We start from the raw sequence: 129811 nt of genomic DNA, 5'->3' as shown, positions 1-129811 counted from the left end.
ACTCACTCGCAATCGGATGCAACCACTATGTGCTCAAGTGAGTTAGAGGCTCTCCTAGCCCTCCCCAAGCATGGACACTAAGTCCCAAGGGTGCTAAGCATGTGCCAAGGCCGGCCACACACTCCTTTTATAGCCCTAAGGGCTAAAATAGCCGTTACCTCCTTCATCCTGATTTCTGCGCACTAACCAGACTCAGTGATCGGACTCACCGTAGAGTTTGAATGTTACCGTTGGGCGCCAACGGCTCCCAACGTGCGCAGATGAACATCGCGTCCGATCACATGACTAGACCCTCCTTTTTCTAGTGTTCGGTCGCGAATAGAGAGGTTCTAGAGACGGTTTACATCGACCGGACGTGTCCGGTCATCACTGACTAGACTCGCCGCAGCGTCCGATCGCTTTCCCTCAGCGTTTCTAGTCCCGGAACAGAGGCACGGGCACGTCCGGTCGTGCCCTAGTGCTAGCGTCCGTTCGCAGCCCCAAAACAGCCCTCACAATAACACTGACCGGACTCTGTGATCTGACTCACAGGTGCTGACCGGACTCGCGTCCGGTCCAGCGTGCGGTCACTGAGGTTCGTCGCTAAAATGACTATAACTCTTAGCTCCGAAGTCCGATTTCGATGATCTTGGACATTTTGGAAAACTTATGCAGAGGGCTACACATCCCACATGCATACTTAATCCAAATCACAATGGATCAAAGTAGTATTCCAATCCAATAACCATCACTTCTCTTTTTCAACTCAAGTTTCTCCAAAACTTCTCTAACTTCTTTTCCTTTACAAATATGCCAACACCACCAAGTGTACACCATCATGTGCAAGTGTGTTAGCATTTTCTCAACCATTTTTGAAAGGATTAGTCACTCATTTCACCACGTCACTCGATCCTAGCAACGATGCAAAGTTAGATCACTCGAGTGGCACTAGATGACCGATATGCAAACAAGTTTGCCCCTCCTGATAGTACGACCATCTATCCTAAACCCAGTCATAAACTTCTCTACACACCTATGACCAGTGAAATGAAATGCCCTATGGTTATACCTTTGCCTTACTCATTTCATTCCTTCTCCTCCGATGCTGATGCAACACATGCACCAACCATATCACAAATGATATGATCCACTTCATATCATCATGTGACCTTATTGGTTCATGGATCCTGACCTCACTTGCTTTTCACCATTACCTTCATCCATCGGCGCCAAGTCTTGCTCAAGCTTCACCGCCATACGGTCCATTGCTTCAAAGCCTCCAACACGCCCTTCATGCTTGCAACCGGTCCATCAAGCCAAGTCTTGTCTTGATCTTCTCCATCTTAGTCACATGACTCAATGTCATGTCTCATATGCAATGAGCTTCTTCATCACATGTGTGAGCCTTTGCACCAAATCAAGCCATCTCCCCTCCATGACATAGGTTGCTCACACATGATATACCTATGGACTAATCACCTATGTATCTCATATTTAAACACATTAGTCCACCTAAGTTGTCACTCAATTACCAAAACCAAACAAGGACCTTTCACACGCCCCTTGGTCACCGGCAATCGCCGATTGTAACATCCTAGATGTTAGAAAGCAGTTAAAACTTGATCATGAGCATCATCAAGCATGATCACTAAGTGTCATGTCAGTTGTGCATTTTAAGTTTCAAATTGTTGCATTCATATGTTGCATATATGGTGTTTCATGTGTTGCATCAAGTGATGGCAATGTTAGGGATTAAGAAACTTTGTGAATTTAAATATGTGAATTTGCTTAAATAATTAAAATTTGGTTAAAATAGACTTTGTTGTTTAAAGAATGCTCTTGAATGTGGAATGAAAGATTGATCATGTTTCTAAATCAAATATGGTTAAATTGAGCTCAAAGATTGAATTCAAAGCTGATTTTCAAACTTAGCAGGTTCTACTTGTCCTTGGATATCGGTTTTAAAGTTCAAACTTTGGTGAATTAATAAATGAAATTTCATAAATAAAATTTGTCCAAACCTTGTTCCATTGCTTGATGCTAGGTTTGGGCTATGATAATGTTTAATTAGTTGATAAGTTTGATAGATGGTTGATCACTAATAAAATCCCAAAGTTTACTAACCGAAACTATTTTTGAAAACCTTAACTGAACCTAGTTTTTCAGTTTTGATGTACCCTAGTTCCTTGCTCTAGATCTCTCAATTCAATGAGAATTAGGACTCGAGCCTGTAAGCAATGTTGGAGCCCTCACCAAGGTGAACAACTTTGGTTTTTGGAGTTCATCGAGTTGCTGTTTGGATTCAAGAGAAAATTGAAGAGGAAGGGGTGTTGTCAGGCGACTACAGTGCCATCACCGACAGCAGGCGGTCAGCCTGCTTGCTGCCGCCACCGCCCTAGTGCCACGCTCATGCATGTCTCCACGCAACTGCCTGCGTGGCAAGGCGAAGCAGATGCTGGCAAGCCTAGAGAACCCGGCCGTGTCCACTTAAGCCAGTACCACCGACGCTCGCCTCTCCTTTCCTTCTCCTGCTCGTCGTCGGTCAGCTCTAAAAGCTCTAGTTTAGTTTTGGGAATTGATGAAACTCTAAGTGCTAACCTAGTTTATCAAAGTGATTATGAGATAGGTAGCACTACTCCAAGTGGTGAAGCAAATGAAAATCATGACATAATGATGGTAATTCCATGGTGATGATCAAGTGCTTGGACTTGGAAAAGGAGAAAGAAAAACAAAAGGCTCAAGTCAAAGGTATAAATGGTAGAAGCTTTTTCGTTTCGTTGATCAAGACACTTAGCGAGTGTGATGACATTTAGGTTTGATAGCCGTACTATTAAGAGGGATGAAACTCGTATTGAAATGTGGTTATCAAAGTGCCACTAGATGCTCTAACTTATTGCATATGCATCTAGGATCTAGTGGAGTGCTAACCCCCTTGAAAATGTTTGTGAAAATATGCTAACACACATGCACAAAGGTGATACACATTGTGTTCTTGGGAGCAAGGGTAAGAAACTTCACCGGTGGAGTGTCCACCCGTAGTGTGCGGATAGTCCGACGGTGCCACCGGTGTCCTATATAGAAAAGATAGGGTTTCACAGAGTACACCGGACACTGGTCTCAACTGGACTAGAGTGTCCGGTCAGTGGAAGCAATGAAGACATTGGCATCGGTCTTTGATCGGACGGTAGGTCACTTTGTGACTGGACGCTGGCTGGTAGCGTCCAGTCCCACTAACGTGGCAGTGCACAGAGAAGACCATGAGTGACCAGATGTTGGGCGAGTCTAGTCAGGCATGACCGAACGCTTCTAGTCACGAATAGAACCTTACTGGAAACCACGAGACACTGAGGTCCTATGCCCGGTCACCTCAAAGCAGCACATCCGATCACAATTTAAATGTACTGATGACCGTTGGGATTGGGTGATCAACGTTTGAAGCAGGTGCCATGTGGCATGCATCGCGTGACCGGACGCTGGGGTTCATCGTCCGGTCAATCTGATCGGTGCGTCCGGTCGCCTTGATTTTTAGTAGACTGAGCTTCTATTTAAGCCCTATGGCAGGCTCAAGCTCACTCTCTTGGCCATTGGCATTAACATAACAACCTTATGAGCTTAGCCAAAGCCCTTCCACTCATCTCCATCATTGATTCATCATCTTTGTGAGATTGAGAGTGAATCTAAGTGCATTGCTTGAGTGTTTGCATCTAGAGGCACTTGGTGTTCATGTTTGGCTGTGGGATTTACTTGTAACTCTAGGTGGTTGCCGCCACCTAGATAGCTTGGAGCAGCGAGGATCATCGAGTGGAGGTTGGTGATTGTGTCTGACTCCGATCGTGGTGATTGTGAGGGGTTCTTGACCTTTCCCAAGTGGAGAGCCAAAAGGTACTCTAGTACATTGCTCGTGGCTTGTGTGATCCTCATCTTGTGTTAGTTGTGCAGCACCCTATTGAGGGTTTGGCGTGTGATGCCAATTAGCTCATGAACCTCCAAGTGAGTGAATCGCCATAATGAGGACTAGCTTGCCCGATAAGCAAGTGAACGTTGATAAAAAAATCATTGTGTCATCATTTGATTCCGAGGTAATTGGTCTTCATTGGTATTCATTCTTGTGATTGATTGGTTCACTCCTCGACTTGGCAGTATTACCATCTTGCTCACTCTCTCTACATTATCGCAAACTAGTTATCAAGCTCTTTAGTGTAGCTAGTTGTGAGAGCTTGTTAGTTTGGTTAGTGTGGCTCTTTAGTTAGCCTTTGAGAGCACACTAACTTAGTGTAGTGACTTAGCTATTGTGTGGATAGAAACTATATAAACTAGAATTATGGTAGGTGGCTTGCAATTTTAGTAGGCTAGCGCAACACTTGTTTCATCTCATAATTGTCTAACCGGTTTGCTAAGTGTTGTTATAGAAATTTTTAATAGGTTATTCACCCCCCCTCTAGCCATTAGGACCTTTCAAGTGGTATCAGAGCCGAGGTCCTGTGATTTGAGGCTTAACAACATTTGGTGTAAAAATGGCTCAAATCAACAACACCAAGAAGCCACCCCAATTTGATGGCTCAAACTATCCCTATTGGAAGGCTAAGATGACAACTTATATCAAGTCAATCAATAGAAAGATTTGGAAGGTGGTGGAGACCAAGATTGAGATTGATGATGAAGAGGCTCCCACCGCCGCCGAAGAAATGCTACTCTAAAATAATGACATTGCTCTTAGTGCTATCCATGATGCTTTGAATGAGAGAACATTTGAGCAAATCAAGAACATTGAGAGAGCTCATGAGGCATGGAAGAAATTGGAGGAATCATTTGAGGGCACTCAAGCCATAAAGGGTGCAAAGGTATACATTCTCAAAGAGAAGTTTGCAAGCTTCAAGATAAAGGAGGATGAGAGTATGCTAGAGATATTCCATAGGCTTCAAGTGCTTGTCAATGATCTCAAAGCACTTAGAGAAGAGGTGAAGGACAAGGACTTCTCCCACAAGTTCTTAAGATGCTTACCTTCAAGATTTGGCACATTGGTCACTATTCTTGTAAGGAGTGGTTTGGACACCATGACACCAAACCAAGTGTTGGGAGATATAATGACCGATGATACATATAGAGATGATGATGAGAAGGAAGAAAAGAAGGAGAAGAAAGATGAGAAGAAGGATGAGAAGAAGAAGAAGAGCATGGCATTCAAGACCACATCATCCAAGGGCAAGCCAAAGCAAGATACATCAAGTGAAGATGATGGTTCATGGGATGATAATGACGGTGAGAAGATGGCTCTCTTTGTCAAGAGATTTAGCAAGTTCATGATGAAGAAGGGCTACCATGCTAGAAGGAAGAAATCTTCATCCAAGAACAAGGAAGAGTCAAAAAGGTGCTTCAATTGTGGAAGCAAAGATCATCTTATTGCTCAATACCCATACAATAGTGACAAAGATGATGACAAGAAGAACAAGAAGATGGAAAAGAAGAAAAAGAAAGAGAAGAATGACAAGATGACCTTTAAAAAGAAGGGTGGTTCATATGTGGTCACTTGGGATAGTGATGCTTCTTCAAGTGATGATGATGATAGTAATGATGACAAGACCACCAAGAAGAAGGCACTTGCAAGCATTGCTATCAATGAGAAGTATTCTCTCTTTGACACACCATCATGCTTCATGGCTAAGGCCACTAAGGTACAAACTTATGATGATGAAAGTGATGAGGAACATGATAATGAAAATAATAGTGATAGTGATGATGATGATGAACCTACTAAAGATGAATTATTTGACATACTAAAAGATGCTAAAGAACACTTTAACATTAAGAGAAGGGAATGCAAGAGCTTAAATAAGGAAGTAACAGCCGTTAAGCAAGCCCTTGATGAGCTCAAAGCAACTCATGAGAGGCTAGAGGAAGCCCATGAGAAGCTTGGCAAGGCTCACAAGAAGCTTGAAAAAGCTTATTCCTCTTTGCTTAATGAACAAAATGAGAAGAAGCATGTTGAGACTTGTGATGTAGGCTTAACTTGTGTTATAATTGATGAATCATTATCTATGCCTACCATTGTTACTCCCACTAACCCTTCTTGTAGTACTTCTACTCCCACCTCATCTAGTAGTGATAGTTTCACTTGTGATGCCTCACTAATGGTTGAGAATGAGAACCTCAAGAAGGAGGTCAATAAGCTCACTCACACCTTGGCTAAGACCTATGGTGGTGAGGACCGCTTGCTTATGTGCTTGGGTAGCCAAAGAGCTTCTCTCTACAAAGAGGGATTGGGCTACACCCTCAAGAAAGGCAAAGCGGCCTTTGCTCCTTACAAGACTAGTTTTGTGAGGAACAATGGTCGGTTTTGTACTAATTGCAAGCAAGTTGGTCATACAGAGTAAAAGTGTATGAATAAGAAGTCACATGCTAATGTATCCTCCATTAAACTTGATTCTTTCTATATGCTTACCAAGGGTGCAAATGGTATAAAGGCTAAGTTCATTGGTAAACCATGGATGGGCTCAAAAAAGAAAGCTATTTTGGTACCAAAGAGCTTGGTCACAAACCTTCAAGGACCCAAGTAAGTTTGAGTACCTAAAAGAACTAATCTTCTTTTGTAGGTCAATTACAAAACCGGAGGAAGGCATTGGGTTCTTGATAGTGGGTGCACTCAACATATGACTGGTGATGCAAGAATGTTTAACTCAATCAACACCAATGGCATTGATGGTTATGATAGTATCATGTTTGGTGACAATGGCAAAGGCAAGGTCAAAGGACTTGGTAAGATTGCAATATCCAATGACATGAGCATTTCAAATGTGTTGCTAGTAGAGAGCTTGAACTTCAATTTGCTATCCGTGGCTCAATTGTGTGATCTTGGATTCAAATGCATATTTGAGGTAGATGATGTAGAGATCATAAGTGTAGATGGCTCTAATTTGATCTTCAAAGGCTTTAGATATGAGAATCTATACTTGGTTGATTTCAATGCTAGTGAAGCTAAATTATCTATATGTTTGTTCACTAAGTCTAGCATGGGTTGGTTATGGCATAGAAGGCTTGGTCATGTTGGAATGAAACAATTGAATAGATTGGTTAAGCATGACTTGGTTAGAGGCTTGAAAGATATTATGTTTCAGAAGAATAAGCTTTGTAGCTCTTGTCAAGCCGGCAAACAAGTTGGAAACACCCATCCTAAGAAAAGCATAATGAGCACTAATAAAGCATTTAAGTTATTGTACATGGACTTGTTTGGGCCAACATAATGCACTAGCATCGGTGAAAACAAATTTGGCTTTGTGATTGTGGATGACTACACTAGATACATATGGGTATTCTTTCTAGTGGACAAAAGTGATGTGTTTGCAACATTTAAATCATTTGTCAAGGGCATTCACAATGAGTTTGAAACAACCATCAAGAGAGTTAGAAGTGACAATGGTAGTGACTTCAAGAACACTAGAATTGATGAGTTGTGTGATGAATTTGGAATTAGACATCAATTCTTGGCCAAGTACACTCCACAATCAAATGACCTTGTTGAGAGAAAGAATAGAACACTCATTGATATGGCAAGGTCTATGCTTAGCAAGTACAATGTGAGTCAATCTTTTTGAGCCGAAGCTATCAACACGGCTTGCTATTATAGCAACCGCCTCTATTGTCACCCATTGAAAGAGAAGACACCATATGAGCTCTTTAATGGTAGAAAGCCTAATATTGCATATTTTTGGTCTTTGGTTGTAAATGCTATATCTTGAAGAAATGCACTAGATTGGGCAAGTTTGACAAGAAATGTGATGAAGGATTCCTTCTTGGATACTCAACTACTAGCAAGGTATATAGAGTTTGGAATTTAGATAGTGGTACTCTTGAGGAAGTTCATGATATTGAATTTGATAAAACCAAGAGTTCACAAGTAGAAAATGAGAACTTGGAAGATGTTAGAGGCATTCAACTTTCAAATGCCATGAAGAACATGAATATTGGTGAATTAAGGCCTAGGCAAGTGAATGATGATGAAGATGATCAAGTGCAAGTGCTCTCTAACTCAAATGTGCAAGATGATACAAATCAAGCTAGTACAAATGGCTCTCATGACAATAAACAAAATCAAGTGGCTAGTACATCATCTCAACCCAATGATCAACTAAGTGCAAGCAATCATGTTCCAATCCTCCAACCAACAAATATTGCAAGGGGTCATCTATTGGATACTATCATTGGTGATATTTCTAGAGGTGTACAAACAAGATCAAGATTGGCTTCATTTTGTGAGCATTTCTCATTTGTGTCATCTATTGAACTAAAGAAGATAGATAAATCATTGAAGGATGTTGATTGGGTGAATGCTATGCATGAAGAATTGAATAACTTCATAAGAAATCAAGTATGAGAATTAGTAGAGAGACCAAAGGGACACAATGTGATTAGAACCAAATGGGTCTTTAGAAATAAGCAAGATCAAGATGGGATAGTAGTAAGGAACAAAGTAAGATTGGTAGCACAAGGATATACACAAGTTGAAGGTCTTGACTTTGGAGAAACATATGCCCTAGTTGCTAGATTGGAAGCAATTAGAATCTTGCTAGCATATGCTTGTGTCCACAACATTAAACTCTATCAAATGGATGTTAAGAGTGCATTTCTCATTGGTTACATCAATGAAGAAGTATATGTTAAGCAACCGCTCGGTTTTGAAGATGACAAGAAGCCCGACCATGTGTTGTGACATCCGACCCAGTTTGGAATTTGGCCCATAGTGGCCCATATGCAAGTTAATGAGATATTGTGGAGAGTTTAGTCCCACCTTGGTTGTTAAAGGTGGGATAGACTAATATATAAGGCTTCTAGAGTCCATCCCACCATCCTTGGCTTAATCCTTTTACGTGAAGCGAGGACGAAAGCGTAAGTGAGATGGTGGTAGGTGTGGTTCGCTCAGCGTGTAGAGTAGATTTGAGCCATTTGGTCTCTGGGACGTTACAATTGGTATTAGAGCCGACCTTCGTGGCCACGGGCGCGTGCAGGCTAGGGGTGTGGACATGGGGTTCATTGCACGTGTAGGCCCTGTAGGGTGCACGGCATGGCACATGTGCCGGCACTGGGCACACGGTTGCATGTGCTAAGATGGAACGTTCCTGGTCATTGTTTGCCCGGTTGTGGGTGTGTTGGGCCGATGAGGATGTCGGTTCCTTTAAGGGGTGGGTGTGTTGGGCCGATGAGGATGTCGGTTCCTTTAAGGGGGGGGGGTGTATGTGACATTCGGCCCAGTTTGGAATTTGGCCCATAGTGACCTATATGCGAGTTAATGAGATATTGTGGAGAGTTTAGTCCCACCTTGGTTGTTAAAGGTGGGATAGACCAACATATAAGGCTTCTAGAGTCCATCCCACCATCCCTAGGTTAATTCTTTTATGCAAAGCACGGACGAAAGCGTAAGTGGGATGGTGGTAGGTGTGGTTCGCTCAGTGTGCAGAGTGGATTTGAGCCGTTTGGTCTCTGTGACGTTACATGTGTACAAGTTGAAGAAGGCATTATATAGCTTAAAGCAAGCAACTAGAGCATGGTATAAGAGATTGAGAGACTTCCTACTCTCTAAAGGGTTCATGATGGGCAAGTTGACACCACTCTTTTTATCAAGAAGATTAAAAAAGATTTATTTATGTTGCAAATCTATGTTGATGACATCATATTTGGATAAACCAATCAAGACTTTTGTGAAGAATTTGGAAAGTTGATGGCTAATGAGTTTGAGATGTCCATGATTAGAGAGTTGAGTTACTTTCTTAGTCTTCAAATCAAGCAATTGAAGAATGGTACATTTGTGAGTCAAGGCAAGTATATCAAGGACATGATCAAGAAGTTTGGCATGAGTGATAGCAAAGCCATTAGTACACCAATGTGAACAAATGGCAACTTGGATAGTGATGCAAGTGACAATATGGTGGATCAAAATTGTATCGGTCTATGATTGGAAGCCTACTCCATGTGACTGCATCAAGGCCGGATGTCATGTTTAGTGTGTGCATGTATGCAAGATTTTAAGCCTCGCCAAGAGAAAGTCTTTTGAAGGCTACAAAGAGAATATTAAGATACTTAAAGCATACACAAAATGTTGGTTTGTGGTATCCCAAAGGAGCAAAGTTTGAGCTAGTTGGTTACTCCGACTCGGATTATGCGGGGTGAAAGGTTGAAAGAAAGAGCACCTCGAGTATATGTCAACTGTTGGGAAGATCACTTGTTTTATGGTCATCAAAGAAGTAAAATAATGTTGCATTATCAACCGCCGAAGTCAAATACATATCCGCCGGTAGTTGTTGTGCACAAATACTTTGGATGAAGACCACTTTGAGTGACTTTGGAATCAAGTTCAAGAAGTTGCATTGCTATGTGACAATGAGAGTGCAATCAGTCGACCAACAATCCGGTTCAACATGCAAGAACAAAGCACATTGACGTCCACCACCATTTTATAAGAGATCACCAACAAAAAGGGGACATTTGCATTGAGAGTGTTGGCACCGAAGATCAACTTACCGATATATTCACCAAGCCATTGGATGAGAAAATGTTTTGCAAGCTAAGGAATGAGTTGAACATATTGGATTTCTCAAATATGTGTTGATGCACCCCTTACACTTATATGGCATGCCTCTCCTTCGAGCAATCCAAGGTAAAAGTTGATTGGTATGTCATATATCCTTGCTAAGGACATGTTTAGTGCATCTAGTCATCTCTCACATTAAATAGGCTCATTCATGAAAATAAAATGATTTTAATGATTGTATGGTACCACTATTGCTTCTATGCTTATTTTGGTCTAGTGGTAGCATATGGCATGTTTGTGAGCTTGTAAACCTAATGTTTGATCTAGAAAATGAGCTATAAGTGTTTAACTCAACATGGTACAAGATAACCCTTATTTGGAGGTTTGAATAAGCTTGTCCTTGAATCAAACTGAGTTAAATGTCTTTGGCAAGTATTCTAGATTAAACCAAATTTGGGAAAATGATCATCACCCTATTGATTGACATTGATAATCTCAACCTATCTCTATTTTGAACCTTTGTGGTCATTGATAACAAAGAGAGAGAGAAACAAAGATATTAGTGCTATGGGGAGAAATAGAAATAGTGTACTAAGATAGTGAAAAGGGGGGAAGAAATAAAGATATAAGTGATAGGGGGAGAATTTCACATAGGGGGGGGGGGAATATGACAAAGGATGGGGATCAATTAAAATTTTGAGCACACAAGTAGGGGGAGCAAGCTCATGAACTTGTATGGTGTATTTGAATGTGCATTTCATATGTTTGCTTGCATGGCAAAAGTTTTTAAATTTCAATATCCATGTTTGTATGGTGTATGCTAGTTGTAGGTTTAAATGATGAAATGAAAAACTAGCATGCATAGATTAAGTAACTAGACTCATGCTCACATTATGAAAACTAGACCCTTACTTCTAATGTTGATCTCATGGGGTATTCTAGTTTTTATGTATGTCTAGTTACTAATGGTGCTAAGGATGATATATTGGTGCACTCCGATTGGTATCACGCTTCAAAGGTCCATCTTCTATACCTTAGCATCATTGGGTAGATATTGACTCCTATATTTCCTATCTAAGCATATGTGCAACCTACAATCCAAACTCTTAGCACATATGTAGGGGCAGAAATTGCTACCATTTGGGGTTCATGAAACTTGTCCACATCCTTTTACACATGGTAAAAAATGCTTGGGCAAGCAACATGGATTTAATTGAATTTTAATTTATATCTTTGTAAAAGGGGTGTCATTAATTACCAAAAAGGGGGAGATTGAAAGCTCTAGTTTGGTTTTGGTGAATTGATGAAACCCTAAGTGCTAACCTAGTTTATCAAAGTGATTATGAGATAGGTAGCACTACTCCAAGTGGTGAAGCAAATGAAGATCATGACATAATGATGGTAATTCCATGGTGATGATTAAGTGCTTGGACTTGGAAAAGGAGAAAGACAAACAAAAGGCTCAAGTCAAAGGTATAAATGGTAGGAGTTTTTCATTTCGGTGATCATGACACTTAGCGAGTGTGATCACATTTAGGTTCGATAGTCGTACTATTAAGAGGAGTGAAACTCGTATCGAAATGCGGTTATCAAAGTGCCACTAGATGCTCTAACTCATTGCATATGCATCTAGGATTTAGTGGAGTTCTAACATCCTTGAAAATGTTTGTGAAAATATGATAACACACATGCACAAAGGTGATACACATTGTGTTTATCACTTTGGAGCAAGGGTAAGAAACTTCTCCGGTGGAGTGTCTGCTCGTAGTGTGCGGATAGTCCAACGGTGCCACAGGCGCCCTGTACAGAAAAGACAGGGTTTCACAAAGTGCACCGGACGCTGGTTTCAACTGGACCAGAGCGTCCGGTCAGTGGAAGCAGTGAAAACGCTAGCGTTGGTCTTCGACCAGACACTAGGTCACTTTGTGACCGAATGCTGGCTGGTTGCGTTCGGTCCCACTGATGTGGCAGTGCACAGAGAAGACCGTGAGTGACCGGACACTGGGCGAGTCCGGTCGTAAATGGAACCTTACTGGAAACCACCGAACATTGAGGTCCTGCGTCCAATCACCTCGAAGTAGCACGTCCAGTCATAACTTTAATGTACTGATGACCATTGGGAGCGAGTGTCGACGAAATATGGTCGGCAGTCTACCTAGGGGTATGCCCAAGGTAGTAGATTATCGGCAGACAGATGCGCAAGCTCCAAACAAGACGGTGACGCAAGACACTGATGTTCTCACGTGACGCAAGACGGTGGATGACCTGGTCGAGGAATGCAACGGCTTTCTCTGAGGATGCCTGTACTAGAGGCATGTATTCTATCCACTTAGAAAACTTATCAATTAGCACGAAGACGCATGTAAATTTCCCAGGAGCTGGTTTGAAAGGCCCGATCATGTCCAGTCCCCAGCATGCAAAGGGCCAGGAAGCTAGAATCGTCTGGATCTCATGTGCTGGTACGTGGATTCTCTTGGAGAAGAACTGACAACCTTCACAGCGGCGGACTAGCTTCTCTGCGTCGGCCACTGCTGACGGCCAATAGAACCCTGCTCGGAAAGCCTTACCGACCAGTGTTCTTGAGGCCGCGTGGTTGCCGCAGGAGCCGGAGTGGATTTGATCTAGGAGGTGCTTGCCTTCCTCCTGGGTTATACATTTCATCAAGATTTCCTCCTTAGCGTTTTTGCGCCATAACTTGCCATCGACGATTAAATACTGCTTACTACGACGCATCAGGCGCTCATTTTCTGTTCGATCGATATAACCGCTACCATCTGTCAAGTACTTGATGAAAGGCGTTCTCCAGTCCGGCTCTTGAGTGGTCGGAAGCGGCTCGGTTGTGCTCGGCACTGGAACCGTAGCCACTAATTGCTGGTCTGAAACTTTGTCGGTCATTGAATCTTCGTCTTCAATGGAAGGCGTGAGCAGGTCTTGGACGAATACGCCATGTGGGATTTTGGCTCGGGATGATCCTAATTTTGACAGCGCATCCGCTGCCTGATTCTTGTCCCGGACCACGTGTATGTACTCGATGCCATAGAACCTGCCTTCCAGCTTTCTTATAGATTTGCAATATGCGTCCATCTTTTCGCTGGTCGTGTCCCAGTCCTTGTTGAGTTGGTTGATGACCAGAGCCGAATCTCCGTAGACATAGAGACGTTTAACTCCAAGCTCAACCGCGATGCGTAGACCATGCAGGCATGCTTCGTACTCGGCGGCATTATTAGATGCCGGGAAATAAATTCTGAGGACGTACCGAAGCTTTTCCTTGGATGGTGATACGAAAAGAACTCCTGCTCCTGCACCGTCAATGTTGAGAGAACCGTCGAAGTACATCGTCCAACGTTTGTCGGATCCCGGAGAGGCGGGAGTGCTTAAATCTGTCCACTCGACGATGAAATCGACGAGTGCCTGAGACTTGATTGTAGTACGGCTTGCAAATTCCAAGGAAAGGGGGCATAGCTCCATTGCCCATTTGACGATGCGTCCGTTTGCGTCCTTATTGCGAATAATGTCCCCCAAAGGATACTCGGTCATGACCACCACACGATATCCGTCGAAGTAATGTCTCAACTTTCGGGATGTTATCAGTATGGCGTAGAGCAGTTTCTGAATCTGTGGGTACCTGGTCTTGGATTCGTTGAGTACCTCACTAATGAAATAAATTGGCCGCTGTACCTTGTAGGCGTGGCCCGGCTCGTCACGTTCGACCACCAGTGTAGTGGAAACCACCCGATCGGTTGCCGCAATGTAAAGTAGGAGAGTTTCGTCTTCTCTGGGAGCAGTAAGTACCAGAGGTGACGTGAGGTATTGTTTCAGCTGCATGAAGGCAGCGTCTGCTTCCTCCGACCACTCGAACTTTTCGGACGCTTTGAGCAGTTTGAAGAACGGTAGTCCTTTTTCTCCTAATCTTGATATGAAACGGCTTAGAGCAGCCATGCAGCCGGTGAGCTTCTGGACATCCTTCACCTTTTTTGGAGGCTTCATGTCTAGAACAGCCTTGACTTTCTCCGGGTTAGGGCGTATGCCGTCGTAACTGACGACGTTGCCGAGCAATATGCCAGAAGGGACACCAAAGATGCACTTCTTTGGGTTTAATTTCCATTGGAACGTATTAAGGGCTGCGAAGGTGCGTTCCAGATTGTCAACAAGGGTATATGCTTCCTTGGTTTTGACAACTACATCATCGACGTAAGCCTCGACGAGGCCGTCTTTTATCTCGTCGTTGAGGCAGGCCTGTATAGCGCGTTGGTAGGTAGCACCGGCGTTTTTGAGCCCGAACGACATAGTTGTGTAGCAGTAGGCGCCGAAAGGCGTGATGAAAGATGTCTTGATCTGGTCGTCCTTTTTGAGAGCGATCTGGTGATAACCAGAGTAGCAATCAAGAAAGGAAAGCAGCTCGCAACCGGCGGTTGAATCTACGACCTCGTCTATGCGAGGTAAGCCAAAGGGGTCCTTAGGGCAGTGTTTGTTAAGATCAGTGTAATCAACGCACATTCTCCATTCATTATTCTTTTTGCGTACAAGAACCGGGTTGGCTAACCATTCCGGATGATACACTTCTTTGATAAATCCGGCCGCCAAAAGCCGTGTAACTTCTACCCTAATCGCCTCCTTCTTGTCGCGAGCGAAACGTCGTAGCTTCTGCTTGATTGGTTTGGCTTTGCTGTTGACATTTAAGGAGTGCTCAATCAAGTCCCGAGGTACACCGGGCATGTCGGAAGGTCTCCATGCAAACACATCCACGTTGCCCCTCAAGAACCTGACGAGCGCGTTTTCCTATTTGGGATCTAGGTCGGCCCCGATGAGGGCCGTTTTGCTGGGATCGCCCTCGACCAGCTGGATCGTCTTGTGCTCCTTGGATCTGATGTTCTTGCGCGGAACCTCGAGCTCTGGGATCTCCAGGTGGTCGGTCGGGGTTTTCTTAGCATCGAGAATGGTCTCGGCCATGCGAATAGAGAGGTCGTGGGCCTCTGCTATTTTGAAGCTGTCGTCCTCGCAGGTGTAAGCTGCGTATACGTTGCCCCTGAGGGTTAAAACTCCTTTCTCAGTAGGCATCTTGAGCACTAGATACCTATAATGAGGTATGGCCATGAACTTGGTGAGCGATGGGCGACCAAGAATAGCATGGTAGGTGCCGTCGAAATCGGCGACCACGAAGTTGACGTAGTCGGTGCGGAAGTGGTCCGGAGTCCCAAACTGCACCGGTAGCGTGATCTGCCCGAGAGGTGTGGAGCTCTGTCCGGGGAGAATGCCCCAGAACTGTGCCTCGTACGGCTTCAGGTCCGCCTGGGCTATTTTCAGAGCAGGCAGGCTGTTCTTGAACAGTATATCAATGGAGCTGCCGCCGTCGATCAGTACCCTGTCGAATTGAACCTTGTTGATGCAGGGATCGAGGACCAGGGGAAAACGCCCTGGCTCGGGTATGGCGGCCCATTGGTCTTTCCTGCTGAAGTAGATTTCACGGTGAGACCATGGAGGAAGCCGCGGATCGGTGAGAAGGTTGTCGGTGTTTGCCACGTTCAAGCAAGCGCGGGCGAGCAGCTTGCGTTCTCGTTTGGTCTCAATGGACACCTTGCCGCCGATGATGGTGTGCACGCGACCAGTCGGCTTGACGTATTTATGACGAGGATCTGCATCGTCGTCGTCGTTGTCCTCATTGCGCTGTTCCCCCGCGTCGTTAGGCTTGTCGGACGTATCCGGAGCCTGTTGACGCGTGTAGATAGTTTTGAGGACGCGGCAATTCTCCATGGTGTGGTTTGACTTAGGATGGAGCTGGCAGGGTCCCTTCAATGCTTTGGCATAGTCGTCCTCGTAGTTTCGACGTCCGCTGCCCTTTTTCACAGTATTGACCTCGCCGTCGTCTTCCCGAGCGCGCTTGCTCCTGTAATCGTCACGGCGGTTACGCCGCTGATTACGTTGATCACGGTGGTCGCGGGGATCGTTGCGCTGGTTGCGGCGGTCAAAGTTATCGCTCCGACCACGATTGCCACGGTAATCGTCGCGGTGTGGGGGGTGGTCGGGTCGTGTAACTCTTGCTGCTTCTTCAACGATTATCTTTTTAGCGTCGTCAGCGTCCGCATATTTCTTAGCGGTGGCCAAAAGCGCTGTGACCGATTCGGGTCTCTTCCGGAGGAGCTTGTCTCTTAGGGCGTCGTGGAAGCGGAGGCCGGTGACGAAAGCCTCGATTGCTTCATTGTCGGATATTGATGGGACCTTGATGCGCATCTCCGAGAAACGCCGAACGTACTCGCGTAGTGGTTCATCCTTTCGATCTCGGATCCATTGCAGATCGTACTTGTTGCCGGGTTGTTCACAAGTAGCGATGAAGTTGTCGATGAAGGCTTGCCTGAGCTCCTGCCAAGAGTCAAAATAGTTCGCTGGCAAGCTAACCAGCCATTGGTGACCTGCATGACCAACAGCGACTGGGAAGTAGTTAGACATGACGTGCTCGTCAGCCATGGCTGAGCGGCACGCAGTTTCGTAGAGCATGACCCATAATTCTGGGTTTTCCTTGCCGTCGTACTTCTGAAGCTTCTCGAGCTTGAAATTCTTGGGCCATATGACTTGGCGCAGGTGTGGAGTGAACTGCTTCAGACCCGGCGGACCGTGGGCGGTGTCATACTCCATACGGCGATAGCTTTCGTGGGATGCACGATCGTCGGCTCTCTGGTTGATGCGGGCACGCAGATCACGTCCACCGAGGTGATGGCGGAGATCATTATTGCCATCGCGGCGATCTCGATTGCCATCTGGATTAGCCTTGCGACCGTGGTTATCGCGGCGATTGTCGCGGTTATCTCGGCGGTTGTCTCCCCGAACGTCGTGGCGGTTATCCTCCCGGCGGCGGTTGTCGTCCCGACCATCATCGTGACCGCCGTTTCCGCCTTGACGGTTGTCTGACGGGTCGTTATTGCGCGAGCCACGTTGGTTGAGTGGCTGTGAGCGACTTGAGTATTGACGGCTGTAGCTTGATTCGACAGAAACTGATGGAGCCCGGGCTTGGTTCATTTCTGCGGTCTGAGCCATAGCAGCCATCAGATAAGCTTGTATGTCGTCACGGATTACTTGAGTCTCGGGAGTGTTGGGCAGCCGCTGCATTGTCGCCATGGCGACGGCTACGTTGGCACTTGGGGTCTTGAAGACTTGTTTATCCCCCACCCTGTCGAAAGCATTGTTGAGGTCACGCGGTTGGATCCTTATGCGTCGTGCCTCCTGGTCTGCTTCAGCTTCGGTTTGCCGGCGATTAAACCGGTCAATATTGCGTGCTTCGCGTGCAGTCTTCTCTTGTTCTGTTTCGCCAACTGCTGGCGGCTCGTCGTTGCTGACAACATGGATCAAATCCCCCCGTCTTAGCGGGAAAGACGGAAATTGGGGGAAACCCGGGGCGTGGTCTGGTAGATCCAGATCGTATTTGACACCTTCATCTTCGTGACGCTGAAGCTCGGTGTGGACAGATGCGTTAGACGCGATGCCGGATGAGGAGCTGGAGTCACCCTCTCGGACGGTGTGGACGGATCCTTCCTGATAATCTTCAATCCGGACCATGTTGACGATGTTGCATGACTTCGGCCGAGATTGGTGCACAGGAAGTAGATCCGAGCGGCGTCGCAGGTTGTACGCGTAGCTGGAGGTAGCGTTTTGCAGGCCGTAGGGCTGGACCTGGTGATTCTCCGTCGGGGCTTTGTACTCGCAGAGTCAGAGACCCGTCGCAAAGGCTGGCTGGCGACGAGCGGAGCGCCCCTCAGGAGTAGATACGACCACAAGATCTGTTCCGAGTCGTGCAGGACGACTGGTCCGAGCTGGTCGGATAGATCTGTTGTGGGGAGATGTTACCTGCTCATTAGGTTGGCTTTGAATTGTACTTACCAGAGCTAGGGTTTCAGCGAGTTTGATGCCGACCTGATCGATGGAGTCGATCAAGTCGGTGTCGTCGATCTGTTTTCCTCTGTAGCGGGGAAGCGGACGACGGGTGGTCGGTGTGGCTGTAAGCGTGGTCGGAGCCAGATGTACCGTGGTCGGAGCCAGATCCATCGTGGTCGGAGCCACGTTCGTCGTGGTCGGAGCCGTGTTCACCGTGGTCGGAATCGTATTCACCGTGGTCGGAGCCGTAGCCGATGCAGGTGAAGTAGTCGTCGGCGCGGGTTGAATCCATGCCTCCTCCGCGGTCATGGTGATGGAGACGTCGGGGCCGGTGGTCCAGGTGATCTGGCCGACGGTGAACGTGAGGCCGTTGGGCGTAGCCATGGAGCCGGAGACGATGACCATCTTGTTTGCTTGACGAGCAGTACGCACACCCCCTACCTGGCGCGCCACTGTCGACGAAATATGGTCGGCAGTCTACCTAGGGGTATGCCCAAGGTAGTAGATTATCGGCAGACAGATGCGCAAGCTCCAAACAAGACGGTGACACAAGACAGACACGAGGTTTTATCCAGGTTCGGCCGCCAAAAAGGCGTAATACCTACGTCCTGCGTCTGATTTGTATTGCTGTATGTCAATAAGAGATGTTTTTTAGAGGGGTCCCCTGCCCGCCTTATATAGTCCGGGGGGCAGGGTTACAGATCTGGAAACTAATCCTAGTCAGTTACAATTGCCATATGTGGCCAGATAAGGATTCCTATTCTAACCGACCAGGATCCTGCTTGGTCGCCAAATCCATCTTTTCCTTGTGCGGGACTCCGATCAGGTTGACTGAGCCGCACGTCGTCTTTCGGGTGGACTGAACCCATCGATCCGGGCCAGCCCAAGCTTAGCCGTAAGGGTATAGGGGTTAATACCCCCACAGCGAGCGATCAGCATTTAAAGCAGGTGCCACATGGCATGCATAGAGTGACCGGACGTTGGGGTCCAGCGTCCGGTCGATCTGACCGGTGCGTCCGGTCATCTTGATTTTTAGTAGACTGAGGATTCAACGGCTCTATTTTGTGGGGGCTTCTATTTATGCCCCATGGCCGACTCAAGCTCACTCTCTTGGTCATTGGCATTGACATAACAACCTTGTGAGCTTAGCCAAAGCCCTTCTACTCATCTCCATCATTGATTCATCATCTTTGTGAGATTAGGAGTGAATCCAAGTGCATTGCTTGAGTGTTTGCATCTAGAGGCACTTGGTGTTCGTGTTTCGCTGTGGGATTCGCTTGTTACTCTTGGTGATTGCTGCCACCTAGACAGCTTGGAGCAACGAGGATCATCGAGTGGAGGTTGGTGATTGTCTCTGGCTCTGATCGTGGTGATTGTGAGGGGTTCTTGACCTTTCCCCGGTGGAGAGCCAAAAGGTACTCTAGTATATTGCTAGTGGCTTGTATGATCCTCATCTTGTTTTGGTTATGTGGCACCCTATTGAGGGTTTGGTGTGTGATGCCAATTGGCGCGTGAACTTCCAAGTGAGTGAATCGCCACAACGAGGACTAGCTTGCCGACAAGTAAGTGAACCTCGGAAAAAAATTATTGTGTCATCATTTGATTTTGAGGTGATTGGTCTTCATTGGTATTCATTCTTATAATTGATTGGTTCACTCCTCGACTCGGCGGTATTACCATCTTGCTCACTCTCTCTATATTACCGTAAACTAGTTGTCAAGCTCTTTAGTATAGCTAGTTATGAGAGCTTGTTAGTTTGCTTAGTGTGGCTCTTTAGTTAGCCTTTAAGGTCACACTAACTTAGTGTAGTGACTAAGCTATTATGTGGATAGAAACTATATAAACTAGAATTATGGTAGGTGGCTTATAATTTTAGTAGGCTAGCACAACACTTGCTTCATCTCATAATTGTCTAACCAGTTTACTAAGTGTTGTTGTAGAAATTTTTAATAGGCTATTCACCCCCTCCTCTTGCCAAGGTTATTACCGTCATAGCTTTGGTGCACCTCGGGATCAATGGGTACCCATGGTCTTGCATGGGTGCACTATTGGGTTGACCCGGTCCCGCTTGTCAGCGACAGTGGCTAACTGGGGGCTAGGTGTAAAAGGGTTTTTCAGCCTTTTTTGTTTTTCAGAAAATGTTTAAATGTGTAGTTTCTTGTTTATTTCATTACTAAATATAGAAGCATGATAAAATTATGAAACTTTTTTGTATGCTTGTTATCATGTACTCTACCTAGGAAAAATATGAAATGAACATTTTCAGTAGTTTTTATATGCTTAGAAATTACCTCTTTTAATTAATAAATGTATCTTTCATTATTTTTATAGGCTAAAATAATTATTCTTTAATCATGAAACTTTTGGTGTTTGCTTTACATGCTTAGTCCTGCTTTCATAAAAATTATGGTACTATTTTGATAATTTTAAATTATTCACTTAATTACATGCTTTAATTATTAATTAATAAATACCAAAATAATTAGGATAAATCATAAAATGACTTTGGTGTGTTTTATACCTTGATTGTAGACCTTGGGACACAAAACCATCTGTTGTTCCTAGGCAAATTAATAATTCTTTGATATGTTTATAATTAACTTGTTGGTTAATAACTAAAATGACTTACTTAAATATTTAAATTAGTAGATGCATGTTTATAACCTTTGATTGGTCCTTGTATGCAATAGTTTGAGTAAGTGATTATGCTATGTAAATGCTTTTCATGTTAATCTCCTTCTAGTCCATGATAGTGTAATTCCTTCCATAATAGATAACTAATTAACTTGTTACCCAAATGATTAGTTAGAAGATGCATCTGATTAAGTCATGTGATGATCCTTGTTTGTTTTCATGGTTGAACTTTGTGTAATGTTAGTAAAGTACCTTGTCATGCTTGACTAGTATAACATGATAGGTGTTACTTAATTGTTAACCACATAAAGGACTTAATAACCAAATAATTCTAATGCTTTGTGAAGTGTAACCCTAGTTGTACCGCGAAGGAAATTTGTATTCATCTTTCTTAGATTAGTTTAAGTTCTGCTATGCACTTATGTGTCTTTCATCATGCATCATGTCATGCATTCCATCATGTTAAGCAAAGCATCATTTATTATGTGTAGTGCTTACGAAGGTGAGAAGACTCGTGTTGATCAAGTTTCGAAGAAGGTCCATCCACCATTGGTGTTAGTGTCAAGTAAAAATGGGAACGGGTAAAATCCGCGTGGGTATAGGAATCACAAACCCGCACCCGCAACAATATATCTGTGCCCACGCCCATGCCCGCCACCCGCCATGGGCAGCACTATGCACCCACGCCAGCTATCCGCAGGCATGTTTTGCCCGTGGGCATGCCCGCATACCCGCTAGAAGTATAAATAGTGACTTGCCTTCTTTCTTTTCCCCCCAAAATCACCTTTACGCCAGTAGCTACTGCAAAAACACCAAGGATTCACAAGACATTAGCATCTAGTACAGTACCAAACTTAGAGAGATTCGAAGTGATTAGCGAGATCTGTAGCCTAGATTAAATCGAATACCGTGATTGTAGGAAAAGGAGAGATTTGAAGGATAGAGGATAGGGGTAGAACTCACCGGTATGGCTGTGCCCTTACACGCACCTAGCTAAAAGGGCAGCGCGACTACTCTAGCACAGCGTGTGGAATGCATAGCCAAGAGCTTTGTGGCATGGCTGCTCGGGTCCAGCGTGTGGAACGCGCACCCAGGAGCTTGATGACGGTGGCGCCACACCAGTCGACCTGGCAGTGAAGGCCTAGAACACAACTAGAGCGGGGAGGCCGACCACCATGGGGAACTGGGGGAGCCACGAGTGGGGAACTAGGGGTTGTGCATCTGACCGTCTGAGGGAGGCCGGAGTGGAGGAGCGATGGCGCTAGGGAGGCCGGAGTCCGGAGGTGTGATGCCTGCCGCCTGCCGCTAGGTCTAGGGAGGCACGACGCTAATGGGGAGGCCAGACTCTAGAGGCACGACTTGGGATGGGATTAGGAATTTGGGATGACGGATGAGTGAACTGAAACCCTAGAATCTGAAGGTTATATAGGTCTTACACAGTGGCCCCACATGTCAGTGTGGGTTTTATGGATTTGTGGATGCGGGTATGCTCTTTTTTTACCCATTTACCTTTGCCCACTAGGCACAACTCTATGCCCACGCTCATGCCCACGGGCACAAGTTTGCGCCCGTATTCACGCCCTTCGGGTCGGGTGCCCACGGGTACGTGGATTTTTTTTGCCCGTTGCCATCTTTAGTGTCAAGTGTAACTCTTCTGGATCCTCTGTGGAAACTAACCTTCTCTACAACGCAGGCAAGCCCCGATGCATATCACCATTCTCTAGTATTTACAAATCTTTATTACACTTTAAGTCTTGTAAGATGTGCATTAAGTAATTAGGAGTTGGTCGAATACCATTGCTACATGATTACCTTGATATACAGGTATTGTCAGTGCAGAAAGTGACCAACTAGTGAATATTTGTAGTTTTGTTGTACGTTGTGATCGGAGGTGGCCTAGCACTCAATGACATAGGATTTATATTGGTTCACACAACGTGCCCTACATCTAGTTTGGGTCAGTCAGTGACTTTATTCCTAAGCCCAAGTATTCGAAGTTTGTAGTGGGGTTACAAACGAGAAGGAAGAAAAAGGGGTGTACAGGAGGTCCGATCGGCTCCAGTCGGAAGGGCCAAGAGCGACAGGAGCTACACTATGAGTTAAGTGTTCAAGCGTGTGCTTGAAGTCCAAACCTGGTGGTTCTGTGGTTGTGAGCTAGTGAACTTGATCGGTGCTTGTTGTCTTCAAGAAGGGCCCTCCCTCTTGTTGGAGGGGCGCGTCCCCTTTTATAGATAAAGGGGATGGCTTTACAAGTGAGAGGGTGAGGGTATGTATGCTACCGAGCCTTGTTGCCCACGCTGATGGGTACAAGATAATAGTAGGTGCCTACAACATTGTTGATGTCACCATTGAATGTTAGATGGACATGGGAGGTCGTGCTGCCTTTTTTAGGGATGGTGGAAGTCGGTACCTGAAATACTGTTTGATGCCTAGAGGCATGTGAGGAGTCTTTCTATGTTCACTCGGTACGGTAAATGCTGGCGCTCATACCGCTATCGATGCCTAGAGGCACATGGGGGCCTTACCGTATGGGAGTTTTAGCGGGCCCTATAATACTATAGAGGGAGATGTCAGTGCCTATAATACTATTTGTGTTAGGGTGGCTATAGAGTACTATTCCATATAGGGTATGGTCCCTGGTACAGTGGTTTTGACTTGTAAGCCTTGCCTTGCTTTTCTCCGCATGTCTTCTGGTTCCCACCGAGCGGGCGTCCCCGGTCGGATGGCTCTAGTCAGCTCTGAGTGTGCTGGTCGGAGAAGAGCGGTGAGTAGGGTTCCTACGAACCCAGGTCGGAGACATGGGGTTGGAGTCGGAAGTGGTGTTTTGGGCCAGGCCTTCCAATCAGAGGGGCCGTCTAGAGGTGGCCGGAGTCGAAGTGAATGCTCCGGTCGGAGAGGTGGGCCGAAGTAGCCGATGAGCGGGCATTGTTCCTCTTCGGCCAGATCTTCTGGTCAGTGACTAGGTCGCCCTTTCGGCCAGTCGTTTTAGACTCTTGGGTTGAGCCTTAGCATGGAAGCAAGTCCCTAAGGGATCCTGAGTTTATGAACCCGGCAGGAGCCCTCGAGCCCCCGGGTGATTCAGGTAGAATCGTCCGGGGGATTTTTGCCAATGGGTGCACGCGAGCGCACTCATGGGTGTAGCCCTCGAGCCCTCGAGTGGTTCGGGCAGAACCGTCTAGGGGTTTCCTATGTTGTTTAGTGGGGGAGTTTTTTATTTTGAGCTAGAGTTTTGTCACCCAAGGCGTCGTTGTGCAGCCGAGGTGGTTTTTAGTTGTTTTGAGAGATTGGGTGAGAGGGAGCTTTGTGGATCCTGGCGTCGGTGCATGCCGTGGATCGAGCGAGGGAGTTAGTCAAGGGTTTTGGATGAGATAGAGCTTCACTGATCATGGCATCAGTGCGCGCCGTGGGATTGGGTGAGGCAGCTAGTTTTGGATGAGATAGGGCTCACTAATCCTGGCGTCGATGCGCGCCATGGGATCGGGTGAGGCAGTTACTTTTGGATGAGACAAAGCTCACTGATCCTAGCGTCGATGCACGCTGTGGGATCAAGCGAGAGAGTCAGTCTGGATGAGACAGAGCTCACTGATGCTGGTGTCGATGCGCGCCGTGGGATCGAGCGAGTTAGAGTTGTGTATTGGACAAGACAGAGCTCACTAATCCTAGCGTCGATGCATGCCGTGGGATCGAGTGAGGGAGTCAGTCTTGGATGAGACAGAGCTCACTAATGCTGGCATCAATGCGCACCATGGGATCGAGCGAGTCAAAGTCATGTTTTGGATGAGACAGAGCTCACTGATCCTAGCGTCGATGCGCATTGTGGGATTGAGCGAGGGAGTCAGTCTTGGATAAGACAGAGCTCACTGATGCTGGCGTCGATGCGCGCCATGGGATCGAGTGAGGGAGTTAGTCTTGGATGAGACAGAGCTCACTGATGCTGGAGTCGATGCGCACCGTGGGATCGAGCGAGTCAGAGTCGTGTTTTGGATGAGACAGAGCTCACTAATCCTGGCATCGATGCGCGCCGTGGGATCGGGGGAGGGAGTCAGTCTTGGACGAGACAGAGCTCACTAATGCTAGCGTCGATGTGCTCCATGGGATCGAGCGAGTTGGAGTCATGTTTTGGATGAGACAGAGCTCACTGATCCTGGCGTTGATGCGCGCCATGGGATCGAGTGAGTCGGAGTCGTGGGGCGAGATTGGGGTCGCAGACCTGGATGTCTGGAGCGCAGTTAGAAGCATAGCTGGATGGGGCGAGATCAGGGTCACAAACCTAGGTTTTTTTTGTCGTAAGCCCTCGAGCCCTGTTGGGCCTTAGTAGAGGTCGGTGTGAGTTGTGTGTGTTACCCCATCCTTGGTTCCTCAAAACTAGAGGGGCTAAGTTTTGTCGCTTGTCCCGATCGCTCAGGCTCGAGTGACGTGCTTGGTGAGTTTGCTAACGGGTGTGATCGAGTGGAATCTAGGTCCATTGTTCGTGACGAGGTTGGCATAGCCCTTTTGTGACATTCCACTACTCCTTTACTTGCAACCTGGCAAATGCCTGGGTCGTTCCGAAGACCGACTTGGGTGGCCTAACGGCCTCCCCTCGATGGAGATTCTATGGCGAGAGGTTCAAGATCGAACGAGAAGGTTGAGATGACCTGGTCTGCCTAACTGGGCAAGGGCCGCATAGGGCTCACCAATGTTTTTCTCCCCTAGCTCTGTTGGTTGCTCATGTCGAATGAGGCAACCGCCGCTTTGTGACGCAACATGGAACGTTGTGATGCATTTCGCTGCACGTGCGATGCTTAGTTCCTGAGCCCCCGGGTGGTTCAGGGCCCGAATCATCCGGGAGGTTCGGGCGTATGGAATGAATGAGCGTATGGATGTATGAAATGATTGTAAGGAAATGGAGGGGGTTGGTAGTGCTCACCTTGATGGCTTGAGTGACGGGGTTTGGAGAGCTTCAATCGGAAATGTTCAACCAGGACCTGCGCTCGTCAATCGTGGGTCAGCCCTTGTGTGAACAGCTTTTGTATTAATGAACACATGCTCACCTTGATGACTTGAGTGACAGGGTTTAGAGAGCTTCGGTTGGAAATGTCTGACCGGGACCCACGCTCGTCATTCATGGGTGAGCCTCTTGATGACCTGAGTGACGGCGTTCGGAGAGCTTCAGTCAGAAATGTCCGACCGAGACCCATGCTCGTCGTTCGTGACGGAGTTGGCATGTGAAGGGTCGAGATGGCGACTAGAGGGGGGGGTGAATAGTCTTTTCTAAAACTTAATTGCGTCGGCTAACCGATACAAATGCGGAATTAAAAATATCGGTCTAGCCAAGACTATACCCCACTATATGTGTTCACTAGCACCTTGCAAAGATAACAATTATGCAACAAAGGTGCTGGGCTAGTTAGAGCTCTCCTAAACAATTCTAGGAGCACGGTTACACAAACCTATGCCACTAGTATTTTAAGCAACAAGAGAGCTCCTACACATGCTAGTAAGCAAAAGCACAAAGCTAACAAAGCTCTCTAGCAATGCTCAATAACAAGGCAACCAATGCCTAATTAGAGAGCGTAAATACTTAGCTACACAAACTAAGCAATGTGACTAACAAGGTTACTAAAACCAAATTAGCCACGTAAGGGAGCTACTTCTATGCTACACAAGCAAGAAGGTAATTAGCAAGCTACACAAGCTATCTAATTACAAGAGCAACTATACAAGCTTAATATGTATAAAAGTAATTGCAAGCTTGTGTAACGGGGATACAAACCAACGGGAAGAATAAGGTTGACATGATGATTTTTCTCCCGAGGTTCACGTGTTTGCCAACACGCTGTCCCCGTTGTGTCGACCGCTCACTTGGTGGTTTGGTGGCTAATTAGCATCACCCGCTAAGCCCGCACGTCGGGCGCTGCAAGAACCTACCCTAGAAGTGAGGGTAGCTCAATGACACGCTTTACTAGAGTTGCTCTTCGCGGCTCCCACGGGGTGAGCACAATGCCCCTCACAAGCACTTCTCCAGAGCACCGCACAAGCTTCTTACGCGCTTCGACGGAGACCACAACCAAGCCGTCTAGGAGGTGGCAACCTCCAAGAGTAACAAGCACCACTGGCTTGCAACTCGATCACCTAGTGCCACTCGATGCAACCTCATGATGCAATCGCACTAGAATCGCTCACTCACACAATCGGATGATCGCTATCAAGTATATGTGATATGGAGGGCTCCTAAGCACTCTTAAGCATGGATACAAAGTCCCCCAAGGTGCTCCACACAAGCTATGGCCAAAGGCCACTTCTATTTATAGCCCCAAGGGCTAAACTAGCCGTTACCCCTTCACTGGGCAAAAATCGGGCCGACCAGACGCTCTGGTCGTGTTGACCGGACGCTGGACCTCAGCGTTCGGTCGCCCACAGACGGCCACGTGTCCTGGTTCCAACGGTCACTTGACTTGATCGGACACAGCAACTTTCAACTGACTGGACGCTGAACCCCCAGCGTTCGGTCGTTTCTAGTAAGGTACCGACCTCGACCGGATGCGTCTGGTCACACTTGATCGGATGCAGCCAGCGTCCGGTCACACTCCAGCTTCTGCATCATCGTACGTCAGCCAGACCGGATGCAGCCTGCCAGCGTCTGGTGCATTCAGATCCAGCGTCCGGTCAGTTGACCGATGCCAGCATCTTCACGATCAACTCGTTTTCACTTCTAACTTCTTCACCCTTGCTCCAATGTGCTAACCACCAAGAATTTGCATCTGACACAATAGAAAATAGGCATTCCATTTTCCTGAAAGTGCCGAACCCATCTCAACCCCTGCAAACACCACCTCCTTTGTAAATGTGCCAACACCACCAAGTGTACACCACCATGTGTATGTGTGTTAGCTTTTCACAATCATTTCCCAAAGGATGTTAGCCACTCAACTTGCTACGCCACTCGATCCTAGCGATGATGCAAAGTTAGATCACTCGAGTGGCACTAGATGACCGATATGCAAACAAGTTTGCCCCTCTTGATAGTACGGCCATATATCCTAAACCCGGTCATAAACTTCTCTACACAACTATGACCGGTGAAATGAAATACCCTAGGTTATACCTTTGCCTTGCGCATTCCATTCCATCTCCTCCAATGTCGATGCAACACATGCACCAACACGATCAACAATGATATGATCCACTTCATATCATCACATGATCATATTGGTTCATCGATCTTGACTTTACTTGCTCTTCACCGTTGCCATCGTCCATCGGTGCCAAGTCTTGCTCAAGCTTCACCGCCACGTGGTCCATCACTCCAAAGCCTTTGACTTGCCCTTCACGCTTGCAACCGGTCCATCAAGCCAAGTCTTGTCTTGATCTTCTCCACCTTGATCACATGACTCAATGTCATGTCTCATGTGCAATAAGCTCCATCATCACATGTGTGAGCTTTGCAACATCTCCAAGCCATTTTCACCTCCATGGCATATGTTGCTCATACACATGTACCTGTGGACAAATCACCTATGTATCTCACATAAACATAATTAGTCCACCTAAGTTGTCACTCAATTACCAAAACCAAACAAGGACCTTTCAGCATGGCCAACATGGGGCGCCCCTTCGCTTCCTTACCTGTCTCTTGGTGTCTATCCTAAGTGATTCGATTGACTTAGGGGGCACGGTGATCTCCCCTGGCGGAGATCTTGTTTAGGTTTCTCAAGGCCTGGCCTGGGGAAGCGGGGTGCCACCCGCGTGCGGTGGCGCTTCGGTTTTCATGCCCGGCGTGTGGTAGTGGTTGGTCATGTGGTAGTGGTGGGCCCGATCTAGGCCATGTCCCGTCTAATCAGGAGCCATTCCGTCGGGCAGGGCATGTCTCATCGATTAGGGTGCGTCTTATCTGCATTAAATGGGAGAGAGAGAGAGTTCCTCGCTCCACCGTTTTGCCTTCTCTTGATCGGCGCGCCCTTCCCTAACTGTTGTTCCCTTTTCCTTAAGTAGGAGAGGGGAAAGGGTTTTTGACCCATTCTTTTGCCTGTTCCTCACCTGCCGTCGTCTTTCCTCTTCCTTCTTATTGTGAGCGTTCCTGAGAGCCACGGTGGTTTCTAGGAAAGAAAGGGGAGAGAGCGAGGGAGAAGAAGAAGAAGAACTCACTGATCCTTCTATGATCCTAGAGCAAAATGTCGGACTGGAAGTCATCCACCGTGAGGGAGTCGGTGTTGAAGGCCTTTGTTGCGTAGGGATTTTTGCCGCCGAAGGAGGTGGCGCACTGGAGGGTTCCTAGGTGGGAGGAGTCCCCACAACCTTGGCCCGATGAGGTGGTTTCCTTCCTCGCCTTCCATGAGCGTGGGCTGGGATACCCCACACACTAGTTCCTGCACGGCCTCCTCAACGAGTGGGGTCGAGAGCTACAGCATCTTAATCCGACGAGGGTGTTGCACATCGCCAGTTTCGTCACCGTTTGTGAGGCTTTCCTTGGGATGGAGCCGCATGCGGATTTCTTCTGGTGGCTCTTCTCCCCGAGAGCCTTGACGGTGGGGGACTCGGTCGAGGTCGCGCTAGTGGGGGGTTTTGCCCTGTAGAGAAAACCGAGCATGGGAGACTCGTATCCTGTGTACCTCCCCTGCAACTCCAACTGGGGGTGGCATGGGGAGTGGTTCTACATCAGGAATCTAGCGGTGGCACCATTCCCGGTGTTCACCGGTGGGAGACCAAAGAAGCAAGATAGTTGGACGTGGGGTTGTGTCAAAAAGGAGAAGCATAATGTGGGGGTCATCGAGGAGGAGCTCTAGAAGCTCATAAAGCGCAGCCTTAACGGGGTGTGGGTGTTCCACACCCTATACTGTCGTCGGGTCACGCCATTGGTGGAGAGGATGTAGCCAATGTGGCTGTACAGTGGCCCGTCGGACTCGGACTACGCATCATCGGAGGATCTGCCAGACGACGAGGTCTGGAGTCACCTTGGCCGGGTGCTGCAGTTGAAGCCCAGAGAGAAGGTCGAAGGGAGGCCCGCGTCTTTTAACTCCTCGATCGTGTCCACCTTGGTATGCTTCGTTCTTTTTAGCCCGCATGTCCTCCTCTGCTTTTCCTATGTGTATTTTTCTTTTTTGATTGGGAGTCACACGTTCCGCAGGGGCTTGGAAATTACAAGTCCCGGCCGCACCTTCCCAAGGGTCCAGAGGGCATGGCCAAGCAGGCCGCTCAGAAGGAGGCAGCGGACACCAGGAAGAAGAAGAAGGCCGAGGTCGCCCACCGAAAGCACAAGAAGGAGAAGGAGGTTGCCCGGCACGTGAAGGTTGGGGAGAGGAAGAGCGACGTTGAGGCCGAGCTCAAGTCGGAGGACCCCACGGATGTGGACAACATGGTTTTCTCTGAGGAGGAGAGAAGTCGGGAGGCCGTTGTGACCTTGGCGGAGCGTCGCATCCTTGCAGCGACGTCTGCCGGTGATGAGCAAGAGGCCACGCTTTACAGAACCCGAAAATCCATATTTTTGCCATCAAGATCACAAATGAGAGAATAAAGCTTACATTATTCTTGACCATTTCTTACATCACTTTTAATACAATATCAGAGTATAATATTTATTATTATAACAGTGGAATATAATCATATTATCAGAGTTATGAACAATTTAATTTAACAACGGAATATAAACATGTGATCAGAATTACAGTGGAAATAATTATCTAATCTTGACATGATGAATCATTGATATATAAACTATGATAACAGATTATAAAACTTTCATTTATAAAAACCTTTAGTGAGAGTTATAAATAAAGACTACGATCGCAGCATAAAGGAAATCCTCTCTAAGCCCACCAGGAGGAATCCACACACAAAGGTCAGCTCAAGCCTCTACCTGTCACCTGCAACAGGGGGAATAAAACTTTGAGTACTCAATTGTACTCAGCAAGACTTACCCGATAGGAGGAAAGAAAAGACTCTAAGGATATTCAAGGCTATCTGGCTTATGGGTTATTGCATTTGTAGGAAGCATTACTAAGCGTGTGTCCTTAAATTCGATTTTATTAATAGCTGCATTGGTTCATTAACTAACCATTCTATGTAAGCACCTGTGCTACTTTCAAGCAGGTGGTAAGCAATCAGATTTCTATTTTTTCCATCTTTTATCTTTTAGTTCTTACTACGATGCTAGGCATAAGACAAGCCGTACTGACTCAGCGGCAATTCGCGAACCAATGTGCCTAGCTGGGTGTCCCAAAAACACACGCCCCACTTGTACCCTGGGCACAAGCAGGACCAACCCATCACCCTCCTGTCCTAGGTGTCCAGGTCCCCATCCAAACTAGGACTCCAAGCCCCCACACCTGAGTCCTAGACTCAGTGCAGTGCAAAGACCTCCACCAAAAAGAAACCTTGATAGTCGGTTTGGAAAGAGCTAGATCCCGACAAGAGAGCAACAAGTCTTCCAAGCGCTCATACCCAAGTATGTGCTCGGGACAATAGATCTGTGACTTGCCTTGATGGCTTATGCAACGACCGGTCCTTAACTGACATAGATAGGGAAAGTAGTGTAACCAAGCCATGTCCCGCGTCCACGGTGACACAACCTCTTACACCCACCAATACCCAAACTATATCCCTGCCCGGTCACCATTTTCCTTTCCACTATTTATATTTTCCAGTGATAATAATATAGTAAGATATTTTCTATCTCTCACGAGTGACAGGCAATCACTCGACTTCTACCGAAATCCTGTAGCATAGCATTCTACATGATCCTGTCATACTAGTAAGACTCATAGAATAAAGATATATATATATATGCAAGTGGGTTTCATTCACCTCCTTAAAACTTAATGCACAAATATAATTTAAACTATAGAAAAATAGGGGTTATGCACCGGGGCTTGCCTGGGTAAGATATATATTAAAGAGTTAGTATTTGCATCGTCAAATCATCCACCATCAACTGGATAGAAAGCCCATTACATCATCTCCTGGAGAGAATACCATCTTCGGATTCCCAATCATCCTTCAATTGATTCGTTGATCCATCATCGTACCTATATGATATGCATTGATGCAAATGCATACATGTAAATAATCAACGACAGCTGAAATGCTTAGAAATCCAATCACGCCTCACAAGCTAACGAGATAGCTCTAACGCTGGTCTACATATCCATGCTGTCGAATAAGGCGTTACTTCCCAACCAATGTTTTAGTTATACAAAACCCAAGGTATTTCTTTATTTCATTCTATCCATTTAATCTTTATTTGAAATAGGTCATCATTATCTATTTAGCAAACTAATTATTCTAGAGATACAAAAATTACAGTGAGTACCTAATATTTCTTGGAGCCTACTGTACAAATTTTAGGTTCAACCATATTACCAATTTATCACAACAATTCCTACAAGTTTATATTCTTACAATATTAAGTACCTTAAATTAATTATATAGCTTCCAAGAATATTATCAAACTATATGAACAAAATATACTAACATGTAGATCATGATTTTAGGAGACTAACAAAATTGGTTTCATAATTTTTGGACAACTACACATTTTTATATTGATTTTACCAGTTAACCAGAAATCTATATTAGAAAAACATTTAGATAACGGAAAGGGCCGGAGGCAACTCATTTTGGCCCAGTAGCTCCCACGGCCCACGTGGAGACAACTGAGCGCGTAGCTGCTAGCCCAACGAGACATGGCGGCCCAACGCAGGCGGCCCCAGTGGCTCCCACGGCCCACGCGGAACGAACACGCGCGTAGTAGGCCAGACCAACGAGCGGCCCATGACACGGAGCCCGTGTGAGCGCCGGTGATTTTTGCAGAAAAGTCTCCATACTATGCGGTTATTACGTGATGACTCTGCGCACTGTTATACAAGGGACCCATTTTTCATTGCGCACCCTCCCGATCCCCACCTTCTCAAAAGGTCGGCCCTCGACGCTCTGCGCGTGGTGGCGCAGCTCTGACCAGCACAGCGCACCCACGCTGGTCAAAAGAGCAAAGCACCAGCTACCCAAATAGGCCAACACGCACCATGGGGCCAAGACGAGCCCCAAGACGGCGGCTAGGAGCTAAACAATAGTCCCGGTGCCCTGTCCGCGTTGCCGGGGCATCCGCCATGGTGGCGCGAGCACGCCGGCATCCTAGGCTGCTAATGGAGAGATAGAGGGGGTGGGAAAGTAGCAAGGCCTCATCGTGGTCCATGCTAAGAAGATGGTTGAAGCGAAGGACCTTTGAGTAGGCCCAGCCATGTGCGAGCGACCAGAGCAGCGGTGCTCCAAGGTGGACATGGCTGCGCCACCGCATCACCGGCGAGAAACCTAGCCAAAGAAGGGTGAGCACCCGATAGAGGGGATCAATTTACGACTATCGGTGCCATCAATCAAACCATTACTGATGGTTAAGACCTTGCCCCCTACCGTGCTTTGTTCTAGCGGTAAGCTGAATGGCGGTGACGGCGACGCTACGTGCGTGCCCTCTAGTGGACGATTCCCACCACAGTTGAATGCAATGGCAAGCTATGGACCTTGGGCACCGATGAGTGCAAGGAATTGGAGGGAGGCGCTTCGTACATGATGAATTTGGAGGAGAGGGAGGGGCGGTCATGGTGGCTAGCGACGACGAAATGATTTAAAAGCTCTGAGCAGGGTGGGTTGGTGAGCTGACTGATTGAGTGATTAGGACATGGGGGTAGGGCGCACATGGCACAATGTGGCTGGCAAGGCATGTCGGTTAGCATAGATAGCACCAAAAAGCTATGCATGCACGCGGTTAAGTGCAATAGCGCCGCGGTAGGCAACATGACGACATCGAGAATAGGGCGAGGTAGGCGGTTCATGTAGCAAGGATGAGCTCTATAGCGGCCGAGGTGACAAGAGGGCAAGGGCGCAGACCTATGCCGATGCGAGTGAGCAGCACCCCGATTGGCTACTGCTTGTGCATAGCAGGGAGCGGCCGCGACACTGTCAGGCCCAGCATGCAGCCGATGGCACAAGGCTGGCCAGTGGGGCAACGGGGTAAGGCACGGCAGGAAGGCAACCAGTCGATTGGTGATGGCAGCATAGTGACGGTGGCTAGGCTCGGCTAGGTGCCCAGCCAGAAACCAGGCCACGGCGCGGCTAGACACGACAGAATGCGCTGAGACATGTGGTGATCGTGGCCAAAGGCCGAACGACCAAAACCAGGGCCGTGCACGCTTTTTAAAGTGATGCTAAGGCTGGTAACCAGAGCGGTTAAGGTTCGACCAACCTCACTAATCCAAAGTCTATGCCACTAGCTAGCTAGGAAAGCACTCGGCGCGACCTAAGAGCGACTAGGGAAAAAGATACGAGAAGGCCAAGATGAGTTCGTCGCGCAGCACGCCGGTTCACGAACAGAACACCGAACATGGTTCTTCGCGTGTTCTAATGAGTTCCAAAAAAATTCTTGGGATAACCCCGCTACATCAGACCATTCAACGAACCACTCCTCGCCAAAGTACTCACCATGATGCAACTAGCGATGCAAGAATATAAAGTTAGTGTTCAAGAAAATTAGCTAGAATTTAAATACTAATACGTCATTGTCTATCATTTTCGACTTAGAAAATTATAACTTTTAGTTTTGAACTACATCCAAGAACTACTCAACTAGTTAGTTCAATATAACGTGCCACGGGTGATACTTTTAAACCTAAGTTAAAATTTTAAAATCCAAGAAACTCATTCCGGTAAATCCTGTTAGGTCTAAATCTCTGTGCTAAATAAGCTCATAACACTAGGGGTGTTACACCCACCTGTGTCGATTGAGGACCGTACCGTTGTAGACCTATCGTGTTCGAGATGTTGCAGTACTGGCCACATACTCCGGTAAGCCTGATACCTCAGCTATTCCATTTTGTGAAAATACAACTACGCACTAGGAGTGTGGAGATGGTGAGAGTAGCGTGTACACATTATGTGAATCCACTAAGAGTGGCATAGGGAGGTGGAGTACCGTGCTCTCAGGTAGCACAGACCGGTTCATGTTTTGGAGAATCTAAGTGAGGGTTGATATATGTAGGTTCAGGTCCGGACCTAGACCTGCATATGTCATGTAGTAAGGAAACCCTAGCTGGGCCAAATCGATTCGAATTGTCGTGCTCCTCGATTATGGAGACTTAATCCCCCGATCTACATCGTAGTTAATCAATGGAACATGGTTACTTGTGGAAATGAGATGAGAAGAGATGTGATGATTAATGAAGTGCTTGAGCTAGAATAGGTGCTAAATGGATACTGATAATGACTTAATACATAGCTAAAAGATTGAAAGTAAGGATCCACTTGTAGTAAGCTTTTCTACAAAAGTAAATCTTGCTCCAAACTTCCCTTTAATCCAGCATGCCCTTGGAGTCTTTTTTAGTCGATTAAGACTTGTTGAGTACCCTCATGTACTCAGGGTTTGTTAACCCATGTTGTAGGATCTAACTTGTGCTGCTAATCGAGGTCATATTGGTGGGCTCGACATGATTTGGTTGTCTCTTCTACCTTAGGTGTTTCACCTAAGTTGCTTTCGTAGTTCTACTCATCATTTGGAACTTAGTTAAAGCTTTTACTTGAACATGTTTTGTAAACTAATGTTATAATTCTTCAGCACTCTGATGTAAGTTATTTTTGTACCCAATGTTGTAATGTTGCAGCAACTCCATGTTGATCCTGTATGTGTGATAGAACTGCCCAATTTATACAAGATCAAGTACGACGGTCCCCGCTAACACGTTGACACACATATACTTTCACTCATATAAACCCGATAGTCTGCCGAGTGTCACGAAGGACCTCGGTAAATCAACATCATAACCAAGATCATATGATTAAGTAAATACACATCATCACATACATAGAGTTGCAGCAGAAATAATATTACAATTGGGTTCACAAATAATAGTACAAGTTTGGGTTTCAAAACCGATTAGTGAAAACAACATAGCTTTTAAATGATTACATTAATATAAGTTCCAAATACATTGCTAGTATAAGTGACATCCTCAGACAAAAGCATATAAATGAGAAATAAATTTAGAGTCACCGAGCCCACCGGCGATTATCCATAATCTTCAGCAGGCCGAGAACTTCACCTACAACATGGTGGGATATACCCTGAGTACTCAAATGTACTCAGCTATACTTACCCATCATAAACCAGAAATAAAGTGACACCAAGGAGTATGCAAGGCTTTATAAGTGGAGCTAGCTTGACATAATTTTGCATAAAAGTCACTAGTTGAGCTATACATTTTACAATTTAGTAACTAAGTTAATTATAACTATTCATCTCTAGATTAGCAACTAACCTATGCCAAACATGTGGAATATCATTTAGTAACAGGCAATAGTAACCATAGTCGGTGTAGTAATGTGAGTATCATCATCATAACCATCAAGTTTCCATTAAGATACTCTATGTTGTCGCTGTTCAGTCAAGTTCTCACTATCCGGGAGAGACGGCAATTTGAATCGATTCCTACCTAGCTAGGGAATTATTCCTAACACAAAACCAATCAACCTGATTAGTGGTTGCCTCGGGTCACCTTTGGTATAACTTAGGAACAAATTCGTGGTTCCGAGCAGCGCCGCACTCTCAGGGAATCCACTCTGCCAGGTGGTCAATCTCATCTTTGGACTTACGCCAATGGCTCCCCGCACATCCTTACTACCGCTAGAGTACGCACTTTCACTTCCCGGCCTTCCAGCCTGAGTTGAGCTACTCGGCTTCATGGTCAAAACGAGTTATCCAGCCAACTAAGTGATAGGCATGCGTTCAATATGACATGAGGACGTATAGTGAATCGGTTCTTAACCAACACGGACGGGGATAGATCTACACCCAAGACCTCCATGTCTTGTTGCTTTTCTATCGATATCCCGCCTGGTCTTCATTTATTATTAACACATGGTTATTTCCATGATAGCAAATATAGCCAATCGTGCTTTGGTATCCACCTATATCTTGTAGGTGATAGGAAATCACCTGATTTCTATAGGTCTAAGCATCGCTAAGCATATATTCGATCCTGGACCTATATACGGTTCAAGGTATATTTCTAGACAAGGTAGTTCTATGCATCAAGTGGTTCCAATCAACTCTTATGACCTAATGCATCAAACATAAAGAACTCAAGTGATATTTATAAAAATATAGGAGGCTTAGAATGCTCAGGGGCTTGCCTATGATCCAACACTAGGTTAGTGTTTGCTAGATGACACTCGCTTAGTGATCATCTCCCATTCAGGCATGTACTCCATGGGTCCTTCCATCTTCAGGATAGGTCCACCATACACCGTCTTTGGGTTCAGCTCCAACATCACATCCTTCACGTGGTTCATCTAGTGTACCTAGATGAGATGCAAGATGCAAGTGCATGAATATGAAGAATGGTAATATGAGATGCATCACATAATAGCATTCAAGGCAAACATATGATCATGAAAGACATAGGCACCTAGAGTTATTTAACTAAACATCACACAACCTATTATAGAGGGATAGCAAGTATATTAGGCATGGAACACAAGTGACCTTAAGTTCAAATATTGCACACATGCATCGATCAAGAACTAACCAACATGTTTAGCCAAAACAAGAGCAAGCTAAAGCAATCACCTAGCGCATGTATAGAAATCTAGGCAGCAACACAGTAGTCAATTGTTTTATCCATAACTAGAGATCCAGACATCCAAATAAGGTGATCCTAGACTTTTTGGAAAGCTAATGAAATTGTTGTCGATATTTCACCACCGATAGCCTGCCATGGGGGTACTCATGGCAGTATGTTTGGGCTTTAGTGTATGTAGAACTCGATGGTTAACGCAAGAGACAGTCGATTTATCCTGGTTTGAACCCTCAATCTTTGATCGAGTAATAGCCCTACATCTAGTCGGCGTTAGCCTTTGCGTTGGATTGATTGTAAAGTATTGTGATGTGTTATCTTCTAAAACTCTCGATCTAAGGAGCCATGTCCTCCTTTATATAGTCAGGAGGCCAGAGTCCTAGTCGGTTTACAATGTAGAGTCCTAGTAGGATTACAAGGTAGTATTACTACTAGGATTATATGGGAGGAATCCTAATCAAACTAGATCTCCTCTCTTCCTTGTGGGGTATCATGTGGGTCCTGCATCGACAAGCCCTCGAGCACTTCATGGTTGAGCTTTGGAAGCCTCGTCTTGTTCCTTCAGGTCTTATCGAGTAGGAACAAGCGTCGTCCGAGTGCTTTCTTAAGTGAAACCATGTAGCGCTTCTTGGGATCTTCGAGTGGTGAGTGCTTTTTGAAGAAAAAGTACATCCATCTGGGTGTAGCCCCTGTGCCTCTTGCTATTTGGAACAAGGAGCTAGAGGGTCTTGTCTTGAAATTGCTCTGATTCTTCATCGAAGGGCTCCCGAGCATATACCTAGGTTCTTTATCAAAAAGAACTCGGTTATAGTTCGGTCTGGGTTCTTTTTGTCGTGAGGTCTTGAAGTGGTCTGTCTTGAAGAAGTCTTCTTGGTGACGTGCGCTTTATCGAAGAAAAAAGTGCACTCACTGAGTGTAGCCTCCGAGTCTCTTGCTATTTGGAACAAAAAGTTGGAGGGTCTTGAATCTTATGTTGTTTGAAAATTGTTGTCTTGAAGAAGTCTTCTGAGTGATGTGCTCTTTTTTTTGAAAAAAGTGCACTCACTGAGTGTAGCCTCCGAGCCTCTTGCTATTTGGAACAAAGAGTTGGAGGGTCTTGAATCTGAGTTGTTCAAAGAAATGAAAACCTCTCCTGTTTTAGCCCCCAAACATATATCTGGGTTCTTTTATTCAGAAAGAACTCAGATGCAGGGTCTTGGCATATTCTCTAGTAGTCTGCTATTGTCAGATGTAGTTGTATGGTGGTGGTTGAGTGTAAACACTGTTTGTTCATGAGTTGTACAGTGTTGGTATATTCTTCCAAATATGGTTGTTCTTGAGTACTGTTCCTTCACGCCTGAGTCTTCTTTCATTGAATTCTATCTTTTCACTGTGTCCTTTGTTAGGTTTGTTCTGTTGGTGCTCCCGATCTATGTGCACCGCTTCTTTGGTCTATAAATACCCTCTTGGTGTGCTATTTTGATTCATCGAGCATTTTGTTGCGTGGTCTGAAATCTCCGTAGTCATGAATATGATAGTTTCTGAAGTAGAGCAGCCCCCGAGCGTATTTTGTAGTTCTTGTATATCTTGAATGTACCAGAAATGTTCTTGCCTAGGTCCATGTTCTTGCTCCGGAGGTCCCTTTGTCTAAGATTGCGGAGGAAGCCGAGAGTCAAGAATATCTAGATGTCGTTGAAAAGGTGGAGCCTGAGGTCTAAGGTTTAGCTAGGAGGATTGTGGATAATCTTTATATTGATATTACTTCTCCTGATGACGATGCTTGATGTAATTGACCTTTGTACGCCAGCCTCTGTGATAGGATATTATACTCCTTTTTGAATGAAGATTCTTTATTTTTCGTTGATGTCTTCTTTGCATGGATGTCTTCATCTTGTTTATTCTTCAAATGAGTTGTCCAAGTGATCAGAATTTTTTCTGAGCAGTTGTTTCTTAGGCATGGCGTGCATCCATAGTTTAGAGTGGTCGTGTTCTTTCATCCGTTGTAGGACAATTCCTTGATAGGTCGAGTGTTTGTATGGCTTTTATCTAAGCCTTGACTTGTCGAGTGCTTGTCTGGCTTTCATCTACGCCATGTAAACAACTCGGGGTCTATAGATCGTTGGCTTGACAAAGTTTCTTGATTTGTCGATTGCTTGTCTGGCTTTCATCTGCACCATGTAAATGACTCGGGGTATGTAGATCTTTGCCTTTTTGTTCTTGTTAGTATTGAAAAGACTTAGGACCGGCGATCTCAAGCATCTTCAGTTTCTTTGCTTTCGTCCAGTGAGCTCAAGCATGTTTTTAGCTTTTTGCTTAACTCGGGGTGTGGCCAGCATCTGACTCTTTCCCTGGTTGTGAAAACAACTCATGATCAGTTCAGGTGTTAGCTTATTAGCTACCCTCATCGGCGGGCTCAAGCATCTTTTCAGCTCTTTTGCTCTTGGCCGGTATGCTCAGGCATATTTTCAGCCAATTTGCTTTTTAATTCGGGTGTTAGCTTATTAGCTACCCTCATCGGCAGGCTCAAGCATCTTTTCAGCTCTTTTGTTCTCGACCGGTGTGCTCAGGCGTATTTTTAGCCATTTTGCTTTTTAGTTCAGGTGTTAGCTTATTAGCTACCCTCATCGGCGGGCTCAAGCATCTTTTTAGCTCTTTTGCTCTCGACCAGTATGCTCAGGCGTATTTTTAGCCATTTTGCTTTTTGGTTCGGGTGTTAGCTTATTAGCTACCCTCATCGGCGGGCTCAAGCATCTTTTCAACTCTTTTGCGCTCGGTCGGTATGCTCAGGTGTATTTTCAGCCATTTTGCTTTTTGGTTCAGGTGTTAGCTTGTTAGCTACCCTCATCGGCGGGCTCAAGCATCTTTTTAGCTCTTTTGCTCTCGATCGGTCTGTTTAGTGAAAATAACTCGGGAAAAGTCACAATAAGACATATGTTGTCGAGGAATACCATCTTTATTGATCATGAACGTTGATCTCTTGTGGCTTGTATATATATTCTCCCTTGAGTTGTTTTCATGTGTAGAATCTTCTTAGTTGGCTGATGTGCCATGTATTGTTGACTTCTTTTCCATCTTCAGTTATCAACTTGTATGGACCAGCTGTCGATGTTTCGATGATTTTGCTTATCCGGGTTGTCTCGGTTGTTTCTATCCGGGAACCTTTCTCGTGTCTTCTCCTCTGCAGTAATCATCTTTTCTACTGTGCATCTGAATTCTTCATTGCTTATTGGGTTTTCTTTGTAGAAGTCTTGAACTTGCCACCTAGCCATAATTCCGTGAGAGAAAGCTTTGATTACTTCTCATTCGGTGATGTCATGTACTTGGGTACGTAGTTCGCCAAATTGTCGGTAGTAATTTCTGAGAGTTTTGCCTCCTTTCTACTTGAGTCCTTTTAATTCTACATGGGTGATGGGGTGCGTAATGATACCCACAAAATTTCCACAGAAAACTCTTTGCAAGTCTTCCCAATTTCTGATTGACCCTAGATTTATTTTGTCGAACCATTGGAGGGGCATGGTTTCCAGTGCCATGGGAAAAAAATAAGGTCTTGATATCGTCGTCTCCTCCGGCTAGTTCAATCAACTGCGAGTAAATTCTGAGCCACTGTCTTGGTTCGATCTTGCCATCATATTTAGAGTAGTTGGACGGCTTGAACTTGTGAGGCAGTCGTATTGAAGCAAGTTTATTTGCAAAATAGGGGAATCTATCGCGTGTTCCGGCTTCTTTGTATTTTGATTCGGCACCTCCTTCCTGCTAACTGTCATTTTGGTGAGAGTAGTTCTGCGGGAATGTCTAAATAGGTACTTCGCTTCTGATCTTCCTTGGTTGTTTGATTCGATAATTTTGACTGTGGTCCCTTCTACTTTCTCTGTTGTGCATTCCGCTTGGTCCAAGTCTCTCGAAAGCGGACTTCTTTTGATTTTGATCTTCCTTCCTATGAGATGTTGACCTAGTGGGTAGTCTTGAGTGGGCCCTTCCGTCGTGCGTCCTTAGGGCTGCTGATTGGAGAAGGTCTTAGAGCTATTCCTATTTTTCACTAGGAAGTGATGTCGCTCTGAGTTCTTCTAGTGCTTCTCGGATCTTATTGTAGGGTGTATTCGCCGCACGTCTTTCTTCGACTTCTTGTTCTGATTTTTTCCTATCATACTCAGCCAAATCTGACTCATATTTGATCCAAGCTTCCTTGCGCTGCCTAGCATGGTGTTGGCGTCCTTGTTTCAATTTATTTCTTCTTTCTCTGGCTTGCCTCTGACTCTTGGTCTCACCATCGTGCCCCTGGATAAAGGGTGATATGTTGGACTCAAATTCATCCGATGACCTGATGTCGGGTGCTTCTAGGGGGACCAATGGTGATCGAGGACGTCAAACCATGAATACTTGTGCGTGAATTGTTCTATTATCGGTGCCAATTTCCACACTATCAGAGTTATTGATGATTTTAGTAGAGGCTTCAAGGTTGCAGATCGAGTCTCCTTCTTGGTAAGGTAGAATTGCCGTCGTCGTCGTGCCGACTAGTTGGGTACCGTTGTCCTCAGGAACAGAACCTGGCCAGTGGACGATGCAGTCTTGAGATGTTATAGTTAGTACGAGACCTTCCTAAGCTCCTTTTAGTGGCATTCTAAGCACCGGATCGAGGGATCTTTTGGGTCATGCCTGATAAGATTTTGCCATGTTGTGGAGTCCAAACAGAAAAGGACCTGACTTCTTAAAAGAACTCTAAGTGTATTCCGAGTTGTTTTCTTGATAGGCTGAGGCCACATTCTAGAGCCCCACCGGAAAAGAACTTAGTTTCTCGAAAGAACTCGGTAAAGACTCAATCTTGGATGCGGAGCCTGAGTTTGAGTCGGATGCGCAAAGTCGCAAAATCTCAGTTGGATCGGATATCACGAGCTGCGCAAATCTTTTGGCGAGTTGATCTATCATAGTCGTCAAAATAGAAAGGTCTTCATAGTGATCCGAATCTTTGAGGAGATGGCCTTGGAACTTGCCGTTGTCACCTGCCTCGCAGATCCATGAACCGAAGATGAAGGTTGATCCCATCGAGAAGATCATGTTGTCGAGGTCCGTCGAGCTCTTGGATGCAAATTTACCAAAAGTCCCTACCTAGTGCGCTAGCTGTCGATGTTTGACCACCAATAGCCTACCACGGGGGTACCCAGGGCAGTATGTTTGGGCTTCAGCGTATGCGGAACTCAAGGGTTAACATAAGAGACAGTAGATTTATCCTGGTTCAGACCCTCGATCTTTGATCGAGTAATAGCCCTACGTCCAGTCGGCGTTAGCCTTTGTGTTGGATTGATTGTAAAGTGTTGTGATGCGTTATCTTCTAAAACTCTCGATCTAAGGAGCCCTGCTCTCCTTTATATAGTCAGGAGGCTAGAGTCCTAGTCAGTTTACAATGTAGAGTCCTAGTAGGATTACAGGGTAGTATTACTACTAGAATTATATGGGAGGAATCCTAATCAAACTAGATCTCCTCTCTTCCTTATGGGGTATCATGTGGGTCCCGCATCGACAATTGCCTACAACATTGTTATTATCACCAAAAGCTTATTCCAAAGCTAACTAGGTCAAACATGCCAATGTTTCAGATCTGCACAGAACTAGGACAGAAAAGTAGTAGTAGTTTCAAAATGGCATAACTGGAGTTACAAACATCAAACAAGCATGAACCTTAACTTTATAGATAGATTATTAAATTATCTAAAACATGATTATTGTCATAACAAGGTGATTCCACCATTAACAAGGTCAATCAAGCACAATTGAGTACCTCTGTCCAGACTTGGATAGATTCTGCTATGTAACTTCACAAGCTTATAAATGGAGATTTAGACCACCAAAAGAAGAGATATTTAACAATTTGGAAATATCATGAAAAGCACTACACTTCTTCTATTATCTCCAAGACATGATTCAAAGCTTAGTTGGGTCCAACAACACAATCATTCAGATCTATACAGAGAGCATGCAAAACCTGATAGGGAAATTATAAAATCTATAGATCCTAAACTATCAGGCGTATGGTCATGAAAATTTAACAAAAGATATATTATGAAGTTATATACAACTTTGGTATTCACTACAACCACATAAAACATCATTTACATCACAAAAATAATTGCACAAATAAAGCACATGTAACCCAAACAACAGTGGTACAGAAAACTGATAGAAACTTTAGAGAAGCATAACTGGAGTTCTACACCTCCAACAAACATGAATCATAACTTTTTGAAAATCTTATGAAGTTACTTACAACTTTATTATTCTCATCTTAAGATGATTTTACAGTTAACAAGGTCAATTAATTCAATGAATGCATCTCCTCTAAAACATGGACAGAATCAGACATTTCACTTTAAATAGCTATAACTAGAGTTCTACAAGTCCAATAAATGTGGTTCTAGACTTTTTAGAAATATTATTAAATTATAAACAACTTTGTTATAAACACCTAAAGCTAATTCTGCTATTAAAAAGGCCCCACAGTACCAACAAGGCAACCCTATCTGGGTTTGGGCAGAAACAACCACAGAAATTTAAGCAACAATAACTGAAAATCTGCTTAACCAAAAATTATGCTATTTAGCTTTTTGAAAAGCTTAAGAAAAGTACTACAACTCATGTATTGTCATCAAGTCACAATTCATAACTTAACTGAGCATGCAGTCCTATTCAAAATAGGAGCAAAGCAACATAGTGCATTTGTTATTTTTATAGATCTTAAACTATAAAGCTTAAACTCCTAAAATTTTACTAGACATCAATCATCACCTGAGTAGAACTCCATAAAAATTTCACATTTATTTGAGCACAACAACTGTAGTTATGAAAAAGACAAGACACAACTAGCATTAAAAACTTAACTAGATAAATTGATTTTTACAGAAAAAACTTTAACTAAATAATGCCATATTATAGATCTACTACATAGATAATTTCACAAGGATTCCAAAAAGTCCTCATTTGCTATTTTTGGATTTTCCTACAATTTACTACAATTTTCCAAATTCAGCTTATTATATGCATATAATGAAAAAGAAAAGGAAAATGCTTTTGCACTGGGGTCCCTGCAGAAAACATTAATTAAACTCCAGAGAAGAGATCCTCATGAGCACTATTCAAATGAGTCACAGGTCCTTCACTTAACCCCCTGGAAAACATCCTATTCCCGCGCGTGGTCCCCCTTCTTCTTCACCTGGCCAGAACAGAGAGCTCGTCGGTGCTCACGATTTCGGTGGCTGTGGTCGTCGCCGACGTCAGAGAAGTTGTGGGGGAGCACCCACGGGCCCGCACACAAGCATGGGGCCGCTCAGCTTGGCTAGAGGCGGGCCAGGTTGGCTTGGCCACGCGCACAGGCGTCCGAGGCGACCACGGCACTGGTGGCCACACACTACGGCGATGAAGAGAGACCGGGGAGGGGCACGCGAGGCCAAGGGGAGGATGGTGGAGCCAGTGGTGGTGGATTCAGGGCTGCGAGGCGCTCGGAGGTGGAAGAACAATGGCGGCACTAGAGCTTTGCCACTCGACAATGGCGGCCACGGCCGTAGCTCGACGTAGAGCGACAGGACGAAGCGAGGAGCTGCAGCGCGCGAGAGAGGGAGGCTTGGGGTAGCTCTGGCGCTCGGTTATGGAGGAGTAGGGTGTGAGGTGGCATGTGGCATAGAGGTGGGACGCGTGTCGGCCATGGTGGGGGTGCCCTGCCTGCATGGTGGCCACGTGGGCATTCTACCGAACACGCGACGTGCGCGAACGAGCCCAACTTGGATCTAGATTTTGGCATATTCCACTTGGATTCAAACCTATGTGATTGTGCCAAAGTTGTTGCTCTCTAAGTACTCTCCATCCTTCATTAAGGGTAACTGGCCATTAGGGCTGCAGGTTAGTGGCTAATTAAGCCCCAAAGTGATAGTGTCAGTGCGTTGGCAGCTGTTAAGTAAACCCAAGATTGAGGACTAAAATGGAGTCAAACTTAGTCCAACTTTTTATATGCTCTTCTCCACCATATATACTCCAACTTTTATTTTGGTACCAAATCAAGTTGCTTAACAAAATTTGGAGAACGCGGAATGCCGACGTGTCAATGTCAGTTTAGTGACAAAGTAACTTTTGCTGTTTTTGGAAACTATTTTTGAAGATCCAAATAAACTCCAAATTTGATGAGACTTGATTTATTGTTTTCGCCATGAAAGGTAATTCAACTCATCTTAAGGAATCCAATTGAGCTACCACATGAATTTGGAAGATAAAAATTTACAAACATTGTCAACTTGCCGTTGTCAATCGGGGACTTAGAATATTTTTCTGAGAGCTTAAGACAACAGCTGATTCCATCTTCCAACCTCATTTTGACTTAGTTCCAAGTTGATCTGGCTCTTGGTCCAAAAATAAAGTTTGTTCTACTCCACTCAAACTTCAACTTTTATTTAAGGTACAACTCCATACAAGCACTGTAAGCTATAGTTCAAACCAACTCAAAGTAGTATCACGGTAAAGCTTAAATTAGAGTTTTAGACCGATTGAGACATTTTCTTGACCTTTGCTCAACATGAACTCTTCATGACTTTTGTTGTAGAGTTCAATTAGAGCCATTTAAGTAAGGTATCAAGGTTTGGTTGATGGCCTATAATTCCATTCACTTAATAAAGCAATCCAAGAAAGAACGTAACTCATCATTTCATGTGACTTTTTTATTCCGAACTTCATGAAACTTTTCCACTGGTCAAGATGGATACATGTTGATGTAATGTACATAAAATAGGCATATTTAACATTACTCTTGCATAATCTTAACAAGGGTCCACATGTAAGTAAAGGTGCGTCGTCCAAGTTTAAGTTGGAGCTCACTCTGGTAGATTTGATCTTGACACCTTCATCACTACTTAACATGTCATGTTTGACCTCAAGCCCATTGCTTAACTGGTGACAAACACCTAGGGTGTTATAGTATGAGTTGTAAAATGTGGATGATTTAGGGTTCTCCGAGGACACCCGACAGACTACCGAGATTATCTGGCTCTCATGTGCAGCAGTCAGAGGTCTTTAGGACAATGACAGGTACATGTGGGCCATATAATTTAGGTGGTTCTAACATAGGGACATGAGGAGATCAAGTCAGAGTCGTCGATGGGAATGAGGCGAGGAATCTTCCTCGATGTCTTGGTTTCGTGTTTTTAGAAATGGAATAGTCTCCATGTCTCAGCGTTCTCAGGGTTATTACATCTCGGCCTTAGGCCCACACATCATAGTCTCACACTACAGCAAGGAATAAAACATGTTTTCTATTACATTGAAATGTATTACCGAAATACGCCTGCTCTCTCGCCTCTGTCTCACGCCTTGTCCGTCGTAGGCAGTGTTTTCCTAAACGCTAAACGGTAAACAATCGGTCACCTACCGTTTAGCCATTATTCAGGCAAAACGTCCCATTAAATGGGCTAAACGGCCAATTAAACGAGGTAAACGGGTGATTAAACAGAAACAGCGCACCACCGTGTAGCATTTACACAATGTTTAAATAGGCTAAACGACCGTTTAGGCGAACAATGGTCATAGGTGTGATAGCTCCCCTTGTCGAAGACGATGCTTGGCCCCAAGCAGGTGCGTTGGGAAAGCATTGCCGGATGATGTTGTAGTCCTCCTAGGTTGTTGCCATCGCCAGTAAGCCACTCCACTTGATCATCACTTGGGGTGTTGTTGTGTTCCCCTTTCAGACCAGACGTCTGTCGAGGACCACCTCAGGGATAGAGTTTGAAGCTTCAATGTTGGTGGTACTTGGTAGCTTGGAGAACACTGGTGAGTAATCTGTAATGAATGGTTTAAGCTAGGGCACATGAAACACATTGTGAATCTTACTGTCATGTGGAAGGTTCAGGCGGTACGCCACGGTGCCAATGCGCTCGATGATAGTGTAGGGTCCATAATACTTGTATGACAACTTCGGAAATGGTCGACTGGCAACTGAGGATTGTGTATAGGGCTATAGCTTCAACAACACTTGATCGCCAGATGTTTGTCAGCCATGAGCTTCATTCTATTATGTGTAGCTGCCAGATGCTGTTTCATAGATTGTAGATGAAGTTCCCTGTTCTCAACCAATTCTGAAACTAAAGTTGAAGTAGACAATGGCACAGTTGGAGTTGCCCCCACATTTGGTTCATACCCATACAATGCTTTGAACAGAGAACAACCAATGAAAGTGTGGTAAGAGGAGTTGTACCACAGTTCTGCTAAAGAGAGCCAATTCTTCCAAGTGGTTGGGGAATCCTACACTTCACAACGAAGAAACATCTTTAGACATTGGTTTACTCTTTTTGTCTGCCCATCAGTTTGCGGGTGATAAGCCGTGCTGAGCTTGAGATTCACTCTATAGAGTTTGAATAATTCTCTCTAGAAAGAGCTCACAAAGATAGTGTCTCGGTCAGTGACAATTGATTGGGGCAGGCCATGAAGTTTCACCACATTATCCATGAAAGTCTGTGCAACAGTAGCAGTAGTGTAAGGGTGTTTGAGAGCCATGAAGTGAGCAAATTTAGTTAGTCTATCGACCACCACTAGTATGACATGAATCCTTGGGATTTGGGTAGGCCCTCCACAAAATCCATTGATAGGTCCCTCTAGACCCCCTCAGGTATGAGTAGAGGTTGAAGTAGTCTAGCAGATGCAGTGTTAGTGTGTTTAGCTTGCTGACATACTTGGCATTACTTGATATAGGCTTCTACATCTTGTTTCATACCCTTCCAAGCAAAATGGTTCCTTAACCTTTGATAGGTAACTTTAGTCCCAGAATGACCTCCAATTACAGTAGAGTGAAAAGCATGGATCAACTTGGTTTGAAGAGTTGAATTATGGACAACATATATCTGAGATTTGTATCTAATCAGCCCATTATCCAAGCTGTACCCTGAGGAGTTTGGATTACTGATTGCCAGTTGAGTGAGTAGTTGTTGGGCTCTAGCATCAGCATTATATGAATTCAGTATCTCTTGCACCCAATCTGGTTTCACTAATGAGACTGCTTGTAGTGCACTCAGATGGGCTACTCTTGAAAGTGCATCAGCAGCCACATTATCCTTTCTTTTTTTGTATATGATTTTAAACGGTGATGTCACACCCCAAAATTTCTAATTTTGGATTGTACATAGAAAACATTAAATGAAATAAAAGATTTTAATATTTAGAATAAAATTTACCAAGTTTAGTTTGAGCTAGCACAAATTTAGTTATAAAAAATGAATGTTTAAAGTTTTCTAATTTTGAAGGCCATTTGGTTGATGTGAGGTTTGCATGTTGCTTGACTTGGTGTTGTGAGTAAGTAAAAATTGAAAATGTGTTTAGTAAGTCTTTATCTTTCTTCGCCCTGTCTCCATCTTTTTCCGTAATCAAATCCTTCTCTCTTGATCCTAATCTTTTCATTTGGAGATTCCCAAGGTCATTTTTTATGCTCCAATCACCCCTTTGGGTTTATCATCCATCAACATATCTCTCAAAACTTCTCGAGAATTTTTCCTGCTTCTGCTGGAACTTCTTCCTATTTTTCTACGAGCATAATCTAATTTTTAGATGCTCCAAACTAGCTTTTCATGAACTCTAAATATTTTATTTGAGTTCTTCATCCTTCATCTATCTCCAGGATTTTTTTCATGGATTTTTCTAAGCTTCGAAGCATTTTTCGTGATATAAATGGTAATTCTAGACTTTCTAGAATTATTTTTATTTCATGAAATTAATTAATTTCAAAATTTGAATAATTCTAAGCCCAAAATCTTCATCAATCCATGAAAGCCATGTGCAAAAATCTGAACTAATCTTAAAGGTCGGTGTCTTTATTTACTAATGAGCTTTAATGTTTATTTAGGCCCATTAGTGCAGATGGATGGTGCAACGTCAATTAGTACCATATCGCTAGTTGACGTGGAGGTGGAGAATTTTTCTCTCTTTATATATGTACCAACCCTTGGGCAAAGCACACCCGAGCTACTATAAGAGGAGCCCCTAGTTTAGAAAATCTCTCAGTAAATTAGATTTTTATTCTCCTTCTCTTGCCGTCGTCCACCGGTCCGCTGCCGTCCCAGCCCAGTCCCCTCCCGTCGGCTAGGGCCCTACCCTGTTGATCGGCCATGGCATGGAGATCCTCACATTTTGTATGTCATGCACAAGGTTGAAGACCAAGTAATTACGAGTTTGCCACTGGTTTGTATTATCTCCGTCGTTTCTTCGTTTTGATTCTGATTCGGTTTCGTTCAAGTTGCGTTAGATTTGTGTTGATGCGCTCTATGCAGAAATGCTAATGTTTTTTATGTCACTTTTTTCCATATATAGTTAAATATTAAAATGATTTAATGTTAATGCAACTAGTTTTGTAATTCAAATCAATATAGGTTTTCTACTGCGTTGTTTTATCTACAAATATTAATATGATTATTAATTGCTAATATAAATATGATTTTCAATTATAAATTTTCTTAGCTTAAACACGCATCATGTACAGCTTGTTTAGATGTTCTCATATATTTATTTATTTTGCAAAGTTAAATTTTAACTTGCTTAATAAATTACCTTATGATATTTATAAGATAAAATATGGTCAGCTACAATTCGATTTTATGTATAAATATGATTTGTTTAAACTGAATTAATGACACTTCCATATTTTTATTTAACTAAAATAAATCAAGCTTGTAGTTGTAGCCTTTTTCTTTTATATAATATAAACTCCTGGTAGTCGTTTGTTTTTACGATGGTTTTGGTTCCGGCGTTTCTTGTGATCTCGTAGCACTAGCTCTCTTTTAGTATGTTGTTTTATCTCATGTGGTTTACTGCTCTTAGTTGTCTTCTTGTATGTGCACTTGGTGTGCTATGATCTGCGAGTAGAAGAAGAGCTGTCCGAAAGCGTCGAAGACTGAAAGAACAGAAGATTGAAGGTTCTATGAGGAGTTGATCATTAGTTGTAAAGCAAGTGAAAGGCAAGTATAGCATAGGATCTTCCTTGTTGTCCTATTTACATTAATAACATTTTAATCGTACTGCATGTGTCTATCTTGGCTACCATTAAGGATATCCTAGTCTTTTGTACCATGTACCTTGTCACCTATGGGTTTATGCATTTGGGTAGTATGATGCTAGCGCTCAATTAAAGATCTTGATCTTGTAACTTGACTAATAGAATATGTAATAAACAATAAAAGATGTTTTTAGCAACAAGGAACAAGGGGGCTAAAGAATAGTTTTTGTGATGCTCTAGATTCCTCTCTCTAAGGACTTATCTGTAAGTGATTAATTAGGACTTACAGTACAACCATGAGTGTTATATGGCTCTGGCTTTAGTCAAGTATGAGGACTTTTTCTAGCTTGTTAGTGGTTACCTTTATGGCAAAGAGGGGTGTGTTCTAGGTTGGGTGTAGTGCGGCCTATGTTCCTAAGAGTACTTCTGCGTGAGTGTGCCTTTCGAAAGGGGGGCTCTACATTCCCAGGGCACAGAAATCTAGCGGCCCTAACTTGTTAGACGAATCTTTGAAAGACTTCATAATGAACCCTACCGATCTTTCTTGGTAGTGGGTCCAGAGGCTCATGACGTCGAGCGAAAGGGTAAATCACAACTCATGGTGAAAGTGTACAACCTCTGCAGAGTGTAAAATTGGTATATCAGTCGTGCTCACGGTCACGAGTGGCCTTGGAACTCTTACGGAATAGATGATCACTAATGATAATTTGTTTATGTTATTCATTATTCATGTTTACCTGATCATATAGTTTTTGGGGCTTATGTTAAACTTGTTGCTACTCAATTGCTTAAAATTATGACTCACTAAAAGCTAATCGCAGTAAACCAGTGTCAACCTTTTGAGCCTTATAAACCTCATGTTATATTTGCTGAGTACGACATGTGCTCACCCTTGTTGTTTCCCCACACCCCCAGACTCTAGTAAAAGTTGCTCGGAAGATTGATGAAGACAACTAAGGAATTCTTAGGATACTGTCAGAAGTGCATGGCATATGTAGCCCCTAGTCAGCCGTCCCTGTGAAGTTGGAGCCTGAAGAAAACATTAGTAACCATTCTGCTATACTCTGATGTAAGTGTTAATTATAAGTATATTTCTGCTATATAACATTATTTCTGATATCCTCTATTCTGTTGTTGTATGCGTGGATTTCCTGGGTATACATATGGCAAGCCTGGTTTTGTTCTTAAAACCAGGTGTGACATGTGACCCCGTTAATCTGGTTATGGATTTCCTTTGCATGTCTGAATGCAAATTCTGTTCTTGCAGATAGGCCAGTGATCTGTGATCAGTAAGGATGGTGAACTCCTGTCTTTGTAAGTATGGACGCCATCTATCCACTGTCATGATGAGGGCTAGGAATTCTTTTTCATAGATAGACAAATGCTTGTGCTTCTCTCCCAAAAGCCTTACTGAGAAAAGCAATTGGTTGACCTTGCTGCATAAGAACTGCCCCTTGGTTGACCTTGCTGTATAAGAACTGCCCCAATGCCCTCAGCACAGGCATCAGTTTCCACCTGGAATGGTGCTTGAAAGTCGGGCAGAGTGAGTACAGGGGTTTTAGTCATAGCAAGCTTGAGTTCAACAAATGCTTCCTAAGCTGCAGAGGTCCACTGAAAATTCTTCAGTCTTAACAGATTAGTCAGTGGTTTAGCAATGATGCCATATCCTTTCACAAACTTCCTGTAGTAACCTGTAAGACCTAGAAAAGCTCTGAGCTCAGTCACTGTAGTTGGAGCAGGCCAATGAATCATAGCAGCTGTCTTTTGAGGGTCTGTTGCTACTCCCTTAGATGATATGATGTGCCCCAAATACTCCAATTTGTTTTGGGCAAAAGAACACTTTGATTGCTTAAGGTACAATTGGTTCTCTCTCAGTGTCTGTAAAACCTGCTGAAGGTGTTCAGTATGAGCTTCCATTGATTTGCTGTAGATGAGAATATCATCTAGAAACACTATGACAAATTTCCTCAAGAAGGGTTGCAACACTTGGTTCATGATGCATTGAAATGTTGCTGGAGCATTTGTGAGCCCAAATGGCATGACCTTAAACTGATAGTGGCCATGGTGAGTCTTGAATGCTGTTTTGTACTCATCCACAGGTAGCATTCTCACTTGGTGATACCCTGACTTCATATCAAGTTTAGTGAAACATTGGGCTCCTGCCAACTCATCCAGTATCTCTTCTATAATAGGCATGGGAAATCTGTTCTTAATTGTGAGGTCATTCAACTTTCTATAATCCACACAGAATCTCCATGTCCCATCCTTCTTCTTAACTAGGAGAACAGGAGATGCAAAAGGGCTGTGACTATGTGTGATCAGCCCTTGTTGCAGCAATTGTTTAACTTGTTCCTCAATCTCTGTTTTATGCTGTGGTGAGTAGCGGTATGGCCTTGCATTGACTGGAATTGCCCCAGGCAGCAGTGGTATTGAGTGATCATAGCTTCTAGGGGGAGGTAAAGTTTTGGGGTCCTGAAACACATCTCTATATCTGTCCAGAATCTGTTGGACACTTGGTGGTGGAGTTGTGTTTTCTAGCTGTGAGGGTTCTGATGGCTGTGGTGTTGGTGCCAAGATGACATATGCCCAAGTGGCATTCCCTCTGGCAGCATTATACACTTGTTTAGCTGAAATTGGTGTGGCTTATAATGGAGGGGCCACCAATCCTTGTAACTTCACAGTTTTGCCATGCAGACTGAATTGCATTGTCTTCTGATTCCAGTCAAATTGCATTGGACTGTTCTTCTTCAACCAGTCATAGCCAATGATAGCATCATAGGGGCCCATGTCCAGCACCACCATATCACTGGAGAGGGTATGGCCCTGAATGTACTAGTGCAAATTCTCTACTTTTTTTGTTGCTATCAAGTAGTCACCATTTGCCAGCTTGACCTTTCTTGGTGGAATAGGCACAGTAGGTAAGTGGGCTAATTTGACAAAGTTGGAGCTGATGAAAGCGTGGGAGCTCCCTGAATCCAACAACACCAACATTACCTTGTCCTTGACCATGGTTTTCAACTTCATTGAATTTTTAGTTTTAGCACTTGAAAGAGCATTCAGAGATAACTGACAAAAGTCCTTAGTAAGGGCATCTTCCACTGCTAATTGGTTTAACATGTCTTCTGTTATCTCTGTTTTGTCCAAATCATTCACTACCAAAGCATTAATGTGTGGCTTTTGGCGTTTTGGACAAACCTCTTGGTGTCCAGGCTCAAACTTATCTCCACAAGCAAAACACAAGTTGTTAGCTCTTCTGTAATCCCTTAACTGCCTGATTCTCTGGAGGTTGGGGTTGTTTGGTGGATTAGGTTGTTCATTCCTTTGAAACCATGGTTTGTTGGCAGTTGCTACTCTGTTATACTTAGCTTTGTTTCTCTCCAAATTTCTCTGCTGGATCTTAGCAATGAGGGTAGCTCTATCCACTGTCAGAGGAACATGAGGCTCTACAGTGACTAATATCATCTTTGAGTCCTGCCACATAAGTGGAAGCAAAGAAGACCTCATCATAGTGACTGTTATGCATTGTAATATTGTACTGCAGGGCCTGGAAAGCAAGTGTGTACTCTTCTATTGTTCCAGTCTGCTTCAGAGCTAGCATGCCATTGATTGTTGTTCTAAAATCATCTGCACCAAATTTGGATAGCACCACTGAACAGAAAGCATTCCAAGAAGGTATTTTGTTACCTTGCTTATAAGCTTGCCACCATTTAGCTGCATTTTCCTGGAGATGCATGGTTGCCGCAGTCACCTTGAGTTCCTCTTCAACATTGTATATTGTGAAGTAGTTGATGCAGTTGTCAATCCAAATCTTGGGGTTGTTGCCATCAAAAGTGGGAAACTGCATCTTGGGCAATGTATGGTGTGGCAAGGCCTCCTTGTTGTGCTGCTTGTGTGACCTCCTAGAGTGTTCTGGCTTGATGTCATATGGTTTGTCCGTAAAGATGTCAAATTGAGGGTCATCTGCTGAAACGACAGAATTATCCTCAGCATGGTCCGGTGCAGCTTCAGTTTCCATCTGCCTCAGTGTGAGTGATGCCACTGCTTGGCCATTAGCTTGAACTTGCTTGCTGATCAGTTTTTGCTCTTCTTTGGTTTCCTCGGCGATCGCCCCTTGGCCACCGGCGATCGCCGGGACGTGAGGAGATCAAGTCGGAGTCGTCGATGGGAACGAGACAAGGAATCTTCCTCGGTGTCTCGGTTTAGTGTTTTCAGAAATGGAATAGTCTCCCTGTCTCAGCGCTCTCAGGGTTATTACATCTCGGCCTCGGGCCCACACGTCATAGTCTCACACTACAGCAAGGAATAAAACATGCTTCCTATTACATTGAAACGTATTGCCGGAATACGCCTGCTCTCTCACCTCTGTCTCACACCTTGTCCGCCGTAGGTGTGACAGCTCTGAGCTGCGCCGATGAGCGCAAATCTGAGTTTATTCTCAATAGCTGCTAATTTCGTAGCTGCATCTCTTGTTGTACAGTACATAGTCTGGATTTGGGCTTTGCTATAGTACTCCACAGTGACAGTGGACCATCGATCTTTATGGCAATCATCACATATTACCTTCTATACTAGGAGGTAATAGAAAAATATAAGAAAAACAGAAAAATGTCTCCCTACTAGATATGCATGGTCTAGCTTTTCTATTTGTTTTAAAGTGATATGTTGATGAGATTTAGAGTGTCATTATTCTAACCTGTTTTTTTTTTGTAACGTTGAAAAATCAAACTGTGATCTTGCTGTAACATTTTCTAACATAGAAAAACTAACGTGATCTGTAACGATTTTTTAATGGGAAAAAACTGACATGATGAAAAAAACCTGACATGTGATTTTTGTTGTATGTTTTTTTTTATGTGGTCAGACTAATGTGACAGTCACATCGAAGGGGGAAAATCATGTATGCAGCGTTAAAGTGACAAACGGAAGACTTGTTGATACGTTGTGCCTTCTTTCTATCTTAAAGTTCAAATGTCGCCTCAGGTTCTTGCCGTTGGATGAAACCAGAAGGAAACAAATTGCATGTATGTACATACACGCAGATGGAGCACTTCTCCCTGAATTTTGCAATCTTTACACTCGAGGTTCATCACACAAGCAACCAAGACGGACAGTACACCATTGGCTTCAACAACACATTAAGGGCGTGTTTGGCAGGGCTTCTTTCCGGCTCCGGCTCTGGCTCTGGCTCCTCCAGAGAAGCTCTGCCGAACGTTTTTCTGGAGGAGCTATTAGAAGAGCCGGAGCCGTTTTGGAGAAACCCCAAATTGTGGCTCCTCCAAAACAGGAGGAGCCGTGCCAAACACCCCCAAAGCTCTGCCCTACTTGCTGCTGCACCGTGTGGTCAGTCTTAAGTCTTAACAGTGTTTACATTGTACCGGAGCCCAACACAAATTCAGAAGATCCCGTGATGGAGAAGCGCTGGAGACAGACAGGGATGTCTCAACCAACTTCAGTGTAGTGCCATTCACTTTATCAATTCCACAGATTGAGCTCCCTTGGTCTTCTGTGCTACCAGTCCTCTGCCTGGATCATGAATAAGCTCCGGTTTCCAAGCAGAGAGCCAAGCAAATACGTTTTGGTAGCCAAAAAATGCAGTGTCACGGGCTCACACGTCTGGAACCTTTTGCTTTCCAGCAGGCGAGGCAGCAGCATGTTTTGGTTGCTGACAAGATCTGAACTCAGTCACTGCCTGTTAAGTTGTCTAAGAGAACATGAGTTCTGTCAGTCACTGAGCCGTGGACCCTCGCAGCCACGTGACGCGCACGTGCTGGGACTGGATAGAGCAGAACCTTCTATTCTCCTCCCGTGTGAGATTTGCATTGCAGGGTCGCAGCTGCACGCCTGCGTCAGCAGAACATGTATTCCTAGACTAGAAAAATGACGCACGGACGGTTGCAACTTGCAATTCGCAGGCAAGCGCTCTCCCCTGCTGTCTGGGCTGCTGCAGAAGATCACACAAGCTGCCGTGGAAAGCGGAGGAGCCCCGGCAGACCCACGAGCGAGAGCGAAGGCGAAGCAAACCAGCAGCGAACGGCTTTCCGTTTTCCCACCCAATGTAATATCCTCCCCATATACCTTTTAAATTTTAGTAGCCGGATCCAAACACCGCTAAGTTCCGGGACTTTGACGCGGCAGCTCCGGCTTTGTTTCGCTTTGCTTGTCCTCCCGTGACGCAAATTGTTGTTCTTCACTTCTTCTGCTGCCGCGCATCATGTTGTTGTTTATTGTTAAGTTAGCTTTAGGTTGGGTTATGTACCTGTCGGTTGTCCACTGAATGGGAAGCCATCCATTCTGCGTGTGAAGTTCCCGGACTTTGACGCGGCAGCTCCGGTGTGCGTGTACAAAACACATGATGACAGGCTAAAAAAAAAATGTTGACTGTACCTCGACATCTCCCGCGGAGTGACAGATGGATGTTTCCTTTTAGTTAAGTGTTGTACGAAGTAAATAGTTTTCGAATTATTCCTTTAATACAAGCACATTTTCAGATAATAAAATTGACTCTCTAAGAAGGCATGTTACAAAATTTTCTTTGGGTAAGCTATTGCACATCTCTCTCACAACAAACTTCACATGGAGACATCGTGCACCATGTAGTGCTGCAGCACCCATAGACTTTTAGTTTTTTTATAAATAGAGTAGAATTCTCTAGCTTCCACATGATGTAATTGTTGCCGTCGTTATTAACTTTCATAAACCCATTTAAATAAGGGCATAAATATTGTAGTTTGAGGGACTCGAACTCTAAAAAAAAACTTTGGCTAATTCAAAGAAAAGCATTGATATGCATGTGACTTATTTGTGCGGTTATTTTTTATAACCAAGAGATCAAAATGGTTCATTTTACTTTGCTAGTGTCTAGTTGACGATCAAGAAGTAAAGACCCTCGAGTTAAAACTAGAGGAGTAGTATATATATAAGATTTTTTTTCTTCAAAGGAACTTTAGAGAGTCAACCATGGTAGCTAGCTTCATATCTCGATGACTTGGTCCTATACCTCTTGGACTAGTCTACATTTTTCTTATCTAATAACACATCTTAACATCTTTTAGATTTAGATTAGATTCTTATTATTGTAAAGACTAAAGAGTGCCTTACTCATGTGTTTTGTTTTCTATAATCATATAGAATGAAATGCCTTATACACCAGTTTGTTTCAGCTTATTCTCTCTCACAGAACACTATTGAATCAGCCGAAATCAGCCGAAATAAGCCACGTAATGGATCAGTCAAACACCTTGAGAATCTCTTATCACTCCAAGAGACTCTACATATCCATCCTAAATGCCAGGAATAGAGATATTGATGAAAAACTATCCTCCAACAGCTTCTCTAAATAGTTATCCAAATATAGCCATCTTATATTTCGGATTTTTCGCTAGCTAAAAATAGAAGACGAGAATGACTCTCTGCAGTGCGGATGAGATATAGAAAAACTGTCGAAGAATAAAAAGATATAGAAAATAATTTTTATACAAATGACTCTTCAAATGATAATCGAGAGAGGTGAGATTTTAGAAAGACCCTTCGGGATGCTGTCAGGGATAATATCAGAAAGCTTAAAAAACAACTTTAACTCCGGATGTAAAAACAAAAGAAACTAGCGTGCCCTTAATAAGAAACTTGTCGGCCAAATTTGTAACGCTTTTTAAACCAGGAAAAACAAATACCTTCCAGGCCACCTCCCTCGACGCCGCCGCTGCCGCCGCCGTCGCGAACCATAAAAAAACCCCAACCCTACCGCTTCGCCGGCGAAACCGAGGCTGGCGGCGTCGGGGACTATGGGGGAGTACGCGGCGGTGAAGACCTCGGTGTGGTGGGACATCGAGAACTGCCAAGTCCCCCGCTACTGCGACCCCCACCTCATCGCGCAGAACATGAGCTCCGCCCTCGCCGCCGCCAGCTACACCGGCCCCATCACCATCTCCGCCTACGGGGACACCAACTGCGTCCCCAACCACGTCCAGCACGCCCTCTCCAGCACCGGCATCGCCCTCAACCACGTCCCCGCAGGTACGGATTCCCCCGCCGTCCCGTACTCCCCAACGAACCCCCGATTGTTCCCTGATTGCTCTCCTGCCGAGTTGATCCGCTGACCCCTTGACAATGCATGCGGATTGCGCCGATCCGTTGCTATTGTCTCTGAACTGAACAGCCCATTTGATGTTCTCACACACCCTCTCGATGCTTTTGATTGCGTCGATAGTTCCCTGATTGCTCCTGCCGAGTTGATCCGCTGACCCCTTGCCAGGTGCATGCGGATTGCGCTGATCCGTTGCTATTGTCTCTGAACTGAAAAGACCATTTGATGTTCTCACCCACCCTCTCGATGCTTTTGATTGCGTCTGTTTAATGGATCTGTTACTATACTTGAGGACAACTGTGGAATCTTAGGGTCTGGAAGTTTCCTCACCAGAGATGTGTTCATCTGATGGTGTTTACTTTTTTTGGCGTGTGAGTTATGCTGGCATTGGTGGGGTTGTCTGGAGTGTGTTGCGAAAGTGATTGATTTAGATTTTGTGATGTTTGACCTTTCGGTCTCTTCGTAGAGTTTTACCAATTTGTTTTCACTTCAAGTAATGTCTGGTCCGAGTGATATTTGCTAGGATGTCCTGGTGTGATCGTGGACTCTGCTGTGTTTATTTGCTATCATTCGTTTGACCTGCTTAATAAGACTACTTATTATATTTACACGATATGGTTTTGAATTTTGTAATTATCATGTATTTGTCCTTTGTGTTTGCATATTAAATAGGTTGATTGTTCCCATGGTGTGGTGTTTTTGTATCCAGATTTTTCTAAGGAATAGACTAGTATTTGAATAATTGTTGGTTACAATACTTAGCGTTTATCAGTGATGTGATTTTTAGTCGTCTGGGCTATTGTGAAAGCTACTTCTTTATTGATGAGCAATGAGAGGTACTGTTTTAATTAGCATTTCCATCTGTAAGATCCGCAGATATTTCATGTGTTTCCATCTGTAAGATCCGCAGATATTTCATTGTGATGAAGAATGACTCCACTGCAAAAACCTATTATTCTTCTAGGATCTTGCCAGTGGACATGGCACAAGTTATTTAGCCATCTGTTTCCAAGTTTAGTTTTAACTTAACTTTCATACAAGAATCTTGGTACATTCAAGCATTTTTTTTTCTTGAAACTCATGCATTTGTACATTTTGTACCTGAATGCCAAACAGTTTTTTTGTTCATCTGTGATGGCTGAATGTTGTCTATTTTTTTTTTACCTTGTAACAAATGGCAGGTATTAAAGATGCAAGTGATAAGAAGATCTTAGTTGACATGTTAATCTGGGCTATTGACAACCCTCCACCGGCAAATTATTTGCTAATATCTGGTGATCGGGACTTTGCGAATGCCCTTCATAAGCTAGTGATGAGACGGTACAATATTCTACTAGCACAACCTCCAAATGTGTCTCAAGCGCTTACTGCTGCAGCAAAACATGTTTGGCTATGGAAAGACCTTGTGGCTGGGGAACCACCATTGGCAGAGTCCCCATACATAAGTAGCATAACCAATGGCAGTGTGGATCATTCGAATGCATCGAAGAACATGGTTTCAGATTCTTCAGATGCAACTCCACATAACAGTACTCAAGGGCAGAATAGCATTCCGTGTGATCAGCAAAAAGGTGGTAACGGCAAGGCAGATAAACAATATAAAGTTAGGCAGCCTCGGAAAAACCAGTCAGACAATGTATCTAAGCCAACAAGGACCGATGAAGCTTCAGTTGATGGAGTATCAGATAGTTCTAAAGGAAGCACCGCTAGCGAGCCAAATCAATCTCAGCCTTCATCATCCTCATTATCAAGTTCTGATTTGCAAGATGGGGGTGGGGCACAGGTAGATCAACTGAATACACAAAAAAACCAGCCATCTCCCCAGTCCAAAAAGCCTGTAAAATCTACTCTTTCCCATCAAAAGAGTGCTCCTCATGACCTTTACCATGGTAAGAAGCCATCAACCGAGTCTTCAACTAAAAATGGTGCTCCTAACGTGACTGGCAATGGTCGTCCAAAGTATCAGAAATCCCAATCCTCTCAGCAACCAAGGCAACAGAACCCAGTGAACCATCGTCCTCATGGTGGATCTGGCAATTTTCAATCATCAAACTCACATAGAAGCAACTCATGTCCAGCACCAACTGGGCATAATGGTATTCCTACTGCACCATTGCAATTCTGGCCAAGTGGCCCACCTTATCATGGACCACCAATCAATTATCCTGATATGAGTCGGTTGAATATTTCTGAATACCCTAGAGGTATTCATAATAACCAAGGTTTGCATGCCAACTACCATCCAAACCATCCTGGTGCTCCACATATCATTCAACCTGGTTACAGTGATTATAGTTACAGACCTCCAACTCAACCTAACATGCCTAGCAACATGCAAAATATTGGACACTGGGGAGCCAACCCAGGATGTCCACAGCCATCTTCAGACCCTCAAGGTCTTGTAAGATATATCTTAGGTGCTTTGGAAGTTTTGAAGATTGAGAAGATTCCCCCAACAAAACAATATATAGCAGATTGTATATGTTATGGTGATGCTAATCTACCAAATTTTGATGTTAAGAAGGCACTTCAAGTTGCCATGCAGCATCAAGCTGTTGTCAAGAAAAAGTTAGGGAACATGTCATTCTTTCTGGGAAAAGACGAAAATCTCTGGAAATGTGTTAATATAATGGATGATAATGCAAAATACCCAAAAGAAACTCTAGACGCTGTTCATGCTTTCATTTCTTCTGCTCCAGGCTATTCTGAGATAAAGGGTTCTCAATCTAGGTAAGGTTCCATTACCTTGAAATATGTGTTTATCATATTTCCCCTAAGAGCGTGGCTGTATTAGTGCAATGTTTCTTTGCTTGCAGGTATCAAGCTGCTACTATGTTGAAGAAAACATGCCTGAAGCATCTTGCCCTTGCTGAAGTCCTTCAGGTTCTAAATATCATAATCAACACAAAAAAGTGGTTTGTGCCCCATTCTTCAGGTTGGCAGCCGTTGTCCTTTAACATAATAGTGGCTGATGCTACTACTGCCGCTAGTGGAAAGGCTTAGCATTGGTACATTACCTGATTGTACCAACTGAACATTTTGAGGCTCTGGTGGTTGGTGCAAGCTGCGTCCGCAAAAGCTAAGTTCTGTTGATGTTTCCTAGCACTTGCTCTGCGTTTTGCAAAGTTTGGAGTTCATCTAAGCGCCTTTCAGCATCTTTGCTCCCACCTTAGATGATGGGATGTTTCTTGTAATGCTGACAGTTACCAAACTATTATGGTGCTTCTTGTAAATCTTACTGGTTGCTGATTCTGCCAAGTGCTCTGGTTGCCATGTTGCCTGAGTAAATGGTCGATGATTCTACTCAATGCTTCGATATGCTATTATCTGTTTCTGCTTTGAGTCTTTGAATGATCGTTTGGAGGTAAACTGCACGCAGTTTGGGTCTGTGCTTCGACACAGCATATGCAGTTAAATTAAACAGGCTAGTAGCCATACATAAGACAAATTGTGGCAAACTAGTAAAGGCGACCGTTGGCAGAAGTTTGGCAAATACATGTTGGTAGCCAAACTTGGCTATGGTCTTACAGTTCCTTCGGTAACTATATACTGCACAATTGAGCTTAAAAAAAGGTTGCCCATGAAGTAGTTTCAAAACAAAGTTAACTGAACGTAGCAGCAAGGCAGACGAATCAGGGAACCAACACAAACTGATTTTACATGCTTTGAAGTCTGAAACAAGTCAGAAAACACCGGTGGCGGTTGGTACGTTTATTCAGGGTGGTGTGATTGTTTTACATCTGTATACAACTCAGCTTGGGCGTTCGGTTTTAACCGTTAATTCGGTTCGGTTTATTCGGTTATAAAAAACTTCGGTTTTCAGCCTGCATCACCCGTTCAGTTCTGCAGAAAATTGAAAACCGCAGAATTCGGTTTTGGTTTTTTTAATTCGGTTTTCGGTTTTAACCGAATTAATCGAGACATAAAACCCTAGCCCACCTCGGCTGAAATGCTCGCCTCGGTTATTCGAATTAAAAAAAACAAAAAAGAGAAAATTCTAAGGACAGGCCCGTCCACGCGCCGCTGCCGCCGCCGCTCGCCGGATCAGGCCTCCCCACATCGGATCCGGCCTCCCCGCCACTAGATCCGGCCTTCGCAGCCTCGCAGGAGCGCCGTGAGCCCCCGATGTTGCAGTATCCGCCGAGGCGCGCGGACGGCTACCACCTCGCGCGGATCTACCACCAGCTCACCGGATCTGCCACTCACCCATCGGATCCGCCACCCGCTCGCTGGATCCATGCCGCCAGGCCGAAGGGAGCTCGTCGGAGGGGCGGGCGTGGCCACCAGCGCACCACCAGGGCATCAGAGTCGGATGGGCAGGCGCAGCCACCCGCGCGCCGCCGTGGCATCGGAGGGGCAGGCGCTGTGCGCCGCTGCTCACTTTGGAGAGAGGGAGGGAGAGGATTGAGAGAGGGAGGGATGCACCGCCCCGCTGCTAGCTCTGGAGTGGATGGAGGGTTCGGAGTGAGAGAGGGAGGGAGAGACTGAGGGAGAGGAGGGATGCGCCACGCACTGCGCGCTCTGGAGATGCGCCGCACGGGTGAGGGAGAGGAGAGGGAGGGAGGTTGACGGGTGAGTGCCTGAGTGGGCTAGGGTTTCATCTCGGGTATATATACTGTAGTGTTTGTTCGGTTAATCGGTTCGGTTTGAGTATAAAACCGAAGCCGAAGCCGAACACCGAGCAGTGCAAAACTAGAAACCGAACCGCAAACCGAAAACCGACACCTCGGTTCGGTTCGGTGCGGTTCGGTTCGGTTTGCGGTTTGCGGTTAAAAAATGCCCAGGCCGATATACAACAATGTACAAGAAACTCTTCTCGCCTATGAATGAATATGGACAGAGCCCAAATGTCTTCCTCTACGGTAGAAAGGGGTTCTGAGAGGAACACAGTTCCTTTTGCCGTTGATATGCCCTTCACAAATCCAGAATGGTCTCATTAATTAGGTAAAAGAATTCATTACAGGTAACTAAAGAAAATGGGAAAGTTCAAGTGTAGGTTACCTTGATGCGCTAAAGGCACCAAAAGAAACTGCTGCAAACATTATGAGTAGAAATGGGGCTTTAACCAACGTTCTATTTGATCTCCCGTAGCCAGTCGGAACACCAGAACGCATAACATGAACTGCGTTAACGATACATCTAATTATCTATACACAAAGATTGTGTGAATAATTTTCATCATGAAATCAAGTTTACCTTCCATCCTACTCCCTGATCTTCCTGCAAACGATGGATGAGATACAACTCATCAGTGCACAGCACACCACAGTGAATACCTTACTGCTTGTAGTAGATTTTCCAAAGCAAAGTATGAATTATGTGAGTGATTAACAACGTACCATCCTTGAAACAAGAATATGCTTCTGCTATCTGCAAGGTACAAGCACAGGATTTTGTAATGACAGTGGAGGAAAGAGTAAGCTCAGGACTCAGGAATTATGTTACAATGCTTTGTGCAATGGACCCAATTCAGACATCACCCAACTCGGGAATGGTTGGCATCTATGTGAAACATAAACAAATATTCGATCTTGAAACAAAAAAAAAATGGGTTCATTTTCATCTCTGCTCATAGATGACTTGTGCTGGTAAGTTAGAAGTGTTCCAAAGCTACTAAGCTAAGCTAGAAGAACATATAAAATGGCATGAATGCTCGCTGCAACATCCAAAATATGTGTTAAATGCAGATGAGAAAGAAGTCAGTAAAATTTTTATTGTTTGTATGTACAGCGATTCCATGATGACCAAGAACAAGCAGGGTGATATCAAGCGCTTATCTAAAATTTTACCTTACCTCCTTGAATTTTGACTCAGCCTGCGATTTCAGATGCGTTGGGACACGATCAGGATGGTACTCCATCACCATTCTTCTATACGCAGCCTTCACCTGCATCGCAAAGATGCAGAGTTAGGAACTAAGAATCCGGAAGCGTACAGGACAATTCTCCTCAACCTTCGCCCGTTTTGACCAAAACCCAACAGAATCAACTCAGAAATTGGCGCTGCGGAGCAGCTCAGGATGAATCGCATTCGTTTGGGAGCAGGAGCAGTGAGAGGGATGGGAGCCCAGGGCGGACCTCAGAGATTTTTTTTTATTTTAACATTTTTTTAAACTAATTTTAAATCTGACATGGTCGGTGTCTGTACCGCGCTATGCATGGTGGTGTGGCAGCGGGTTAACGTGGCAGCGACCGGAATCGCTGACCGGTGACGTGGCAGGGCTCTGCCGCGCCACCGATCTTGGCGCGGCAGTGCCGCGCCCTGATCTGTGGCGCGGCAGAGCCGAATAAAACCTCCGCCGCGTCCCGTGTCCGCCAGTGGCCGAGCAGCCGTCGTTGCTCGAGCAGCGTAGCAAGGCCGCCTGGTCTATGGCCCGCGCCAGCCAGCCAGCCGCATCCGCCCGCACCAGCCAGCTCGCCGCTCAGCACGACACAGCCGCCGCGCCCGCACGCCGGCGTGCCACCCCCTCCGGCCACGCACGGCGGCTGCCCGCCGAGGCCTGCGCCCGCGCCTCCCGACCCGATCTAGCACGCTGCAACGAGGTACTCCCCTAATATGGTTAGTATAGTTAATAAAGTTAGTAAAATTATTAAAGTATAGTTAGTATAGTTAGTAAAGTTAGTTAGTTTAGTTAGTATAGGTAATATAGTAAGTTAGTATAGGTAGTTTAGTTAGTACAGTTATTGAGTCTAGTTATATATTGGATTTAGTCTAATTAGTTGTTGTGGTTAGCCTTATATAGATGTTAATATTAGATTAGTTAGTATAGTTATAGTTAGAATATGTATTAATATTACTATGGACATTACGTACGATGATTTCGATGACTTGATGAAGTTTCGTGAAATGCTTTTGCAGATGGATTGTTGTGTTAGAGTTTTGTATGGAGAAAGTGTTAGGAGAGAAGATGGTATGTTTGAGGATAGAGAAGAAGAATTGGAATGGTTTGATGAACATCCTAGCTTCAACGACCTTTGTGTCCGTTTGAATGCAAAGTTTGACGGTGATTTCACACTGAAGAGGAGGTTTGATACTGAGAAGACTATAGCACACTATATCATGGGCGTTAGCATATGACGAGGGGGCTTTCCGGCATGGCATCATGACTACTAACTCCTCGGAGTCCTTCAACTGTGTATTCATCGGAGTTCGATCGTTGCCTGTGTCTGGAATTGTTGAGTTCTCCTTTCATAAGTGCAACGAATATTTTGTGAAGAGGTGCGAACTTGTGCAGAGGAATATAGCTAAGTAGGGGCGTTTTGAAAAGGCCGGAGCTGAACATTTGAAGAAGGCTGAGGAATTGACCAAGCAGCACACCGCCGAGCCGTATGGACGCCGCCATATCTTTAGTGTACGGGGCAAGGGTGACACAAGCTTGAGCGGCGAACGTTATGGTGGACAAAACTACCGAGTTGATCTTGAAAAGGTAGAGTGTAGTTGCAACGTCCCTCAAATCATGCATGCCCCTTGCTCTCATATGATCACGACCTGCAGGGTTCGCGGGTACAACTATAAGGATCTGCCATATATGTTACCCTTTATCTCCGTTCAAACACCGTTAGTATTTGGAAGATGAGCTTCGAGCCATACTTTGACCCGACACAGTGGCCACCTTATCCTGGTTATGACTATGTGCCGCATCCGGATCTAATGAAGGTAGGGAATGGTAGAAGAAAGAAAAAGCGACTCAAAGAGGACATGGATGCTATGAGAGAGTACGACGAAGACATGTACGACGGAGGAGACTTCAACGAGACCCGTGGAAAGAATCTTTGCTCCATTTATAAACAATCCGGTCACAAGGTTAGCCGGCATAGTAGACGAGGGCAACGGGTGATTTCATATTGTGTTCGTATTGCATAACAAGTAGTTTAAATTTTGCAATGCTACATAATGTTAATCTGAATATTGTTAATTTGAATACTCTAACCCTTTATTTATCAATTTATAACAGGATGACTCCTCCTACGCCGCACCAGTTGTAGCCCCTTCTTGTGGTGGAGTACGACGACCCTCTTCTTCCACCAGACGACGAGGTTTCCAAGAGGCGTTCGAGGGATCCTTATATTCCTGGGCTTAGTTCATTACGTCGAACTTATATCGAACGAATATTGTCGTCGAAAACTTGTAGACTCATAAACCAATAAAAATATTATGTGGCAACTTGTCGTTCATTTATTTGCTTCATGTTCGTTTCAACTTACGTACGGTCGCGGCAAACACTTTTATAGCACCGACAACAACTCAATTGAAGCTGTATGTTGCCTGTCCGCGTCACTCCCACGCCGTGGTCTATGGCGCGTCACTCCCGTGCCGTGGACTCTGGTGCGGCAGAACCTAGGCTATGGCGCAGCCGAACAAGTGGGCTAAGGCACTGTATTCAAGATAGTTTCACCCGATTATGTTCGTTTTAGAAATTTTGAATGCATAATACAAACAGATGTGATCACTTAAGATCGATCATGGATAATTCGAGTACATGATACATAGGTACAATACATCAGTAGTTCAAATGAAATATAAGACAACACAATGAAATTTCTACTACATAGCTACATTGATCATTAATAAAGCATAAAACTAACAGACGACGTAATAAAAAAACCCTTAGTCAGAAACATACTGAGTAAGCAACTTATCGTCCGAGTACCAATCCTCAACCACAATCCTATTGTCGTGGCTAGGCTTACCTGCACTGCCCTAATCTGCCTTTCGCCTGTAGTAAGCAGCCTCCGCTTCATCTGCGGTCTCTGAGGCCTGAGTGCAGAACGTGTCGTCATCCTCCTCCGCCTGCAAGCCGCCTCCTCAGTCTGCTAGTGTCGTCCTCAACCTCCTATGCCTTTAAGTCCGCCTCTGCTAGAGCGATGAACTCGCTGAGTCTGGCAGTGTCGTCCTCATCCTCGTCCCCCTCATTAGACAACATAATCGGTGATTCAACGGTGCGACACATACACTTTGCACTTACTTCATACTTGTTTGGACACACAAACTCCAACGTATTGTCAGAGTTTATCACGGCTCGGTCTTCGTAATGGCATAGAGAAGGTTTCTCGAGTCGTCTAACTGCGACTAAGTGCTTCTCCTTAGCCGTTATTGGAGGGGGGTTAGGGGGAGGTGGAACCCACCGCTCGAAGTGCTCTTGTGGATGTCGCCGTCTCCACCAAACGTCGAAAAGGAGGTACCTGGGGTCAAACTTGTCTGCACCGTCGATCCACTGAAAGAAAAAACATCTCTTATAGGCCTATACAACAAGATTCCAATAAAATATTAGTAACCTAGTAATACAAATGAAGAAAAAAAAATATACGAAAACAATTACTTACATTAAAACGACTGTATATGTAGAAGCAACGAGTCGTTGTGTCCGAATGTCTCGATTGAAACACGTCGGTCGGACGACCACAATCATAGTTAGGGACAGGGAGTTTAGGAGGGACGGAGGCATCTTTGCTAGACTCGTCGGGGTATAATTCTCTAGGACAACCCCGTTTTTGCCATAACTGCTCCCGAAACATGTCTTCCATTTAATAAAACGGTTCAAATTAAACATAAATCAAAATAACGCAAATTAATGTAAAATATAATCATTTGCAATGCAACAAAAATAATATAACCGATAATTATAGCAATAAAAAAAATACATGGTAAACATATTTCTAAGTAAATAATTAACCTTAACGTTGACAAAATCAAACTAATATCTTTCTTCAAACCGTAGACCATAGTTCCCAAATATAATTTTTCTCCTAACCTTAACTCTCATTCATAATATCCTATCCATCATTCAAACGAAAAATAAAATGTGCGTCGTTACCTTAAACGAGGATGAGAAGGGAGGGAGGCGGCTGGGGAATGGAATGGAAGGGAGGGAGGCGGCAATGGAGGGCCGAGTGGGTTGATGCGGGCGGACGCGGCCAGGCGGCCTTGCTGCTCGGGCAGCGGGACTGCCCACGGGGGTTTTATTCGGCTCTGCCGCGCCACGAATCAGAGCGCGACACTGCCGCGCCATGATCGGTGGCACGGCAGAGCCTTGCCACGTCACTGGTCACGATTCCGGTCGTCGCCACGACAACCCACTGTCGCGCCACCATGCATGGCGCGGCACAGATATTTGACCACGTCAGGACAATAGCCGCGACAAAAGTATTAGTTTTTTAAAAAAACCGACCACGTTAGACTTAAAATTAATTTTAAAAAAGTGTTAAAATTAAAAAAAATCACCTTGAAAGGGGATGGGCGGCAGTAGGGAGGGAAGCCCAGGAGCTCCATGGCCTCGCTGCTCCTGATCGTGCCCTGCCGTGCCGTGCCGATGCCGACCCCGTCTCCTGCAGGGGAGGGAGGCGGGGGCGACGGCGGCGGGGCGTTGCTTGGTCAGGCGTCACGTCGGTGCAGAAGGCTCGCGAGTCGCGCAGGCATCGAGCGGCGAATAGCCGGTCGACGCACTTCCTCCCCTCGGACGCCTCGGTGGCAATCCTCCCAGCCGTTAAATCTCTCGTCCGCCGATCCGACGGCTAGAACCCTGGCTCCCAAGTCCCAAGCCACCAAGGCACCAAAGCGCGGCGCCTTCCCCCGCCGCGGCAAACTCGAACGCCTCGCGACGCGAGCTCTCTCGCGCGATGCGCGTGCGGGGAGGCGGAGCGGCGGCGCGGCCGGAGCATCTGGCCGCGCACGCGCGCCTCGTCAAGTCGGCGTGCCCGGACGCGTTCCTTGTCACCACCGCGATGCGGGGCTACCTCCGCGCGGGCCTCCCGCTGCAAGCCCTGCTCCTCCTCCGCTCGCTCCTGCCGCGGGCGCCCCGCCTCCTCGGCAACTCCTTCTCGCTCTCCCTCGCGCTGCAGGCATCCGCCGCGCTCTCGGGCTCCGTTCCGGCTATGCTTGGCCTCGGCCTCGGCGCCGCGTCCCTCCACGCACGCGCGCTCAAGTCCGGCTTCGCCGCAGCCGACCTCTTCGTGCGCACCGCGCTCGTCGAGGCCTACGCCAAGGCCGGGCGCGCGGACCTCGCGCGCGCCGCGTTCGACGAGGCGCCGCGCAGGGACGTGTTCCTCTGCAACGTCATGCTCGCGGCCTACGTCGCGCGCGGCGAGGTCGCAGAGGCGAGGAGAGTGTTCGATGGAATGCGCGAGAGGGACATGGTCTCTTGGAACACGATGATCCACGGGTATGCGGTGAAGGGGGAGGTCGCCCTTGCGAGGGAGATGTTCGACGACATGGAGGACAGGGACGCCTTCTCGTGGAGCTCCATGATGTCGGCGTACGCCAAGGGCAAGAGGTCCAAGGATGCGTTGGAGCTGTGGCGGGAGATGCGTGCGGCTTGTGTCAACCCAGACTGCATCACCATGGTGAGTGTGCTCTCAGCGTGTGGTGATATGGGGGCGCTCGCTGTTGGTGCTGAAGTGCATCAGTTTGTGGAGAGCAATGGGATTGAGTTGGATGTCAAGCTGGGGACTGCTCTGATTGACATGTATGCCAAGTGCGGAGACATTGATAATTCAGTAAGAGTGTTCCACTCTATGCCAGTGAAGGATGTGCTGACTTGGAGCTCGATGATCATCGGGTTGGCCAATCATGGGCTCGGCCATGATGCTCTCTCCTTGTTCTCAAGGATGCTATCAGAAGGACTGCAACCAAATGACATTACCTTCATTGGAGTTCTTATATCCTGTACCCATCTTGGTCTCGTGAGCAATGGCAAGAAGTATTTCAGCTCAATGAGTGTAGTGCATGGTGTAACCCCGAAGGTTGAGCACTATGGATGCATGGTTGATCTTTTGGGGCGATCGGGTCATATTGAGGAGGCAAGGCAGCTCATTAGGGACATGCCATTCGAGCCAGATGCAGTCATCTGGAGGGCACTTCTTGGGGCTTGCCGCATTTATAAGAATGTAGAAGTTGCAGAGGAAGCTATGACAAAACTGCGAGTATTGGATCCTCATGCCGATGGGCACTATGTCTTACTGTCAAACATATATGCACAAGCGAATTCCTGGGAAGGTGTTGCAGAGATGAGGAGGACGCTTAGGAGGGAGAGCATTCAGAGAATTCCTGGAAGAAGCTCAATTGAGTGGCAGAATACAATTCACGAGTTTGTTTCTGGTGATAGATCACATCCAAGGTCCAAGGAGATCTACAAAATGTTGGAAGAGATGATGGATCGCTTAAGACAAGCTGGATATAAGCCAATGACAGGCTTAGTGTTGCAAGACATTGATGAGCAATCTAAGGAACGTGCATTGGCTGAACATAGTGAGAAGCTGGCGATTGCTTTTGGGCTGCTAACCACTCCTGCAGGCTCAACTCTCCGAATAACAAAGAATCTGAGAGCCTGTGAAGACTGCCATTCAGCTATTAAGCTTATTTCCTTGTTGTACGAGCGCAAGTTGATCATTAGAGACCGTAACCGTTTCCACCATTTCAGTGAAGGACAATGCTCATGCAAGGACTACTGGTGATTGGCAAAGTTTCAAACTTGTACCAAATGCGCCGTGCAGGAGTTTATCTTATATTCATGGTCTTCACAGGTATTCTTTTAGTTGAACATGCATCTGAAAGGACTTCTTTCAACGAACAACAGATCACAATTTCTTTCTTGAGTCATGGAAGTCAGCCAGGGGCTTCAAAAGCAAACAATCTTACATTCCAATACCAATATATAAGAGAAATATAGAGACCAGGTAACTCTGAATCTCTTGTATGTGTAGTTTACTTGTTTACATCATATTATCCCTTAGGAGTACGATGTATTGTCAGTTGCCAGTTTGTCATAATCTAAGCCTCGTAAGGTTTCATGACAAAAGGCATAAGGGAGCACATTTGTAATAGGTGCATGGCCACAACAACAACAACAAACAACAACAACAAAGCCTTTAAGTCCCAAACAAGTTGGGGTAGGCTAGAGTTGAAACCCAACAGAAACAATCAAGGTTCAGGCACGTGAATAGCTGTCTTCCAAGCACTCCTATCTAAGGCTAAGTCTTTGGGTATATTCCATCCTTTCAAGTCTCCTTTTATTGCCTCTACGCAAGTCAACTTCGGTCTTCCTCTGCCTCTCTTCACGTTACTATCCTGACTTAGGATTCCACTACGCACCGGTGCATCTGGAGGTCTCCGTTGCACATGTCCAAACCATCTCAACCGGTGTTGGACAAGCTTTTCTTCAATTGGCGCTACCCCTAATAGGTGCATGGCCAATATACTGTTTTAAATTCAGTATATTGTTTGTGTTAGTTTGTGTCTATAGCCTATTTAGTAAGGAGCTCTTTGTTTAAAGCTACTATTGTATCTACCTATCTCTTGTCTGATAGAATCCTGCTTTAAAAATTGCTGGCTTTTGCATGTCCCCAAGTCCTCTGAGAGCGTCTCACACAACTGCAACATTGAACAACATGATAGACAGAATAAATCAAATATCTGCTAACATGAAATCATCCGGCATTCAAGACTTTCAAATACTGAATTGTCAAGGGAGGGGGCAATACCTTTCTGTACAGGGAGCAGTCTCCAGATGACTTCTTTAGTTCGACAACATAAAGAGATTCATTGATCTCAAACACCTGGAATCATAATACCACAATGTTAATAATAGGAAGGTCCAATAGAAACATCATAAAAAGAAACAAGAAGTCTAATAGAAATACACTAGGCACCATGGGAGACAGCTGCATTAAACTACAAATATGTTATGTACTATAAATACCTCAGCAGAAATTAATAATGATTCTTGCCCTCTTGAATTTGCTAGTCCCTTGCAATCTTGGATCACTTTTAGCTGCAGGACACGACAATATGATTCTCAGCATCCTGATTCCAAACACACAGAGCTGGAAGTCCGTAGACATGAATACATGATAGGAGATCACTTACCTTGCCGTTGCTCTTATGTACCTGGAAACCCATTTTTCTGGCAATGCTCTCAATCTTCTCAAATAAATAAGCTGGGGAATAATTTGATGCAAATCTGATTTTCCTTTCAGAAGCATCCTACAACTCAAGGCACATGTCTGACTTTAGTGGAAGGTTATGACAACTATGAAAAACATCTATATCTCTAGAGTATTATTATTATTAACAATGTTAATGCCCAATAAAGGCACAGAGACAACTAAGCAAGGCAGGCTTTGTCAATTTCTGGTTCCTGGCTGCTATTCTTTACGTACACTTTTTAACATTTTTACCATCTAATTGAACCCTTCCAATTCCAACTTAGGACTTGCTTCGTATGTAGAGTCTGGGATAGGACTTGCTTCAAATTTAAAGTCTTCAGTAGATGAGGAAATTAAAACATGCTAAAAAAATAGATTGAAACAAACATTGAGCTTTACCTCTTTCTCAAAAAATCCAGATAAATCAAGGCAGGAGGACATCCCAATGAGCTGGAAAGCATTCATTTGGTTGATTGCTATCTTGTCTTGAATGCCATTATGCTTTAGAAAACACAGACAAATTTCAGTCTTTACCAGTCTGCTAAAAGCCTAAAACCATGGTATTATATGGCAAATGTAAATACAGCTCACATAGGTTACCTTGGTCATATTTAGGCTGTGTACATCCATGCTGATATCTTCTTCATCATCATTAAATGGCACAGCAGGAGCATAGCCTTGCTTGAACCATTCATGTGCCCTTATTCCATCCACATCTATGCGCGTAATCGGGTTAGGATCCAGGATTTTTCTCAGTATATCTTGGGCACCTTGAGAGAGCCACTTTGGAATGTGAGCATTCCCCTTCAGAATCTGAGAACAGATAAACATTACACTAAGATATGGTTGCATCAAATGAAATTAGCCAAATATATTCCGGTAATACTTCATTCCTTGCTTTATACCTTCTGATAAAGGACAACCACATTTTGGTCGTCAAATGGAAGATTCCCTGTAAGCATTACATATAGAATAACACCACAGGACCATATGTCAGACATCGAGCCATCATAACCTTTGTTCAGAAGGACCTAAAAACACCGGTGTCAGTAATTCCATCTTCCATGTGCACCATGCACATGCAGAACTGAAGTAGATACTAATGATGGAACCATGCATCCTAGTAGGTTCAACACCAGAATGAAAAGAGTGCTTAATTCTTACCTCAGGGGCTATGTAGTTAGGGCTGCCACATGTGGTATGCAACAAACCATCTTTCTGAAAAAAGAGCCATCATTTTAGGCACAGACAAAATGATTCAGATTGATTTGACAGCAGAGAGGACGGCATACTCGTTGGTTTTGTGGAAGTGCACTTAGTCCGAAATCAGAAACCTTTATGTTTCCTTTTGCATCAACAAGGACATTCTCTGGCTGCAAAAGATTCATAAGAAAAGTCTTGATGATGTAATCTGTTTACCGTTCCTATCATCGACTGGTATCTCAAAAGCTATGGTTAGTGATGTGATTTACCTTGAGGTCCCTATGATAAACCCCCTTCTCGTGGCAATATGCTACGGCATCTATTAGCTGCTGGAATAGTTTTCTCGCTTCCTTCTCTGTCAGCTTACCCTTCAATGCCTGCATATATTGAAGATTGAGATAGGTATGCACTTGAAAGCCTTTGGTAGCTGTAGCTCAAGAATTGGCTTCATTGGTTGATTAGTTCAACAAAGCATGCGGCTTGACTGGTTTACAATCAGCTCTTACGATTTTGTCAAATAGCTCTCCTCCATTTACATACTCAAGGACCATGTATATTTTGGTCTTGCTTGCTGAAACCTGCACAAGAAAAGAAGGTTAAAGAATGGTTCAGTCCTTTTCTGAAACAAACAGATTAGTTCTATGTTCTCACGCAACTTTATATTTTAGTATATGTGTGCCACTTTTAGCGTAGATCATCACTGGGTGTGATCTTAGCTTGCCAATAAAGGATGCCCTTTATCTACCGTTTCCCCCTTGTTATCAGCTATCACAGTGGCTATACTTCTAGAAGTTAGAACTCACCCAGGGTAGCTTTTGGGCTTCAGGACAAGCCATTTCCACATTGGTCTGCTGCAGCCGGCAGGCATCGTTTTCTAGCATTTTTCTCTATCAGGAATGAAACCAGTCGGTGAGCCAAACTCATCCATCTGCTGCTACTCTGATTGACACTTCACCTATGCATGATCATTATTGTATGGAATTACTTGTCGGTGTTTTGGAACCGGGGGTCCCTCAACCAACGAGTGAATTTGTACTGCGTGTCCCTAATCCCGGATGGTGATGCAAAGAGACACAAGGTTTATACTGGTTCGGGCAGTCGAGGCCCTACGTCCAGTCTGAGAGATTGATCTTGTATTCCTTGCACCGGAGTGCTCGTGGTAGGGGGTTACAAGCTGAGTGAGAGAGGGAGCTAGCCCCAGGTCTCGGCGAGGGTGGTGCGAACTGCTTGGGACGTTGCTCCCAAGCAGCGTGGAAGTGCGTGATTCTATCGGTGTGTTTTTCCTTCTGCCCCCCCAGAAATGGCCCTGGCTACCTCCTTTTATAGTCACAAGGAGGAAGCGAGAGGTACATGAGAAGGCTACTATTTGCTGACGTATTCCGCTCCCTGAAGCAGTATGGCGTCGTGGGAGTTCCAGTCGATGTCTAGTCGGTATGGTCTTCAAGGCTGACGACATGCTGCGCTCTTGTACTTTTGTTGACTTGGTGAAATGCCGAGGCCTGGTGGCTGCTGTAGTAGGCTGTGTCGAGACCTATCGCGCTGAGGCCGAGACCCACTGTGCTGAGGCCTGCTGTGCCGAGGCCTTTAGCGGGTGGCAATGTGAGGTCTGGGCGGCCATCGCCGATAGTTGATTTGGGCGGAACAGTGCCGAACATGCGTCTACAGGATACGGTGCCCTGTATCGTCAGTAAGGGATGGTAAAAAGGCGATTTGACCGTTGTCCTGTCGCGGCATACTGCCGATCGTGACTTTCGTAGTGAGGGCAGCTGGGTGCATTAATTGGATGCGATAGCCTGCCAGAGTGGCTTTTGAGGTGGAGGTGACGAGATTGCGGGACGAGCCCAGCCTCGGGCGAGGCGGAGCATGGCCAGTTCGCCCGAGGCCCTACCGGGAGTCTCGGGCGAGGCGGAATCCGAGGCTCATCGGGGGTCTCGAGCGGGGCGGAGCGGTCGGTTCGCTGGCCCCGAGGTCACAGGAACCCGGTTCTGACTCCCCACGTCGTGTCCGTCCTTGGTGCAGGAGTTTAGGCAGCACAGTAGCCGGTAACCCTTGCACAGTCCCGTCGTGGATGGCAGGGTGCTGACGTGACGGACGTCTGGTCTGCCACGTCGCTGCACTGCGCCGTCGTGTGATTTGTCGGAGTGGTTGAGCGCCTCGATGGGACGTGCGGAAGTGACATGCTGGTCGTACTCGGTCTTGTGCGTCGTGGGGCTCCAGTACGGCTCGATGCAGGACATGGCGGGCGACGTGCGGGTTGCCGTGTAATGACGTCGTAGGGGGCAGCGGCTATGCCGAGGCCGAGCCATCGCGGGGGGCTCGGTGGTCATGGACCCTCAGGCTGCCGAGCCCGTGAAGCAAACTGTCGAGGTCCTTGGGGGGAGTTATTGGCCTTGGGTACTGATTCCGAGGCTACAGTAGCCCAGATGTGGCTCCCCACGCTGCATCGTCCTCGGTGCAGGAGTTGGCAGCATAGTGAGGCATGGGCGTCACGGTGGTTAGTACAGTGGCGGGTAACCCCTGCCCAGTCCTGCCTCCTGTCCCATCGGCCATTCTGCTGTACTGTGCCGGGCGTGCGGCTGTTGTCAGGGGCAGCAGTTGGCTGAAACGTCGTGACACGACGTTTTGCCAGAGGGACGGGAGAGGGAAGAGGTGGCGGAGTGCTGCCGAGTCCGCCTTGCGCGAGACAGAGGGTCGGTGGCCCGGCCGAGGCCTTTGACGGGGAATCGGCCGAGGCCCGTGGTGAGGGGTCTCGGGCGAAGCGGAGGGTCGGCCGAGGCTCGCGGCGATGGGGCCTCGGGTGAGTCGGACAATTGGCCGAGGCCAGCAGCGTTTAGCTGGTTTCGATCTTTACGAAGTCTAAGCAGTCGTTTTTGGATCTTGCTTAGGGTACCCCTTCTCTCGGTATCCGACAGTAGCCCCCGAGCCTTGGGGGGAGTGGAGGCACTCCCCCTGAGGCTCTGACGAGAATTGGCTCTTGATAGTTCCTGTCGGGATGGTGTTTTGTCTTCGAGGTTTCGGTGGGTGCGCGCGAGCGCACCCGCCGGGTGTAGCCCCCGAGGCCCTGGAGGAGTGACTCCACTTCTCCAGGGGCTTTTTTCTCTTTCGAGTGGGGAGTTACATTGTGTTTGCCGGGCCCGTGGGTGCGAGTTCGGATCGCAGGGCCTCGACGATGCTGCGGGAAGAGCCCCTTAGCCTCCGCCTGGAGCGAGAGGGCCGTCAGGGGTTCACCCGGCTTTTTGTACGACCCTCGCGCTTCCTTTTCGCTCGGAAGGAGGGTTTGTATTGCCGAGCCCCCTCGTGTGTGAGCCCAAGTCGCTGGGTCCCGGCAAAGTGTCGCAGGAAGAGTCCCTTAGCCTCTGTGCGTCGCAAGAGGGCCGTCAGGGATTCTCCTGACTTTTTATTCGACCCTCGCGCTTCCTTTTCGCTCGGAAGGAGGGTTTGTTTTGCCGAGACCCCTCGTGTGCGAGTCTGAGCCGCTGGGTCTCGGCAAAGTGTCGCAGGAAGAGTCCCTTAGCCTCTGTGCGGAGCAAGAGGGCCGTCAGGGATTCTCCTGACTTTTTGTTCGACCCTCGCGCTTCCTTTTCGCTCCGAAGGAGGGGTGGAAGATGCCACGCTACCCTCGGTGGGCGCGAGCAACGGCATTTCCGGTGAGTTGTTATCGGGTAAGTCCGAGTGGAGGCCCGTACCCCGTTCGCTGGGGGTCGGCTAGCGGTCCTGAGACGCACTCCAAGAGTACCGGAGGGTTTCTCTAGTGGGTGCCGAGGCCGTTTGCTGGGCCTCGGTGGCTCGGTGCCTCCCTACGGTGGGATCCCATTCGGAGACCTCCCTGCCGGTCTCGAACACGATACAGGGCGCGCCCATACAGGCTCGCCCGTAGTCGTCCCTGACTCTTTTGCCCTGGGGCGGCTGTCGAAACCCCTGGGGGCCCAGCCTTCGAACCCCTGGACCGTAACGGGCTTGGGTCGCTTGTCTTTATCTCGGGTGCAGGAAGAGCCCCCGAGCCTCCGCACGGAGCGAGAGGGTGGTCAGGGGTCCTCCCGTCTTTTTTGCCCGTCCCCCGCCCGTCCTTTTCGCTCGGACGGGGGGGGGGGGCTGTTTGCCGAGCCCGCTCGTGTGCGAGCCTGAGCTGCTGGGTCTCGGCAAAGTTGCAGGAGGGCCCCCGAGTCTCTCGCGCGGAGCGAGAGAGCGGTCAGAGGTCCCCTGGCTTTTGGTTCGCCCCTCGCGTGTGAGGGTCTGACTGCCGAGCCCCCCTCGGGTGCGAGCCTAGGTCGCGGGGTCTCGGCGTCTTTTTGCAGAAGGAGCTCCCTAGCCTCTGCACGGAGCAAGAGGGCCGTCAGGAGTTCTTCCGGCTTTTTGAACGACCCTCGCGCTTCCTTTTCGCTTGGAAGGAGGGTTTGTATTGCCGAGCCCCCTCGTGTGCGAGCCCAAGTCGCTGGGATTCGGCAATGTGTCGCAGGAAGAGTCCCTTAGCCTCTGCACGGAGCAAGAGGGCCGTCAGGGATTCTCCTGACTTTTTGTTCGACCCTCGCGCTTCCTTTTCGCTCGGAAGGAGGGTTTGTATTGCCGAGTCCCCTCGTGTGCGAGCCCAGGTCGCTGGGACTCGGCAACGTTTTGCAGGAAGAGTCCCTTAGCCTCTGCGCGGAGCGAGAGGGCCGTCAGGGATTCTCCTGACTTTTTGTTCGACCCTCGCGCTTCCTTTTCGCTCGGAAGGAGGGGTGGAAGATGCCACGCTACCCTCGGTGGGCGCGAGCGACGGCATTTCCGGTGAGCTGTTATCGGGTAAGTCCGAGTGGAGGCCCGTACCCCGTTCGCTGGGGGTCGGCTAGCGGTCCGGAGACGCGCTCCAAGAGTACCGGAGGGTTTCTCTAGTGGGTGCCGAGGCCGTTCGCTGGGCCTCGGTGGCTCGGTGCCTCCCTACGGTGGGATCCCATTCGGAGACTTCCCTGCCGGTCTCGGACACGACACAGGGCATCCCAAGCGTCTCGCTTGCTTGGGCCTCAGCCTCGCATAGGCTCGCCCGTAGTCGCCCCTGACTCTGTTGTCCTGGGGCGGCTGTTGAAACCCCTGAGGGCCCAGCCTTCGAACCCCTGGACCGTAACGGGCTCGGTGCCTGGTTCCTTTGCCTGAAAGGAATCGGGTGGGGGTTACCTCTCTCCCTGCGGTTAGCAACGGCAGGCGCGCCTTTTGAGGCAGCTTTTTCGGGGAGGTGGAACGGCGCCTGCTGCTGCTGCGGTTGGGCGTGACGTGGCGTCAGTCGACGGGACGTAACTGCACGCGCAATTAATGAGGAGGGAGTGGGCGGTAAGACCGGATCTGGATAACCGCGCCGGATTTCCTGGGGGAAACTTCCCCGATTTCGTCGCCCGGTGGTTTCGATTCGTCCCTGCATAAATACGCAAACAGCCTCGCCCTCTCCCTCCTTACCTTTTCCGCGTTCGCTTTTGCTGCCTCCGTGCCGTCGCTGAGAGCATAGAGCGCCGGGGAAGAGAAGTGCGAGGGCGAGAGATCGAAAGAGAGAGGGAGAGAGATTACCGCCGTAGCAGCGTCCTCCGCCGCGCAATGGCTGGTGGTCCCGTCATCCTCCCGGCGGATCCCTGGGAGCGGTCCGACGTCACCGAGGAGAAGCTGCAGTCGCTCGTGGAGGCCGGTCTTCTTCGCCCGATCACCGACCCCGACGAGCCGGAGTGGATTGCTCCGGGGGACGAGTCGGAGCCGAGGCCGCGCGACGGTTACGTGGTGAGCTTCGTCGTCTTCCACGAGCGAGGCTTCGGGTCGCCGGCGGATAGCTTCATGCGGGCACTCCCGCACTACTATGGCGTGGAGCTGCACAATTTCAGCCCCAACTCCATCGCGCAGGCGGCCATCTTCGTCGCCGTCTGCGAGGGGTATCTGGGGATCGCTCCCCACTGGGAGTTGTGGCTCCATTTGTTCCGAGCGACGTTCACCTCCAAGCCGGGGGGAACGAGGGGGGCTCGGAAGGCGCAGAGGGCCGGCGGCTGCACCCTCCACGTGCGCCAAGACCGGCAGTCCCTCTACATCCCGGCCCAGCTGTCAACGTCCAACCGTCGTTGGTATGACGGCTGGTTCTACCTCCGCAACGACGGCGGAGGACTTCCCCCTTATACCGGGCGGGTTGTAGAGAGTCAACCGGAGAAATGGGGGTACGGCGTCATCAAGGTCGACCAGCCTAGGCTGGAACCGCTCTTGAGGGCCTTGGGGAAGCTGCGTGACTGCGGCCTTTCGGCGGCCGTGGTCGTGGCGGCCTTTCACCGCCGGAGGGTGTTGCCGCTAATGGCCCGGCGGCGGCGGCTGTTCGAGATGACGCCGAGCGACCCGGTCGCCGGTATCAAGATGTCCGCCTTCGCCCTTACCGATGACGAGACCCTGCGTCGGGTGAGGGAGGCGGTAGACGGGAAGCCGAGGCTCGATGACTTGACGCCGTTCCCGATGCGCCCGTCGCGGGGGTATGTCTCGCTGGTAAGTTGGATGTTGTCGAGGCTTTCGCGTCCTTCTTGTTTTTCGCCTTTTTGGTCTGTTGTCTTACTTCGTCGTTCTCACAGGGGATAAGAGACGTGCGAGGCTCCCCGCCGCCCGTTCCTGAGGACGCCCGGCGGCGATCCGTGAACAGGGCGCGTGCCGAGGAGGAGAAGAAGAAGAAAGATGCCCAGGAGGCGAAGCGCACGAAGAAGATCCTCGCGCGCGAAAAGCTGGACGCCCGTCGCCGGCGCCAGAGGCTCGACGGTCTCCCTTTGGAGCCGTCTCCCTCGTCGTCGGTGTCGGATTCTTCGAGCGACGGCGGTGGGCGCGAGGTGGGGACGGCCTGCCTGGAACACCTCCCCGACATCAGGGAGATGGTTCCCGGGGCGCCGGCAAGGAGCCTGACGCCCCTAGGAGGAGGAGGAGGTGTCCCGGGGCCAGTGGTGGCCCGTCCCGGCGCCGAGGCCGGCACACCCGAGGCGCGGGTGTCGGAGGAGCGTGCCGTCGGCCCGATGGGTTCGACGGTGGAGGTTGAGCGGGTGACGGTGGGGGCGACCCCATTATCTCCGCGAAGGGTCGAGGAGGTGCCGGGGTCCGACGGGGACCAGCTGGCGCTGGTGGACACCGAGGCCGCGCTGCTGCCACCACCGCCGCCGTTGCAGAGGAGGCGGACGGTGTCGAAGCGGTTGCATCCCCGTTCGCGGTAAGCGTCTTTCCCGGCGGAGTCCGCTTCTTGTTTGCCCCTTGGTTGCATGCTGACCTTGGGAGTGTCTTTTCTTGCAGCCAGACGCTTCTGGTGGGAGACCCTCCCTTGGCGCCCCGTAAGGCGCTCAAGGTGAACGTTAGCTCTTCCGCCCATCAGGCAGCGGAGGCGCAGGCAGGCGTGCGACGCGGCGCGGCGTCGGGTGAGGCCGTTTCGGAGGAGGCGGCTGCCCAGGAACAGGGGGCCGAGGCGGCCGCGGAGCGAGTGGAGGAGGAGGCTGCCCAGGAACAGGGGGCCGAGGCGGCCCAGGAACAGGGCCCCCAAGACCTCCGACGTCAGGGCGGTGGACGCCGAGGCCATCAAGGTAGAGATGGCGGAGGCCAGAGCCCTCGGGTCCGTCGAGACCGAGGCGATGGAGGTGGAGACGGGGCAAATTTTGGCGCCGCCCCTGGTTCAGACAATCTCGTCTGATGATTCCTCCCGAGGGAAGGAGGCGGCGGACGCCGAGGCGGCCAGTGCCGTGGAGCAGCAAGTCCCAGATCCTGCCGAGGGGAGTTCGGCCCTTGTCCCGCTACGGCCCGAGCCCCGTGGGTGGAACTTCCCGCGTGTTTTCTGGCGGGACCAGGCTGATCCCGAGGGGGAGCCTGTGTTCGCCCTTGAGGACGTCGCCGAGGGGGGGCGTTGGGATACCCTCGAGGAGTATCGCCAATTGGCAGTGCGGTCGCTGCAGACAGCGATGACCATTATGGGTCAGGACTTGCCCGGTGTCACGCGGGTAAGTACTTTCCCCTCTCGTGCCGCGTTGTTTTCTCTCCGAGCCCGCTCGCAGTGTTTTGACGTGTGTTTTTTGTTTTGCCTCCTTAGGAGCTCGAGACCCGATCCCTTGGGAAATCGGTGTTCCTGCGAAATGAGAGGGATATCTGGGACCAGCTCCGGCGCCAGAAGGGCTTGCTTGCCGATGCCCAGGGACTATTGTCGGCGCGGAGTGCGGAAGTGGAGGACCTCCGCCTTCGTTGTGCCGACATTCAGGCGGAGTTGGCCATGGCTAAGGAGCAGTCCGCCCCTCTGGTGGCCAAGATCAAGGAACTGGAGGAGGAGCGAGACTCCTTCAGGCTTCGGGCCCAAGAAGCGACGGCCTCTGCGAAGGCTACAGCCGGGCAGCTGGGTGCGGAGCAGAGCGAGCATCAGGCGACAAAAGTCGCCCTGGCAGAGGCTACCAAGGCGGCCGAGGCCTCTCGGGTCGAGGTCTCAGCCTGGAAGGGCAAGGCCGAGGGTAAGTTCCGCTGAACCATGTTCCTCGTTCCATTTGCTCTTTTTGTCCTGGTTCGCGCTTGACTCCTGACCCCTTGTTGCGACGTAGATCTGGAGAAAGAGGCCTCCCAGGCGGCTGAGGCCTCCGTCGCGGCGCAAGCAGCGCTGGATGTCGAGGTCCGGGAGCACGAGGCGCTGCGCAGCGCTGTCCGGTCTGCCTGCGAGGCTCTGGACGTCGAGGAGGTCCAATCAGCTAGCTCCCTTGGGAGCCGCCTCATCGCGTTGAGCGGCCACGTCCGCGAGAGACTCCGAGGGGCGTTGCACACGGGTGTCAAGCGCGCCCTGGTCGTCGTCTCCTCGCACTACGCCATCAACCTCGAGGCTGTCAGCGACGGCTACGTGTTGCCAGAAGATGACGAGGAGGCTGATGCAGAGGTCGTGAGGCTGTTGGAGGCGGCCGAGGCACCTGGCACCGCGTTGGCCAAGCTGTTCGAAGAAGAGGTGGTCCCTCCCGCGCCAGCCGCTGATCCTTGAGCTTTGACCTGGGCCAAAAGGGGCCATGTAACCGGATCGAGTTAGTTGCCGAATCGTGACGTTTTTTGTGGCCGTCGAGGCCCTTAAAGTATTTGCGTATGTGTGCTTCTTAACCGTTTTCCATTCTATTTCTAAGTTCGTGCCCTCTGTCTCGATCGCGAAGAAATCCCTCGGAACCTAAGCCGTCCTTCGGCGAAGGGTGGTGAGGGAGCTGTCGTAGCCCAGAGGCGTAGGCCGTTCTCACGACCCGGCCGGCCCTTTGGCCTCCAGACAGGCTTTTGGTCTTTGGGTTTCTTGCGAAGGTCCCGTCGGAGCGCGAGAGAGTTTGGCGTGGAAATTTTCGGAAAAACGGTTGAGAAATGGTGTCCGGGACTTAGGGGGGTTCCCCCTTTTTAGCCCCCGAGGGAGGCTCGACTTTGCAGAGGCAGAGCCGAGTCTCCCTTATTGCGTTATAGTGACGTCGAGCCCCTATCGATAGACAACCTCTCTGCAAAGAACTTCCTCGGAACCTAAGCTGTCCTTTGGGCGAAACGGTGGTGAGGGAGCTGCCGTAGCCCAGAGGCATAGGCCGTTCTCACGACTCGGCCGGCCTTTTCGCCCTTGAGACGATCTTTCGGTCCTTGGGTTCTATGCAGCCGATTTGTCTATAAGGGGGTTCCTCGAAAGATTATAACAACTAAAGAACGCTTCTTTATTTATTTCGAGAAACAATGTAAACAACGTTTGGAAATTTAAGGGTAGAAACGACGTAGCTGTTCTATGTTCCAAGCGTTGGTGAAGATTTCGCCCTTCTCGTTGGCTAACTTGTAGGTCCCGGGCTTCAGCACTTGAGCGACGATATACGGCCCCTCCCAGGGTGGGGTCAGCTTGTGGCGGCCCTTGTTGCTCTGCCTCAGTCTCAGCACTAGGTCGCCCACCTTCAGGTCCCGGCTTTGGACGCGTCGGGCTTGGTAGCGTCGTAGGGCTTGCTGATACCTGGCTGAGTGTAGTAGCGCGACGTCGCGGGCTTCCTCCAGTTGGTCGAGGGCGTCTTCGCGGGCAGTGCGGTTGCTTTGCTTGTTGTACGCCTGTAGCCTCGGGGAGCCGTATTCTAAGTCAGTGGGGAGGATGGCCTCGGCTCCATAGACCAGGAAGAACGGTGTGAATCCCGTGGCTCGGCTCGGGGTATTTCTTAGGCTCCAGATGACTGACGGGAGTTCGGCAAGCCATTTCTTGCCAAACTTCTTCAACTGGTTGAATATTCTTGGCTTAAGGCCTTGTAGGATCATGCCGTTGGCACGCTCTACTTGGCCATTCGTCCTTGGGTGCCCTACGGCCGCCCAGGCCACCCGGATGTGGTGGTCGTCGCAAAACGTTAGGAACTTGCGCCCGGTGAATTGTGTCCCATTGTCAGTGATGATGGTGTTAGGAACCCCGAACCTGTGGATGATATCCGTAAAGAACAGCACCGCTTGCTCGGATTTGATCTGAGCGATCGGACGAGCCTCGATCCATTTAGAGAATTTGTCGATAGCTACCAGCAGATGGGTATAGCCCCCGGGTGCCTTCTGCAGAGGCCCAACCATGTCCAGTCCCCACACAGCGAATGGCCATGTGATGGGGATGGTTTGGAGGGCTTGGGCCGGGAGGCGCGTCTGTCGAGCATAGTACTGGCATCCCTCGCAGGTGCGTACTAGCTTTGTGGCGTCGGCCACCGCTGTTGGCCAATAGAAACCTTGGCGGAAGGCGTTACCTACGAGCGTCCGAGGCGCCGCGTGGTGCCCGCAGACTCCCGCGTGTAAGTCCTGAAGTAAGGATTGGCCAGCCTCGGTGGTGATGCATCGTTGGAGAATACCAGATGGGCTGCGCCTATATAACTCGCCGTTGCAGAGGACGTAAGTCTTGGCGCGTCGCGCAAGCCGTCGGGCTTCGGTTCTGTCAGCAGGAAGCTCTCCTCGGACGAGGCGATCAAGGAGAGGGACTCGCCAGTCCGTTCCTTGGTCGATCTTGGGAGGCTCTTCGTCAATCGCCATCGCCTCGGGCTCGGCTGGCGGGGTCTCGGCGGCAGAGGGGGCCTCGAGCCCTGCGGTGGGCTCGGCCGATGGGTCCTCTTCCGTCGCCGAGGCGTAGTCGACGGACGGCTTGTGGAGGTCTCTGGCGAAGACGTTCGGAGGGGCCGGGGTCCGTGCCGACGCCATCTTTGCCAGTTCGTCCGCGGCCTCGTTGATCTTTCGTGCAACGTGGTTGAGTTCGAGACCGTCGAACTTGTTCTCCAGACGACGTACCATCGCGCAGTACGCCTTCATTTTGGGGTCGTGGCAGCTTGACTCTTTCATCACCTGATCGACGACGAGCTGCGAATCACCCCGTACGTCGAGACGTCGTACTCCAAGTTCGATGGCGATTTGCAGGCCGTTGACGAGGGCCTCGTATTCGGCGACATTGTTGGAGGCGGCGAAGTGAAGCCGGATCATGTAGCGCATGTGTATTCCGAGGGGCGAGACCAGGAGCAGGCCCGCGCCGGCCCCAGTCTTCATCAGAGACCCGTCGAAGTACATGGTCCAGCATTCTGATTGGATTTGAACGGGTGGCAGCTGTGTGTCGGTCCACTCGGCTACAAAGTCGGCCAGGACCTGTGATTTGATCGCTTTCCGAGGTGCGAAAGACAAGGTCTCCCCCATGAGTTCGACAGCCCATTTGGCTATTCTTCCCGAGGCCTCCCGGTTTTGGATTATCTCTCCCAGAGGAAAAGACGACACCACAGTCACCGGGTGGGACTCGAAGTAGTGACGCAGCTTGCGTCGAGCCAAGACTATGGCGTAAACTAACTTCTGGATGTGCGGGTAACGTGTCTTAGTCTCGGAGAGCACTTCGCTGATGAAGTAGACAGGTCGCTGGATGGGCAGAGCGTGTCCCTTCTCCTGCCTCTCGACGACTACGGCCGCGCTGACCACTTGGGTCGTCGCGGCGACGTAGAGTAAGAGGTGTTCGCCCTCGGTGGGCGGAACCAGGACGGGGGGGTTGGTGAGCAGTGCTTTGAGCCTGGCGAGGGCTTCCTCGGCCTCGGCGGTCCAAGAAAAGCGCTCGGCCTTTCTCAAAAGGCGGTACAGGGGCAGGCCTTTTTCGCCGAGGCGGGAGATGAAGCGGCTCAGGGCCGCAAGGCATCCCATGACCCTCTGCACGCCTTTGAGGTCTCGGATCGGGCCCATGTTGGTCACGGCCGAGACCTTCTCCGGGTTGGCCTCGATCCCACGTTCCGAGACTATGAATCCTAAGAGCATGCCTCGGGGGACCCCGAAGACACACTTCTCGGGGTTGAGCTTGATGTCCTTCTTTCTGAGACATGTGAAGGCAACCTCCAGGTCGCCGACGAGATCGCCGGCCTTCCTGGACTTGACTACGATGTCATCCACATAGGCCTCAACGGTTCGTCCGATATGTTCGCCAAAGACTTGGATCATGCACCGTTGGTAAGTGGCCCCTGCGTTTCTGAGGCCAAACGGCATGGTTACGTAGCAGTACATGCCGAATGGAGTGATGAAAGAAGTCGCGAGCTGGTCGGACTCTTTCATCTTGATTTGGTGGTAACCGGAATACGCATCAAGGAAGGAGAGGGTTTCGCATCCTGCAGTGGAGTCGACGATTTGGTCAATTCGTGGTAGTGGGAATGGGACTTTCGGGCATGCTTTATTTAGACCAGTGTAGTCCACGCACATCCTCCACTTGCCACTTTTCTTCCTGACTAGTACAGGGTTAGCCAACCACTCTGGATGGGATACTTCCTTGATGAACCCGGCTGCCACGAGCTTCTGTACTTCTTCGCCGATGGCCCTGCGCTTCTCCTCGTCAAACCGGCGCAGGCGCTGCTTTGCCGGCCTGGAGCCTGGCCGGATATCTAAGGCGTGCTCGGCGACCTCCCTTGGTATGCCTGGCATGTCCGAGGGACTCCATGCGAACATATCGACGTTCGCACGGAGAAAGTCGACGAGCACGGCCTCCTATTTGCTGTCGAGGGTGGCGCTGATCTTCAGTCCTCGGCCGTCGGGGACGGCGGGGTCGACTGGGACGAACTTGACGGCCTCCGCGGGTTCGAAGGTCCCGGCGCGCCGCTTGGCGTCGGGAACCTTGCTACCAAGCTGGTCGAGGTTGGCGATGAGGGTCTCGGCCTCCACGATGGCCTCGGCGTACTCGATGCACTCGACGTCGCAGTCGTATGCATGTTCGTACGTGGACTCGACGGTGATGACGCCGTTGGGGCCTGGCATCTTGAGCTTGAGGTAGGTGTAGTTGGGGATCGCCATGAACTTGGCGTAGCACGGGCGCCCCAAGATGGCGTGGTAAGCCCCCTTGAATTCAACTACCTCGAAGGTGAGGGCTTCCTTACGGTAGTTGGATGGGGTGCCAAAGCAGACGGGTAAGTCGATGCGTCCGAGGGGTCGTGTGCGCTTCCCTGGCACGACGCCGTGGAAGGGCGCGGAACCACCCCGAAGCCGTGATTGGTCGAGCTCCAGGAGCTCCAGAGTGTTGGCGTAGAGGATGTTGAGGCCGCTGCCTCCGTCCATGAGTACTTTGGTGAGCCGGGTGTTGCCGATGATCGGGTCGACGACCAGTGGGTACTGCCCGGGGTTTGGAACGTAATCAGGGTGGTCATCCCGGTCAAAGGTGATTGCTTCCCGAGACCAATCGAGGTACCGGGGGGTGGCTACCCTGACCGAGAAGACCTCCCGGCGTTCCCTCTTTCGCTGGCGCGCCGTGAGGCATGCCGAGGGTCCGCCAAAGATCATGAAAGCATTGCGTACCTCGGGAAACCCATCATCTTTATCACCGTCCCTTTCGCCGGCGCCCCTTTTCCTGGCCTCATCGTCGTCGGGGAGCCCGAGCCTAGCGTAGTAACGCCGGAGCATGGTGCATTCCTCGAGGGCATGCTTCACCGGGCCTTGATGGTAAGGACAGGGCTTCTTTAGCATGTCGTCAAATAGCCCGGGGCCGCGGGGGCCTCGGGGATTCCTGCGATCTGTTGTGGCGACGTGAACGGCCTCGAGGACCTCCTGCTTTCCCGGGCGGCCCTTCTTCTTTCTCTTAGGGACGCGGGTGGGCGAGGCCTCGGGGGCCTCGTCCTTCTGCTTCCCCTTGGCGTCGTTGTTGGGGAAGATGGCCCCCACCGCCTCTTCGCCCGAGGCGAAGTTGGTGGCGATGTCGAGGAGCGCGGCGGCAGAGCGCGGGACGTTGCGCCCTAACTCTCGGACCAAGTCCCGACAAGTGGTGCCGGAGAGGAAAGCCTGGACGATCTCCGAGTCACCGACGCTGGGTAGCTCGGTGCACTGTTTGGAGAAGCGCCGGATGAAGTCTCGGAGAGACTCGTCCGGCTTCTGGCGGCAGTTCTTGAGATCCCAGGAATTCCCAGGGCGCACGTAAGTGCCCTGGAAGTTCCCGACGAAGATCCTAACCAAGTCGCGTCAGTCGTGGATTTGCGAGGGGGGGAGATGCTCAAGCCAGGCTCGCGCCGAGTCCGTCAAGAGTAAAGGGAGATTGCGGATGATGAGCAGATCATCGTCCGCGCCACCCAGCTGACAAGCCAGGCGATAATCGGCTAGCCATAGCTCAGGGTTCGTCTCGCCGCTATACTTGGTGAGGTTGGCCGGCTGTCGGAACCGGGCGGGGAAAGGAGCAACGCGGATGGCCCTGCTGAAGACCCGAGGTCCTGGCGGCTCAGGGGAGGGGCTGCGGTCCTCACCACTGTCGTAGCGACCGCCTCGGTGCGGGTGGTAGCCTCGGGCGGCTCCGTCGTCGTGGCGCCGTCGCCTGCCAACTACCTCGTGGTCGCCTTGTATCTCGCGTTGGTGTCCAGGTCGGTCGCGCACCGAGGGGGCCCTGTTGACCGTCGGCGCGCGAGCGGGCTCGGGACGGATCGAGGCATCCTGGCCTTGGCGAGGTCGTGTCGTGGGTTGCTCCGAAGTGCCTCCGCGCCGGCGTGAGGCGGAACTTTCGGCCTGCTGCACTGCTGCGGTCTCGAGGAGGTCGCGGAGCTCTCCGCGGACCCGTCGCCCTTCAGTGGTGGAGGGCTCGGGCATCGCTCGGATCAGCATCGCAGCAGCTGCGACATTCTGGCTAGCGCGGTTAAAGATTGGGGGTGGCTCTCCGCCCTCGTTGTCGTTAATGCGGTGATGAACGTCGCGGGCCCGCCCTCGGGCTCCTCCGCCCTCACCGCGCCCTCGCTGCTCCTGCTCGAGAGTGTCCCGGAGCTGTTGCAGAAGGAGTCGGTCCTGTTCGACCTTGGCCTGAAGCTCGCGGAGCTGCTCCAGGTCTGGGCGACGATGCCCCCCGTGGACGAGATTCTCGTTCCGTGCTGCCGGGGCTGCGAGACGCGGAGGCGTGGCACCACCCGTCCCCGCCCGGGGCGGTGAGCGAGTGCCTGTCCCTTCTTCCTCTTCGCCCACCGTTGGCATCCCGAGCCCGACGTGGAAGCACTCACGGGATGGATCGTAAGTCCCTTCGTCGTCGGAGTCGGAATAGCCGAGGCAGTAGTCGCTTGCGGCCAAGAATTGGCGTAAAGCCCCAGGGTTGTGGAGTTCGGAGAAATCCACCCCGGGCCACGCCTCGTCCTCGTCCGAGGGGTCGGAGTGGGTGCTCAGGTCGAGAGCGAAGCGCTGGCGGCGTTCCGAGGGGTGCTCGTGAGCGGCAGCGTAAGCGTAGGCGTAGGAGGTGGCGGCATTTCTCAACCCAAAGGGGTATGGGAACGGGGCCGTCTCCAGATTCTGCCCCGCCGGGGTCGGTTCTTCAGGGAGTGGCGGAGCGGAGTTAGATGACTGGGCATCGTCGTAAGCCCTCGGCGATTTTCCTTTGTCCAGGCTCAGGTCAGACAGGTCCCCAGTCAGGGACCCCGTACCAACAGCTGGTCGCAGGATATCGGCGGGGAGTGTCGTGCTGCCCCGGGCTCGCGTAGCGTCGGGGTGGCCTTGCTCGCGCCGTGCCCGGCGAGCGCGGCGAGAGCGGCCGCCCGGACGCCGCCTACGCCTGGGCTGCCGGGGCGCGACTTCGTCGTCGGACGGTGGGGTTCGAGGAGTGAGGAGCACCATGTCGTACTCATGCCCTAGAGACATGAACTCTAGGCTCCCGAACCAAACTATGGTGCCGAGGCGCAATGGTCGTGTTGACACCGTTTTTTTTGCACATGTCAAAATAATCGGAGTGGACCAATCGGCAAGGGGAAAGTTATTGAATACTTTGATAGCCAATGAAAGCCAGTTTGTAAAAATGGTTGCCGATAGTTGGTGATGATTGATGGAAAGGTTGATTTGGACTCGGGCGTTGCCGATGAGGTTGGAGGAGTTGTTGTCGATGCCGATGAAGGAAGACTTAAAGACTACTGCCGATGAAGCAGGGAGTATGCCGATGAAGGAAGACTTGAAGACTACTGCCGATGAAGCAGGGAGTATGCCGATGAAGGAAGACTTGAAGCCTGCTGCCGATGAAATAGGGAATATGCCGATGGGAAGGAGGACAGTGAGATTTCCATCGTAATTAAGGCGGACAGGGAAATAGATAGGAGTTGGTTTCCTTTTCTGTATTTGTTAGGTTATAATTCGTGTAAGAGTCACGTGTTTCTTTAGATACGGGATTGGTGTCCTAGTTGTGTTTGGTTGTGTCTCTTTAGATCAGGGTATAAATATGGAGTAAAGGGCAATGTAATAGATAATATATCAATCAATATCAAAACCAACTTTTTATTCCTATTTGCATCTACTTACTTTTCGGCGACTTCGTCAATTTGCATATTTTTCCTCTTTACGAGTTCTCATTGATTCGGCGAGCTGCATCGCTTCAGTGCGACCTTCGGCGACTCTCGAGTTCCGTGTGAGCACCTCTTGGCCGTGACTTCCGGGCGTATCGCTGTTGTCAGGATCAAAGTGTTCGTGTCTTCATCCTTGTCGATTAGTAGGTCAAATCGACTGGCACGCTTTGGATATCGATTCGGGTATTAGCCCTTTGTGTTTGCAGATCACTTTTGCATCAACACATCTTTTGGCACGCCCGGTGGGACACTTCAACCAATATGTTCAACTCCGAGATCGATCCAGGGAACATTATCGCAGTATCAGAAGAAGATCTCAAGGAAGAACAGAGGCAGGCTATGGAAAAGGCTGTAGAAGAATACAAGCAGCTTTGTCTGAGATCGTTTAGCTTGAACAAGAGTGGACAAGTCATCCAGAAGCAAGATTTGCCGTTGCCTCGGCAGGTTACCTTTGACTCCAATCCTGGTAAACTTCAAGAGATGGTTAATTCTGCAGTAAATCATGCTTTGATTAATCATTCCAATGTGCTGTCCAATACTGTTCATAATGCTGTGGTTCGAACTCTCAAAGAAGGACAAGCGGCACAACATTACGTTGGGCCTGCCTATCATCAACCAGAGCCGGCATCTGTCAAAACTCCATCGGCTCCTTCGGCCGTTGTGGGTACAGAAGCTACTTCCCCACCAGTATTGGCAGGTTCACCTAATATTCAATCTACACCGATACAGTCAGATCAGGTACTACCAGGAGGGCGAATTCAGCTTAATACAGATCTATCGGCATCAGCTATGTCAGGCCCTGTGTCTCAGAATAACCAGATTCCTACTAATTGGTGGGGATATGGCATGCCTCCAGAGTCATCTGCTTTCAATCCTAGATTACCTCAAGTATTTGATGCAGCAGGAAGAGCGCCTATATCATCGGCCGTTTCGCCGATGGCTCAAGTGCCTCAATATGCCGCGACTACTTCTGTACAACCAACTCCAGGAGGTTTCCAGATGCCTATGATTCAAACATTCAATTCAAGTCCATCGGCGAACGTACTGCCGATGCAGCAGAAAGCCCCTGCTTTGAGTCAAACTGGGGTTCAGTTCATGCCTCAAACCAGTTATAATTATCCAACAATATCAGCAAATTACCAGCCATCGGTAGGTTTTGTGCCGATGAGTTCTAATAATGATTGGTCAGGACAGTTACCTGTTCAATATACAGTTCAGCGAAATCAGCAGGTTGCAGGGATTCAACAAGGTCATATACAAGCTGGTCTCCAGAATCAAGCATCGGCAGCCCAGCCGATGAATCCTTTCCAACAGGTCAATGGACCACAAGTAACGGCAAATATGCCGATTGCTGGAGATCGTGGGCCACAAAGATATGTGGAGGGATGTCAGCAGGCACCTCCTGTAGAAATTCAACCAGTTCGTCAGCAGGAGGCTGATGCTTTTTGGGCCGATAAGATAGCAGAGATTATGAAGGATCAGTTTGGGATAAAACCCAAGGTCAATACTTATTCTTATCGGACTCCATACCCTCCTGCATACGATTTAATTCCTCTCCCAAATCGGTACAAGGTACCAGATTTCACTAAATTCTCTGGGCAAGATGATACATCAACAATGGAACATGTCAATCGCTTCATTATTCAATGTGGAGAGGCAGCTAACAGAGATGAATTAAGAGTTCGTTTATTTTCGTCATCTTTGTCTGGATCAGCATTTACATGGTTCATTTCATTGCCACCAAATTCTATTATTACTTGGGTTGATCTAGAAAAACAATTCCATAAGTATTTCTTTGCTGGAATCCATGAAAAGAAGCTTACCGATTTAGTAAAATTGAGACAGCGTAATGATGAATCGGTAGAGAGCTTTGTACAAAGGCTACGAGATGTAAAAAATAAGTGCTACAGCCTGGTGCTGGATGATCGGCAGCTTGCCGATTTGGCTTTCCAAGGGTTATTGCCACATCTTAGGGACAGATATGCTTCTCAGGAATTTGAAAGCCTCAGTCATCTTGTGCAAAGGATCTCTGATCAAGATACTAGGGTTTTTGAACCTAAAAAGAACTGGAGTAAAAAGGTATCATTTGTTGAAGAAGTAGGAGATTCTGACTCTGATGAAGAACCAGTTATCGGCTTAGCTGAGTGGGTTAAGAATAAAAAGCCGATATCATGTCCCTTTGGTCAAAAAGAGCCAGAAAAGTTTACCTTTGATATCACCAAGGCCGATAAAATATTTGATCTTCTGCTTCAAGAGGGCCAAATTAAGCTGTCACCTAATCACGTGATCCCATCGGCAGAAGAGTTGAAGAAGATTTTGTACTGCAAATGGCACAATGCAACTTCACACAGTACAAATGAGTGCAAGGTATTTAGGCAACAGTTACAATCGGCTATTGAATCTGGGAGAATTAAGTTTGGTATTTCCAAGACCCAGAAGCCGATGAAAATTGATCAACATCCTTTTCCAGCAAATACGTTGGATGCCAAAGGAAAGACCAAGGTGTTGACGTCAGAGGCTGCTGAGAAAAATGCGTCAGTAGACCCCCAACATCGGATAACTACCGATGATGCAAAAAGTAAGGGTTTGCTAGGAGAAAGTAGTAGTTCCAAAAAACCTCCTCGACCTGGCATTGTGATTACTCATCGAAGGCAGCAGGAGGGTTGGCATCAACGTAATGACCGATATCGGCAACAGCAAGAAATGAGACGTCAGGAAGAGTGGAATCGACATAAAGATCATTGGAGATGTCCGTTCTTCATCCATTGCTGGGAAGAAGGTATTAAATTGCCAACTGTTGAAAATTGCCCTGAGTGTAATGGTTATTACGGAGTCAATCGTTCAGAAAGGAGGTTTCAACGTGTAAATCAGGGTTTGTCTATCAACGAGCCGATCAGAGGCAGAGCATCAGTGCATGATCGGCTGGGGGGCAGACTTAGTGTGCATGAGAGGCTTGGTAAACGCGCTGGATATTTTCCAAGAAATCAAGAGGAGCTTGAGGAGATGGCAAACGCAAGAGTTCCCGATGAGGAGATATTCTACAGGGACCCTAATATACGTCGCGTAGAACTAACTAGGACTTGTTATCAGCCGGTTTGGAAAACCAAGTTTCCTCGATGGTGCCCAGAGGGTCTGACAAAGACGCAGAGAAGGAGGATGCAACGTGAGCGTCAGGAGGATTTATACCAGGAGGAAAATTCCTCCAATGAAAGGCCTGGTCATCAGCAGTGGCAAGTAAAACACAAAAATAAGGGTCCATCGGCAGATGTTAATATGGTATTCATGTTGCCGATGGAGTTTCTGGCAATATCTGATAATGAGGAAGAAGTTGTTTTCTCTGATCAAGTAGCTCAGCTAACGCTAGATCCAATGATGGCTGTTTTTGAGAAACCTACCGATGACGAGAGACAGCATCTTAAGGCTTTATTTGTGAAGGGCAGAGTTGATGGGCAGCCTGTGTCTAAGGTACTTATTGATGGAGGAGCTGCGATTAATATTATGCCTTATGTGATGTATCGGAAACTTGGTAGGGGAGAGCAAGACTTGACCAAAACCGATATGATGTTGAAAGATTTTGAAGGCAATGTGTCACCGGCTAAAGGGGCAGTGTGCGTTGAATTGACCATCGGCAGCAAAACCTTGCCAACGACGTTCTTTGTTATCAGCGGCAAGGGTGCATATAATCTGCTTCTAGGGAGGGATTGGATTCATGCTAATTGTTGTGTTCCTTCTACAATGCATCAATGCCTCGTACAGTGGATTGGGGATAAGATTGAGGTCGTCCCTGGTGATTCTTCTTATATCATCGCATCGGCAGAATCAGATACTTATGAGCGAACCAAATGCATATCAGGAGAAGCTTGGGAAAAAGAGTTCCTTAGAGTTGCTGATTATGAGATTCCACCGATCCAAGCAGTCGGTTCTGAAGAGGAGTTTTAATGGATAGGTTTGCCGATGACGGAAAATTAGGCCAAGGGTTCACATCGGCAGATGATTTAGTAGAAGTAGATATCGGTGATGGTGATAGGTCAAGGCCTACTTTTATTAGTGCTAAGTTAGATTCTAAGTGTAAGCAGCGAATAACAGATTTGTTAAAAGAATATAAAGATTGTTTTGCTTGGGATTATACTGAGATGCCTGGGTTGGACCGATCGATAGTTGAACATCGGTTACCTATCAAATCTGGATTTCGGCCACATCAGCAGCCAGCGCGCCGATGCAACCCTAATGTACTTCCTGACATTAAGGCCGAAATAACTAAGATAATTGAAGCAAAGTTTATTCGGCAATGTCGATACGCAGAGTGGATCTCTAATGTGGTTCCTGTTTATAAGAAAAATGGAAAACTTCGTGTTTGTATTGATTTCAGGAATCTCAACAAAGCCACACCGATGGATGGCTATCCAATGCCGATTGCTGATTTGTTGATTGATGCTGCGGCTGGACATCAAATTATTAGCTTCATGGATGGTAATGCAGGTTACAATCAAATATTCATGGCTGAGGAGGATATTCCCAAGACTGCTTTCAGATGTCCAGGACATGTGGGGTTGTTCGAGTGGATAGTCATGACGTTTGGTTTGAAAAATGCCGGTGCTACTTATCAAAGGGCTATGAACTTTATTTTTCATGAGTACATCGGCACATTAGTGGAGATCTACATTGATGATGTAGTGATTAAGTCTGGGGATATCACAGCACATTTAGCCGATCTACGAAAGATACTGGAGTGCACAAGGAGGCATGGATTGAAGATGAATCCTAATAAATGTGCATTCGGTGTATCGGCAGGACAATTCTTGGGTTTTATGGTGCATCAACGGGGCATTAAAATCAGTGGGAAGTCTATTGATGCAATTAACAAGCTCTTATTCAAGAATTTGAAGGGAAGGAGCGTGTTGTTTATTATTTGAGCAGAAGATCAGTGGATGCTGAGACGAGGTATTCGGCTATCGAGAAATTGTGTCTGTGCTTATACTTTTCTTGTGTCAAATTAAGGCATTATTTGTTATCTGCCGAGTGTATGGTCATATGCAAAGACGATGTGGTCAAGTATATGCTGTCGATGCCGATATTAAGTGGTAGAATCGGCAAATGGATTTTAGCATTATCAGAATTTGAGTTACGCTACAAATCAACTAAGGCAGTTAAAGGGCAAGTGATGGCTGATTTTGTCACTCAGCATTGTAATACGGTGGATTCTTTGGGGATTGCTCCCTGGACACTTTTCTTCGATGGATCCACATGTGGTGAAGGAGCAGGTATCGGCATTGTGTTAATTTCACCTCAAGGAAAGAAGTATGAGTTTTCATTGCCGATTGTTGCTACAGCGACAAATAATCAAGCTGAATACCAAGCCTTGATAAAGGGGTTAGAATTGCTGAAGGAGATACGTGCCGATGTTGTTGAAATCTTTGGCGATTCTATGCTAGTTATAAATCAATTAGATGGAATTTATGAATGCCGAAGTGAAGCTTTGATTCCGTATTATGAAAGATGTTTGCAATTGTTGAAAGGATTTAGAGATTTTCGTCTTGAACATATCTCTCGATTGCATAATGAGGAAGCTAATCGACTAGCTCAGCATGCTTCAGGGTATCAGCCTATTCAGGAAGTGCTAACATCGGCAGTTGATACCGATGACTGGAGGAAAGAGATTGTCGATTATTTAAAGGATCCATGTAAAAAGGTCGAGAGACGTATAAGGTTCCAAGCTGCCAAATATGTGCTCCTCGATGATGAATTATATTATCGAACTATAGATGGAGTTTTACTCAGATGTGTTAGCAATGATGAATCGAAAAGCTTGATGGGTGAAATTCATGAAGGAGTATGTGGGGCACATCAATCGGCTTTCAAGATGAAATGGATGATCAGAAGGAATGGGTACTATTGGCCGACCATTCTTGAAGATTGTTTTAAATATTTTAAGGGATGCCAGGGGTGTCAAAAGTTTGGTAATATTCAAAGAGCGCCTGCATCGGCTATGAATCCTATAATCAAACCATGACCGTTCCGGGGATGGGCTATTGATCTCATTGGTCAGATCTATCCGCCATCGAGTAAAGGACATAAATTTATTCTGGTTGCTACCGATTATTTCACAAAGTGGGTTGAGGCAATTCCTTTAAAGAAGGTGACATCGGTCAATATGATTGATTTTGTGAAAGAGCATATTGTTTACCGATTTGGTATTCCTCAGACTATCACTACCGATCAGGGTACTATGTTTACATCAGGGGAATTTGATGAGTTTGCTGTAGGTATGGGAATTAAAATTTTAAATTCTTCTCCATATTATGCTCAAGCTAATGGTCAAGCTGAGGCTTCTAACAAAGGGATCATCAAACTCATTAAGCGCAAAATTGAAGAAAATCCTAGGAGGTGGCATACAGTATTAAATGAAGCCTTGTGGTCATATCGGATGTCATGCCATGGTGCAACCGAAGTGACGCCTTATCAGTTAGTATATGGACACGATGCAGTGTTGCCTTGGGAAATTAAGGTTGGCTCTAGACGAATACGTTCTCAAAATCAGCTGACAGCCGATGAGTATAATACTCTTATGAAAGATGAGTTGGAAGATGTGGCGGGTCATCGGTTAAGGGCTTTAGTTAGTATTGAAGAAAATAAGAAAAGAGTAGCTAGATGGTATGACAAGAAGGTGAAAGTAAAAGAGTTTGCCGATGGAGATCTGGTCTGGAAATTGATTTTACCGATTGGGACTAAAAGTTCAAAGTTTGGAAAGTGGTCTCCTAATTGGGAAGGTCCATATCGGATAAGTCAGTCTATTCCTGGTAATGCATATATTTTAGAAACCCTCGAAGGGGTTGTGTTTCCCAGAGCGTTAAATGGAAAATATTTAAAGAAATATTACCCTAGTATCTGGACAGATGCATAAAAGTATAAGTGCCGATAACAGTACTATCGGCTAGAATTATGCAAGGGTATCAATGTCTCATAAAGTGCCGATACAATAAATAAGATTACACGTTCAGCAAGGATTGGATAGCTAATATCGCACGCAGGCGAATCTGGTCAGCTTCTTCCATTTCTTTGATATCGTCATCGGCAGCACCTTCCACAGGCTTGAGTTTCTTCTTCATGGCTAAAGCTTTGCGAGCTTGGATATCTCTTTCTTGCTGAAGGGCTTTGACGGCATTGGGTAGCTGGCTTTCTTCTTGTTGAGCATGAGTTAAGGCTGCATCGATTTCTTTCAATTCGGCTAATAGAGCTGCCTTCCTTGCCGATAGATCCAAGATTTTCTGCTTAAGTGCAGCACCCGAAGTCTGCAAGTTGACGATGCCCTTGTGCTTTTCATCAGCGATTTGTTTCAGTTGTAGCATCTCCTCTTTAAGTTGAGCTTGAGCTGCTCTATCGGCAATGCGCTGAGCAGCCCGTTGATATTGCAGTTGACGACTTTCTAAGTGAGCTGCTGGGAAGAGTATTTCTTCAACATCGGCAGGGACCTGGCCGCGAATTGTTTTGAAAATTGCCTTTGCGGGGTCCGAATCATCTACCAGTTGGGCGGTACTTTGCTGTAGCAAGTTCAGGAGGGTTTCCAACTTGGATTTAGTTTCTGCCGATATTGTTCCCAGTGCAAGGGAAGAGCTTGTCTTCTCTCCATCGTCGTCAGAGATGTCAATGGCAAAGGAAAATAGGCTGTTCGGGGAATCTTGTTCCTGAAAGAAAGACAAGGAGATCAATCAAGGGTAAGTATGAGTATTGTAAAATCAGGTAGGTTGATCGGTTTACCTGTTTCAAGGCAATTTCCTGTGCTTGACTGGAGGAAGCAACCTGGAGTATGTCGTGTGGATCGGCTGAGCTTGCCGATGGGATATCCTCTGTGACTTCATCGGTGGTAGGCTCTTGAGGTGTGATGACCGATGACATTGGGGCAGATGTAGGGATCGGCATAGACCTTTGTCGTTTTGGCTGTGCTTCAGTATCTGTTGAAGCTTTGCGCTTTGCTTGGACATCGGCAACGATCGGCTGGGGGGCATCGACACTTGTTGGTTGTGAAGCTTGAGCATCTGGTACGTTTGCCGATGTACCCAATTGTTGCTGTAAAACAAGTGTGAGATATGATATTTAACAGATAAAATGTAAAGTCAAGAAGCTACCTCTGAAGGAGTGGTGCTTGATATCGGCGGAATTGCCGATGATGATCCAGTAGCAGCTCTTACCCCCTGATGATTAAGGTTGATATAGTTTGTGATTGGCATAAGTGAAAATAAACAAGGTTGTTACCTTAAAGGCTTTGACCAAGGTTGTAGCAGCGGCCGATGGAGTAGCCCTGGATATAGCCAATTTTGACTTAGAAGTGATGGTCTTGGTACGAATCTTCTGGTGGGTCAAAGCGGCTAAGGTGGGAGCGTTGTAGCCGATCGGCGATGTTGGAGAAATCTATTTATAAGCCGGCCAGGATAAGGGTATTTTGGACTTATCTCTATGACGCGCGTATATAGGTCAAGGCGGTGCAGGGGGATATGGTAACTATTCGCGCGATAATCAGGGGATTGTACAGATGAGTTAATAACAAGCAATCATGACTTGGAAGGGATATTGATACATGATATTTTAATTCTTAAAATGGCAGCATTATCATGTTAGGATCTTGCCGATGGGTTATTATTTTGGTATCTCAATCAAGGCAAGAGTGGTTGGCGATTGTGCGATATTTACTGAGGTGCGTGGATCAAGATTAGATTTGATTGGATTTGATAACAAATCAAGTTTTGGCTTGGAGAATGAGTTACGGTAATTGGGCAAAGGCAAGCGTTATCTGGAGTAAATTTCGGAGCATTAATGGTTTTATACTCCGAAATTGGGGGGCATGTGTTGACACCGTTTTTTTTTGCACATGTCAAAATAATCGGAGTGGACCAATCGGCAAGGGGAAAGTTATTGAATACTTTGATAGCCAATGAAAGCCAGTTTGTAAAAATGGTTGCCGATAGTTGGTGATGATTGATGGAAAGGTTGATTTGGACTCGGGCGTTGCCGATGAGGTTGGAGGAGTTGTTGTCGATGCCGATGAAGGAAGACTTAAAGACTACTGCCGATGAAGCAGGGAGTATGCCGATGAAGGAAGACTTGAAGACTACTGCCGATGAAGCAGGGAGTATGCCGATGAAGGAAGACTTGAAGCCTGCTGCCGATGAAATAGGGAGTATGCCGATGGGAAGGAGGACAGTGAGATTTCCATCGTAATTAAGGCGGACAGGGAAATAGATAGGAGTTGGTTTCCTTTTCTGTATTTGTTAGGTTATAATTCGTGTAAGAGTCACGTGTTTCTTTAGATACGGGATTGGTGTCCTAGTTGTGTTTGGTTGTGTCTCTTTAGATCAGGGTATAAATATGGAGTAAAGGGCAATGTAATAGATAATATATCAATCAATATCAAAACCAACTTTTTATTCCTATTTGCATCTACTTACTTTTCGGCGACTTCGTCAATTTGCATATTTTTCCTCTTTACGAGTTCTCATTGATTCGGCGAGCTGCATCGCTTCAGTGCGACCTTCGGCGACTCTCGAGTTCCGTGTGAGCACCTCTTGGCCGTGACTTCCGGGCGTATCGCTGTTGTCAGGATCAAAGTGTTCGTGTCTTCATCCTTGTCGATTAGTAGGTCAAATCGACTGGCACGCTTTGGATATCGATTCGGGTATTAGCCCTTTGTGTTTGCAGATCACTTTTGCATCAACAGGTCGTATGTGGTCTGCCATCCGGAACTTGCTAGGATGACGAAGCTGACACGCAGAGAGCCCCCCTACCTGGCGCGCCAACTGTCGGTGTTTTGGAACCGGGGGTCCCTCAACCAACGAGTGAATTTGTACTGCGTGTCCCTAATCCCGGATGGTGATGCAAAGAGACACAAGGTTTATACTGGTTCGGGCAGTCGAGGCCCTACGTCCAGTCTGAGAGATTGATCTTGTATTCCTTGCACCGGAGTGCTCGTGGTAGGGGGTTACAAGCTGAGTGAGAGAGGGAGCTAGCCCCAGGTCTCGGCGAGGGTGGTGCGAACTGCTTGGGACGTTGCTCCCAAGCAGCGTGGAAGTGCGTGATTCTATCGGTGTGTTTTTCCTTCTGCCCCCCCCCAGAAATGGCCCTGGCTACCTCCTTTTATAGTCACAAGGAGGAAGCGAGAGGTACATGAGAAGGCTACTATTTGCTGACGTATTCCGCTCCCTGAAGCAGTATGGCGTCGTGGGAGTTCCAGTCGATGTCTAGTCGGTATGGTCTTCAAGGCTGACGACATGCTGCGCTCTTGTACTTTTGTTGACTTGGTGAAATGCCGAGGCCTGGTGGCTGCTGTAGTAGGCTGTGTCGAGACCTATCGCGCTGAGGCCGAGACCCACTGTGCTGAGGCCTGCTGTGCCGAGGCCTTTAGCGGGTGGCAATGTGAGGTCTGGGCGGCCATCGCCGATAGTTGATTTGGGCGGAACAGTGCCGAACATGCGTCTACAGGATACGGTGCCCTGTATCGTCAGTAAGGGATGGTAAAAAGGCGATTTGACCGTTGTCCTGTCGCGGCATACTGCCGATCGTGACTTTCGTAGTGAGGGCAGCTGGGTGCATTAATTGGATGCGATAGCCTGCCAGAGTGGCTTTTGAGGTGGAGGTGACGAGATTGCGGGACGAGCCCAGCCTCGGGCGAGGCGGAGCATGGCCAGTTCGCCCGAGGCCCTACCGGGAGTCTCGGGCGAGGCGGAATCCGAGGCTCATCGGGGGTCTCGAGCGGGGCGGAGCGGTCGGTTCGCTGGCCCCGAGGTCACAGGAACCCGGTTCTGACTCCCCACGTCGTGTCCGTCCTTGGTGCAGGAGTTTAGGCAGCACAGTAGCCGGTAACCCTTGCACAGTCCCGTCGTGGATGGCAGGGTGCTGACGTGACGGACGTCTGGTCTGCCACGTCGCTGCACTGCGCCGTCGTGTGATTTGTCGGAGTGGTTGAGCGCCTCGATGGGACGTGCGGAAGTGACATGCTGGTCGTACTCGGTCTTGTGCGTCGTGGGGCTCCAGTACGGCTCGATGCAGGACATGGCGGGCGACGTGCGGGTTGCCGTGTAATGACGTCGTAGGGGGCAGCGGCTATGCCGAGGCCGAGCCATCGCGGGGGGCTCGGTGGTCATGGACCCTCAGGCTGCCGAGCCCGTGAAGCAAACTGTCGAGGTCCTTGGGGGGAGTTATTGGCCTTGGGTACTGATTCCGAGGCTACAGTAGCCCAGATGTGGCTCCCCACGCTGCATCGTCCTCGGTGCAGGAGTTGGCAGCATAGTGAGGCATGGGCGTCACGGTGGTTAGTACAGTGGCGGGTAACCCCTGCCCAGTCCTGCCTCCTGTCCCATCGGCCATTCTGCTGTACTGTGCCGGGCGTGCGGCTGTTGTCAGGGGCAGCAGTTGGCTGAAACGTCGTGACACGACGTTTTGCCAGAGGGACGGGAGAGGGAAGAGGTGGCGGAGTGCTGCCGAGTCCGCCTTGCGCGAGACAGAGGGTCGGTGGCCCGGCCGAGGCCTTTGACGGGGAATCGGCCGAGGCCCGTGGTGAGGGGCCTCGGGCGAAGCGGAGGGTCGGCCGAGGCTCGCGGCGATGGGGCCTCGGGCGAGTCGGACAATTGGCCGAGGCCAGCAGCGTTTAGCTGGTTTCGATCTTTACGAAGTCTAAGCAGTCGTTTTTGGATCTTGCTTAGGGTACCCCTTCTCTCGGTATCCGACATTACTCTACTAGCGTTGTGGGGACCAGGCCATAATACTTGAAGATTCATGTGTGTGTGTGTGAAGCAGCTTGGCTCACGCTATTCACCCTTCTTTTTCTTCTGCGTTGCAGGACCAAAAGCCCTCTGACGAAACGCACGGCCGGAAGGATGAGCTGATGACGCAGTGCATCCAATAATTGGGATCCTGCACGCCACCTCCACGAATCAAAAGGGTTTTTATCCACTTGGTTGGCTGGCTTCCGGCCGGATCTCCTACAGGGTAGAGGTAGCCAGACAAGCCTCAGGACAAAGACGGAGCCCGTCGCTATCTCGCTTCATCGGTGTGGTGTGCTGGGAGCACCAGCCGCCGCCCGATCACCGAAGCTGACGGCTGGGGTCACACGTGGCCCTCGTGGGTGCGGACAGGCCTCACCTGACGGCCTCCTCATCCTCTGCAGCAGTCGCCAATGGCCGTCAGCAGATTTGGAGGTCTTCGACCGCCTGACGTGACGACGTCTGACACCCCGGAATTTTGTTTTCGTTGCAGGATCTTTTATTTTTGTATTATTATTATTGAATTGATTTATATTTTGATGTTTACAGCAAGTTTGCTCTGCGCCAACTGAGAATAGACCCCGGAGCAATATAATAATAAGTAAATTAAAATAAAATAAGTGGCAAGAGTACAGAAAGAATTTCTGGGAATGTAACAGTAGAAGACTTTTCTTGGCCTAACTTGCTTGGGTTGGGTTGTGATTGTGTAGTAGAAAAAAAATGTGCTTTAGCTGGTCCTTTCGGGCGTCCATTTGTTTGTTAGTATGTTTACAGGGATGTGAGGATGTCTAAGTCAAGTAAAGAGAATTGAAAGTAGCACTACTTTTAATGGACTACTAATGTTGTTATTATTCAAAGAAGAAAGCCTGTTTTCTTTGTGCGACGAAACATTCAAAGAGTAATGAGACTGAGCTGCGGCCTGACTTTTCTATGATTTGCCGCGGCCTCGACATTCACACGCAACTTGTTCAACGGCACAGTGGGCTAATTGCTTGCTTGCTTTGTCATCGGCCGGCACGCAAATTAATTAGTTTGCCCAAACTACCCTTCCCCTTCTTCATCCTTGTTGTTTCGACACGGCAAGAAGAAGAGGAGCACGGAATGAATCAAGAGAGGAGTGGACAGAGGAGGGAGGGTACGAGCTTCACCTCGTACAGGCGGACGACGTTGGGGTGCTTGAGCAGCTTCAGCGTCGCGATCTCCCTCTTGATCTGCGCCCGGCCGGTCGGCCACTCGGTCAGCACCGGAGTATGTAATCGGAACTCAGACAAGCAAAGGAAGGAAAGAACCAGCGGCCGGCACCGATTGATTCCGAGAGGGGAATCGACCGAAACCGAACCGGTGGGCGGGCGGGGCAGACGCACCTGCTCGTTGATCTTCATGGCGAGGATGCGCTGGCGGTCGAGGATCTTGATGGCGAAGGTCCGGCCCGTGTCCGCGTGCCGCGCCAGCTTCACCTTGCCGAAGTGGCCCTCCCCGAGCGTCCGCCCCATCTCGTACTTCCCCATCCGCATTCCCCCGCCGCCGGTACGGTGCTCGCTCGTCGATCCTCGGCGGGGCGTCGACGCACGCAGCAGCTCTCGGCGGGCGGAAGGGCCGCGCGCGACTCGACAGCGCCCGCCCGCCCGCGCGCGTGCGGTGAACTAATAACTAGAGGCTCTGCTGCGGCCGTGCGGCGGGCCGGTAACGTTAGGTGGGGAGGGGGCGGAGGGAAGCAGCTAGCTAGCGGCCATCGCCAAGCAGCGCGTGCGGGTTTATACCGAACCATCGTCGATGGATATCGGGGAGGCAAGGGACCCGCGACAGGGCCCACACACTCTATTGTTCTAGGCTTCTAGCGTTCGTGTGCTATACTCCTACTAGTTTTTACTTTAAAAAAAACATTTTCCCTTTTTAATGTGAGGTGTTGCGTTGCGACTTTGCGAGACTTAGCCCGCATCATGAGTATTTTGAAAATTTTTATGGTGTTTGTTCGGTTCATGATTTTGCGGACGTATAATAGTTTTAATTTATTTTTTTGGGGTTCATGCATGTAGCAGGTTTGGTTTTTGCTTATGTCGAGACGCGGATCGTTCTCCAGAATAATGCGACCAGGATGTGGCCAAGAGGAGTTGGGGTCTGATCTTTCAAAACTCTATTATTATTGTATACTGAAGATTGTCGATTGCTCAGTGTTTGGTGTCGATCTTGCTTTCACCAGCCTCTTGTGTACGTTGCAACTACGGGGAACAGGAGCTTTGCCGTCGGTAAATTCTTTGTCAAGTGTAATACTCGGCAAAGAGCACACGGTAAAAATCATATCGGCAAACTAACTTTGCCGAGTGTTTTTTGTCGGGTTACCGAGTGTAAAAAAAAACACTCAACAAATAATTTTTCAGAAAAAATAAAAAAAAACAAGCCGCCGTCTTCTCCTCGCCGCGCCGCCACCACGCCGCACCACCTCCACGCCGTGCCGCCACCACGTCCAGGTGAAAGGTCCTAATATGGCTAGAGGGGGGTGAATAGCCTATTTAAAAATCTACAAATCAACTAGAGCAATTTGATTAGTATGACAAATAGCGTAATGCAAACTTGCTCTAGCTCTACAAGGGTTGCAAGCCACCTATCCAACAATTCTAGTTGCAATAAATACTTAGGCACACAAACTAGCTATGTAAATACTCACTAAGAGCTCTCAACCTTACTACTCTAAAGAGCTCAACTAGATGAATGTAAATAATAAAGCAAGCTCTTAATTCTAATTACACTAAAGAGCTTGTATCAACTAGTTTGCAAGAATGTAAATGAGTGAGTAGAGTGATTATACCGACGTGTAGGGGATGAACCAATCACAAGATGAATATATAGCCAATCACCGGGAGAATGCCAAAGACAAGAGACAATCGATTTTCTCTCGAGGTTCACGTGCTTGCCAACACGCTACGTCCCCGTTGTGTCGACCAACACTTGGTGGTTCGGCGGCTAAGAGGTGTTTCACAAACCTCGTCCACATGATTGGACACCGCAAGAACCGACCCACAAATGAGGTAACTCAATGACACGAGCAATTTACTAGAGTTACCTTTCGGCGCTCCGCCGGGGAAGGTACAACTCCCCTCACAATCACCGGAGACGGCCACGAACAATCACCAACTCGTGCCGATCCTCCACCGCTGCTCCAACCGTCTAGGTGGTGGCAACCACCAAAAGAAACAAGCGAAATCCGCAGCGCAACACGAATACCAAGTGCCTCTAGATGCAATCACTCAAGCAATGCACTTGGATTTTCTTCCAATCTCACAATGATGATGGATCAATGATAGAGATGAGTGGGAGGGCTTTGACTAAGCTCACAAGGTTGTTATGTCAATAAAAATGTGCCAGAGTTATCCCTTGAGCCGGCCATGGGGCTATAAATAGAGCCCCCATCAAATAGAGCCGTTATACCCCTTCACTGGGCAAAGCACGCTCTGACCAGACGCTCCGGTCATACCGACCGGACGCTGGCCCTCAGCGTCCGGTCGCCCGATGTACGCCATGCGTCACTAGCTTCAAACACTGTTCGTCAGATTTCAACGACTACGACGCTGACCGGACGCTACGGTCAAAACTGACCGGACGCTGAAGCCCTAGCGTCCGGCCGTTTCCAGTAAGCTCCCCGAGGCATGTTTTTTCGACCGGACGCGTCCAGTCCACCTTGATCGGACGTAGCCAGCGTCCGGTGCTCAACCCTTAGCCACTGTGCAGACCCGTCAGTTTGACCGGACGTAGAAACCAGCGTCCGGTGCATCTCAGGCCCAGCGTCCGGTGCAACACCGAAACTGGCGACCTCTTTGTCAGCTCGACCGGACATAGCCTTTCAGCGTCCGGTCACTGAGTGACCCAGCGTTCGGTCAGTAGACCGACGCCAGCATCATTTTGACCAACTCCATTTCAACTCTAACTTCTTCACCCTTGCTCAAATATGCCAACCACCAAGAATTTTGCATCCAGCGCAATAGAAAATAGGTATTTCATTTTCCTAAAAGGGACCCAAACCCATCTCAACCCTGCAAACACCTTGTGCACATGTGTTAGCATATTTTCACAAATATTATCAAGGGTGTTAGCACTCCACTAGATCCTAAATGCATATGCAATGAGTTAGAGCATCTAGTGGCACTTTGATAACCGCATTCCGATATGAGTTTCACTTCTCTTAATAGTACGACTATCTATCCTAAATGTGATCACACTCACTAAGTGTCTTGATCACTAAAACAAAATGGCTCCTACATTTTATACCTTTGCCTTGAGCCTTTTGTTTTTCTCTTTCTTCTTTTCCAAGTTTGAGCATTTGACCATCACCATGCCGTCACCATTGTCATGATCTTCGCCATTGCTTCATCACTTGGAGTAGTGCTACCTATCTCATAATCATCTTAATAAACTAGGTTAGCACTTAGGGTTTCATCAATTAACCAAAACCAAACTAGAGCTTTCAATCTCCACCTTTTTGGTAATTGATGACAACCCTTATACAAAGATATGAATTAAAGTTCATTTGAATCCATGTTGCTTGCCCAAGCATATTTACCATGTATAAAGGATATGGACAAGTTTCATGAACTCTAAATGGTAGTAATTGCTCCCCCTACATATGTGCTAAGAGTTTGGATTGTAGCTTGCACATATGTTTAGATAGGAAATATAGGAGTCAATTTCTACCAAGTGATGATAAGGTATAAGAGATGGACCTTTGAAGCGTGATACCAATCGGAGTGCACCAATATACTATCCTTAGCACCATTAGTAACTAGACATACACAAAAACTAGAATACCCCATGAGATCAATATTAAAAGCAAGGGTCTAGTTTTCATAATGTGAGCATGAGTCTAGTTACTTTTAGCCTATGCATGCTAGTTTTTTATTTCATCATTCAAACCTATAACTAGCATACACCACACAAGCATGGATGTTGAAACTTAGAATTTGTACCATGCGAGCAAATATATGAAATGTTCATTCAAATGCATCATACAAGTTTATGAGCTTGCTCCCCCTACTTGTGTGCTCAAAATTTTAATTGATCCCTTTCCTTTATCATATCTCTCCCCTTATGTCCAATACTCCCCTATCACTCATATCTTTGTTTCTCTCCCTCTTTGTCAACAATTAGCACAAAAGATGAGCTTAAATTATGGATAGGTTGGGGTGAAATCATGTGAAATAAGGATCATTTTCTCAATTTTGGTTCAATCTAGATTATTTGCAAAAGATATTTAACTCGGTTTGATCTAAGGACAAGCTTCTTCACATATCCAAATAAGGGTTATCTTGTACCATGTTGAGTTAAACACTTATAGCTCATTTTCTAAATCAAACACTAGGTTTACAAGCCCACAAACATGTCATATGCTACCACTAGATCATTTTAAACATACAAACAATAGTGGTACCATATAAGCATCAAATTCATTTGATTTTCATGAATGAGCCTAGGACATGATGAGAATGACTAGATGCACTAAACAAGTCCTTAGTAATAAATGGATGACATGTCAATCAACTTTACCTTGCTTTGCTCGAAGGAGAGGCATGTCATATAATGGGGGTGCATCAACACATATTGGAGAAGTCAAGTATGTTCAATTCATTTCTTAGCTTGCAAAATCTCTTCTCATCAAGTGGCTTGGTGAATATGTCGGCAAGTTGATCTTCGGTGCCCACACTCTCTATGCAAATGTCCTCTTTTTGTTGATGATCTCTTATGAAATGATGGCGGACATCAATATGCTTTGTTCTTGAGTGTTGAACCGGGTTGTTGGTGAGCTTTACGGCACTTTCATTATCACATAGCAATGGCACTTGCTTGAACTTGATTCCAAAGTCACTCAAAGTGGCCTTCATCCAAAGTAATTGTGCACAACAACTACGGGCCGAAATGTACTCCGCTTCGGTGGTTGAAAGTGCTACACTATTTTACTTCTTTGATGATCAAGATACAAGTGATCTTCCCAATAGTTGACATGTGCCCGATGTGCTCTTTCTCTCAACTTTGCATCCCGCACAATCGGAATCTGAATATCCAATCAACTCAAATCTTGCTCCTTTGGGATACCATAATCCAACATATTGTGTATGCTTCAAGTATCTTAATATTCTCTTTGTTGCCTTCAAATGAATTTCTCTTGGTGAGGCTTGAAATCTTGCATATATGCATACACTAAACATCACATCCGGTCTTGATGTGGTCACATAGAGTAGACTTCCAATCATAGACCGATACATCTTTTGATCCACCATGTTGCCACTAGCATCACTATCTAAACTTCCACTTATCCCCATTGGTGTACTAATAGCTTTGCTCTTATCCATTTCAAACTTCTTGAGCGTGTCCTTGATATACTTGCCTTGACTCACAAATGTACCATTCTTCATTTGCTTGATATGAAGACCAAGAAAGTAACTAAGTTCTCCAATCATAGATATCTCAAACTCACTTGCCATCATCTTGCCAAACTCCTCACAAAATTCTTGATTTGTTGATCCAAAAATGATGTCATCAACATAGATTTGCATTACAAACAAGTCATTTCCAAGCCTTTTGGTGAAGAGAGTGGTGTCAACCTTTCCCATCTTGAATCCCTTAGAGAGTAGGAAATCCCTCAATCTCTCATACCATGCTCTTGGTGCTTGTTTCAATCCATACAAAGCCTTTCTCAACTTGTAAACATGGTTGGGTTTCTTTTCATCTTCAAAACCGGGAGATTGCTCAACATACACAAGCTCATTGATGTACCCATTGAGAAATGCACTCTTCACATCCATTTGATATAGCTTGATATTGTGGGCATAAGCATAAGCTAGCAAGATCCTAATTGCTTCCAATCTTGCAACCAGAGCATATGTTTCTCCAAAGTCAAGACCTTCAACTTAAGTATAACCTTGAGCCACTAATCTTGCTTTGTTCCTTATCACTATCCCATCTTGATCTTGCTTGTTCCGAAAGACCCACTTGGTTCCAATCACATTATGACCCTTAGGCCTCTCAACTAACTCCCATACTTGGTTTCTTATGAAGTTGTTTAGCTCTTCATGCATAGCATTGACCCAATCAACATCATTCAAAGCTTCATCTATCTTCTTAGGCTCAATGGATGACACAAATGAGAAGTGCTCACAAAATGATGCCAATCTTGATCTTATTTGCACACCTCTTGAAATATCACCAATGATAGTGTCTAATGGATGATCTCTTGCAACATTGGTTGGTTGTAGCTCTTGCACTTGATTGCTTGCATTTGATTGATCACTTGATTGAGATGATGAACTAGCCATTTGTTGATCTTGCATATTGTCATTACTAGTGCTTGCTTGGATTTGATCATGAGAACCACTTGCTTGCACATTTGAGTTAGAGAGCACTTGATTCTTGTCATCTTCAATATCAATCACCCCTCTAGGCCTTATATCACCAATGTCCATATTCTTTATTGCATTGACCAATTGAGTGCCTCTTATATCATCTAGATTCTCATCTTCCTCTTGGGAACCATTTGTTTCATCAAATTCCACATCATGAACCTCCTCAAGAGTACCACTAGCTAAATTCCAAACTATATAAGCCTTGCTAGTAGTGGAGTAACCAAGCAAGAACCATTCATCACATTTCTTTTCAAACTTGCTCAATCTAGTGCCTTTCTTCAATATATAGCATTTATATCCAAAAACCCGAAAGTATGCTACGTTGGGCTTTCTTCCATTCAATAGCTCATAGGGTGTCTTCTCCATCATGGGGTGACAATAGAGTCGGTTGCTATAATAGCAAGCCATGTTGATTGCTTCGGCCCAAAATGAATGACTCACATTATACTCACTCAACATTGATCTTGCCATATCAATCAAGGTTGTATTCTTTCTTTCAACTAGCCCATTTGATTGAGGAGTATACTTGGCCGAGAATTGATGTCTAATTCCAAATTCATCACACAACTCATCAATTCTAGTGTTCTTGAATTTACTACCATTGTCACTTCTAACTTTCTTGATGGTTGTTTCAAACTCATTGTGAATGCCCTTGACAAATGATTTGAATATTGCAAACATATCACTCTTGTCACCAAGAAAGAACACCCAAGTGTATCAAGTCCCTTGACTTTGCCTTTGCCATTGTCACCAAATGTGATACTATCAATCCCATTGCTCTTGCTTTCATTGATTGAATTGAACATTCTTGAATCACCGGTCATGTGTTATGTGCACCCACTATCAAGCACCCAATGCCTTCCTCCAGCTTTATAATTTACCTACAAAAGAAGATCAATTCCTTTTAGGTGCCCAAACTTGCTTGGGTCCTTGTAGGTTAGTCACCAAGGACTTTGGTACCCAAATGGCCTTCTTCTTTGGGCCTACAATTGGTGTACCAATAAACTTAGCCTCACACATTTGGCACCCTTATAAAGCATGTAACAAGAATCAAATTTGATTGAGGATACATTAGGAAGCTTGTTCTTATTAGTTTTGCAATATTGCTTTAAATGCCCAACTTGCTTGCATCTATTGTAAAACCGACCATTGCCCTTCACAAAGCTAGCTTTGGGAGTGACAAAGGCCGCCTTGCCTTTCTTGGGAGTGTAGCCTAATCTCTCTTTATTGAGAGAAAACCTTTGGCTACCCAAGCACTTTAGTAAGCGGGCATCTCCACCATAGGCATTGCCTAAGGCACGAGTGAGCTCATTCACCTCCTTCTTGAGGGTCTCATTTTCCACCACTAGTGATGTATCATTCATAGGTGGAGTGAAAGTGGTAGTGCTACAAGAAGTGTTAGTGAGAGCAATAGCAATAGGCTTATAAGTAGATTCATTAATAAGATCACATGTTAGTCCCACATCACATGTAACTATCACTTGCTCCTCCTTGGCTTCCTCCTTCTTGACTTGCTAAATGAGAGAGGAGTGAGCTTTTTCAAGCTTTGAGTGAGCTTTGCCAAGCTTCTCATGGGCATCCATTAGCCCCTCATGAGTGGCATTGAGCTCATCAAAGGATTGCTCAAGAAATTTTACTCTCTTGCACAATTCTTTGCACTCCTTTCTCTTCATCTCATTGCAAGCGTGCACTTGCTCACACATGTCCATGAGCTCCTCCTTGGAGTACTCCTCATATTCATCATCACTCCTACAAGAATCACTTTCATCATCATCACTCTCGTCATATTTTACCTTGGTAGGCTTAGCCATGAGGCATATTGATGGAGTGTCGAAGATGGAGGGTTTGTCGTTGATGGCGATGCTTGCTAGTGCTTTCTTGATTGATTTCTTGCCATCATCACTAGAGTCATCACTATCCGATGAGCCATCACTATCCCAAGTGACCACATAGCCTCCATCCTTCTTCTTTTGAAAGGTCATCCTCTTCTCCCTCTTCTCATTCTTTTCTTTCTTGTCCTTCATGTGTTTGTTCTTCTCATCTTCATCATTGTCACTATTGTAAGGACAATTGGCTACCACATGATCAGGTTTCTTGCAATTATAGCATCTTCTCACATATTCTTTGCTCTTGGTATAATCTCTTCTTTTTCTTGCACTATAGCCTTTCTTCTTCATGAATTTGCCCATATTGCGTACAAAGAGAGCCATAGCTTCATCATCAATATCATTAAGATCCTCATCATCACTTGACTCTTTCTTTGATTTGCCCTTGTTCTTGTATGATGATGAGCTAGCCTTGAATGCTACACTCTTCTTCTTCTTGTCCTCATCTTCCTTCTTGTCCTCCTTGTCATCCCCCTTCCTTTCCACACGGTATGTCTCTTGTGTCATGACTTCACCTAGTACTTGGTTGGGGGTGATCTCCTTTAATCCTCCTCTTATGATTAGCATTCTCAACATTTCAAACCTTGGAGGTAGACTCATCAAGAACCGATGAGAGACATCATCATTCTTGATCTTTTCTCCCAAAGCCTTCAAATCATTGACAATGACTTGCAAGCGATGGAACATCTCTGGTATGCTCTCATCATCTTTCATCTTGAAACCTATCAACTTGTCCTTGAGAATATATAACTTGGCACTCTTCACCTCCGGTGTGCCCTCATAGGTTTCCTCCAATCTCCTCCATACTTCATTTGCTCTTTCACAATCCTTGATTTGCTCAAATACCTTTGGATCAAGGGCATTGTATAGGGTGTTGAGAGCCATTGTATTGCATTGCTTGTTAGACTTATCTTGGTTGGTGGAATTGTCGGGATTAATGATAGCATAATCATTCTCGGTTACATCCCATACTTGATCATTGATTGAACCAAGATACACACTTATCTTTCTCTTTCAATAATCATAGCTTGTGCCATCAAAGAATGGTGGTTTGCCCCCCACATGGTTGAACACAACTTGAGCCATAATTTGACACCGAGGTTGTTAAGCCTTCAATCACACGGTGACCATGGCTCCGATACCACTTGAAAGGTCCTAATATGGCTAGAGGGGGGGTGAATAGCCTATTTAAAAATCTACAAATCAACTAGAGCAATTTGATTAGTATGACAAATAACGTAATGCAAACTTGCTCTAGCTCTACAAGGGTTGCAAGCCACCTATCCAACAATTCTAGTTGCAATGAATACTTAGGCACACAAACTAGCTATGTAAATACTCACTAAGAGCTCTCAACCTTGCTACTCTAAAGAGCTCAACTAGATGAATGTAAATAATAAAGCAAGCTCTCAATTCTAATTACACTAAAGAGCTTATATCAACTAGTTTGCAAGAATGTAAATGAGTGAGTAGAGTGATTATACCGACGTGTAGGGGATGAACCAATCACAAGATGAATATATAGCCAATCACTGGGAGAATGCCAAAGACAAGAGACAATCGATTTTCTCCCGAGGTTCACGTGCTTGCCAACACGCTACGTCCCCGTTGTGTCGACCAACACTTGGTGGTTCGGCGGCTAAGAGGTGTTTCACAAACCTCGTCCACACGATTGGACACCACAAGAACCAACCCACAAGTGAGGTAACTCAATGACACGAGTAATTTACTAGAGTTACCTTTCGGCGCTCCGCCGAGGAAGGTACAACTCCCCTCATAATCACCGGAGACGGCCACGAACAATCACCAACTCATGCCGATCCTCCACCGCTGCTCCAACCGTCTAGGTGGTGGCAACCACCAAGAGAAACAAGCGAAATCCGCAGCGCAACACGAATACCAAGTGCCTCTAGATGCAATCACTCAAGCAATGCACTTGGATTCTCTCCTAATGTCACAATGATGATGGATCAATGATGGAGATGAGTGGGAGGGCTTTGGCTAAGCTCACAAGGTTGTTATGTCAATGAAAATGTGCCAGAGTTATCCCTTGAGCCGGCCATGGGGCTATAAATAGAGCCCCCATCAAATAGAACCGTTATACCCCTTCACTGGGCAAAGCACGCTCTGACCGGACGCTCCGGTCATACTGACCGGACGCTGGCCCTCAGCGTCCGGTCGCCCGATGGACGCCACGCGTCACCAGCTTCAAACGCTGTTTGTCAGATTTCAACGGCTACAAAGCTGACCGGACGCTCCGGTCAAAACTGACCAGACGCTGAAGCCCTAGCGTTCGGTCGTTTCTAGTAAGCTCCTCGAGGCATGTTTTTTTGACCGGACGCGTCTGGTCCACCTTGACCAGACGTAGCCAGCGTCCGGTGCTCAACCCTTAGCCACTGTGCAGACCCGTTAGTTTGACCAGACGTAGAAACCAGCGTCCGGTGCATCTCAGGTCCAGCGTCCGGTGCAACACCGAAACTGACGACCTCTCTGTCAGCTCGACCGGACGCAGCCTTTCAGCGTCCGGTCGCTGAGTGACCTAGCGTCCGGTCAGTAGACCGACGCCAGCATCATTTTGACCAACTCCATTTCAACTCTAACTTCTTCACCCTTGCTCAAATGTGCCAACCACCAAGAATTTTGCATCCGGCGCAATAGAAAATAGGCATTTCATTTTCCCGAAAGGGACCCAAACCCATCTCAACCCTGCAAACACCTTGTGCACATGTGTTAGCATATTTTCACAAATATTATCAAGGGTGTTAGCACTCCACTAGATCCTAAATGCATATGCAATGAGTTAGAGCATTTAGTGGCACTTTGATAACTGCATTCCGATACGAGTTTCACTCCTCTTAATAGTACGGCTATCTATCCTAAATGTGATCACACTCACTAAGTGTCTTGATCACTAAAATAAAATGGCTCCTATATTTTATACCTTTGCCTTGAGCCTTTTGTTTTTCTCTTTCTTCTTTTCTAAGTTTGAGCATTTGACCATCACCATGCCGTCACCATTGTCATGATCTTCGCCATTGCTTCATCACTTGGAGTAGTGCTACCTATCTCATAATCATCTTGATAAACTAGGTTAGCACTTAGGGTTTCATTAATTAACCAAAACCAAACTAGAGCTTTCACCAGGCCGGATCTGGTGGAGGCGGTGGAGGAGCGCCACCGGTAGATCCACCACCAGGAAAGGGAGAGGCAAGGGGAGCGCCACCATGCCGAGAGAGGAAGGGGGGAGGGCGCCACCACCGGGAAAGGGAGGGGGAGGGTGCCGCCGCGCTGGGAGAAGGATAGGGTAGGGCGCCGCCGCGCCGGGAGAGGGAGGGGGCAGGGCCGGAAGAGGGAGGGGGGAGCGCATCGCCGCGTCGGGAGAGGAGGGCCACGCACGGCGCGCTCAGGAGAGGAGGACCGCGGCACACTCAGGAGAGGACCGCCGCCACCATGCACGGAGAGGGAGGAGGGGAGGGCAGGGCCGAGGGGGCGACCATGGGGAAGAACAAGAGGGAGGGGAGGGACGCCCGCTGGGGCCGGTTAAAAAAAGATTTTTTTCCTTTGCCGAGTGTCCTAAATCTAGGCACTCGGCAAAGTTTTTTTTCATTTTTTTTCTTCTCCTTCTTTCCTAGAAAAAAGATTTTTTCCTTTGCCGAGTGTCCTAGATCTGGGCAATCGGCAAAGTTTTTTTTTATTTTTTTCTTCTCCTTCTTTCCTAGAAAAAAGATTTTTTTTGCTTTGTCTAGTGTCCTAGATCTGGGCACTCGGCAAAGTTTTTTTTATTTTTTTGTTCTCCTTCTTTCCTAGAAAAAATATTTTATTTCTTTGCCGAGTGTCAAAAAAAAACACTTGGCAAACCCCCTTTTTATCGAGTGTTTTTTTTACACTTGACAAACCTCCTCTTTACCGAGTGTTTTTTTTGTCGAGTGTTTTTAGCGCAGCACTCGGCAAATAACTTGTTTGCCGAGTGTCCGAGAGAATACACTCGGTAAACACAAAAACACTCGGTAAATTTGACGTTTCCGGATCGCATCTCGAAAGTGTGTCACCGATTGATGGTTGTTTTTGGCTTACTCAATTTTTATGATTTGTGAGCTCATTTGCGTTCTGTTTGCATCAAAAGCTCTTACCAATTTTTTTTTTGAAATTAAAGACCATTGTTTTCCAAATACAACAAATATACAGATGCTCACACATGTATATACTCATATACTCACCACTTTGGAATAAAGGAACACACATTCTACGTCCAAAGATTAAATCGGTAAATATTGTTGGTGTACTGTAGTATTGTTTATTTTTCCTTTTTAAATATAAGTTGTTGCTAAACTAGACTAGATCACGAGTGTTTGGCGTCGTTTGTTCTGCTCATGATTTTGAGGAGACATAATAATACTTATTTATTTTTTTGGTTTGTGTAGTTGGTTCGATTTTTGCTAATGTGGAGACGCACACCGTAAAATAATGTGAAGATGTGGGCAAGAGGAGTTGGAGTTTCATATCTCAAAACTCTATTATTGTATGACCATCTAATACTCATTGTTTGGTGTGTTGCTTTTACCAGCTTGTTGTATATCTTGTCAAATCATGCCATAGAGTTGTAGAATATTATGTATCATGGATTCATGACAGCTTCAGGCTTACTTATGGTATATTTGGTTCAGCTGTGTAAAAAACTGCTTTAAGCTATGAGTTATGAAAAAGCTATTGTGAAGTATGTGTTGTGAAAAAAGATGTAAGTTGTTTAGTTAAAATAACTATGGGTTTGTGTAGCTCATTTGATTTTTGCTAACATGCGACATGGATCGTTAATTAATACGAAGATGTGGTGGATGAGGCGATGTGGGGTTTGATATCTAAACTCTATTATTCTATAATACCATCGGTTTCTCATTGTTTGGTGTGTTGCTTTCACGAGCTTGCTCGTTGTAGAGCTCTAGAACATCATGCATCATGGTGGATTTGTGACTGCTTTGAGCTTATTCATGGTTTGTTTAGTTTAGTTGTGAACTGTGTGGAGAAACTATTTTAAATTGCGAGTTATTAAAAAAATGTTATGAGCTATGTGATGTGAAAAAGATGTAAGTTGTTTGGTTAAAACAACAATGAAACATGTCCTCTCTCAATCTCTCTTTATCTCCCCTAAAACGGATATAAAAGGCCTCTCTATTTCCACCCATTTGGAAGAGCAAAAGTACTTATTTGATGGCCATTCTTTGATCATCTAGCTATGGGGCAAGGTAGAATCACCTTTTGCTTCATTTGATTGCTTTGTGTTTGCTAATTTAAAGATGTTGATAAGAAAAGTTAGAGATTTATCTTTCAACGATGTTGTATACGATGAATGACAATGATATGTCTGGTATGTTGCTTTCATCAAAGTTGTATCTTATCAAATTGTATCTAGAATATTATGTACATAAAAAATGGTCATTTATTTGGCTTAGTGTAGGGTCTAGATGGCGGACTAAATGGGGTGAATAGTTCTTTCTTAAACTTAATCATGTCGGCTAACCGAAACAAGTGTGGAATTAAAGCTATCAGTCTAGCCAAGACTACACCCCTCTATCGAAGTTCACAAGCATCTTATAAAGATCCTAATTAGACAACAAAGGTGCCGGGCTAGCTAGAGCTCACCTAACTAATTCTAGAAGCAAGGTTATACAAACCAATGCCACTAGTACTTCAAGCAATGAGGGAGCTCCTACACATGCTAGTAAGCAAAAGCACAAAGCCACCTAAGCTCACTAGCAATGCTCAATAACAAGGCAACCAATGCCCAATTAGAGAGCGTAAATACTTAGCTACACAAATTAAGCAATGTGACTAACAAGGTTACACATACCAAATTAGCCACGCAAGGGAGCTACTTCTATGCTACACAAGCAAGAAGGTAACTAGTGAGCTACACAAGTTAACTAATTACAAGAGCGACTACACAAGCACAATGTATATGAAATGTAAATACAAGCTTATGTAACAAGGATGCAAACCAATGAGAATACAAGGATGACACGATGATTTTTATCCCAAGGTTCACGTGCTTGCCAACATGCTAGTCATCGTTCAGACAAGTTTCAAGGTTGCCGCCGGTCCTCTTGCTAGTGGTGACCCGCAAGTTACACTCTCCCACGTGGAGTGCTTACCACAAGCTCTAGCAATTGACCCAGCCGGACCACTTGTCGCCCTTCGCGTCTCGCTTTACTAGAGTTGCTCTTCATGGCTCCCGTGGGGCAAACACAATGCCCCTCACAAAGCTCTTCTCCGAAAAACCACATAAGCTTCTTGCGGGCTTCGATGGAGACCACCACCAAGCCATCTAGGAGGTGGCAACCTCCAAGAGTAACAAGCACCACTGGCTTACAACTCGATCACCTAGTGCCACTCGATGCAACCTCATGATGCAATCGCACTAGAATCGCTCTCTCACACAATCAGATGATCACTATCAAACATATGTGAGATGGAGGACTCCTAAGCACTCTCAAGCATGGACACAAAGCCCCCCGAGGTGCTCTCCACTAGCCATGGCTAAGACCCCTTCTATTTATAGCCCCATGGGCTAAACTAGTTGTTACTCCATCACTGGGCTAAACTCGGGACAACCGGACGCTCTGGTTGTATCGATCAGACGCACCCTGCCAGCGTCCGGTTAATGGATGGCTGCCACATCATCCCTGGCTTCAAATACTAAGCGTCTGATCTCAACGGTTAAGTTGCAACCGAACATAGCACAGTGCCAAGACCGGACATAGGACCCTAGCGTCCAGTCACTTCTAGTAAGGTTCCAGTCATGACCGGACGCATCCGGTCACACCCGACCGAACTCGCCCTATGTCTGATCACTCTCCCTCTTCTCTGTGCGCCGCCACATCAGCATGACTGAACATTGAACAATATGTTCAGGCAGAGTCCAGTCGCCTGTGTCCGGTCACAGGCCGAGAGTAACATCTTCTTTTATAATTGATCGGACGCTGCTCCCTAGAGTCCGGTCACCACGTGATCAGCGTCCGGTGCACTCTGTGAAATCCTATCTTTTCTATACAGGGCATCGGTGGCACTATCGGACTATCTCCGTCGGTGAAGTTTTGAACCCTTGCTCCCAAGTGCTAAACATAATATGTATTACCTTTGTGCATGTGTGTTAGCATATTTTCACAAACATTTTCAAGGGTTAGCCACTCAACTTGCCACGCCACTCGATCCTAGCGACAATGCTAAGTTAGATCACTCGAGTGGCACTAGATGACCGATATGCAAATAAGTTTACCCCTCTTGATAGTATGGCCATCTATCATAAATCAGTCATAAACTTCTCTACTCACCTACGACCGGTGAAATGAAATGCCCTAGATTATACCTTTGCCTTGCGCATTCCATTCCATCTTGTCGGATACCGTGAGAAGGGGTACCCTAAGCAAGATCCAAAAAACGACTGCTTAGACTTCATAAAGATCGAAACCAGCCAAACGCTGCTGGCCTCGGCCGATCCTCTGACTCGCCCGAGGCCCCATCGCCGCGGGCCTCGGCCGATTCTCCGACTCGCCCGAGGCCCCATCGCCGCGGGCCTCGGCCGATTCTCCGCCTCGCCCGAGGCCCCTCATCGCGGGCCTCGGCCGATTCCCCGCCAAAGGCCTCGGCCGGGCCACCGACCCTCTGTCTCGCGCAAGGCGGGCTCGGCAGCACTCCGCTACCTCCTCCTTCTCCCGTCCCTCCGGCAAAACGTCGTGTCACGTCAACTTAGCCAACTGCTGCCCCTGACAACAGCCGCACGCCCGGCACAGTACAGCAGAATGGCCGATGGGACAGGAGGCAGGACTGGGCAGGGGTTACCCGCCACTATACTAACCACCGTGACGCCCATGCCTCACTATGCTGCCAACTCCTGCACCGAGGACAATGCAGCGTGGGGAGCCACATCTGGGCTACTGTAGCCTCGGAATCAGTACCCAAGGCCAATAACTCCCCCCAAGGCCTCGACAGTTTGCTTCACGGGCTCGGCAGCCTGAGGGTCCATGACCACCGAGCCCCCCACGATGGCTCGGCCTCGGCATCTGCAGAGCCGCTGCCCCCTACGACGTCATTACACGGCAACCCGCACGTCGCCCGCCATGTCCTGCATCAAGCCGTACCGGAGCCCCACGACGCACAAGACCGAGTACGACCAGCATGTCACTTCCGCACGTCCCATCAAGGCACTCAACCACTCCGACAAATCACACGACGGCGCAGTGCAGCGACGTGGCAGACCAGACGTCCGTCACGTCAGCACCCTGCCATCCACGATGGGACTGTGCAAGGGTTACCGACTACTGTGCTGCCTAAACTCCTGCACCAAGGACGGACACGACGTGGGGAGTCAGAACCGGGTTCCTGTGACCTCGGGACCAGCGAACCGACCGCTCCGCCCCGCTCGAGACCCCCGATGAGCCTCGGACGAACTAACCGAGTTCCGCCTCGCCCGAGACTCCCGGTAGGGCCTCGGGCGAACTGGCCATGCTCCGCCTCGCCCGAGGCTGGGCTCGTCCCGCAATCTCGTCACCTCCGCCTCAAAAGTCACTCTGGTAGGCTATCGCATCCAATTAATGCACCCAGCTGCCCTCACTACGTAAGCCACGATCGGCAGTATGCCGCGACAGGACAACGGTCAAAATCGCCTTTTTACCATCCCTTACTGACGATACAGGGCACCGTATCCTGTAGACGCATGTTCGGCACTGTTCCGCCTAAATCAACTATCGACGATGGCCGCCCAGACCTCACATTGCCACCCGCTAAAGGCCTCGGCACAGCAGGCCTCAGCACAGCGGGTCTCGGCCTCAGCGCGATAGGTCTCGACACAGCCTACTACAGCAGCCACCAGGCCTCGGCACTTCACCAAGTCAACAAAAGTACAAGAGCGCAGCATGTCGTCAGCCTTGAAGACCATACCGACTAGACATCGACGGGAACTCCCACGACGCCATACTGCTTCTGGGAGCGGAATACGTCAGCAAATAGTAGCCTTCTCATGTACCTCTCGCTTCCTCCTTGTAACTATAAAAGGAGGTAGCCAGGGCCATTTCTGGGGGGGGCGGAAAGACAAACACACCGATAGAACCACGCACTTCCACGCTGCTTGGGAGCAACGTCCCAAGCAGTTCGCACCACCCTCGCCGAGACCTGGGGCTAGCTCCCTCTCTCACTCAGCTTGTAACCCCCTACTACGAGCACTCCGGTGCAAGGAATACAAGATCAATCTCTCAGACTGGACGTAGGGCCTCGATTGTCCGAACCAGTATAAACCTTGTGTCTCTTTGCATCACCATCCGGGATTAGGGACACGCAGTACAAATTCACTCGTTGGTTGAGGGCCCCCCGGTTCCAAAACACCGACAGTTGGCGCGCCAGGTAGGGGACTCTGCGTGTCAGCTTCGTCATCCTAGCAAGTTCCGGATGGCAGACCACATACGACCATTGCGTCTCGGCACCATAGTTTGGTTCGGGAGCCTAGAGTTCATGTCTCTAGGGCATGAGTACGACATGGTACTCCTCACTCCTCGAACCCCACCGTCCGACGACGAAGTCGCGCCCCGGCAGCCCAGGCGCAGGCGGCGCCCGGGCGGCCGCTCTCGCCACGCTCGCCAGGCACGGCGCGAGCAAGGCCACCCCGACGCTACGCGAGCCCAGGGCGGCACACCACTCCCCGCCGATATCCTATGACCAGCTGTTGGTACGAGGTCCCTAGCTGGGGGCCTGTCTGACCTGAGCCTGGACAAAGGAAAATCGCCGGGGGCTTACGGCGATGCCCAGTCATCTAACCCCGCTCCGCCACTCCCTGAAGAACCGACCCCGGTGGGGCAGAATCTGGAGACAGCCCCGTTCCCATACCCCTTTGGGTTGAGAAATGCCGCCACCTCCTACGCCTACGCTTACGCTGCCGCTCACGAGCACCCCTCGGAACGCCGCCAGCGCTTCGCTCTCGACCTGAGCACCCACTCCGACCCCTCGGACGAGGACGAGGCGTGGCCCGGGATGGATTTCTCCGAACTCCACAACCCTAGGGCTTTACGCCAATTCTTGGCCGCAAGCGACTACTGCCTCGGCTATTCCGACTCCGACGACGAAGGGACTTACGATCCATCCCGTGAGTGCTTCCACGTTGGGCTCGGGATGCCAACGGTGGGCGAAGAGGAAGAAAGGACAGGCACTCATTCATCGCCCCGGGTGGGGGTGGGTGATGCCACACCTCCACGTCGCGCTACTACACTCAGCCAGGTATCAGCAAGCCCTACGACGCTACCAAGCCCAGCGCGTCCAAAGCCGGGACCTGAAGGTGGGCGACCTGGTGCTGAGACTGAGGCAGAGCAACAAGGGCCGCCACAAGCTGACCCCACCCTGGGAAGGGCCGTATATCGTCGCTCAAGTGCTGAAGCCCGGGACCTACAAGTTAGCCAACGAGAAGGGCGAAATCTTCACCAACGCTTGGAACATAGAACAGCTATGTCGTTTCTACCCTTAAATTTCCAAACGTTGTTTACATTGTTTCTCGAAATACAATAAAGAAGCGTTCTTTAGTTGTTATAATCTTTCGAGGAACCCCCTTATAGACAAATCGACTGTATAGAACCTAAGGACCGAAAGATCGTCTCAAGGGCGAAAAGGCCGGCCGAGTCGTGAGAACGGCCTATGCCTCTGGGCTACGGCAGCTCCCTCACCACCGTTTCGCCCAAAGGACAGCTTAGGTTCCGAGGAAGTTCTTTGCAGAGAGGTTGTCTATCGATAGGGGCTCGACGTCACTATAACGCAATAAGGGAGACTCGGCTCTGCCTCTGCAAAGTCGAGCCTCCCTCGGGGGCTAAAAAGGGGGAACCCCCCTAAGTCCCGGACACCATTTCTCAACCGTTTTTCTGAAAATTTCCACGCTAAACTCTCTCGCGCTCCGACGGGACCTTCACAAGAAACCCAGAGACCAAAAGCCTGTCTGGAGGCCAAAGGGCCGGCCGAGTCGTGAGAACGGCCTACGCCTCTGGGCTACGGCAGCTCCCTCACCACCCTTCGCCGAAGGACGGCTTAGGTTCCGAGGGATTTCTTCGCGATCGAGACAGAGGGCACGGACTTAGAAATAGAATGGAAAACGGTTAAGAAGCACACATACGCAAATACTTTAAGGGCCTCGACGGCCACAAAAAACGTCACGATTCGGCAACTAACTCGATCCGGTTACATGGCCCCTTTTGGCCCAGGTCAAAGCTCAAGGATCGGCGGCTGGCGCGGGAGGGACCACCTCTTCTTCGAACAGCTTGGCCAACGCGGTGCCAGGTGCCTCGGCCGCCTCCAACAGCCTCACGACCTCTGCATCAGCCTCCTCGTCATCTTCTGGCAACACGTAGCCGTCGTTGACAGCCTCGAGGTTGATGGCGTAGTGCGAGGAGACGACGACCAGGGCGTGCTTGACACCCGTGTGCAACGCCCCTCGGAGTCTCTCGCGGACGTGGCCGCTCAACGCGATGAGGCGGCTCCCAAGGGAGCTAGCTGATTGGACCTCCTCGACGTCCAGAGCCTCGCAGGCAGACCGGACAGCGCTGCGCAACGCCTCGTGCTCCCGGACCTCGACATCCAGCGCTGCTTGCGCCGCGACGGAGGCCTCAGCCGCCTGGGAGGCCTCTTTCTCCAGATCTACGTCGCAACAAGGGGTCAGGAGTCAAGCGCGAACCAGGACAAAAAGAGCAAATGGAACGAGGAACATGGTTCAGCGGAACTTACCCTCGGCCTTGCCCTTCCAGGCTGAGACCTCGACCCGAGAGGCCTCGGCCACCTTGGTAGCCTCTGCCAGGGCGACTTTTGTCGCCTGATGCTCGCTCTGCTCCACACCCAGCTGCCCGGCTGTGGCCTTCGCAGAGGCCGTCGCTTCTTGGGCCCGAAGCCTGAAGGAGTCTCGCTCCTCCTCCAGTTCCTTGATCTTGGCCACCAGAGGGGCGGACTGCTCCTTAGCCATGGCCAACTCCGCCTGAATGTCAGCACAACGAAGGCGGAGGTCCTCCACTTCCGCACTCCGCGCCGACAATAGTCCCTGGGCATCGGCAAGCAAGCCCTTCTGGCGCCGGAGCTGGTCCCAGATATCCCTCTCATTTCGCAGGAACACCGATTTCCCAAGGGATCGGGTCTCGAGCTCCTAAGGAGGCAAAACAAAAAACACACGTCAAACACTGCGAGCGGGCTCGGAGAGAAAACAACGCGGCACGAGAGGGGAAAGTACTTACCCGCGTGACACCGGGCAAGTCCTGACCCATAATAGTCATCGCTGTCTGCAGCGACCGCACTGCCAATTGGCGGTACTGCTCGAGGGTGTCCCAATGCCCCCCCTCTGCAGTATCTTCAAGAGCGAACACGGGCTCCCCCTCGGGGTCAGCCCGGTTCCGCCAGAAAACACGCGGGAAGTTCCACCCGCGAGGCTCGGGCCGTAGCCGGACAAGAGCCGAACTCCCCTCGGCGGGATCTGGGACTGGTTGCTCCGCGGTACTGGCCGCCTCGACGTCCGCCGCCTCCTTCCCTCGGGAGGAATCATCAGACGAGATTGTCTGAACCAGGGGCGGCGCCAAAATTTGCCCCGTCTCCACCTCCATCGCCTCGGTCTCAACGGACCCGAGGGCTCTGGCCTCCGCCATCTCTACCTTGATGGCCTCGGCGTCCACCGCCCTAACGTCGGAGGTCTTGGGGGCTCCGGCCTCGCCCTCAGTGGCCTCGGCAATGGCAGACGCCCCAGCCTCCTTCGCGGCCGCCTCGGCCCCCTGTTCCTGGGCAGCCTCCTCCTCCACTCGCTCCGCGGCCGCCTCGGCCCCCTGTTCCTGGGTAGCCGCCTCCTCCGAAACGGCCTCACCCGACGCCGCGCCGCGTCGCACGCCTGCCTGCGCCTCCGCTGCCTGATGGGCGGAAGAGCTAACGTTCACCTTGAGCGCCTTACGGGGCGCCAAGGGAGGGTCTCCCACCAGAAGCGTCTGGCTACGAGAAAAGACACTCCCAAGGTCAGCATGCAACCAAGGGGCAAACAAGAAGCGGACTCCGCCAGGAAAGACGCTTACCGCGAATGGGGATGCAACCGCTTCGACACCGTCCGCCTCCTCTGCAACGGCGGCGGTAGTGGCAGCAGCGCGGCCTCGGTGTCCACCAGCGCCAGCTGGTCCCCGTCGGACCCCCGGCACCTCCTCGACCCTTCGCGGAGATAATGGGGTCGCCCCCACCGTCACCCGCTCAACCTCCACCGTCGAACCCATCGGGCCGACGGCACGCTCCTCCGACACCCGCGCCTCGGGTGTGCCGCCCTCGGCGCCGGGACGGGCCACCACTGGCCCCGGGACACCTCCTCCTCCTCCTAGGGGCGTCAGGCTCCTTGCTGGCGCCCCGGGAACCATCTCCCTGATGTCGGGGAGGTGTTCCAGGCAGGCCGTCCCCACCTCGCGCCCGCCGCCGTCGCTCGAAGAATCCGACACCGACGACGAGGGAGACGGCTCCAAAGGGAGACCGTCGAGCCTCTAGCGCCGGCGACGGGCGTCCAGCTTTTCGCGCGCGAGGATCTTCTTCGTGCGCTTCGCCTCCTGGGCATCTTTCTTCTTCTTCTCCTCCTCGGCACGCGCCCTGTTCACGGATCGCCGCCGGGCGTCCTCAGGAACGGGCGGCGGGGAGCCTCGCACGTCTCTTATCCCCTGTGAGAACGACGAAGTAAGACAACAGACCAAAAAGGCGAAAAACAAGAAGGACGCGAAAGCCTCGACAACATCCAACTTACCAGCGAGACATACCCCCGCGACGGGCGCATCGGGAACGGCGTCAAGTCATTGAGCCTCGGCTTCCCGTCTATCGCCTCCCTCACCCGACGCAGGGTCTCGTCGTCGGTAAGGGCGAAGGCGGACATCTTGATACCGGCGACCGGGTCGCTCGGCGTCATCTCGAACAGCCGCCGCCGCCGGGCCATTAGCGGCAACACCCTCCGGCGGTGAAAGGCCGCCACGACCACGGCCGCTGAAAGGCCGCAGTCACGCAGCTTCCCCAAGGCCCTCAAGAGCGATTCCAGCCTAGGCTGGTCGACCTTGATGACGCCGTACCCCCATTTCTCCGGTTGACTCTCTACAACCCGCCCGGTATAAGGGGGAAGTCCTCCGCCGTCGTTGCGGAGGTAGAACCAGCCGTCATACCAACGACGATTGGACGTTGACAGCTGGGCCGGGATGTAGAGGGACTGCCGGTCTTGGCGCACGTGGAGGGTGCAGCCGCCGGCCCTCTGCGCCTTCCGAGCCCCCCTCGTTCCCCCCGGCTTGGAGGTGAACGTCGCTCGGAACAAATGGAGCCACAACTCCCAGTGGGGAGCGATCCCCAGATACCCCTCGTAGACGGCGACGAAGATGGCCGCCTGCGCGATGGAGTTGGGGCTGAAATTGTGCAGCTCCACGCCATAGTAGTGCGGGAGTGCCCGCATGAAGCTATCCGCCGGCGACCCGAAGCCTCGCTCGTGGAAGACGACGAAGCTCACCACGTAACCGTCGCGCGGCCTCGGCTCCGACTCGTCCCCCGGAGCAATCCACTCCGGCTCGTCGGGGTCGGTGATCAGGCGAAGAAGACCGGCCTCCACGAGCGACTGTAGCTTCTCCTCAGTGACGTCGGACCGCTCCCAGGGATCCGCCGGGAGGATGACGGGACCACCAGCCATTGCGCGGCGGAGGACGCTGCTACGGCGGTAATCTCTCTCCCTCTCTCTTTCGATCTCTCGCCCTCGCACTTCTCTTCCCCGGCGCTCTATGCTCTCAGCGACGGCACGGAGGCAGCAAAAGCGAACGCGGAAAAGGTAAGGAGGGAGAGGGCGAGGCTGTTTGCGTATTTATGCAGGGACGAATCGAAACCGCCGGGCGACGAAATCGGGGAAGTTTCCCCCAGAAAATCCGGCGCGGTTATCCAGATCCGGTCTTACCGCCCACTCCCTCCTCATTAATTGCGCGTGCAGCTACGTCCCGTCGACTGACGCCACGTCGCGCCCAACCGCAGCAGCAGCAGGCGCCGTTTCACCTCCCCGAAAAAGCTGCCTCAAAAGGCGCGCCTGCCGTTGCTAACCGCAGGGAGAGAGGTAACCCCCACCCGATTCCTTTCAGGCAAAGGAACCGGGCACCGAGCCCGTTACGGTCCAGGGGTTCGAAGGCTGGGCCCTCAGGGGTTTCGACAGTCGCCCCAGGACAACAGAGTCAGGGGCGACTACGGGCGAGCCTATGCGAGGCCGAGGCCCAAGCAAGCGAGACGCTTGGGATGCCCTGTGTCGTGTCCGAGACCGGCAGGGAAGTCTCCGAATGGGATCCCACCGTAGGGAGGCACCGAGCCACCAAGGCCCAGCGAACGGCCTCGGCACCCACTAGAGAAACCCTCCGGTACTCTTGGAGCGCGTCTCTGGACCGCTAGCCGACCCCCAGCGAACGGGGTACGGGCCTCCACTCGGACTTACCTGATAACAGCTCACCGGAAATGCCGTCGCTCGCGCCCACCGAGGGTAGCGTGGCATCTTCCACCCCTCCTTCCGAGCGAAAAGGAAGCGCGAGGGTCGAACAAAAAGTCAGGAGAATCCCTGACGGCCCTCTCGCTCCGCGCAGAGGCTAAGGGACTCTTCCTGCGAAACGTTGCCGAGTCCCAGCGACTTGGGCTCGCACACGAGGGGACTCGGCAATACAAACCCTCCTTCCGAGCGAAAAGGAAGCGCGAGGGTCGAACAAAAAGTCAGGAGAATCCCTGACGGCCCTCTTGCCCCGTGCAGAGGCTAAGGGACTCTTCCTGCGACACATTGCCGAATCCCAGCGACTTGGGCTCGCACACGAGGGGGCTCGGCAATACAAACCCTCCTTCCGAGCGAAAAGGAAGCGCGAGGGTCGTTCAAAAAGCCGGAAGAACTCCTGACGGCCCTCTTGCTCCGTGCAGAGGCTAGGGAGCTCCTTCTGCAAAAAGACGCCGAGACCCCGCGACTTAGGCTCGCACCCGAGGGGGGCTCGGCAGTCAGACCCTCACACGCGAGGGGCGAACCAAAAGCCAGGGGACCTCTGACCGCTCTCTCGCTCCGCGCGAGAGACTCGGGGGCCCTCCTGCAACTTTGCTGAGACCCAGCAGCTCAGGCTCGCACACGAGTGGGCTCGGCAAACAGCCCCCCCCCGTCCGAGCGAAAAGGACGGGCGGGGGACGGGCAAAAAAGACGGGAGGACCCCTGACCGCCCTCTCGCTCCGTGCGGAGGCTCGGGGGCTCTTCCTGCACCCGAGATAAAGACAAGCGACCCAAGCCCGTTATGGTCCAGGGGTTCGAAGGCTGGGCCCCCAGGGGTTTCGACAGCCGCCCCAGGGCAAAAGAGTCAGGGACGACTACGGGCAAGCCTGTATGAGCGCGCCCTGTATCGTGTCCGAGACCGGCAGGGAGGTCTCCGAATGGGATCCCACCGTAGGGAGGCACCGAGCCACCGAGGCCCAGCGAACGGCCTCGGCACCCACTAGAGAAACCCTCCGGTACTCTTGGAGTGCGTCTCCGGATCGCTAGCCGACCCCCAGCGAAAGGGGTACGGGCCTCCACTCGGACTTACCCGATAACAGCTCACCGGAAGTGCCATCGCTCGCGCCCACCGAGGGTAGCGTGGCACATTCCACCCCTCCTTCCGAGCGAAAAGAAAGCGCGAGGATCGAATAAAAAGTCAGGAGAATCCCTGACGGCCCTCTTGCTCCGCACAGAGGCTAAGGGACTCTTCCTGCGACACTTTGCCGAGACCCAGCGGCTCAGACTCGCACACGAGGGGTCTCGGCAAAACAAACCCTCCTTCCGAGCGAAAAGGAAGCGCGAGGGTCGTTCAAAAAGCCGGAAGAACTCCTGACGGTCCTCTCGCTCCGTACGGAGGCTAGGGAGCTCCTTCTGCAAAAGACGCCAAGACCCCGCAACCTATGTTCGCACCCGAGGGGGCCTCGGCCGACAGACCCTCACGCGCGAGGGGCGGACCAAAAGCCAGGGGGACCTCTGACCGCTCTCTCCCTCCGCACGAGAGACTCGGGGGCTCCTCCTGCGAACTTTGCCGAGACCCAGCGACTTGGGCTCGCACACGAGGGGGCTCGGCAATACAAACCCTCCTTCCGAACGAAAAGGAAGCGCGAGGGTCGTACAAAAAGCCGGGTGAACCCCTGACGGCCCTCTCGCTCCAGGCGGAGGCTAAGGGGCTCTTCCCGCAGCATCGTCGAGGCCCTGCGATCCGAACTCGCACCCACGGGCCCGGCAAACACAATGTAACTCCCCACTCGAAAGAGAAAAAAGCCCCTGGAGAAGTGAAATCACTCCTCCAGGGCCTCGGGGGCTACACCCGGCGGGTGCGCTCGCGCGCACCCACCGAAACCTCGAAAACAAAACACCATCCCGACAGGAACTATCAAGAGCCAATTCTCGTCAGAACCTCAGGGGGAGTGCCTCCACTCCCCCTAAGGCTCGGGGGCTACTGTCGGATACCGTGAGAAGGGGTACCCTAAGCAAGATCCAAAAAAACGACTGCTTAGACTTCGTAAAGATCGAAACCAGCCAAACGCTGCTGGCCTCGGCCGATCCTCTGACTCGCCCGAGGCCCCATCGCCGCGGGCCTCGGCCGATTCTCCGACTCGCCCGAGGCCCCATCGCCGCGGGCCTCGTCCGATTCTCCGCCTCGCCCGAGGCCCCTCACCGCGGGCCTCGGCCGATTCCCCGCCAAAGGCCTCGGTCGGGCCACCGACCCTCTGTCTCGCGCAAGGCGGGCTCGGCAGCACTCCGCTACCTCCTCCTTCTCCCGTCCCTCCAGCAAAACGTCGTGTCACGTCAACTCAGCCAACTGCTGCCCCTGACAACAGCCGCACGCCCGGCACAGTACAGCAGAATGGCCGATGGGATAGGAGGCAGGACTGGGCAGGGGTTACCCGCCACTGTACTAACCACCGTGATGCCCATGCCTCACTATGCTGCCAACTCCTGCACCGAGGACAATGCAGCGTGGGGAGCCACATCTAGGCTACTGTAGCCTCGGAATCAGTACCCAAGGCCAATAACTCCCCCCAAGGCCTCGACAGTTTGCTTCACGGGCTCGGCAGCCTGAGGGTCCATGACCACTGAGCCCCCCACGATGGCTCGGCCTCGGCATCTGCAGAGCCGCTACCCCCTACGACGTCATTACACGGCAACCCGCACGTCGCCCGCCATGTCCTGCATCAAGCCGTACCGGAGCCCCACGACGCACAAGACCGAGTACGACCAGCATGTCACTTCCGCACG

General features: G+C 48.4%; 7 protein-coding genes across 13 annotated transcripts; 5 read left to right on the top strand and 2 right to left on the bottom strand.

Moving 5' to 3' along the window:
* The first annotated feature begins 27277 nt into the window (after nucleotides 1–27277).
* On the top strand, nucleotides 27278–30927 carry LOC136552800 (uncharacterized). The gene is made up of 2 exons (XM_066544369.1): nucleotides 27278–30012; nucleotides 30102–30927. The coding sequence occupies exons 1-2, from the start codon at nucleotides 29851–29853 to the stop codon at nucleotides 30486–30488; spliced, it is 549 nt and encodes a 182-aa protein (XP_066400466.1). The 5' UTR covers nucleotides 27278–29850; the 3' UTR covers nucleotides 30489–30927.
* A 27292-nt stretch (nucleotides 30928–58219) lies between these two features.
* Nucleotides 58220–61991, top strand: LOC136552799 (uncharacterized). The gene is made up of 3 exons (XM_066544368.1): nucleotides 58220–58588; nucleotides 59840–61388; nucleotides 61475–61991. The coding sequence occupies exons 1-3, from the start codon at nucleotides 58357–58359 to the stop codon at nucleotides 61659–61661; spliced, it is 1968 nt and encodes a 655-aa protein (XP_066400465.1). The 5' UTR covers nucleotides 58220–58356; the 3' UTR covers nucleotides 61662–61991.
* A 1456-nt stretch (nucleotides 61992–63447) lies between these two features.
* Nucleotides 63448–64677, bottom strand: LOC136550457 (uncharacterized). Of its 2 annotated transcripts, XM_066542041.1 has the most exons (5): nucleotides 64453–64676; nucleotides 63998–64028; nucleotides 63855–63878; nucleotides 63660–63780; nucleotides 63448–63570 (listed from the first exon to the last, which is right to left on the bottom strand). In XM_066542041.1, exons 1-5 carry the CDS (start codon nucleotides 64549–64551, stop codon nucleotides 63516–63518), a joined length of 330 nt encoding a protein of 109 aa, XP_066398138.1. In that variant the 5' UTR covers nucleotides 64552–64676; the 3' UTR covers nucleotides 63448–63515. The 2 variants fall into 2 exon arrangements, 1 of the variants encoding a protein (XP_066398138.1); XR_010782302.1 differs by having other exon boundaries at nucleotides 63855–64028; nucleotides 64448–64677.
* Nucleotides 64678–68867: 4190 nt separating this feature from the next.
* On the top strand, nucleotides 68868–102664 carry LOC136550452 (pentatricopeptide repeat-containing protein At5g48910-like). 2 transcript variants are annotated; one of them, XM_066542031.1, is made up of 2 exons: nucleotides 68868–71329; nucleotides 102344–102664. In XM_066542031.1, exon 1 carries the CDS (start codon nucleotides 69275–69277, stop codon nucleotides 71105–71107), a length of 1833 nt encoding a protein of 610 aa, XP_066398128.1. In that variant the 5' UTR covers nucleotides 68868–69274; the 3' UTR covers nucleotides 71108–71329; nucleotides 102344–102664. The 2 variants fall into 2 exon arrangements, with proteins under 2 accessions (XP_066398128.1, XP_066398127.1); XM_066542030.1 differs by lacking the exon at nucleotides 102344–102664 and adding an exon at nucleotides 71835–71970 and having other exon boundaries at nucleotides 68868–71477.
* LOC136550454 (CBL-interacting protein kinase 21-like) lies at nucleotides 71831–104011 on the bottom strand. Of its 5 annotated transcripts, XM_066542032.1 has the most exons (14): nucleotides 103631–104000; nucleotides 103415–103477; nucleotides 74584–74667; nucleotides 74287–74358; nucleotides 74050–74157; nucleotides 73870–73950; nucleotides 73742–73795; nucleotides 73483–73608; nucleotides 73178–73390; nucleotides 72977–73078; nucleotides 72519–72635; nucleotides 72352–72423; nucleotides 72134–72208; nucleotides 71831–72023 (listed from the first exon to the last, which is right to left on the bottom strand). In XM_066542032.1, the coding sequence occupies exons 1-14, from the start codon at nucleotides 103778–103780 to the stop codon at nucleotides 71901–71903; spliced, it is 1440 nt and encodes a 479-aa protein (XP_066398129.1). In that variant the 5' UTR covers nucleotides 103781–104000; the 3' UTR covers nucleotides 71831–71900. The 5 variants fall into 5 exon arrangements, with proteins under 5 accessions (XP_066398129.1, XP_066398131.1, XP_066398130.1 ...); XM_066542034.1 differs by lacking the exon at nucleotides 72519–72635 and having other exon boundaries at nucleotides 103631–104001; XM_066542033.1 differs by lacking the exon at nucleotides 74584–74667 and having other exon boundaries at nucleotides 103631–103999.
* LOC136550455 (uncharacterized) lies at nucleotides 80632–81431 on the top strand. Its single transcript, XM_066542038.1, has 2 exons — nucleotides 80632–80960; nucleotides 81041–81431. Exons 1-2 carry the CDS (start codon nucleotides 80632–80634, stop codon nucleotides 81429–81431), a joined length of 720 nt encoding a protein of 239 aa, XP_066398135.1.
* On the top strand, nucleotides 82002–82745 carry LOC136550456 (uncharacterized). The gene is made up of 2 exons (XM_066542039.1): nucleotides 82002–82233; nucleotides 82321–82745. The coding sequence occupies exons 1-2, from the start codon at nucleotides 82002–82004 to the stop codon at nucleotides 82743–82745; spliced, it is 657 nt and encodes a 218-aa protein (XP_066398136.1).
* Nucleotides 104012–129811: the final 25800 nt, after the last annotated feature.

The sequence above is a fragment of the Miscanthus floridulus genome, chromosome 4 (assembly GCF_019320115.1).
Source record: "Miscanthus floridulus cultivar M001 chromosome 4, ASM1932011v1, whole genome shotgun sequence".
Taxonomy (NCBI): Eukaryota; Viridiplantae; Streptophyta; class Magnoliopsida; order Poales; family Poaceae; genus Miscanthus; species Miscanthus floridulus.
The sequence above is the reverse complement of the archived record's forward strand: the minus strand, read 5'-3'. Positions and strand labels throughout refer to the sequence as shown.

What these genes read in the sequence shown, in the direction of transcription:
- LOC136550456 (XM_066542039.1), top strand. Translation starts at nt 82,002, where the DNA reads ATGGCTAAGGAGCAGTCCGCCCCTCTGGTGGCCAAGATCAAGGAACTG. An exon ending in CTGGAAGGGCAAGGCCGAGG is followed by an intron (nt 82,234 to 82,320) that starts GTAAGTTCCGCT and finishes GTTGCGACGTAG; the next exon opens with ATCTGGAGAAAGAGGCCTCC.
- LOC136550457 (XM_066542041.1), bottom strand. Translation starts at nt 64,551, where the DNA reads ATGCAGGTGAAGGCTGCGTATAGAAGAATGGTGATGGAGTACCATCCT. An exon ending in ATATTCTTGTTTCAAGGATG is followed by an intron (nt 63,879 to 63,997) that starts GTACGTTGTTAA and finishes CATCGTTTGCAG; the next exon opens with GAAGATCAGGGAGTAGGATG. An exon ending in ATCAGGGAGTAGGATGGAAG is followed by an intron (nt 63,781 to 63,854) that starts GTAAACTTGATT and finishes TCGTTAACGCAG; the next exon opens with TTCATGTTATGCGTTCTGGT.
- LOC136550454 (XM_066542032.1), bottom strand. Translation starts at nt 103,780, where the DNA reads ATGCGGATGGGGAAGTACGAGATGGGGCGGACGCTCGGGGAGGGCCAC. An exon ending in CCATGAAGATCAACGAGCAG is followed by an intron (nt 103,478 to 103,630) that starts GTGCGTCTGCCC and finishes GGCCGGGCGCAG; the next exon opens with ATCAAGAGGGAGATCGCGAC. An exon ending in ACTGCTCCCTGTACAGAAAG is followed by an intron (nt 72,024 to 72,133) that starts GTATTGCCCCCT and finishes TCAATGTTGCAG; the next exon opens with TTGTGTGAGACGCTCTCAGA.
- LOC136552800 (XM_066544369.1), top strand. Translation starts at nt 29,851, where the DNA reads ATGTGGCTGTACAGTGGCCCGTCGGACTCGGACTACGCATCATCGGAG. An exon ending in CCTCGATCGTGTCCACCTTG is followed by an intron (nt 30,013 to 30,101) that starts GTATGCTTCGTT and finishes CACGTTCCGCAG; the next exon opens with GGGCTTGGAAATTACAAGTC.
- LOC136550455 (XM_066542038.1), top strand. Translation starts at nt 80,632, where the DNA reads ATGGTTCCCGGGGCGCCGGCAAGGAGCCTGACGCCCCTAGGAGGAGGA. An exon ending in CGGTTGCATCCCCGTTCGCG is followed by an intron (nt 80,961 to 81,040) that starts GTAAGCGTCTTT and finishes CTTTTCTTGCAG; the next exon opens with CCAGACGCTTCTGGTGGGAG.
- LOC136550452 (XM_066542031.1), top strand. Translation starts at nt 69,275, where the DNA reads ATGCGCGTGCGGGGAGGCGGAGCGGCGGCGCGGCCGGAGCATCTGGCC.
- LOC136552799 (XM_066544368.1), top strand. Translation starts at nt 58,357, where the DNA reads ATGGGGGAGTACGCGGCGGTGAAGACCTCGGTGTGGTGGGACATCGAG. An exon ending in CCTCAACCACGTCCCCGCAG is followed by an intron (nt 58,589 to 59,839) that starts GTACGGATTCCC and finishes AACAAATGGCAG; the next exon opens with GTATTAAAGATGCAAGTGAT. An exon ending in ATAAAGGGTTCTCAATCTAG is followed by an intron (nt 61,389 to 61,474) that starts GTAAGGTTCCAT and finishes CTTTGCTTGCAG; the next exon opens with GTATCAAGCTGCTACTATGT.